The sequence below is a fragment of the Watersipora subatra genome, chromosome 9 (assembly GCF_963576615.1).
Source record: "Watersipora subatra chromosome 9, tzWatSuba1.1, whole genome shotgun sequence".
In the NCBI taxonomy this organism is placed as follows: Eukaryota; Metazoa; Bryozoa; class Gymnolaemata; order Cheilostomatida; family Watersiporidae; genus Watersipora; species Watersipora subatra.
This window is the reverse complement of record NC_088716.1, coordinates 48,780,323-48,924,501: the sequence shown is the minus strand read 5'-3', so window position 1 is coordinate 48,924,501 and position 144,179 is coordinate 48,780,323. Positions and strand designations below refer to the sequence as shown.

Genomic DNA, 144,179 nt, shown 5'->3' with positions numbered 1-144,179 from the left:
TTATATTATATGTGCCTTATATTATACACCATGTATCAAATGTCTTACAATACATATAATATATGATATATAATATATGATATATAATATATGATATATAAATGTATACCATATATTATATGTACTATATATTATATATTTCATAATGGAAATTTTGGTCCGATGTTAGATGCTCAGGCAAAAGAATTGCTTTGAATCTGATGATATCAAAGATTGGAGATTATTGGGTAATTGATAGCCTCAGCCGAAACAAGATTCTGCTGTAAGTTTTAACTACTGCAGATGATCAATAAAAGTCTAAAAAAATATGATACAAGGCTGAATGAATATAATAACATGTGGTTTAAAGTCAAGCAGAATGCAATTAAAGCATTATAGCTGTTGATAGGCCGATTCCCAATGTGTCTATAAATATTATTCGTCACCTGTTTACTAACAGCACACTATTATATAATAGCGTACTGTTAGTACATCACAACTAATGTACATGTACTTTCTGCAAGTTTTGATGAGGCAAATATTATCTGCTTAATCAGAGACTAACGGATAGTTTAAAAATGAACTTACGCAAGATTTTAGTTGATTTGATCAGAAGTTATCGGTATTTTTTTATCATTTGTGATTGTTTTCGATGTTTGAGGTGATCTGACTGCCAGGATGTTACAAGATTAAAATTGACCAAACTTGATCGTGGTCAAAATGCTCAGAAGAAAAATACATTTTCAAAAATGGCGTCAATGGTTTTTTGAGTGTTGGCCAATTAAATGGAAAAACCAAAATAATTGTTTGATTATGACTGCAAATGGTCATAGGGCAGCCATATTTTTATGCAGAAGTCGCTATACGATACTAAAATGCAGCTTTTCTGATTCTCCAACAGGGAAGGAAACAGTGTTAATAGTAAGTTTAGTCTTGGATGATTTTGTAGGATTTTACGTTAGCTATGAACGGCTATAGCAGATAGTCTTGCCAGAAGGAGTCGCGTGAGAGAGATTTATGTTATTGATCTTTTGTAGTCCAACGCTGACGATGAGATAGACACTCTCAAGCGTTTCCCAGGCAAAGTATCTGGGTGAGTTTATTGTTAGCTTAAATATAACTTGGTTTATAACAAGTAGCTAATCAGATGTTTTCTAAGTTGGTGTTGAAATTAATCTAAGCAATATACCCTTCATGGTATTTATAGATAAGGGTCTTTAGATAGCAATCAACATTTAGTTTGGTTGGTGTTTTATCCCTTTCTCTGTCAGAGACCACACAAATACTGGGTAAATCTTCTTTATTTTGATAAAAGCCGTGTCCCTCCAATCGTTAGTCTTCACGCTAAGAACGTTAATAAAACAAATTGCGCTTTCCCGGAATTGAACTCGCGTATGCATTTTTATATTAAGGCACATTACCAACTGGACCACCTTGCAGCATCATGTAATAATTATGCGCATAGTTATTACATATGATAATCTCTCATGGCGCACAGGACGGTCAGTGTACTGGTGTTTGTGGTTCCGCTTTAGTACAAACAGTCATGTGTCACAAATAAGAAAAATATGAAAATTTAAGCTGGTCTCAAATACTAAAAAGCCTGCTGATGAAAACATGCTGTAATTTTTATAGATTTTTCAATCTTTTTAGTCTCCTGCACTAAAGTATAATATAGCCTCTACTGTAAATATATTATTGTCACTAGTTTAAGGTGTTATTCATGTTATTGTTGTCTAAGAATCAAGAATAGTTTGTTATTTGGTAGACGGTTTGTTGGGAGAACTCCTGTAATTCTGATAGCAGACGCGTCTTTATTCAGGAAGATAACAGTACAATCATTTTCAAAGTTTAGAAATCGTCGTTCCTTGTTTCTTGGAGAAGAGACTATTTTTACTTTGAATGTCGCAACAACGGCTGGTGATCATTGGAAGCATGTCAGGTCTCTCCTTGTACCAACCTTCAGCTCTGGTAAACTTAAAAAGGTGCCTTTATTGCTATTCAAATTATTTTCAGTTTTTTGTAGTAACTATTTTGTTGTTGTCATATTTACAAGTGCTGGTCTACTTCTAGTATTAATATAGCAGGCTTTACACTGCTAAAGCACCCTTCTTGACTTTGAGGTTTGAATCAATGACAATAATGTCGTCATCAACAGTTTTATTTTAGATGTTTTAAAGCTGATTTTCAGTTGAAGATGGACTTATGCAAAAGTTTAGTAGAGTTTATCAGAAAGTATCCGTATTTTCTATCATTCGCAGTTGTTTTTTATGTTTAAAGTGATCTGACTAGCTGATCATTATAGGAAGTTTATTTATAGTTATATAGAAAATAATATAAAACTAATTTGGCTTTAATTTATTTAATTAATTAATGAGTTAGCTTAAAGTTTTCAGATGCTGATTCACTTTTTTTAATGTTGCAGATGTTTCCTGTCATCAAGAACTGTGCTGACAGACTTGTTGAGCATTTAAAATTAACAGAAGCTGCTCCCTTCAACATCAAAGAGTAGGTTTTCACATTTATATTCAAAATTTATCTAATTTTCTGTTTACTTTTGTCATGAAAAGATATAATTATTATCTCTGCTGGTTTGTCTTTGCAGTTTTATGTTTGTTTTTGCAGTTTTTTTTCGCAGTCAAAAATTAGTGCTGCTTAATATCCTTAATTGTTTATGCAGTCTTTTTGATTTTGGAGCTACTCTTTCCGCGTGCCATTTTGAAAATGATTTGCTATGTCTTCTGCGGTTGTTCATGTCGCTCCTGAAAAATAACCAAAGTTTTATTTTGTTCACAGTGTCACTGATCAATCAAAGGCATTGTCAATATTGCAAGCAGATTTTTTTCTTTTCATTTTCCTATAATTTATAACAACTATCATTATGTCTTATGTTCAACACAGTTTAAAGTTTCTCATTTTTAAATACTATCAAATGCATGTGCATAGATTATCAAATTTTTATTATCAAATAATTAAAATGAAAAGCATACAACTAAACAAGTTGACTTGCAACAAAATTTTCATTACAGTTATTTGGTATCAAAAGATTTACCATGTCTTACTCTGCTGTGTTGTAGGTGCCAAATATGTGGAAATGTGATTACAAACTCTTAAAAGCTCAATAACCAACAATTAAAAAAACAGCCGTAGGTTGAATCCCTTTATTTTGAGGACCTACTCAACTCGATGTGGTTATTGCTTTGACACATGATGTTATCACGTGAAATGAAAGGCCAATAAAAGGCTCAATATAAAACATCTAGTAGCACTAGTGTATGATAAACACTTCGGGAACACTACAGGAAAGCCCCTTATCAAATATAGATGTTAACTACTATACAGTTTCGTTTTAGCTTGGTCTAATCATTTAGTCGTAATCTGATCATATGACCCTTATTTCCGTTCAAATGGCATGAACAATGTATACAGCATTTTTTGACTATCACAGGTGACTAACAGGCTCCTCATGTTCATCAGAGGATGATATGCACAACTTCGAGTTAAGGTTAAAAAATTAAACTAATTTTTAGGCTAGGTTTTGAGATATCAGTGCTCAAAGGTGCATTACAATGATAATGCAATAAACGCGTAAGGACAATAGACATGGTTTTATTGAATGCGTGAAGTTTATTTGTGAAAATATTTTGATGAATGAGATTGCATGAAAGTGTAAACAGAAGCACATCGTGTTCGACTACATCACATGTGAGCCGTTTTGAGCCGGATTCCAACCTACGACGTTTTCGTGATGGCTGCGATTAACTGTTCATTTTTTGACTTTTAAGAGCTTGTAATCACGTTTCCACATATTTTGAATCTACAACACAGCAGAGTAAGACATGGTGAATCTTTTCATACTAAATAACCGTAATAAGAATTTTGGTGCAAGTCAACCTTTAACAAAAACATAACATTAAGTTCTTACTTCCAAGTATTATAAGTTCAAGTTAAAAGAGACTTTTCTATCATTTGCGATTTTTTTTAGTATTTTTAGGTGATCTGACTGCCTGGATGTTTCAAGGTTAAAATCGGTAAAACTTGATCTCGTTTAAAACGCTCAGATCAATTAAAAGTGTGATAATGCCGTCTATAGTTGCAAAGAGAGTAACAGAATAGAAACGCGTAACACTTCAACTTGAACACAATAGCTGATATCAACTATCACAACGATAGCAATTAGTGATGTCATTTTGCACATATTTTTCTTCTGAAAGCTTTAATCGCAATCAAGTTTTATCGATATCAATCTTGAGACATCCTGGCAATCAGATCACTTCAAAAATCAAAAAACATCGCAAATAATAGAAAAATACCGACACTTTCTAATACAATATATAAAAATGTTGTGTAAGTTCATCTTCAACAGTAAATGATCTCCACTTTCATAGTATTTTTTCCATAGATATAGTAAACCCTAGATATGCGAATAATCAAAACAAGTGAGGCCTATAATTAGCATGACGCAACATCATGCATGGTGATTTGTAAAGTGAATCAGCTGATCTATGAACTCCTATTGACTTAACACTAAAAACTGCTCAATTTTTCTATAGTTTGTGCATGTGAGACTGCATATTTTATTGATAATATATAAAACTGACTTTGGATGAGAAGGGCAAGAATCTTAGACACATGGTAATGGATAATACCAATGATTTAGAAACTTCTACCGTTAATCATTGATAATACAGCGAGTGCCCAAATAGAAATTATACTAATAGCAAACTAATGAATCAAATGAGATTTAGAAGCAGTTATTTGCGGATGGAATTCTTCAAATTCTTGATGACATCTGTCATGACCAAAACCATGATCGGATAGTGCGTGAATTTGGCATTGTAAGTTGTGTCCGCAGGTATTCATAAGCCTTGGGAGATTAATAGAACAATGTTATGGCAAACTCTTTTACCTTTTTCCTGTAAGTCTTTTTAGTCTTTCTCGCTTTGTTTGTGGTTTCATTTGACAATAATTCTCCTAGACATCCATCCATCGATGTAAGCTCTATATTGTTAAGTTTATTGTCCTTTTTCAGTATTGTGATCAAATTATTTTGAATCCTATTTCTCTGCTCTAATCCATTCTTTTTTTTAATATTGAGATACGTGTGACAGCAGGCTGTTTAGGTCTACCATCACGTCGGCAGCTCGCTGTCAAGGCTGTAGGTGTGTCCTGATTGTCAGAAGCTGCAGGTTGCTCATCATCATGGATAGTAGTATCACCAGGTGTAGTATTTTCAGGGTCAGGTATTTTGGTGCTGGCTGCTGTCTGAGATGTTCTTCCATATTTCAGCAGGCTTTCTGTTCTTATGGTTGGTGTCTGTCTTTTCACAGCATTTGGCTGAAGGTAGGTTGGATAAGCTGTAAATATTGTAGGTATTGCATAAGATTTTAGCATTGGTTTTCTTCCAACACCTGGTGGAACCTTGTAGCAGTCTTTCTGAAAATATCCATTGCATAATACAGAGCTTGATGTTGGAGTCCAATCCTGTCTTGCACTGCCTTAGGCAAGCATTACGGGTTTCAGCTCGTTTTTTGTTTGGAAAATGGTGAAACACTAGATCTGGGCATTTCTCAAGATTGCTTGAACATTCATAGGTACAGCACCAGCTGCGGCTTGACTTTTTCTTAGCCTAAACATTAACAATACATGTAGTAGAATGGATATCCTTACATTACTTGGAATGAGACAAAAAAGGCATTTGATCAATCATGCCAAGCTAGATTACAACCCTATCAGCTGAGAGACAAGTATGTAATATATGTTGTTGTAATCAGTCTAGACACTCTTTTGATAGTCCCAAGCATTCATTCACTTCACTTTCAATTCAGAATAATCATAAAAAAGTATGTTCGTTTTTATGAGACCATGATAAGACAAGTAAGTTCACTTGTGTTGATAGTTAGTTTGTTTCCAGTAGCAACTTACAACATGAACCAATGATATAGTACATGTGCAAAGGTTAAGTTTACCAAGTATTTAAAATTTGTATTGTGGGTTCACATACCTGAGGTGTTGTAGTCTCCTCTGATGACATTTCACCAAGAATTTAGTCTTATTGTAACGCTTATGACTTACAAACTAGTAGGACAAGCATGCTTTCACTACTAAACTCATTGCTCAGGTGTAGGCTCTGTTAGCGTTATGCACATCACTGCGACGTAACGTCGTGAGAACAACAGCCAATTATAGGCCTCACATTTGCTCCATTGTAATGATAGCTATTCGCCAATTTAGGGTTTACTATATCTATGATTTTTCCTCACCGTTTGCTTAATAGTTTTGCTGTTCACTTTTTATGCTATGGTGGCCAATTTATAAGCATGAAATGCATAACATTTTAGGCTTATAAAACATTTTGAATGTTTATTAAAAAGTGCATAAGGTTAATAACGTTACTAACCTTAATGCAGTAGATTAGAGTCTGGTATAACAAAATACATAAGAATTGATCAACACTTTTGGTGTTTTAATAGCTATGCCTCTTCTTACACAATGGACGTCATCGCAGGCACCGCATTTGGGCTGGACATTGATTCTCGTGCTGGGCATCCATTTGTGGAAAATGCCAACATTTTACTGGGTACCGCTGATGCTGGGATCATAAACAAAATATGCCTGTTCTTTGCCTTCTTCATTGTATGTAAGTGTCGAGTTTTTGTGGGTGTCTAAAATCATTACTATTATTATTGTTGTAAGCATGGTTAGTTTTCATGTTATTCGGTTCAGTACAACAAGGTTGTTGCCTTCTTCGCCATTATTCTGGTTGTAAGTAATATGAGGGCAGATCCTAAAGCCTGGTTCCCATATCGAATGCGAGACCCCGGCAGTAATCTCATGCAGCAAAACACTTGCAGCTAGGCTCGGCGGCTAATGTTTACATAACACTACATCGCTAATAATCGCATAAAAATTGTTCGCTTGCCATGATGTTTCGAAAATGCTGACCTTCGCCTTGTACAGCATTTTTTGGGAAGGTTTTGCCTACGGCTCTTCACAAATGTTAAACAGCACTGAACTCTTGTGTTGACCGCCGGCGACTACCGATGATACTCGGAGGTACTCGACGTGCAGGCTCACATTTCATCGCTGATAGCCTTGCGGTGTGTCGCCGGTACTAGCGGCGTATATGGGAACCAGGCGGTTTGTTAAATTATTTTGAACTTTTTTCTCTACTCTCTGGAACATCCTTTAGTATTGGATTCTGTTTTACATCTAGGAGCTCCAATTACTGTCACTACAAAATCATGGCATAAGTTTTCGTCTATCTGATTTCATCTGATCTGGAATATTATCATTCTTGTTATTGTACGTTCTGAAGGTGTTTGGGACATTAAAAACATTTCTTTATTTTGTTGTTCAAATATAACCATATTTCTTAGTGTGATGTAGCACAGCTGTTTGTACTACACACGACATCTTTACATATGTACAGCAACTTACTAGGTTTTTAGTTAGACATGAACCTACACAAAATTTCAGTTGATTTTATCAGAAAATATCAGTATTTTTCTATCATTTGTGATTGTTTTTATATATGAGGTGGTATGATTGCCAGGATGTTTCAAGATTAAAATCGATAAAACTTTATAGAGGTTAGAATACTCAGATCAAGTGAAAGTGTGATTATGATGTCTACAGGTTCAAAGAGACTGACAGAATAGAAACACAAAATACTGCAACTTGAACGCAATAGTCGATATTAACTATCACATCGATAGTAACTAGTGATGTCATATTGCATTTATTTTTCTTCTGAGTGTTTTAACAGCTATCAAGTTTTGTCGATTTTAATCTTGCAACATCTTGGCAGAGAGATGACCTCAAACACCAAATACAATCTCAAATGGTAGAAAAATACCTATACTTTTTCATAAAATCTACAAAAGGTTTGTTTAAGTTCATCTTTGATAGCCTTTGTTTCCTTTATTACAGTTGTATTTCCTCAGTCTCTAAGAGTCTGGTGCCGTCGCTACCTGAACTTAGGCTATGCCCACTTGACAGCCGACAGTATTCAATACTTTGAAAAGGTTGTCAACAGAATAGTTGCGGAACAAACAGATGGTCCCTCTGAGGTGAGTGTAGATATTATGTACTGGTCACACATGATAATTGTAGTCTTCACCAACTGGAGTGAATACAGCTGTGGACCATTCTGTGCTTATTCTCTTGTTATATGAGTTGACTCTGGAGCACCGTATATAGAATATTTTATTTTAATGGAATCTAACAGTTGAAACATCAGCAAACCATTCATCAGCTCGTTACCGTTAAAAATAAGCTGTCTAAAATAGTGAAATAACTAAAAGCTGTAATTTTATTTGCGTCTATTACCTAAGTCCAAAGTTAGCCTATGAATGTCTGTGACAGGCACATGATATACATATGATGTCAATTTCATTCAACTAGATGTAGGATTAGTGATTTTGTATTGTTTTGAAATATTTTGCTATTGCTGGAACTATATGGTAATGGCAGGGCAATTTTGTGACAGAGTAAATAATTAGCATAGACAAATTTTCAGCTTTTTGTCAAAATAAATTTGTGAAATTATTGTGTCACACCTTTAACATCCCTGTAACTGTTTCAAGAAAAGGCAATCAAAAATTTTAAAATAAATATGTTTACTTCTGAACTCTATTAGAGAATTTTACAGACCCTCTCATGCAGGTGTTTTAGATATTTGCAGTTGCTTAAATTATTTAAAATTGAAAGAATTTTCCCAAGTTTATTAGGAGTTGAATGTAATTATCAGAAGCAGCATCGATATAAGACTGATTATATAAGATGAAGGCTAGAGTGTTACTCTAGAGAAATGGGTTTAAGGCTATCTTTCATTATACTGTTCAGATTATGTGTCTATATTATTCTATTCTAGAGGTAAAGCACTTTACCCAAGGTCACTCAGCTGTTCATTATTTATAAATTTATATATAGACAATAGGTATGAGTAAGGTTTCATGATATGGCAATTTAAGAGTTTGGTGGTGGTTTTAAGGTAGATGATTTGAAAATCGCTACCATTTAAAGAAATATCGCCTATCGTATATACGATATTATTGTGTAATGATTTATTTTACACCTGATGATTTTCAGAGTGAATGATACTGTAACTAAAACACACAGGACTTCTAGTCTTACAATAAGCTCATTCCATGGCTTTCCATACACCCGGACATTCATGTAATAAATCTTTCTAACTATCATGAACACAAAACAGTTTCTTTTAAGTTAAGTATACAAATAAATCCTAACAAAAATTTACAAGTTCTTTTATATAATAATAATATCACGATATATCGTGAATTGCCTATTTGTAGTATCAAATTATCTGGTGATGTTTGAAGTCATGAATCTCATAAGTACCTAGTTATCATATGTTTACGATTTATGTTCGTGAGTAATTCTGCACCTAAACACAAATAAGATAAAGTAAAACTCAAAGCAACAAAAGAACTCTATACTAATAATATAATATAATAAGTGGATTAATTGAGTGTAATAGAATCTTACCTAGAAAGTTGAATTTTTGAATTATTTCACTACAAATCTGTTTGGCTATGTCACTCTTCAGGTGTTTATGTTAAAAGAAAAAAGAAAAAGAAAATCATCATTACGTTTATTTTCATTGTTATGAAATATTCCCTGCTTTATACCAATTCACAACTTTTAGCATTTCTATTGGTTATTGAGCTTGTTGTTGAGCAGGCCATTTATCTTTGTTTTTATTAGTATTCGAGTTCTAAAAGACCTTGAAGTAAGAAAAAGAACCGAACTGCTTGAGTAATCTGTTCCCGTTTTAAGGAGACAGGATGAGGTGGTGAGATAACAAGCAATCCGGAGGAAGTAATATCATCTCAACTGAAAAGTTTTTTTGTTATAAAATTGCATTGTCAGATCATATTGGTTTCAATTAGAAAAAAAATGCTTCTGTTGGCATACATTAGCCCAGCGGAATTGGTTGGGTGTACTGGCCCCTAAGGCTACACTAATAAGGCTATGCCACCTTGCATTCCTATTGGTCACCAACCTGATGTATTTTCTAATTATAGCATTAACTGTAGGTACCTACTGGTAACCTACACACTCTCTTCAGGCATTGAGTCAAATACCACTAAATCCATTTCATTTATAAATGGCTGTATTGCAGCAGAAAAACTTGATCAGCATCTCCTCTCAGAAAGTTGTGAATTTAGATGATGTTGACACCTCGAAAATCAGAAAGTGTCAAGTCACTGGTTTGACTTGGACTACAGCAGGTACAACATAGCTGTTTTAAAACTTTGAATACATAAAAAACTTCGCTCAAATTTTTGTGTTTACTTGCTCACACAGAGACCAAATCATGGCACCACAATTTAAAAGCATAGTGACTCTTTCCTGCCTTGCCTGATTCATGACCAGCTCCCAGAATGTGATATGATAAACAAACTGATAACTTTATTCAGTGCAAAAAGTGTTATCGGTTGTAAAATATGATGCTGACAGTCAGTTAATCTGAAAGCAAAGTGGCGTTTTCACAAACAGAAATTTTTTATCAACTGCCAAAAAAATCTTTTGTTATTAAATATAACAAAGTGTAGCTATTAAATATATTATTAGATATATTATATAGCTATTAAATACATACATAGTATATTTCCTATTTAATGAGAAGATTGATTTCCATAGGTGCTAAATAAATGCTCAAATAAACCAGGTCATAGTGGTAGAATACTTAAGTATTGTAATGACTAACAAGTTGTCAGTAGTTTACTCTAAGATGAGATATGGAGACATTTTAATGATGACACAGTTCAACTGAAAGCTTAATCGTTATTGGCTAACTTACCATGACCTATTTACTGCTTTGATTATTATCTATTTCAAGTTTTTAATATCACCTATTTAAAAGGATTATTATGACTTATTTAAATCTATACTTGAGCTTTTTTAAATTCACTTGACTTTCTGTATCTGATATTGTAGAGTTCTACGTTCTGCCTTTTCCTGACAATTTTATAGGGCTTACAAAAGGTGATTTCATGGCCAATGCCATTATGTTCTTGTCTGGAGGCCATGAAACAACTACCATGACCCTGCACTATTTTCTCTACTTGATGGCGTTAAATCCAGATGCCCAGCAACAGGTATCTGTTTCTCTTTCCTTCTATATACAATACAAACTATTTCTTGATCATTGAAGATCTTGCTCACTGGGCGATATATATACAGTGGTGTGCAAAATAAATCGATCGCCCTAGAATTTTGACAGATTTCAATAAATATGGTGTCGTAGTTGCTAGCCAATTCTTTGAAGTTGCACTTATTATATATCAAAATGAAGCTCCGCTATTCAGATATGTTATTAAAAGCATATTTGAAGTAGTTTACCACTTGAAATGCAGACTCGCTCAGCTTGTTAGCACAAAAACTGAAAATTAGTAATTTTTCGGTAACTAACGTACTAAATTTATTACAGTTTTAACTTACTAATTTTGATATAGCTCACAGCTAACTAATTTAAATCTATTGGTAGATTTGAACACATTCCTATCGTTTTTGTACATCTTTGAACTCAATTTTGAGGGATTATTTTATAAGTCTCTTATCTTTGATCTTATATGTAAATTTTTTTATTACTCCATCACAGGAACCAGTAGAAGTCACTTCATGATACAGTAATTCCCCTCTGCTTTGCCATTCACGTTTCACGGCTTCAGTACGTGCGAGGTAGAAATATTCATTGAAAACTAAAAAAAAGCTAAAATACATAAATTTCTCTCATACTCTTGTCTAGTGAGTTCCCTCCGTAAGCATCATCGTCATAGCATTGGTCAGAGTTCGCTGGTTTCCTGTTACATTTGGTGAAGCTTGAAAAGGCAAAGTGCTTGTGACACCCTTCATTATGTCTTTTAAATGTCCTTGACCTTCAAAATGGTCTAATGAACTTGAGAAAATGTAGTATATGCTTACAGTTAATGAAAAAGTGGGTTTATTAGATGCGAGTTTATTAGTGACTATTTTGCAGGTTTGAACTTATTGTGGTGGCGCCAGTCCTGACTAACCATGAAAAATGTATCCTTACTGTATAGTGTATATCGATTTCTAACCTGGGAATTCACCATCTCACTGTCATGATCTTTTACCTATTGTCTTGTGTTGCTTTCATAAAAACGCATAGTCAATCAAAATGTCATATTAAATTTACAATTTGTAGCTCTTTAAAGAAATTCAACAAGATGCTGGTGAGGAGGTGACCTATGAAAAAATCTTTACATTGAAATTTCTGGATTTTTGCGTCTCAGAGTCCTTACGTCTCTACCCTCCAGGTCTCAGGTAGCAATATAGCATGTGGTCCTTACGTCTCTACCCTCCTGGTCTCAGGTAGCAATATAACATGTTCCTACTTTCCAGGTTCCTGTTAGTATCCATCTCCAAGTTTGTACTGTATAATGCTTATACAACGTGATTAATCCATTCCAGGAATGTTTACGTTACAGTGGTTTTATGTTATACAATTAGTAAGATACATGTAGATTGCCTCATCTGCTGTAACACATTCCCAAATTCACCCCTTTGGTATTTCAGCAAAGAAAAATTTAGACCAAAGCTTTTAATTGTAGAGTTGGCTGTAGTATTATTGGTTTGTATTGACAAATTTTCTCTCTTTTTCTTATCACTTTCACTCAGACAGCATAGACAGCAAAGTCTATTCTGCAACGGAAAAATAATACAAAATATTTTGTCTAAAATAAAGTAAAACAAAAATACATGTATATCGTTATAATAATAACAGCTAGCGTTGTTATAACGCGTTTTTAAGATCATTTTTTCTCGGCGGTCAGCTTATTAAACATCATGTAACAAGCTACGAGCAATGTTAAATAAATAGCTTATCTACCTTTCATAAAAAACTGAGAATATTTTGAAGGCTGAATTTAGATAATAATGGGTTTAAGACACTCATCTTTATCGTTCTAAATCGAACTAAACATCCTCAACTTCCGTTCCTAAAAAACTAGCATATGTCACATATTTATGGGTGGAGCCTGTTGTGCCGGTTGTGTTGCTTTCGAAACCGATATTGAAATGCTGTGAAAAAGCCTTCATGACTTTGAAATTTAGCGGACCAATCTTTATTTTGAGCACAAAAGCGGAAAGAGCATGTCTGATTTAGCTAGAAACAACGATGAAAGCTGTACCTGACAGTTATGGTTTAACAATTTAACACCTGCACAAGTCGATTGCCTTCGGGCTTTTCTGAATAATCGCTCAGCTACTTATTCTCTGTGCTTTATCGAAACGACTTTATTGACACAAATTTATCGACATGACTTTATCGGCATTCTCTCATAGCGAACTAAGCTGTCAGGGTACTAGTATATGATGTAATGGAGAAACTCCTATACATTATTTTCTCCCAAGTACGGCAAGAGAGAAAGCAATATTTTCAAGGCTAAATATTAAATTCTCCTTATTCAAATCGAGTTGGAGAACTTGCAGCGGCTTGACACATTGACTTGTCATAGGGAATTTTTTTTACATTGTGCGAAGCAAACACTTCACTTAGATTCTTTACATTAAGTTGTAATTTACTTTATAGGGATGTCTATTGCATTATAGAATTCATTTTACCTCCATGTCTCAGGCAGTATTATGAAGTATATTTACCTTCCAGATCTCAGGTAGCATTATAGAGTGTTTATTCTCCTGGACTTGGTATTACAGTATGTGTTTATCCTTTAGGACTCGGATACATCTCAGTATTACAGATTGTGTTTGTCATCCAGGTCTCGGTAACCGTAGTACTGTGGAATGCTGCCACAAAATTCAGGATTAGTTTACTGTTGTTAATAACTTCACTACTGATTAATCTGAGTGCAACAGGATTAAAAGGTAGTCACCAAGTGACTATCAGCATACATCTTATTGACCTTACAAGCCGCATCGTAGGTCAAACATAAGTGTGATATGTTAACCTGTTTGACTTGGCAGGATAGACAGAGTAGCGAGTGAAGACGTTATAATCGATGGAATAGTAATTCCTAAAGACATGCAAGTTTTCGGGTTGTTCTACGCCATGGGCCATGACCCTGACATCTGGCCTGATCCAGAAAGTTTTGATCCTTTGAGGTTAGTAAAATCCTAGTATTATATCTGAAGCTCACAATGTCTATCATTCTCAGCACTGAACTCGGTTTCTCTCTCTCTTCTTTATGTCCAACAGCACTTGAATCTTTGGTAGGTTCGCTCCTGAAAATCTGACTGACTTGCAGAAGACTTGTACTATATCATTTGGAGTTGGTCCAAGGAGCTGTATAGCTACTAGACTCGCGCTGCTACAGATCAAACTAGTTATAGTTCTTCTTCTCCAAACTTTCAAGTTTGAGAAATGCAGCGAAACGACTCGACGAGTGAGAATTTACGATTATTCTAACCCTGATAGTGGTGTTGTTAAAAAGAGGTCGATTTTTCTTCTGTATGCTTGAAGATGCGTTTGCAAAACATTGTAGTAAATTTTATCAAAAAGTATCAGTATTTTTCTACTGTTTGCGATTGTCTTTGATATTTGAGATAATCTGATCGCCAGAATGTTTCAAGATCAAAATCATCAAAACTTGATCACGGTTAAAACGCTCAGATCAAGCGAAAGTGCGAGTATGACATATCTAGCTCAAAAGAGAGTGGAGGCGCTTAACCCTGCAACTTGAACGCAGTAGCCAATATCAACTACAGCAATGATAGCAATTTGTCATGGCAAATCTCACATGCTTTTCTTTTTTAACCATGATCAAGTTTTGTCGATTTTAATCTTGAGACATCCTGACAATCAGATCACCTCAAACGTCAAGAACAATCGCAAATGATAGGAAAATACCGATAGTTTCTGTAAGTTCATTTTCAAGTTTGAGAGGTATCATATTGGGTATTACATAGACATGAACCGCTCTACTCAAGTTATCCTTTCTTGATTTATTTGGCTAGCAAAAAGGAAGTGGTTTTTGAGACTAGATTTGGTTAGATCAACTTTGTGTAAGTCTATAGCTTATAGGATCAACTCCTCAGTTACAGCATCGCAACAGGTTGATGGAATATTGTAAAAGATCTAAAAGTTTTCTTGGTAGCACTACTATTGCTGAGCCACTTCATATATCACATTTGTGTATATCGTCCATTAATATAATTCATGTTTACTTTGTGTATTCGACAGGAAGAGCTCAAATTTGCGAAGTTCAACCCATTTTTGACCACAGAAAAACCGCTGATGGTTGCAGCAGTTCCTCGATAGTTTCGGTTGATAAGTTGAAGTCAGCTGTCAACCTTATCTAACATTCCAAGCTTTGGTAATCCACACAGGAATGTGATCATCAGATGACCATGTGATAAGCATGATCTCTGTAGTGCTGAACCAAGTATAGACGGCATCTACTTTTGTTCAAGCTGGTTTTAATCCTTTTGGCTTTTCTTCACCTACCTCATTTCCTGGTTTATCAAGTTATAACTGCAGGGAATTGATTCAACTTTTTCAACCATTCATTTGTACCTTCGGGTTGTATTTAACAAATAAATAATTAGAACTCTTAGTACCACCGCTGTCTTATTGGGCTTACACTATTGTGTTATCTGTATTACCTTGTTGTTTTTACCTATTTTAGCAAACTTGAAATTTGTTTATTACTGCGCTTGTAAGATTTCATCACAATTATATAAATAGTTGTAATATTATTCCCACCGCCTATCATTGCAAGAGCCTCATTTAAAAAATCTAGAATACTACCATTGAGAACTATATACCCGCAGACTCTGTCTCTCAGCTCATTCTGTTCACATGGATAAACTAGAAGACAAGCCATACTATGAGCAACCAATTAGACAACCATTTTCTTCGTTGCATGTGGCCAAATACGTGTCGCATACCGGCTTTCCGATGCGTGGAGGTCTCTACCAGTTTACGTCAGAGATATATGCAATGTGAATAGTTTTGGAGTATCTCTCAAAACCTACCTGCTGGACTCACTTACATGTACATAGTGTTATTGCTGCCTTGAGTTGCCTACTCTTTACACAGGCTCGCACCTTGGCTACTCATGCTATTGTGTAATGAGCCCTCATCTCTATACTTTTTTCTAGTTTCCAGATGATAATATTGAATGTAAATAAAACAAACACCATGACAATTTACTTTATATAACAATTTTATGCAAACAGAGCTTTTTCTTTTAATAGACCCAATTTTCGTTACCAGTTTTTGTATCATGGTCTAATTTGCTCTAAATGGTATTAACCGTGGTAAATAAAGTTAATATACATGTATATCTAAATGGTCTGAAAATCCTACCAACAATGTATAGCCTATAGTTAAGGAGTTCTCAAGAGGAGTGAGATTTACAACCAAGGGATAGTATTTAACTGTACATAGCTCTAGAACGGTTCACAATGGTTAGCTATAGTTGACATGACAAAAGTTGGCTCTTACGATAGTCACCCAAGAAGAAATACAACAGCAGTCAACCAAATATGCTGGGTTGGTGACTGTACATAGCTCTAGAACGGTTCACAATGGTTAGCTATAGTTGACATGACAAAAGTTGGCTCTTACGATAGTCACCCAAGGAGAAATACAACAGCAGTCAACCAAATATGATGGGTGGGTGACTGTACATAGCTCTAGAACGGTTCACAATGGTTAGCTATAGTTGACATGACAAAAGCTGGCTCTTACGATAGTCACCCAAGGAGAAATACAACAGCAGTCAACCAAATATGATGGGTGGATGACTGTCGATATACGTACTGCACTGTGTATTCATGTAGTAAATGCGTACACACATGCCGATATAAATTATAAGCTAAACACATGGATGGTTACAGCAACAACTTTACTCCGCTAAACATGCTTTAATTTAATTTATGTTTACTTTGTGTATTTGACAGAAAGAGCTCAAATTTTCAAAGTTTAACCCATTTTTTATGACAGAAAACCGTTAAAGGTTGCAGCAGTTCTTCGATAGTTTTGGTTGATAAGTTGAAGTCAGCTGTCAACCTTATCTAACATTCCAAGCTTTGGTAATCTACACAGGAATGTGATCAACAGATGATCATGTGATAAGCATGCTCTCTGTAGTGATTAACCATGTATAGACGGCATCTACTTTGGTTGGAATTTCTCTAGCCAATTGGCCAGAGAAATTCATGGGATCATTATTGGATTAGACAGTGGAGCTCTAAAGCTTTTCCCAGCTTGAGACAAGTTGGAATACCGAGCTAACATATCCAAGCTATGATATATATGCTGATCATATTTATAACCGGTGCTTCTGAAGCCTGACTTACATTGGTTTGTCATTTATGAGCAGGAATGACAAGAGCCCGAAGGAAGATGTATATAAATATCAGCATAAAGATGTGTGATATCTTTGACTTGGTCAAACTTTTAAACTCTACCAATGTAAAACGACGCCGTGTGTGGAAGGAGTTAGAGCATGCGACGTTTACCTTTTGCTTTTGTTCACCAATGTGTTGTTTGGGTAAGGCAAAAAGATATTTAATGTTAACTAGGCTTAATGGAAATTTTGTTAGCTTTAACTAAATAGATCGCTATTGGTTTGGCTTAATCCAGCTATGTATAAACCAATCTAGTCTCACCTAGTTTAATGAGGCCTCTGCTAACCTTCGCCACACTTCCATGTCACTGACTAGACCCGCCTCACCACTTACTCCTTTACTCCACATCACCCTATCTCTTAGTATTTTCCCACTTCCTCTCTCACTCTTGCATCTGTAATTACCTGCCACTCTTTGTAATAAACCTAAAAACTCCTTTCATTGCACAGTCTTGTTTATTTGATTATACGGATCAGTCCTTTAACGGCTGTTTTTCGTTATCAAAACTTGGTTAAATGAAGACATACAAGAAGCACTTGATCAGATTACCAGCCAATCAAGGTTAGCAACAACTGAGCATATTAATTTTTATTGTTAGATATTCACAGGTCATCTTACTTTTCACAGTTTAATAAAAATATAATATTTAACCCTTCAAGTATTTTTGTCTAGCAAAAATCAGTTAAAAGAGACATTTTCAAAATACACTGTTTCAAGTTGTTCAAGTTGTTTACAAGTTGTCTACTCCTAAAATATCAGTTTGAAATAAAGCAGCATAACATAAATAAGTTCTACTATATTCTTTCAGCTACCTTTTAAAAACAATAGCTCAAATGTCTGATACAATATAACAGTTTTAAAAATTTCTTCTAATACACTAAATATTTGTATCAAAGCTGGTGTTAATTAGTATGATATCATGGATAGACCTGTCAATCATCATTTCATGTAACTTTGACACTTCCTTCAAGTTTGGAAAATTTTGGTCAATACGGCTTTCATGTCTTCAGTGCTACTAAAAGTTTCGACTTGTCATTTGTGCTGAAAACAATGAGCAGTACTCGGAAATTCATGACATTTATGAAAAATTATAGTTTCTCTTTGTTTTAAACAGAGAAAATACAGTTTGGATTTGTACTTCAACTTTAGAGAGCTGACAACTTCAAATTCTTCCAAAATTTGAAAGTAAAATTTTACTATTGAGCTATTTTTGTCCAAATGAGTGTTCATAAAATGCTCTTTCTAGTTTTTGGTTTGACAAACTCAACATAAAGTACAAATGTAAACATATTTAGCAGTCACTTGTACTACCCAATTGCTTCATCGCTGCCACAAAATCTTTGCTCCCCTCATTTCTTATGCTGAACACAAGTCACCCTAAACGATGCAACTATATTAAAATAACAGCAATCTCAGGTTGTCATAATAACTGCTCTTTGCAAGCAGCCAAATAACTTGGGTCAAATCCTTAATCAGCTCACACAATAGATCATACAATTAATGATTCTATGAAATGGCGTACTTTTGCCTTGTTACAGGTGGCAAAAAATTGGCTGCTTACTTACCTGAAACAAGTGCAAACATCTGTCAAAGGTACAAGCAATTATGCAACTTATGTATCGCACGCTGTTGACAAATATTTTAACCAACGAGAATTGCGTCGGCAAGGTGAAGGCCATTTATTCTAGATTTACAAGCTTTTCATGGTTTTGAAACATACAGATATGAATCACTCATTTAATTCTGTAAGCAGTAGCCTGAACAATTGTGGCTGACAGCGATTATTAGCGGCAGCAACTAATTGTGGCAGCAGTCAAAGATGAACTTATGCTCACTTCAAGACCTCACTAGTATTTTTAAGATTTCTTACAATCGCTGAATTAGACACTATTTTAAGTTGTACCAGAATAGAAATCCGAGAGTTCAGTTGAGTACACAGCAGCAACTGAGTCAAGATTGAATGTTTTAGTAGCAATTATTTCTATGAAATGTTGACAATATTCATGAACAGTCTCATAGAGACAAATAGAACTGACAGTCTCATAGGGACAAATAGAACTGACAGTGCCCATAGTGAAAAATAGACGTGACTGCATGTAGTGTAAGTCATAGCACCGTAGTTGATTGTTAACACAAAGTCATAGCATCATAGTTGATTGTTAACACAAAGTCATAGCATCATTGTTGATTGTTAACATAAAGTCAGAACATCAATAGTTGACTGTTAACACAAAGCCAGAACATCATAGTTGATTGTTAGTACAAAGTCATAGCATCATAGTTGATTGTTAACATAAAGCCATAACATCATAGTTGACTGTTAACACGAAGCCAGAACATCATAGTTGACTGTTAACACAAAGCCAGAACATCATAGTTGATTGTTAGCACAAAGTCATAGCATCATAGTTGATTGTTAGCACAAAGTCATAGCATCATAGTTGATTGTTAGTACAAAGTCATAGCATTATTGTTGATTGTTAACATAAAGTCAGAACATCAATGGTTGACTGTTAACACAAAGCCAGATCATCATAGTTGATTGTTGATCAACCCAAATTCAAACTCTATCTTTTCTTCACCTTTCATTGTTGTGGCTAGTAATGAGACAATAAAAAGTGTAAACTATATAAAATATATAAAACATATATTGGAATAAAGTAAACTACTAATAATGAAACAGAAAGTGATAAAAATGGTTAGATCATAACACATAGAGTGATTTAGTCTGAAAATTATCTGTTAAGCAGCAATAAAAAGGAGTTTTTGAGATTATCTTATTTATGCATTACTTACACATCAATGACCTCTTTGTGTAAAGTATAACATTGAGATAAAACAACTCCGAACAAGTAAATATATCCACTTCATTAAAGCACGACTATTATATGAAATACGCAGACTGTGACTAGGGATGTGTTCACCGAGTTCTCTCCTCAGTAAACACAGGATAATATTAATCAACAGGAAAGAGCTAGTGCTATCATACACCTTTTTTAAAAACAAACTGAGTGCATCGTGAGTCACAATAAAAAAGAACTCGCTCTGACTGCTAAAATATACTGAGCAGTAGAAGACAACTTGAGAGAAAACTAGACGCTCCAGATACATGTACCTACTAGCGAGCACTCAAACTGTGCTTATAAATGATTTTGATCCAGTTCACATTTGAGCCTCCGCCATGGACAAATATAAGCTCCATGGTTTTGAAGATACTGTGTGATGAGTCATTTTTTTAGTTTAAGAAATACCTTTGTTTGATTGCAAAAGTCTTTAACCAATAACATAGAATTGAACATTTTAATAGCAGAGGCTTCATCTAATGACCAAAGGTGTGGAAGTGATAGAAATAGTCTGTCCACTCTTCTAATACAGCCATATGCATTTATTATATACACCCTGACCTAAGAAAGGTTTTAGGAACTGATTTTTCATAGCCAAGGTGCAAAAGTTTTATTTATTTGAACATTGAAACCATAAAAATAGATTAACAGTAGATCTTGTTCTACATAATCGTCATACTGTTGTTGTGAGCACAGTTATCATCGTATGTTGGTTGTTAGGGAATTATGTTATACTTTCATAATATTCACTTGCGTAATTTCCTAAAATCTTTATTATCTTGTACTGCGTTGAAATAAAATTGTAAAGGCCATATTTAGAGAAGCGATGAATGTCATTTTAGATTAAGTAAGTACTGCTATCATGTACATATCATGCTTAAGTAAGTACTGCTGTCAAGTACATATCACGATGAAGTAATTACCGCTGTCATGTACATATCATGCTTAAGTAAGTACTGCTGTCATGTACATATCATGCTGAAGTAAGTACTGCTGTCATGTACATATCATGCTGAAGTAAGTACTGCTGTCATGTACATACTATGTGAAATACTGGTTGTCATTCAGTTAGAAATCTCTCAATCTGATAATCTGAACAGGAAGCAAATAAATTAATTAGGTATATTTGATGTTTTTTGTCGACAGTAGACTGTCCTTAAATTTTGTATCACTGAGACTCTCAAGATGTAAAACTGTTTGTATCAGATGCTTCTAGCTACATTCTTGCTACACCCCCACTAGTCATTCCAGTGAAAAGAGCTTTGATACAATGTTTTAGAAATTGTCTGCTCAACTCAGTGTTATACTGTCTTCAAATATTGACAACTTGCCCATCTTATAATTTTGATCCAATATGCAACTGCTGTAAAATATTTTTGCTTGGCCATAGAACTGGTGAGTAATAATATAAGTGTGATATTTCTCAAAGAAGAGCTCGATATTTTGCTAAAACATTATTCTGAGTCACAAAAACTACCATCATCACCCAGACTCAAAATCAAATGGCACGCAAACCCAATAAATAATACCATGAAACACAAAAGAACATTACATAACACACAATATGTTCATTTTAGCTAGGTAGTTCAGTTCACAATTTAGATGCTTCAGTAAGTGTTGAGTATCTAGCAACCATAAGCATAAGTCATAAGAGAAATTTCACAGCCTTCCGGAGACAGATTCAGTTTAGGCATTACACTCTCTTACAAGGTGAAATTTTATTCATAAAAACCATTGAGTGAATCCTATAAGTGATCTTAAGCCAGATTTTCAATATTCACTAGTTTTGCCCTGCAATTTTTTCAATTCACTGTCTTTGATCCCAGAACACATATTATGGATGTTGTTCATGGATTAATTGTGAGTCGACTTTGTCTCTTGTAGAGCATTACCTGTTCTTTAATTTAAATGTTATTGAGAAGTCTGTGAACAGAGATTAAATAGTTTACAATGGGCAGTAAACTTACGATCAGCCTTGTTACATTATTCAGATGCTATTTTAGATGCTAAAAAGTATGTAGCATTATAGAATTTCCAGACATAACTTTAGCCCAGTAATATGCATATTGTGTGCCTTACGTATGAATTTCATGATTAATAAAATCAATAATCTCAGAGTATGTATATAGTCAAACCAAAAAGATTAGTTGATTATATTATTAGATAAGAATATATGATCATCTAATTATATATTTGTTAAAGTCCGTCTGTGGATCCGTCTGTTAGAAATCCGGCTATAGCTATTATTAGAACAGCTGAGCTGGACAACAATACAGACTCAAAGTCATGGCTTACTTCATTGGAAGCCTAACCTTATTAACTAGCTTAGTGGAGTTTTCCATTGGCAATATGCCAGGCTACTAGCTTGAAAGGTACAGTTGTTTGACAAAGTTTTAAAACCTTTACAGTTGTTTTTATTTTTCTCTTAATTTATTTCAACTACACGACACACTTCTCTCATGATATGTACTTTGAAAGTTATAATGGCAAATGTTATTATATGTTAAATACAAATCAATTTTCTGTCTAAAGACTCTTCTATTACACGGGCAACGCCGGGTGGCGCAGCTAGCCTAATTTTATAATTCGAGGCAGATAAATGGCCTTGAAGCTTTGCTAGTTTGGCAGCACACAAAAAAGTCTTTAAAAATCAGTATCTAAACCAATCAACTGTTTTCATTGTTATTTTGCCATTTTCGCAGCTGCGTTTTCTACTTTCAGACTAAAGCCATTGCTTACGCGGAAGTCAGTTATTGTAACATCTAATACGTAATCATTCAGTTGAGTATAAATTGTAGAAGGTAAAATACAGTCACTACTTGTATCTATGTATAACATTTTAATTGCCATTGGTAATCATCACCAAAAAGATGTTTTTCGTTAAATGCCAAAAAAAAGAAAAAGAAAACAGAAATAAAAAATTTATTGAGTGAGTTGAATGGACGTGTTTTAAAAGTTGGTAATCTTACAGTATTGCAGATTATAGTATATAATCTAGTACCATAATCTATCATAGTAGTAATAACAATAATAACGAGTTGAAAGATGGTTTGAAAGAGGTGAATAGAAAGATAAAAAAAACTGATAGCGATGAACCATGCGCTCCACCCAAAAGCAGATACAGACGGACTATACATCAGCAGAGATATAGGAGGTAGAGGAATGGATTTAAATGAGGATTGTGTAAGGATCAAGGAATGTAGTTTTTCAAACTACGTAAGGAAATTAGTTTAGATGCAGATTCAGTTTTGGATGATTTTGTGAAAGACCAGACTGCAGGAGAACAGAAAGAGAAGGTAAAACAGGAAGGATTGAGATATGGAAGAATGTGAGTGTGAGAAGCTAGCACAGAGAGAATACAAAAAGAGGTAGGAATGCGTGGCTTCAATCATTCACTGGGAATTGTGTGGTACGGATAGATTAGCAGAAAGCAGGAGCTACTTTGACCAGCTGGCTGATTCATTGTTACAAAATGAGAATGCAAAGGTCTTGTAGGATTTCAATATACACACTGACAGAGTCATATTGGCTAGGAGAAATGATATTGTGGTAGTGAACAAACAAGCTGAGATCAGAAACACTGATTGTAGGTATCGCTATCCCTTGTGACTTTTGAGTAAGAAAGGAGTCGGAGAAGATATGGAAATACCAGGATCTGACATTTGAGGTAAACCGGAAGTGGAAGACAGTGGCACAAGTTACCTCTATCATGGTAGAAGCTCTCGGTGCCAAACATTGGCTAAGCGATTAAATGTCTCTAGTAAAAGTTGATGTGAAGGAATATCAGTTGGTACCGCTGACATCCCTGTTAAAATTGGCTAACATCCTTAGGAAGGTCCTATCTATCCTATATAACAGAAGTAGGCCAGTGACAGAAAACAACAGCAGTTTAAGCTGTAATAAAACTAATAAAAAATACTATAATCTAATATTATAGTACTAGAATTTCCACTGTCATACAGCCCACGACCAAAGTGATATTGGAAAAAAAAGAAAGGGTACTTATGGTTGAGAAATGCAATATTAGCAGTCAAATGGCACTGCAGTGCAATAGGATAACTGCAATGGTGGCTGTAATGTACAGGGTGTGGGTGATATTATATACAACAAGTAGCAATAATGAAAGGAAAAGATTATATGTTTATATCTCTCCCCTGCAATAGGAGAAATGCAATATTGGCCAATATTAGAAGTAAAATGCACTGATACTATTAGAATAACCAATATTATTAATATAGTAATAATATAAAACCAATGGACAATTTTGTTTACATTTCAAAACGTCATAGCTAACAATATCACGAAGTTGTGATATATATATATATAAATTTTTAGAAATTCTGTACTACGTAGTCATTGTTCTGTAGTCATCCAAACTTATAATTAATTATTGTAATAATCTCATAAGAACCGTTAGAAAAAATATCATCGTCATTTTCTTTACTTACACTGCGTTGGACATCAGTTAGAATACCAAAGTATGTACTCCAAATTGTCTAAAATGTCAGTTACATTGTACTTTGAAATCGGCAAAAATGAAACAATTTCAGTACTCCTAACTTAATTACAGAAACCTTCGGCAATTCGACAATGCTATAGACTGTTGAAACGTGCACCTTATTTTTTTCGTGAAATGCGCACGACTTAATCGTTCTATTCTCTGTCGCTCGGCGTTTTAATTTCCAGTCTTAACTTTGATAAAAGTAAGGCTTAGCAAGTTTTAATAACGATTTTCGGCCAAACAAATCTGTCTATTTATGTATAATCCGATCAGATGGGTTAGTTTTAGGAATTTGCGGTAACCTTTCAAAGGCTTGGTAACATATTTAAATAGGTTTATATGATTTTTGTATCATTATTATACTTAAACGACTTTACTGAAAAATAGTTAAATTTGTTGATAGGATTTCGTTGCAAGGGTTTGGTGACGGCCGTTGACGGATAATTTTTCGAGAGTTGTGTGCACATGTGCATTTATCATAAATCTCCCAAACCAATCGCTTCGTTCGTGTTTGGTCGTGGGAATACTATACTATTTATAACTGGCATTTGGCATTTGCTACTTTTTATCAGTTTTTCTTATGACTGATAGCTAGGGCTGAGAGTATAGCTAATCTGGTGTCAATATGAAGATTACACGCAAGCTTAAGATAAGGTACGTGTTTATCTACATATCGCAATGCTCTATGCGAGTTTGAAAAGCTTGTCTTTTCATTTCAGTTGCAGAGACTCACCTGGTTAGATTAGGTAACACGATATCAATGTATTATTGACAAATTAATATTAGTGTATTATTCACAAACTAAGATAAGTGTTTTATTCACTAATCAATGTTTTTGGGTTATTTACAAATTAATATTAGTGTATTATTCACAACTAATATTGGTGGGTTAATCACTAATCAATATTAATGTATTATTCACAAACTATTATTAGTGTATTATTCAGAAATTATTATTCCGCTTTTTTACTTATCTTACGGGCATAATATACTTTCCATTTCATTCGCCACAGAACTTTGTAAAAAAGTGGGTTTGATGTCGGCTTATGTGGTTTACCTAAAAAATCAAAATTTGTACCTATGCGTCTGTTGCGTCTGTTGTAGCTGGGCAGCTTCATTATGTCTGGCAAGAAGAAAGGCTTACAAGACATCTTAGATGATATCAAACAAAATCAAGATATATCTCTGGCGTTTGACGGCTCTTTTGTCAACCGATTTAAATCTGTGGAAAGTCTGACATTCCTAGACTCCCCACTTCTCGAGGTGAGATTCAGGCTCATATAGTTGTTAACATCAAACCGTCACTAATAAATAGAATGCAGCATGTCATCAACTGTTGGCTACCATATCTGTTGGATCACGGTTAGAGTCAATTTTAAGGCAAGTTTATGCTTATAAGAGATAAGGATGGTTTAACAGGAATTTTATAAGAAACTATTTTCCGCAAAAACCTATGCGCTGTAGCTTTGTACTAATTTGCTCAATCAGCTTGAGAAAATATTAAGAAGATAAGTAACGCGTGTACATGTAAGAATAATAGCTACAGAGTTGTTCAAAGTCAGGATGATTGTACACACAGATTGAGCTGGTCGGGAATGAAAATGTAAGAACGCTAAAAGAAGATGACTCTCTCAAGATTGATACTCTTCTGAGAAATGTTAAAAAACACGTCAGCGAAGAAGGGTTTGTGGTTCAAGTTAAGCTCGTAAACGATCCTATATATGGCACCATTACACTGCATCCTCTGGCTGTAGTAATGATGAACACACCACAGTTTCAACGACTGCACCATGTCAGACAGGTGAGTTCTTCTTCTCTTCTTAACCTTTATATCTACCAAACGTTAGGTTGTAAGAAAATATTTGCTGCGAAAACTTTTACAAAACAGCAGAGCTACTCTCAGCTTGTCTTTTCAGTTTCGGTTTAGCATAAGTCGAACATATTTAAGACAAATAGCGTAACAGAATTCGTATAATTTGCTATCAATCAGTTGTTTGATACGGGTGTAGGCTTAAAAAGTTGAATTAATACAAAAAGTTCTCTTTTAAGGAACTGACAATAGTAAGAGATGCAACAGAAGTTGTTTGTTGTAGCTTTCTACTGTGCACTATGTCTACCCAAGTGCCAGCTATAGCCGGTTTGAACATAGCATTGGAACCTATCATCTTGCTGGAACACTCATCAACACGATCAGAGATAAACAACCTGAACTTAACATCACTGCTATAGATGCAATGTGTGTGCAGGTAAGTTCTTTGAATATTATGGTGAAGTTATGTAACTGTTTAAGCCGAATGCTGTAATCATGCAAGTAAGTTCTATAAACTTGCAGGTAAATCTTCTTCTATGTATATAAATCTCAAAGTCTGTCTGTAGTTCGGTTTTTTCAGCTATAGCTGTTAAAATATTGGAATTAAAAGCTTGCACCGTGCTGGATTTTAACTGACAAATATTGCAACCGCAAGTGTCGAACGCTGCATTCAGCCACTAATCTCCAATGTTATTAAGATTCTAACGGTCTTATCATACATCATAAACCCTTTTCTCAATTTGACACGCTATATGACATATTAATTGAAACTCTATCAATTCTATGAAACACGATGTTATTTTGTGTTTTTAGAGATAATCTGTTTCTGCAAAATGAAATCAACAAGGAATTATCTCAAAGTTAAAATTTGGCAATTGTATTTCATTTCAGCGACATCCGTTATGATAAAAACAAGTTTGTGAACAGATAAGTGATAAAATTTTGGGTAAAAGTTTACTAAAATGCATATTGAAACTTCCTTCAATTATGTTTTTTGTAAGCTAAATTCATATAAGTTAGCTTCAATGTTTTTGTAAAACAGCTGTCTTGAAGGTAAGAACTCTGCACGTAGTAAACTGTAATGTTGCATTTTCTTGCAGATCATAACCACTAAAAGAACTAAAGTTATTGTAGGTAACTAGTTACTGAGGTTAACATATTGTTTTGTTACTATTTTTTTATGATGATGATTTTGATGATTTTTACCAGGCAGTGATTGCATTAGATATCTACTGTGGATTTCTATACCACTCTATACGCCTATATGATATTTTCGCTTTACTATGCTAACACTTAGACGAACTAAAATCATATAATCGTACTCCAAATAATTTTTCATTGTAATCGTAGCAAAACAGACTATATTTAGCCGTTACTTGCTAATAATTTCACATTTACATTCAAACTCCTTTACAGTCTTATTTTTCCTCTTGATTTGTGCCAACAGAAGCACTTCTTTCATGATATAAAATTTAAATGTTAAATTTGTTTGAAAAAGTTTGAAAACCTTTGCAGTTTTTTATTTCTCAATTCATTTGCACTCCACAAAAACACTTTTCCCATGATATGAAGTTTAAAGGTTAGAATGGTAAATGTTGTAAATGTAAAATAAAACAAATTTTCTGCCGAAAGACTTTTTTATTATCCCAGCTGATTGCAAAGCTCATTGCACTCATTCATGTTTGCTACTGTTTGCAGCCAAAACTGGCTTTCTGTACAATAAAAGGAGAGTTCTGAGCAGAGGGGAGTTATGTTCCATTGTAAGCCAAGTTTAGATAACCGCAAAGATGCTATCAAATAATATGCTATTAATCTGCAATTTATAAGTAATATAATAATAATTTGAAAGGCTACAGATATGTATTCAAAGAAAAGTGACATAAACCAACCGTATTTATAATACATGCAGAAACAAAAATTAACATTTTGGAGACAAAAATATTTGCATCGTTTGATCGGCCAGTTGTGTTATGATTGTTTCTTTCGTTTTGAACTATTTCATCTTTTTTGGCTATTCAATACCTTCCACAGTGTCTGCTGACCTGACATTTTTTCTTCACTGCTGAACTAGTCGGTATTAGCGTCCACACAAACTTTTTAGCAGAGCAAAACTTTTACGTGCCGCTATTTAAAATAATTTTCTCAGACATAATAATAAACATTTAGCCGCATGTGCGGCTTAGCACAATATTTCGCCTCAAAATTTTACTGTAAATGTTAACCGTTTTTCACATACTTCGAAGTATCAAGATCGCGTTAATCAATGAACTAGTATTATCCTGATAGTTTTTAATTATTTCTATGGTGTTTCTTTCAAGATTTTAATTGAGCAGCTCTCAAGGTTTGGAGTTGGAAAATGGACTTTGGCACAAACAGCAGCAAAGAATGGATTAAATGTTATTGATGTAACCGAGTCATTATTAATACTATTTTGTGGAAAATCTTTTACCGATTACTTTTTATTATGGGCTTGTAAAGATCAGAGAATGTTCAAGTGTTGGTCTAATAGAGGTGGCATTCCATTAGAGGTTTTACGGTAATTACTATAAACAATAGTTGGAGTAACACCTCGTGAATGTTAGGGAAAAATTTAACAAAAGATAAAATTAGTTCTAGTTATCTATAAACATTTCTTTTCTATGTTTTAGTTGGCCGGTCTCTGTCATGACATAGGACATGGCCCTTTCTCTCACCTATTTGAGCGCTATGTTGTGCCAAAGCTGAAGGACAAGCCAGCAAATTGGAGTCACGAAAATGCGTCTATGGACATGGTTGAAAAAATCTGGGAAGAAAATAAAGGAAAGTTTGAAGTGTGGGGCTTTTGCGAGGAGGACAAAAACTTCATTAAAGCTTTGATCCGTGGCAAATCAGTGAGTAGAATATTTTCTTTTAGAGTCTTAGACATTTTAGCCTTCGCTCCAACATTATGAATTGGTATAAGGCCTACAAATACCGATCAGTTTTTAGATATAACAGGATAATAATACATGCACAAATTTTAGTAGATTTTATTAGAAAGTATCGGTATTTTTTTATCATTTACGAATTATAGGTAGGTGTTCTGACTGCCAAGATGTTTATAGATTAAAATTGACCAAACAATGATCTCTCGCAATGCATAGTACTGCCAGAGCACTAGTATTACATAATACTAATTTTGTCTTTTATTAACTCTTTTCTTCAGCTGTATTGTAATAGGACATCAGCCGCTGTGTTAGTCTATAGAAGTTGTTACACTACTTCATGGTAGTCGTTGCGTTAAATTTAATAAACAGCGCTGGTTATTTAAAAGGCAGAAAATGAAAAAAATGGCAGAGGAGAAGACAAGGACTTTCTCTATGAGATAGTCTCTAATAGTGAGAGTGGAATGGATGTGGATAAATGGGACTATCTTGTGAGAGACAGCTACCATCTTGGTAAGTAAACAGTCATACATTGTCCAAGCTTGTCCATGGCACGTGACAAACTCATATTTAGCGAAGGATAATTCATAAACATCTTTAACTACCTTCTACATCAGTGGTTTCCAACCTTTTTTTGCTTTTACCCCTTTGTAAAATTTTCAAATACAAATTTCCCCTCTGGAAAAAGTCAAGTGTGAACCTATACTATATTGTATTAACTGAAAGGGCTACACAAAAAGGTACATATATGTAGGTCAGCAGCATAATATGCTGCTGACCTACATATATGTACCTTTTTGTGTAGCCCTTTCAGTGAATACATTATAGTATAGGTTCACACTTGACTTTTATATATATTATATATATATAATTAATATATTAATATATATATTAATATATATATTAATATATATATTATATATATATTATGCATATATATATGTTAAATAACTGAGAGTAGCATATATAGTAATAAATCATGTCAACATTATTGTTATTCCGGTACACTCAACGGGTGTGGGGTGAGACTATGAATTTTAATGAGACGGCTGCAGCTGATGCCTCTGTGTAAGTTTACACAAATCAGACTTTGTTTTTTATAATGCACATCTCAAGTCGCTCTCAAGGTCAAGTCAATTTCTTTTCTCATTTTTAAGGTGCAGCATTGATGAAAATCCTACTTCGCGTAGGTAGGTACAGTTAAATGGCATCAGAATCTTTATTGCCTTTTCAGCAATGGGTAGAGAAATGTTTCTTGCTGAGAGCCAAAACTGGTCAATAGGCATTGATCTGAGATCATCTTTCAGTGCAGAAATGTTAACCAACTCAACAAACTCCTATTGTAGCTCCTCTGGAATTTCTTCAACAGTGCGTTGAAATGGCTTTTGTGTGATCTTGAGCATCTTCTTTTTTTCTGAAGGTAGGTCAGGGAAGTAGCATCAAAATTCTGTTATGAGATCAGACAGGTGTTCAGTAATGGTTGCCACTAGACTACCAGGAGCAAGGTTTGTCTTTCAATTAATCAGTGAGTGTGGGAAAGGATACCGTGTTCCCAGGGCAGGTTCGTGTATGCCACAGTACCAGCTTTGCTTTGAAAGTATCAGTGCTTTCATGAAAGGCAAGGAAGTGATGATTGCTCCCTTGTAACTCCAAGTTTAACTTGTTTAGCGATGCAAATGTATCAACCAGGTATGCAGTCTCAAATACATAGTTATCAGCTTTTATGGCTGCTAAAAGTTCATGTTGGCCTTTACTTTCAAGAAATTTCCTAACCTCGGACGTAGCTCTAAGAGCCTGCCTAACATGTTTCCCTTGGACAACCACCTCACTTCAGTATGAAATAACAAAGTTGTAAACACGGCATCACTTTCAGAACATAGTGCTGAGAACAATCTGGTATTTAGTGCTGATGCTTTGATGTAATTCACAACTTTTATGTTTACATCCAAGTTTGATTTCAACGCTTGTGGAAGAGTTTTTGATGCCAATGCTTCACGGTGAATGAAGCAATGCACTCCTTCTATATCAGGGTTCTTCTGCTTGATCTGTTTTACAAAGCCTGATCTACATCCTAACATAGCAGGTGCTCCATCAGTGCATACACTTATTAACTTCTCCCAACCTAACTTTGCCTTATCAAGGAAATTTTCAACTATTTTTAACACATCTCTTGCTGAAGTTGTTCTAAGCAAGGGCTGACAAAACAGAAACTCCTCTTCAATGGATGTGTCATGCGCATATCTACCATACACCAATAGCTGGGAAAGACTGGCAACATCAGATGACTCATCAAGTTGTATGGCCCAAAATGGGGATGCTTTAATCTTAGCAACTACTTTCTCTTCAATATTTGCTGCAATATCATCAATGCGTCGCTTCACAGTGTTGTTGGATGGGGGAGGTCTTAAAAATTTTGCCCAGCTGGTTTTCCAAGTACTATTGATGCGCAGTCTAACATACATGGCTTGATCAGGGTCTCTCCTATTGCATGTGGCTTTTTACACTGAGCAATACGGTAGGAAACAGAGTATGAAACTGTAATAAGTGCATTACTATGAGCATAGAGATCTCCACTTGCAGCAAGTCTACTTCTCTTTACTTGCCGCTTTTCAGACTAAAAGTAATCCCGGTCGTGCTCAGCTAGAGTGGGGTGAATTTTTTGGGAGTGTTGCTTCAACTGAAAGGGTTTCATGGAGTCATTTGAGAAAGTTTTCAGGCATATCACACATTGCGGAAGCCGAAGACCGTTTTTCATAAAATACGAAAACCCATAATCCAAGTAACTTTCAGTGTAAGTTCGTTTCTTTGCCTTTGACATCTTGCACTAACTAATAGTTGTGAAAATAAAACGGCGGCTGAAAAATATTATAAACGATTTAGTATCTGTTTGTACAATAATAATCATCTGTGACTGTATGAATATTTTTATTTGATCTACTACTATTATATAGATGCATGATTATGTGACTTACTTGCCAAAAAGCAAGTAAGAAATGGCATGAGTGATAATAGGAAACAATAATGTGAGCATATATGTAATTATACTTGTACAAAGAATCTTACAGATTTTTGGCTTTTACATATGATGCAGTAGTTGATAAGTGAGTTTGTCCTTGTGTCAAATACATGTGCAATGTAAATAGCACAATGTCAAACTAATCCTTAGTTTGACCTTAGTTACTAAGGCAATTAATGAAGGTCAAGCTGGCTTATTGGAATTTTTCCAAATTGTTGGCAAAGATTATTACATTTACAGTACCTACATGCAGGCTGTATTACAATGAATGTACAGTAAAAGGTACTTGGTCTACTACCCCAGCCAGAATATACATGTAATAAAAGAGGAATGAGAACAGAAAATGCATCTAGGATTTTGTTAAGACATGAAAGTGTGTTCGCGAAATGCAAAATTATAAAAACTAAAATTACCTCCTTTAAAATGCCAAATTTCCCCCTAGGGGGGAATTCCCCCCAGGTTAGGAACCACTGTTCTACATTGATTTGGTAGTTTTTTAGTTGTTTATCCCCTCCTTATCTCCGCCCCATCCTCTCTTTCAGCAATATTCTCTTTTGCAACAAAATCTCTATTGGTACGACTATTTGAATAGGAATTTAGGTAATATATTTTTAATTTAAGTAGTTTCAACAGTTTTACTCTCAGTGTATGTGCCAACAACAAGTTCAAACGTTGTGGTGTTCACCCTGTTTATTATTAACTCTCTAATTCCATTTAAAATACTCTCTTGGAAATAGTGAGACCTTTAAAATGACTTATCTTTTGAGGTATGTAAAGCACTGATGCATTGACACTGCTAAATTATATATTTATACATAGCCACTGTATTAATTATAGGGCTTGATTGAAATGTCTACAAATTTATCTTTCCGCATATGATATTAATAATTGTGAAATATTATACGAATAACATAAATTATAGCGAAAGTTGTTCAGCGAACTAGTCACCATGTTCTCACAAGCCCAACACTATTTTAAAAAATTTGATTGATTCATTGATTTAGACAAGTAGGTTGTACCAAAGAAAGTAAGTAAGTGCACTGCCATATTGCGTAGCATAGGATACTTTTCTTGTACAGCAGGTTGCGTTCATAACCCTACAATAGTTTGCCCAGCAAATTGAGCTTTAGGCAGTATATCTGCCTTTAAATCATCACGACCCTTCACAAATTCCCTGATGATTGGAAAGTGGTTCGTATCACTGTGTACGTCCTCTAAAAAGCAGTGGAGTCTGTCTTTAAAAAATGTTCCTGCCTGCCAGAGTTCTACCACATTACGACCTTCACTCTGCAACTTCAAATTTAGGTCATTCAGATGAGCCAAAATGTATGTCAGAAAAGCCATGTCTCTCAGTGAATGCTCCGATCTGAGAATCTCTAAAAATCATTCTGCTGCATCTCCTTCAATCTCACTAAGAAACTGCTCAATATGCTGTCTTTCAGTCCATACTCTTTGCAAAGCTCTACCCTTACTCAGCCATCTGCACAAGTACATTTTAGTACATTGTATATTAAAAATAATTGACAATATTCACAGCTTTGCAGTGCTTTTTTAGCTCTTCATAATGTAATGAAAATAAGTATGTCAAATATAATTCGAAGATAGCAATATGGCACTAATCTGAAATTGTTGTGTACTAACATTTCATCATACTGGGAATCAGACTCCTGTAGAGATTTTATAAGCTGGCAGTGTCGTAGAGATGATTTTGATCTGAGAAATTTTATTAGTTTCGTTATGTCCAGCGTTATGTTCAGCGTAAGACTTCCATATTCATCTTTCAGTTGTGTACAGAAAATGCTCTTGTGTTTGATACAATGGATTGCAATCATCTGAGAATTATTATCTTTCAGGTGATTAACAAAACCAGAATATACACCCACCATAGCTGGGGGTGCCATCTGTTGCTACAGATATTATCTTATGCATTGACACTCTTTGGGAGTCTATGTAAGCCTTGAATGCCTGATATATATCTTCTCCAGTCATACGTTCTGCCAGTAGAATAACTGCTGCAAGGACCTCACTAAACTTGTTGTTGAGATAATACCGAACAAACACACTCAGCTGAGCAACATCGTTGGAGTCAGTACTCTCATCTACTGCAACTGAAAATGATTCACACTTGTTCAAGTTATATATACACTATGTTTCCATGGTGCGCAGTACTGCGATGCAGCCCCTTCCGAAGTCGATGGGATTGTACGTTTCCATGCTGTGCAGTGGCTTTCAGCAAATTAGCCAGAGAAGTGAAACTGTATAAATCGAATCGCCTGATGGAGAAATAGAATCGATCATGGATACCGAACGTCAGAAACGGTTTTTTTATGCTTCTGTCGTCATTATACTTTTATTTATAATACACATTCAAAAGGTTTTATAAACCTTAACAAAATGTTTACAAAGTAAAATATTTTTAATAAGTATTTTTAAGTAATATATTATTTAAATGTTAATTTAAGACTTGCCACCTATTTTTCGAAAAATTTTGGCATCGATAACAAAGTCTAGAAATTAAATTTAGGGGCAAAAAGATCGGAAGAATAGAAAAAAAACAAGATTAGCGGAATAACTTTTGTACTAGTTTATGCCCGTCGAAGAATCCGTCTCCACGACATGAGAGCCATGCGCAGCCACTGCGCAATTGCTGTTTCCTTGCTGTGAATTTTCTCTGGCTTTGCATTGATCAGTGCGCCGTGATTTCAGTGCGAAGATGCCGTTTCCATTATTCGAAGAGGGCGCGACTCTGAAGCACTGCGCATCATGGAAACATAGTGAATGACACCTTCAGTCACATGATTGGCAATAGCTTCTATCCGTCGTGCACATGTATTCCTAGATAGCGGTACTGACTGAACAGCTTGCTGAATACATGTATTTTGCTTTTCAGGGTAGAGCGCTTGAACAGCTGAAACCATGCATTCTTTGAACAGTTCGCTGTGGCTGTATGGAGCCATTGCCTTGGCAATTTTATAACAAACATCATACCTAGCAGTAGCTGTTCTTTGTTGCAAGCTTGTAGCTCCTCTCATCATATCCATAAGTCCATTAGCCTGCCTTGTTAGTCTATCAAACTTTTCCTGCCTCCTAGTTGTACCTGAAGGAAATCTTCCGTCATAGTCAGGATGGTTTTGAGTGTAATGCTTTTTGACATTTGCTAACTTGTTTACAGCAACTGAATTATTGCATATCAAACATATAGGTTTGTACTTCATGAAAAAAAGAATTGTGTAGTCCAGTCTGGATTAAAACGTCGGTTTTCTCTGTCTATTAATCTCTGAGCAATGATTGCTTATGAATTAGTTTTTCAAGTCATTAGTCATAATAGAAGTCCTGAAAATGCAAGCTGGGAAATTCCCTGTAGGTGAAAAACCAAAGTTGAACTAATCCCAAATGAGGGGACTGTTAAATATTCCCTAATCAAACAATTTATGCTGAGAAATCCCCACACTAATGCAAAACTAAACTTCAGTATTGTCAATAATGCTGGTCAGGTCATTCCAGATAACTAATAGTCACCACTGATACAATAACAATAATGCTTTGCCAAACAAACTCTTTAAAATTTGCAAAACATTAAAAAAAATTACAACAACTGGAGGGTCATACAACAACTGGGATGATCAAGCCTGTGAGCCTCCATTTTGGCACCCCTGGTTTATAAAAACCTTTCTAGCATGTTATTGAAAAAAGAGTTTCATATTCATTGAGACCCGATGCTATCATAGAAGCATGCATTGGTATTATTTAGACTATAATCACTTGTCTGAAGTATAATCATAGTGATCATAGACTGAGAACAATGAGTATGGCGGAGACTTCTCAAATCAATCATTAAGCTGATGCGCGACAGTGAGTATTTATTAACATTTGTTTGCAGGAATCAAGTGCGCTTTTGAGCAAAAGAGGCTCATCCACCACCTCCGGGTCATAAATGGATCTGGCGGGCCACGAATCTGTTACAGAGCTAAAGAAGCTGACACCATCTTCACCATGTTCCAGACACGATACACCCTGTACAAAAAAGGTGTGCTGTGCTAGTTTAAGTTTGGTAGACACTTCTCTTTTACTACATACTAGTACACTGGCAATCCCGTGAGCCGTGAGAGATCACCAGGTGTAATAATTATGTGCACATGTATTCTTAGATGTGGAAAAGTGGTTGAACTGAGCAGATTTTAGTGCGTTTGGATGGGAATCTGGGTATTCGGATTTAAGTGCATTCTGTGCAACCCTCTTTTCTAATGATCTTAGCATGGCGTCTGACGGATGAACACACCTTCTATTATAGCAAAGTTTCTGCTGATATATTTGCTTTTATTAAAAGATGAATTGTCACTGTGGCTCTATTAGATATCTGTACAGCAATCACCCTATTAATTTGTAGTTGACAGCATTTCTGCCAGTTGTCATGTGTTGCACGCAAGCATGCTTTCGTGCAAACATATTTTTAAACTCGCTAGAATTCAGTTTTTTTACTGAGTTGAGTTTATTGCTGAGAGTCTGAACTGTCACACCTGATGATCACAATTTTATATGCTGCTCCGTGGAATTTGCCTCCAACACGATTGTAGTCAGATGAAACTGTTCCTTTTTATTATCAGTGTTATTCATATTTCTATATCTTCACTTGAGATTACTGCTGACCCGTTATCTTTTAGTACTGAGTTACTGACACGTGTTAACAGTATCATATATATTAACCTTTGGTTCTAGCCTATCAACATCCAGTAGCCATTGCTATTGACCAACAAGTAGCAGAGGCTATGATAAAGGCGAGTGACTCATTGAGAATAGGCCCACAAGGAATGAAGATGGGGGAGTGCCTGGGTAACATGGATGCATACCTCCATCTTCACGATGGAATCTTTTTTAAGGTTGGCTGTCATATAGCTTATGCTTGCTAGTGGCAGTATACATATGTAAATAATCCCTTGAATATCGAGTATGATTTAGACCTAGTGGTCTAGAATACCTGTTAGTAGGAGCAGCAGTGGAGCTTTTACCAGTTGCATCTATAATTACCGTATTTTAGTTAGTTGCTAATGTATAACTGACCCTGTGAAGGAGTTGGTTCTGCTTTCAGGAGGCAAATCAGTTGTAATCAGCATTGTAATCAGAGTTGTAATCAGCGTTACCAGACTGCGACGAAATCTTATCAAATATATGTAACGTCTTTCTATTTATGCCCGCAAAGTAGGTGCTGAAGCAATTCACTGGTAAACTTTGTATATGGTATGCAAGGGATCCAAAAACAGGTTGATCTAATTTTATAGCTACAATACAAGTGACTACAATTGAAGTTATACAACATGTATAGGGTTCAGTTGTATTAACTGAAGTATTACCAGTGTGAGCAGACACCGGTAGGCAAATGTCAAGATGTTCTTATACACTATGTTTCCATGACTCACGTGATGAAGGTCAAGTATTAACCTTATTGGTGACTCTATAAATAGCTACGCAGTCGTGCCACGCTAAGCTTAAAGGTTGACTTGCAACAAAATTCACATTACAGTTATTTGGTATCAAAAAGATTCACCATGTCTTACTCTGTTGTGTTGTAGGTGCCAAATATGTGGAAATGCGATTACAAGATCAAAAACGAAAAGCCGCCGTAGATTGGAATCTGTTTATTTCTCTGAGATAGTCATGAAATTTCGTTATTGTCTTGTCACGTGATTTTCTCATGTGAATTGAAAGGCCAATAGAAAACTCAATATAAAACTTATCATAGCAATAGTTTATGACAAACACCTCGGGTTTTACCGAAGACCCCGTATCAAATATAGATGCTCGCTACTTTACAGTTTTGTTTCGGCTTGATCTAATCGTCAAGTCGTAATTCGATCATGTGACCCAATACTTCGCAAATAATTTCTGCAGCACTTTTCGATTATCACAAGTGACCAACAGGCTCGTCATGATTATCAGACAATGATATGTACTCTTTCGAGCTAAGGTTAAAAAATTCAACGAATTTTTATGGTAAGTTATAAGATATCAGTGCTAAAGGTGACAGCATTACAATGACGATAAAATAGACGCGTAAGAACAATAAACGTGGTTTTATTGAATGCGTGAAGTATATTTGTGAAGATATTTTGACAAATGAGGTTGCGTGAAAGTGTAAACAAAAGCCATCTCATACAAGTACGTCCCATTTGAGCCGTTTCGGAGAGAGATTCTAATCTACGGCGGTTTTGTGATGGCGACGATTAACTGTTGGTTTTTGAGCTTTTAAGAGCTTGTAATCACATTTCTACATATTTGGCGCCTACAACACAACAGAGTAAGACATGGTAAATCTTTTGATACCAAATAACTGTAATGTGAATTTTATAGCAGGTCAACCTTTAAGGCTGATTCACACTATATCGCCGTATTTCGGTGTTGATGCCACAATACTGATGGTGATCGTTGATGATAACCATGTTCACACTATTACAAGCCTATTTGCGTTTACATCAGGAAATACTCCATGATGAAGTGTTTTCATTTATTTCCTTTTTATTTTTTTAAATTTTTGAAAGAAACCTCTTTGTTTTCACATGCTGGAATCAAAAACTAGTCCCACAGCGACTATCATAAATGGATAAGAATAAATCACGCTATCCACAATCGCGAATATTCATTGCCGAAATGGTTCACAATTGAAATGTGGTCGTAGATGCTCGGCAAAGTATCAGGAAAGTTTGACAGCTGCAAACTTTCCCGACGTCTTCGCAGTGCTTCGTCGATGCCATTGGTTCATTGTTCACATAATCAACAATTAACGTCAAAAGGAAAACACTGACTAACGGCGATATATTGTTAACCAGCCTTTAGCAGCAACTGTTCGGAACATTGGCGCATTGAGACTGCTCAAATCGAAATAAAAATGACTGAAGTGTGAAAATGTTTATAATGGAATAGCCAGTAATATTTTAATATGTATCATTCGCAAGTGCCGTTTCCATTATTCGCGAGCATGATGGATTTGATTAAGTTTTGCGAATCACAAAACTTACTTAGCTTGCGAATTTGTGCCATTTCCTTGATGCGGTTAACTTGCGGATTGGCTCAAATTTGCGTATCATGCGTGTCATGAAAACATAGTGATAATCGTAACAAATACATTGACTGCATGTATCTTAACTGCAACTTGCTTAGTCGGTGTTGAAGCGAGCTTTCTAGTCATAGTAGACATTTGCTGTACCCTCAAATAAGATGCATAAATAGGCTTACACTGTACACTCAAATAAGAATCATAGATAGACTTTCACTGTACACTCAAATAGGATGCATAGATAGCATGCCTTATCTAACTTACCTAAAAATATCGTGTTCATATTATTAGTGCAGCGGTTAATAAAAGTATGTTTTACTTTGTTATGGTAAGTTACGGGTAAAATATTTCTTATAGATACTTGAGGATCCCAGTTCAGAAGATAGCAAGATGAAGGAAGCACAGGAGCTGCTAGAGAATCTTCAAAAACGAAAGCTTTGGAAATGTTGCGGCAAAGTCTTGATAACAGGTATAGCACATTTCACAAAGGATATTACAGTATCACAGAATGAAACTGCAAAAAAGAAGACAAAATAATGAAAAGAGAAGGGAGATGGGATAATAGTAACAAAAAACCTATTCATACTGCTAGCACTCATCTGCTAAGTATTTTGAAGTTTGCCGCTGTTGCAAAGATCCATTTGATATCATTGTTAGTTCAATATCATCGTCTCCTTGTTTGTTAATAAAAAAGGCTATTTAAACTCACATTACCATGTAGATTTTGAAAAATGTGAAAAGAGTCAGTTTTGGTTAAAAAAAAGTGGTAATAAAGTGTAAACTAGGTACAATTCTACTTTATCTTATTTTATATTGTAGGGTCTAAAAAAAAAATAGAAGAAAAATTCATGGAAACAATGCGAAAAGATCACCAGAAAGTGAAGACAGAAGAATTGAAATTTTTCAAGTCAAAAAGGAACTTGGGCCTGAAAGAGAAGAATCCGCTTGATTGCATGTGGTACTTAATGTAGCTAGTAACTACTAGCCTTTATTACTTGTAGATGCAGGAGTGTTCCAACTTACACATACTTGGTTAATAGGTTTCCACTATTACGAGTAGAAAGTTGTCATTCGCAAAGTTGTATGATTGCAAAATGCAATGCATAAGGACATAGTGTAACAGCGGATTGTCGTGACCAGGGTCGGACAAGATCATTTGCGCAATCGACGTCATAGCAGGTTTGAGTCTCAGTATCACGGCAACAGACTCGACCGCAGGTGGGCCGTCTTGGTATGGCAATAAAGAAAGATTACGGAAAACGATAAAAAGGCGGAGCCTATCACACTGGCTGGAGATATAAGGAGCCCACTACCAAAGAGCCAGCAGAGCTCGCGTAGTCTCTCTGCATGATTGTTCTCTGTGTAATGCTATGAATTCATGTATACTTATATACATTAAGCAAATGTATATTTTTGCGCTTGATAAACTCAGGGTATTTATTCTGAAATTCTTGTGGAGAGTAAAGAAATCCCGCAATTTCCTTTACATTGGTGGCAGCAGTAGGAATGCAAATCCTGGCTCTGCAAAAAGCAGAGAACATCGAGCGACAAGGGTTATTCCTGATCCTGGCGGAACATGTTGGTGCCGCAGCAGTGTCTCCCAAATATCGGCGAGCACTTGGCTGAGTAGTTTGAGTTTGGAAGCATGTCATATTGTTAGAACATCGTTACCTCCGGCAGACGGCAAGCGCTTCCAATTGAGTGCCTGATGCGCATAGGTATTGTTTCAGAGACTTCTATTAACTACCAACTGTTGTTACAGAGACTTCTATTAACGATCAGGCGCTGTTACAGAGACTTCTATTGACTATCAAATGCTGTTACATAGACTTCTATTTGCTATCAGTTGCTGTTTCAGAGACTTCTATTAACTATCAGGTGATGTTACAAAGGCTTTTATTAATTATCAGGTGTTGTTACAGAGACTTCTATTAATTATCAGGTGCTGTTACAGAGACCTCTATTAACTATCAGGTGCTGTTTCAGAGACTTCTATTAATTATCAGGTGCTGTTACAGAGACTTCTATTAACTATCATGTGTTGTTACAGAGACTTCTATTAACTATCAGGTGCTGTTACAGAAACTTCTATTAATAATCAGGCGCTGTTTCAGAGACTTCTATTAACTATCAGGTGCTGTTTCAGAGACTTCTATTAACTATCAGGTGTTGTTACAAAGGCTTCTATTAATTATCAGGTGTTGTTACAGAGACTTATATTAATTATCATGTGTTGTTACAGAGACTTCTATTAATTATTAGGTGTTTTTACAGAGTCTTCTATTAATTATCAGGTGCTGTTACAGAGGCTTCTATTGATTATCAGGTGCTGTTACAGAAACTTTTATTAACTATCAGGTACTGTTACAGAGACTTCTATTAACTAGCTGATGCTGTTTCAGAGACTTCTATTAATTATCAGGTGCTGTTACAGAGACTTATATTAACTATCAGGTGATGTTTCAGAGACTTCTATTAACTATCAGGTGCTGTTACAGAGACTTCTATTAATTATCAGGTGTTGTTACAGAGGCTTCTATTAATTACCAGGTGCTGTTACAGAGACTTCTATTAATTATCAGGTGTTGTTACAAAGGCTTCTATTAATTATCAGGTGCTGTTACAAAGGCTTTTATTAACTATCAGGTACTGTTACAGAGACTTATATTAACTATCAGGTGTTGTTTCAGAGACTTCTATTAACTATCAGGTGTTGTTACAGAGACTTCTATTAACTATCAGGTGTTGTTTCAGAGACTTCTATTAATTATCAGGTGCTGTTACAGAGACTTATATTAACTATCAGGTGTTGTTTCAGAGACTTCTATTAACTATCAGGTGTTGTTACAGAGACTTCTATTAACTATCAGGTGTTGTTTCAGAGACTTCTATTAATTATCAGGTGCTGTTACAGAGACTTCTATTAACTATCAGGTGCTGTTACAGAGGCTTCTATTGATTATCAGGTGTTGTTACAGAGACTTCTATTAACTATCAGGTGTTGTTTCAGAGACTTCTATTAATTATCAGGTGCTGTTACAGAGACTTCTATTAACTATCAGGTGCTGTTACAGAGGCTTCTATTGATTATCAGGTGCTGTTACAGAGATTTATATTAACTATCAGGTGCTGTTACAAAGGCTTCTATTAACTATCAGGTGCTGTTGCAGAGACTTCTATTAACTATCAGGTGCTGTTACAGAGACTTATATTAACTATCAGGTGTTGTTTCAGAGACTTCTATTAACTATCAGGTGTTGTTACAGAGACTTCTATTAACTATCAGGTGTTGTTTCAGAGACTTCTATTAATTATCAGGTGCTGTTACAGAGACTTCTATTAACTATCAGGTGCTGTTACAGAGGCTTCTATTGATTATCAGGTGCTGTTACAGAGACTTATATTAACTATCAGGTGTTGTTTCAGAGACTTCTATTAACTATCAGGTGTTGTTACAGAGACTTCTATTAATTATCAGGTGCTGTTACAGAGACTTCTATTAACTATCAGGTGCTGTTACAGAGGCTTCTATTGATTATCAGGTGCTGTTACAAAGGCTTCTATTAACTATCAGGTGCTGTTACAGAGACTTCTATTAACTATCAGGTGCTGTTACAGAGGCTTCTATTGATTATCAGGTGCTGTTACAAAGGCTTCTATTAACTATCAGGTGCTGTTACAGAGACTTCTATTAATTATCAGGTGCTGTTACAGAGACTTCTATTAATTATCAGGTGCTGTTACAGAGACCTCTATTAACTATCAGGTACTGTTACAGAGACTTCTATTAACTAGCTGATGCTGTTTCAGAGACTTCTATTAATTACCAGGTGCTGTTTCAGAGACTTCTATTAATTATCAGGTGTTGTTACAGTCTTCTATTAACTATCAGGTGCTGTTACAGAGACTTCTATTAACTATCAGGTGTTGTTTCAGAGACTTCTATTAATTATCAGGTGTTGTTACAGAGGCTTCTATTGATTATCAGGTGCTGTTACAAAGGCTTCTATTAATTATCAGGTACTGTTACAGAGACTTCTATTAACTATCATGTGTTGTTACAGAGACTTCTATTAACTATCAGGTGCTGTTACAGAGACTTCTATTAACTATCATGTGTTGTTACAGAGACTTCTATTAACTATCAGGTGCTGTTACAGAAACTTCTATTAATAATCAGGCGCTGTTTCAGAGACTTCTATTAACTAACAGGTGCTGTTTCAGAGACTTCTATTAACTATCAGGTGTTGTTACAAAGGCTTCTATTAATTATCAGGTGTTGTTACAGAGACTTATATTAATTATCATGTGTTGTTACAGAGACTTCTATTAATTATTAGGTGTTTTTACAGAGTCTTCTATTAATTATCAGGTGCTGTTACAGAGGCTTCTATTAACTATCAGGTGCTGTTTCAGAGACTTCTATTAATTATCAGGTGCTGTTACAGAGACTTCTATTAACTATCAGGTGCTGTTACAGAGGCTTCTATTGATTATCAGGTGCTGTTACAAAGGCTTCTATTAACTATCAGGTGCTGTTTCAGAGACTTCTATTAATTATCAGGTGCTGTTACAAAGGCTTCTATTAATTATCAGGTGCTGTTTCAGAGACTTCTATTAATTATCAGGTGCTGTTACAGAGACTTCTATTAACTATCATGTGTTGTTACAGAGACTTCTATTAACTATCAGGTGCTGTTACAGAAACTTCTATTAATTATCAGGTGCTGTTTCAGAGACTTCTATTAACTATCAGGTGCTGTTTCAGAGACTTCTATTAACTATCAGGTGTTGTTACAAAGGCTTCTATTAATTATCAGGTGTTGTTACAGAGACTTATATTAATTATCATGTGTTGTTACAGAGACTTCTATTAATTATTAGGTGTTTTTACAGAGTCTTCTATTAATTATCAGGTGCTGTTACAGAGGCTTCTATTGATTATCAGGTGCTGTTACAGAAACTTTTATTAACTATCAGGTACTGTTACAGAGACTTCTATTAACTAGCTGATGCTGTTTCAGAGACTTCTATTAATTATCAGGTGCTGTTACAGAGACTTATATTAACTATCAGGTGTTGTTTCAGAGACTTCTATTAATTATCAGGTGCTGTTACAGAGACCTCTATTAACTATCAGGTACTGTTACAGAGACTTCTATTAACTAGCTGATGCTGTTTCAGAGACTTCTATTAATTATCAGGTGCTGTTACAGAGACTTCTATTAACTATCAGGTGCTGTTACAGAGGCTTTTATTAATTATCAGGTGTTGTTACAGAGACTTCTATTAATTATCAGGTGCTGTTACAGAGACCTCTATTAACTATCAGGTACTGTTACAGAGACTTCTATTAACTAGCTGATGCTGTTTCAGAGACTTCTATTAATTATCAGGTGCTGTTACAGAGACTTATATTAACTATCAGGTGTTGTTTCAGAGACTTCTATTAACTATCAGGTGTTGTTACAGAGACTTCTATTAATTATCAGGTGCTGTTACAGAGACTTCTATTAACTATCAGGTGCTGTTACAGAGGCTTCTATTGATTATCAGGTGCTGTTACAAAGGCTTCTATTGATTATCAGGTGCTGTTACAGAAACTTTTATTAACTATCAGGTACTGTTACAGAGACTTCTATTAACTAGCTGATGCTGTTTCAGAGACTTCTATTAATTATCAGGTGCTGTTACAGAGACTTATATTAACTATCAGGTGTTGTTTCAGAGACTTCTATTAATTATCAGGTGCTGTTACAGAGACCTCTATTAACTATCAGGTACTGTTACAGAGACTTCTATTAACTAGCTGATGCTGTTTCAGAGACTTCTATTAATTATCAGGTGCTGTTACAGAGACTTCTATTAACTATCAGGTGCTGTTACAGAGGCTTTTATTAATTATCAGGTGTTGTTACAGAGACTTCTATTAATTATTAGGTGTTTTTACAGAGTCTTCTATTAATTATCAGGTGCTGTTACAGAGGCTTCTATTGATTATCAGGTGCTGTTACAGAAACTTTTATTAACTATCAGGTACTGTTACAGAGACTTCTATTAACTAGCTGATGCTGTTTCAGAGACTTCTATTAATTATCAGGTGCTGTTACAGAGACTTATATTAACTATCAGGTGTTGTTTCAGAGACTTCTATTAATTATCAGGTGCTGTTACGGAGACCTCTATTAACTATCAGGTACTGTTACAGAGACTTCTATTAACTAGCTGATGCTGTTTCAGAGACTTCTATTAATTATCAGGTGCTGTTACAGAGACTTCTATTAACTATCAGGTGCTGTTACAGAGGCTTTTATTAATTATCAGGTGTTGTTACAGAGACTTCTATTAATTATCAGGTGCTGTTACAGAGACCTCTATTAACTATCAGGTACTGTTACAGAGACTTCTATTAACTAGCTGATGCTGTTTCAGAGACTTCTATTAATTATCAGGTGCTGTTACAGAGACTTATATTAACTATCAGGTGTTGTTTCAGAGACTTCTATTAACTATCAGGTGTTGTTACAGAGACTTCTATTAATTATCAGGTGCTGTTACAGAGACTTCTATTAACTATCAGGTGCTGTTACAGAGGCTTCTATTGATTATCATGTGTTGTTACAGAGACTTCTATTAACTATCAGGTGCTGTTACAGAAACTTCTATTAATAATCAGGCGCTGTTTCAGAGACTTCTATTAACTATCAGGTGCTGTTTCAGAGACTTCTATTAACTATCAGGTGTTGTTACAAAGGCTTCTATTAATTATCAGGTGTTGTTACAGAGACTTATATTAATTATCATGTGTTGTTACAGAGACTTCTATTAATTATTAGGTGTTTTTACAGAGTCTTCTATTAATTATCAGGTGCTGTTACAGAGGCTTCTATTAACTATCAGGTGCTGTTTCAGAGACTTCTATTAATTATCAGGTGCTGTTACAGAGACTTCTATTAACTATCAGGTGCTGTTACAGAGGCTTCTATTGATTATCAGGTGCTGTTACAAAGGCTTCTATTAACTATCAGGTGCTGTTTCAGAGACTTCTATTAATTATCAGGTGCTGTTACAAAGGCTTCTATTAATTATCAGGTGCTGTTTCAGAGACTTCTATTAATTATCAGGTGCTGTTACAGAGACTTCTATTAACTATCATGTGTTGTTACAGAGACTTCTATTAACTATCAGGTGCTGTTACAGAAACTTCTATTAATAATCAGGCGCTGTTTCAGAGACTTCTATTAACTATCAAGTGCTGTTTCAGAGACTTCTATTAACTATCAGGTGTTGTTACAAAAGCTTCTATTAATTATCAGGTGTTGTTACAGAGACTTATATTAATTATCATGTGTTGTTACAGAGACTTCTATTAATTATTAGGTGTTTTTACAGAGTCTTCTATTAATTATCAGGTGCTGTTACAGAGGCTTCTATTGATTATCAGGTGCTGTTACAGAAACTTTTATTAACTATCAGGTACTGTTACAGAGACTTCTATTAACTAGCTGATGCTGTTTCAGAGACTTCTATTAATTATCAGGTGCTGTTACAGAGACTTATATTAACTATCAGGTGTTGTTTCAGAGACTTCTATTAATTATCAGGTGCTGTTACAGAGACCTCTATTAACTATCAGGTACTGTTACAGAGACTTCTATTAACTAGCTGATGCTGTTTCAGAGACTTCTATTAATTATCAGGTGCTGTTACAGAGACTTCTATTAACTATCAGGTGCTGTTACAGAGGCTTTTATTAATTATCAGGTGTTGTTACAGAGACTTCTATTAATTATCAGGTGCTGTTACAGAGACCTCTATTAACTATCAGGTACTGTTACAGAGACTTCTATTAACTAGCTGATGCTGTTTCAGAGACTTCTATTAATTATCAGGTGCTGTTACAGAGACTTATATTAACTATCAGGTGTTGTTTCAGAGACTTCTATTAACTATCAGGTGTTGTTACAGAGACTTCTATTAATTATCAGGTGCTGTTACAGAGACTTCTATTAACTATCAGGTGCTGTTACAGAGGCTTCTATTGATTATCAGGTGCTGTTACAAAGGCTTCTATTAACTATCAGGTGCTGTTTCAGAGACTTCTATTAATTATCAGGTGTTGTTACAGTCTTCTATTAATTATCAGGTGCTGTTTCAGAGACTTCTATTAACTATCAGGTGCTGTTACAGAGACTTCTATTAACTATCATGTGTTGTTACAGAGACTTCTATTAACTATCAGGTGCTGTTACAGAGGCTTCTATTGATTATCAGGTGCTGTTACAAAGGCTTCTATTAACTATCAGGTGCTGTTACAGAGGCTTCTATTGATTATCAGGTGCTGTTACAAAGGCTTCTATTAACTATCAGGTGCTGTTTCAGAGACTTCTATTAATTATCAGGTGTTGTTACAGTCTTCTATTAATTATCAGGTGCTGTTTCAGAGACTTCTATTAATTATCAGGTGCTGTTACAGAGACTTCTATTAACTATCAGGTACTGTTACAGAGACTTCTATTAACTATCATGTGTTGTTACAGAGACTTCTATTAACTATCAGGTGCTGTTACAGAGGCTTCTATTGATTATCAGGTGCTGTTACAAAGGCTTCTATTAACTATCAGGTGCTGTTACAGAGGCTTCTATTGATTATCAGGTGCTGTTACAGAGACTTCTATTAACTATCATGTGTTGTTACAGAGACTTCTATTAACTATCAGGTGCTGTTACAGAGGCTTCTATTGATTATCAGGTGCTGTTACAAAGGCTTCTATTAACTATCAGGTGCTGTTACAGAGGCTTCTATTGATTATCAGGTGCTGTTACAAAGGCTTCTATTAACTATCAGGTGCTGTTTCAGAGACTTCTATTAACTATCAGGTGCTGTTACAGAGACTTCTATTAACTATCATGTGTTGTTACAGAGACTTCTATTAACTATCAGGTGCTGTTACAGAGGCTTCTATTGATTATCAGGTGCTGTTACAAAGGCTTCTATTAACTATCAGGTGCTGTTACAGAGGCTTCTATTGATTATCAGGTGCTGTTACAAAGGCTTCTATTAACTATCAGGTGCTGTTTCAGAGACTTCTATTAATTATCAGGTGTTGTTACAGTCTTCTATTAATTATCAGGTGCTGTTTCAGAGACTTCTATTAATTATCAGGTGCTGTTTCAGAGACTTCTATTAATTATCAGGTGCTGTTACAGAGACTTATATTAACTATCAGGTGTTGTTTCAGAGACTTCTATTAATTATCAGGTGCTGTTACAGAGACCTCTATTAACTATCAGGTACTGTTACAGAGACTTCTATTAACTAGCTGATGCTGTTTCAGAGACTTCTATTAATTATCAGGTGCTGTTACAGAGACTTCTATTAACTATCAGGTGCTGTTACAGAGGCTTTTATTAATTATCAGGTGTTGTTACAGAGACTTCTATTAATTATCAGGTGCTGTTACAGAGACCTCTATTAACTATCAGGTACTGTTACAGAGACTTCTATTAACTAGCTGATGCTGTTTCAGAGACTTCTATTAATTATCAGGTGCTGTTACAGAGACTTATATTAACTATCAGGTGTTGTTTCAGAGACTTCTATTAACTATCAGGTGTTGTTACAGAGACTTCTATTAATTATCAGGTGCTGTTACAGAGACTTCTATTAACTATCAGGTGCTGTTACAGAGGCTTCTATTGATTATCAGGTGCTGTTACAAAGGCTTCTATTAACTATCAGGTGCTGTTTCAGAGACTTCTATTAATTATCAGGTGTTGTTACAGTCTTCTATTAATTATCAGGTGCTGTTTCAGAGACTTCTATTAACTATCAGGTGCTGTTACAGAGACTTCTATTAACTATCATGTGTTGTTACAGAGACTTCTATTAACTATCAGGTGCTGTTACAGAGGCTTCTATTGATTATCAGGTGCTGTTACAAAGGCTTCTATTAACTATCAGGTGCTGTTACAGAGGCTTCTATTGATTATCAGGTGCTGTTACAAAGGCTTCTATTAACTATCAGGTGCTGTTTCAGAGACTTCTATTAATTATCAGGTGTTGTTACAGTCTTCTATTAATTATCAGGTGCTGTTACAGAAACTTCTATTAATTATCAGGTGTTGTTACAGAGACCTCTATTAACTATCAGGTGCTGTTACAGAGACTTCTATTAACTATCATGTGTTGTTACAGAGACTTCTATTAACTATCAGGTGCTGTTACAGAGGCTTCTATTGATTATCAGGTGCTGTTACAAAGGCTTCTATTAACTATCAGGTGCTGTTACAGAGGCTTCTATTGATTATCAGGTGCTGTTACAAAGGCTTCTATTAACTATCAGGTGCTGTTACAGAGACTTCTATTAACTATCATGTGTTGTTACAGAGACTTCTATTAACTATCAGGTGCTGTTACAGAGGCTTCTATTGATTATCAGGTGCTGTTACAAAGGCTTCTATTAACTATCAGGTGCTGTTACAGAGGCTTCTATTGATTATCAGGTGCTGTTACAAAGGCTTCTATTAACTATCAGGTGCTGTTTCAGAGACTTCTATTAATTATCAGGTGTTGTTACAGTCTTCTATTAATTATCAGGTGCTGTTTCAGAGACTTCTATTAACTATCAGGTGCTGTTACAGAGACTTCTATTAACTATCATGTGTTGTTACAGAGACTTCTATTAACTATCAGGTGCTGTTACAGAGGCTTCTATTGATTATCAGGTGCTGTTACAAAGGCTTCTATTAACTATCAGGTGCTGTTACAGAGGCTTCTATTGATTATCAGGTGCTGTTACAAAGGCTTCTATTAACTATCAGGTGCTGTTTCAGAGACTTCTATTAATTATCAGGTGTTGTTACAGAGACTTCTATTAACTATCATGTGTTGTTACAGAGACTTCTATTAACTATCAGGTGCTGTTACAAAGGCTTCTATTAATTATCAGGTGCTGTTACAAAGGCTTCTATTAATTATCAGGTGCTGTTTCAGAGACTTCTATTAATTATCAGGTGCTGTTACAGAGACTTCTATTAACTATCATGTGTTGTTACAGAGACTTCTATTAACTATCAGGTGCTGTTACAAAGGCTTCTATTAATTATCAGGTGCTGTTACAAAGGCTTCTATTAATTATCAGGTGCTGTTTCAGTCTTCTATTAATTATCAGGTGCTGTTACAGAGACTTCTATTAACTATCATGTGTTGTTACAGAGACTTCTATTAACTATCAGGTGCTGTTACAAAGGCTTCTATTAATTATCAGGTGCTGTTACAAAGGCTTCTATTAATTATCAGGTGCTGTTTCAGAGACTTCTATTAATTATCAGGTGCTGTTACAGAGACTTCTATTAACTATCATGTGTTGTTACAGAGACTTCTATTAACTATCAGGTGCTGTTACAGAAACTTCTATTAATAATCAGGCGCTGTTTCAGAGACTTCTATTAACTATCAGGTGCTGTTTCAGAGACTTCTATTAACTATCAGGTGTTGTTACAAAGGCTTCTATTAATTATCAGGTGTTGTTACAGAGACTTATATTAATTATCATGTGTTGTTACAGAGACTTCTATTAATTATTAGGTGTTTTTACAGAGTCTTCTATTAATTATCAGGTGCTGTTACAGAGGCTTCTATTGATTATCAGGTGCTGTTACAGAAACTTTTATTAACTATCAGGTACTGTTACAGAGACTTCTATTAACTAGCTGATGCTGTTTCAGAGACTTCTATTAATTATCAGGTGCTGTTACAGAGACTTATATTAACTATCAGGTGTTGTTTCAGAGACTTCTATTAACTATCAGGTGCTGTTACAAAGGCTTCTATTAATTATCAGGTGCTGTTTCAGAGACTTCTATTAACTATCAGGTGCTGTTACAGAGACTTCTATTAATTATCAGGTGTTGTTACAAAGGCTTCTATTAATTATCAGGTACTGTTACAGAGGCTTCTATTAATTATCAGGTGCTGTTTCAGAGACTTCTATTAATTATCAGGTGCTGTTACAAACGCTTCTATTAATTATCAGGTACTGTTATAGAGACTTCTATTAATTATCAGGTGCTGTTACAAACGCTTCTATTAATTATCAGGTACTGTTATAGAGACTTCTATTAATTATCAGGTGCTGTTTTAGAGACTTATATTAATTATCAGATGTTTTTACAGAGACTTCTATTAACTATCAGGTGTTGTTAACTTGTTACAGAGACTTCTATTAATTATCAGGTGCTGTTACAGAGACTTCTATTAATTATCAGGTGTTGTTTCAGAGACTTCTATTAATTATCAGGTGCTGTTACAAACGCTTCTATTAATTATCAGGTACTGTTACAGAGACTTCTATTAATTATCAGGTGCTGTTACAAACGCTTCTATTAATTATCAGGTACTGTTACAGAGACTTCTATTAATTATCAGGTGCTGTTACAAACGCTTCTATTAATTATCAGGTACTGTTTCAGAGACTTCTATTAACTATCAGGTGCTGTTACAGAGACTTCTATTAATTATCAGGTGTTGTTACAAAGGCTTCTATTAATTATCAGGTACTGTTACAGAGGCTTCTATTAATTATCAGGTGCTGTTTCAGAGACTTCTATTAATTATCAGGTGCTGTTACAAACGCTTCTATTAATTATCAGGTACTGTTATAGAGACTTCTATTAATTATCAGGTGCTGTTACAAACGCTTCTATTAATTATCAGGTACTGTTATAGAGACTTCTATTAATTATCAGGTGCTGTTTTAGAGACTTATATTAATTATCAGATGTTTTTACAGAGACTTCTATTAACTATCAGGTGTTGTTAACTTGTTACAGAGACTTCTATTAATTATCAGGTGCTGTTACAGAGACTTCTATTAATTATCAGGTGTTGTTTCAGAGACTTCTATTAATTATCAGGTGCTGTTACAAACGCTTCTATTAATTATCAGGTACTGTTACAGAGACTTCTATTAACTATCAGGTGCTGTTACAGAGGCTTTTATTAATTATCAGGTGTTGTTACAGAGACTTCTATTAATTATCAGGTGCTGTTACAGAGACCTCTATTAACTATCAGGTACTGTTACAGAGACTTCTATTAACTAGCTGATGCTGTTTCAGAGACTTCTATTAATTATCAGGTGCTGTTACAGAGACTTATATTAACTATCAGGTGTTGTTTCAGAGACTTCTATTAACTATCAGGTGTTGTTACAGAGACTTCTATTAATTATCAGGTGCTGTTACAGAGACTTCTATTAACTATCAGGTGCTGTTACAGAGGCTTCTATTGATTATCATGTGTTGTTACAGAGACTTCTATTAACTATCAGGTGCTGTTACAGAAACTTCTATTAATAATCAGGCGCTGTTTCAGAGACTTCTATTAACTATCAGGTGCTGTTTCAGAGACTTCTATTAACTATCAGGTGTTGTTACAAAGGCTTCTATTAATTATCAGGTGTTGTTACAGAGACTTATATTAATTATCATGTGTTGTTACAGAGACTTCTATTAATTATTAGGTGTTTTTACAGAGTCTTCTATTAATTATCAGGTGCTGTTACAGAGGCTTCTATTAACTATCAGGTGCTGTTTCAGAGACTTCTATTAATTATCAGGTGCTGTTACAGAGACTTCTATTAACTATCAGGTGCTGTTACAGAGGCTTCTATTGATTATCAGGTGCTGTTACAAAGGCTTCTATTAACTATCAGGTGCTGTTTCAGAGACTTCTATTAATTATCAGGTGCTGTTACAAAGGCTTCTATTAATTATCAGGTGCTGTTTCAGAGACTTCTATTAATTATCAGGTGCTGTTACAGAGACTTCTATTAACTATCATGTGTTGTTACAGAGACTTCTATTAACTATCAGGTGCTGTTACAGAAACTTCTATTAATAATCAGGCGCTGTTTCAGAGACTTCTATTAACTATCAAGTGCTGTTTCAGAGACTTCTATTAACTATCAGGTGTTGTTACAAAAGCTTCTATTAATTATCAGGTGTTGTTACAGAGACTTATATTAATTATCATGTGTTGTTACAGAGACTTCTATTAATTATTAGGTGTTTTTACAGAGTCTTCTATTAATTATCAGGTGCTGTTACAGAGGCTTCTATTGATTATCAGGTGCTGTTACAGAAACTTTTATTAACTATCAGGTACTGTTACAGAGACTTCTATTAACTAGCTGATGCTGTTTCAGAGACTTCTATTAATTATCAGGTGCTGTTACAGAGACTTATATTAACTATCAGGTGTTGTTTCAGAGACTTCTATTAATTATCAGGTGCTGTTACAGAGACCTCTATTAACTATCAGGTACTGTTACAGAGACTTCTATTAACTAGCTGATGCTGTTTCAGAGACTTCTATTAATTATCAGGTGCTGTTACAGAGACTTCTATTAACTATCAGGTGCTGTTACAGAGGCTTTTATTAATTATCAGGTGTTGTTACAGAGACTTCTATTAATTATCAGGTGCTGTTACAGAGACCTCTATTAACTATCAGGTACTGTTACAGAGACTTCTATTAACTAGCTGATGCTGTTTCAGAGACTTCTATTAATTATCAGGTGCTGTTACAGAGACTTATATTAACTATCAGGTGTTGTTTCAGAGACTTCTATTAACTATCAGGTGTTGTTACAGAGACTTCTATTAATTATCAGGTGCTGTTACAGAGACTTCTATTAACTATCAGGTGCTGTTACAGAGGCTTCTATTGATTATCAGGTGCTGTTACAAAGGCTTCTATTAACTATCAGGTGCTGTTTCAGAGACTTCTATTAATTATCAGGTGTTGTTACAGTCTTCTATTAATTATCAGGTGCTGTTTCAGAGACTTCTATTAACTATCAGGTGCTGTTACAGAGACTTCTATTAACTATCATGTGTTGTTACAGAGACTTCTATTAACTATCAGGTGCTGTTACAGAGGCTTCTATTGATTATCAGGTGCTGTTACAAAGGCTTCTATTAACTATCAGGTGCTGTTACAGAGGCTTCTATTGATTATCAGGTGCTGTTACAAAGGCTTCTATTAACTATCAGGTGCTGTTTCAGAGACTTCTATTAATTATCAGGTGTTGTTACAGTCTTCTATTAATTATCAGGTGCTGTTTCAGAGACTTCTATTAATTATCAGGTGCTGTTACAGAGACTTCTATTAACTATCAGGTACTGTTACAGAGACTTCTATTAACTATCATGTGTTGTTACAGAGACTTCTATTAACTATCAGGTGCTGTTACAGAGGCTTCTATTGATTATCAGGTGCTGTTACAAAGGCTTCTATTAACTATCAGGTGCTGTTACAGAGGCTTCTATTGATTATCAGGTGCTGTTACAGAGACTTCTATTAACTATCATGTGTTGTTACAGAGACTTCTATTAACTATCAGGTGCTGTTACAGAGGCTTCTATTGATTATCAGGTGCTGTTACAAAGGCTTCTATTAACTATCAGGTGCTGTTACAGAGGCTTCTATTGATTATCAGGTGCTGTTACAAAGGCTTCTATTAACTATCAGGTGCTGTTTCAGAGACTTCTATTAACTATCAGGTGCTGTTACAGAGACTTCTATTAACTATCATGTGTTGTTACAGAGACTTCTATTAACTATCAGGTGCTGTTACAGAGGCTTCTATTGATTATCAGGTGCTGTTACAAAGGCTTCTATTAACTATCAGGTGCTGTTACAGAGGCTTCTATTGATTATCAGGTGCTGTTACAAAGGCTTCTATTAACTATCAGGTGCTGTTTCAGAGACTTCTATTAATTATCAGGTGTTGTTACAGTCTTCTATTAATTATCAGGTGCTGTTTCAGAGACTTCTATTAATTATCAGGTGCTGTTTCAGAGACTTCTATTAATTATCAGGTGCTGTTACAGAGACTTATATTAACTATCAGGTGTTGTTTCAGAGACTTCTATTAATTATCAGGTGCTGTTACAGAGACCTCTATTAACTATCAGGTACTGTTACAGAGACTTCTATTAACTAGCTGATGCTGTTTCAGAGACTTCTATTAATTATCAGGTGCTGTTACAGAGACTTCTATTAACTATCAGGTGCTGTTACAGAGGCTTTTATTAATTATCAGGTGTTGTTACAGAGACTTCTATTAATTATCAGGTGCTGTTACAGAGACCTCTATTAACTATCAGGTACTGTTACAGAGACTTCTATTAACTAGCTGATGCTGTTTCAGAGACTTCTATTAATTATCAGGTGCTGTTACAGAGACTTATATTAACTATCAGGTGTTGTTTCAGAGACTTCTATTAACTATCAGGTGTTGTTACAGAGACTTCTATTAATTATCAGGTGCTGTTACAGAGACTTCTATTAACTATCAGGTGCTGTTACAGAGGCTTCTATTGATTATCAGGTGCTGTTACAAAGGCTTCTATTAACTATCAGGTGCTGTTTCAGAGACTTCTATTAATTATCAGGTGTTGTTACAGTCTTCTATTAATTATCAGGTGCTGTTTCAGAGACTTCTATTAACTATCAGGTGCTGTTACAGAGACTTCTATTAACTATCATGTGTTGTTACAGAGACTTCTATTAACTATCAGGTGCTGTTACAGAGGCTTCTATTGATTATCAGGTGCTGTTACAAAGGCTTCTATTAACTATCAGGTGCTGTTACAGAGGCTTCTATTGATTATCAGGTGCTGTTACAAAGGCTTCTATTAACTATCAGGTGCTGTTTCAGAGACTTCTATTAATTATCAGGTGTTGTTACAGTCTTCTATTAATTATCAGGTGCTGTTACAGAAACTTCTATTAATTATCAGGTGTTGTTACAGAGACCTCTATTAACTATCAGGTGCTGTTACAGAGACTTCTATTAACTATCATGTGTTGTTACAGAGACTTCTATTAACTATCAGGTGCTGTTACAGAGGCTTCTATTGATTATCAGGTGCTGTTACAAAGGCTTCTATTAACTATCAGGTGCTGTTACAGAGGCTTCTATTGATTATCAGGTGCTGTTACAAAGGCTTCTATTAACTATCAGGTGCTGTTACAGAGACTTCTATTAACTATCATGTGTTGTTACAGAGACTTCTATTAACTATCAGGTGCTGTTACAGAGGCTTCTATTGATTATCAGGTGCTGTTACAAAGGCTTCTATTAACTATCAGGTGCTGTTACAGAGGCTTCTATTGATTATCAGGTGCTGTTACAAAGGCTTCTATTAACTATCAGGTGCTGTTTCAGAGACTTCTATTAATTATCAGGTGTTGTTACAGAGACTTCTATTAACTATCATGTGTTGTTACAGAGACTTCTATTAACTATCAGGTGCTGTTACAAAGGCTTCTATTAATTATCAGGTGCTGTTACAAAGGCTTCTATTAATTATCAGGTGCTGTTTCAGAGACTTCTATTAATTATCAGGTGCTGTTACAGAGACTTCTATTAACTATCATGTGTTGTTACAGAGACTTCTATTAACTATCAGGTGCTGTTACAAAGGCTTCTATTAATTATCAGGTGCTGTTACAAAGGCTTCTATTAATTATCAGGTGCTGTTTCAGTCTTCTATTAATTATCAGGTGCTGTTACAGAGACTTCTATTAACTATCATGTGTTGTTACAGAGACTTCTATTAACTATCAGGTGCTGTTACAAAGGCTTCTATTAATTATCAGGTGCTGTTACAAAGGCTTCTATTAATTATCAGGTGCTGTTTCAGAGACTTCTATTAATTATCAGGTGCTGTTACAGAGACTTCTATTAACTATCATGTGTTGTTACAGAGACTTCTATTAACTATCAGGTGCTGTTACAGAAACTTCTATTAATAATCAGGCGCTGTTTCAGAGACTTCTATTAACTATCAGGTGCTGTTTCAGAGACTTCTATTAACTATCAGGTGTTGTTACAAAGGCTTCTATTAATTATCAGGTGTTGTTACAGAGACTTATATTAATTATCATGTGTTGTTACAGAGACTTCTATTAATTATTAGGTGTTTTTACAGAGTCTTCTATTAATTATCAGGTGCTGTTACAGAGGCTTCTATTGATTATCAGGTGCTGTTACAGAAACTTTTATTAACTATCAGGTACTGTTACAGAGACTTCTATTAACTAGCTGATGCTGTTTCAGAGACTTCTATTAATTATCAGGTGCTGTTACAGAGACTTATATTAACTATCAGGTGTTGTTTCAGAGACTTCTATTAACTATCAGGTGCTGTTACAAAGGCTTCTATTAATTATCAGGTGCTGTTTCAGAGACTTCTATTAACTATCAGGTGCTGTTACAGAGACTTCTATTAATTATCAGGTGTTGTTACAAAGGCTTCTATTAATTATCAGGTACTGTTACAGAGGCTTCTATTAATTATCAGGTGCTGTTTCAGAGACTTCTATTAATTATCAGGTGCTGTTACAAACGCTTCTATTAATTATCAGGTACTGTTATAGAGACTTCTATTAATTATCAGGTGCTGTTACAAACGCTTCTATTAATTATCAGGTACTGTTATAGAGACTTCTATTAATTATCAGGTGCTGTTTTAGAGACTTATATTAATTATCAGATGTTTTTACAGAGACTTCTATTAACTATCAGGTGTTGTTAACTTGTTACAGAGACTTCTATTAATTATCAGGTGCTGTTACAGAGACTTCTATTAATTATCAGGTGTTGTTTCAGAGACTTCTATTAATTATCAGGTGCTGTTACAAACGCTTCTATTAATTATCAGGTACTGTTACAGAGACTTCTATTAATTATCAGGTGCTGTTACAAACGCTTCTATTAATTATCAGGTACTGTTATAGAGACTTCTATTAATTATCAGGTGCTGTTTTAGAGACTTATATTAATTATCAGGTGTTTTTACAGAGACTTCTATTAACTATCAAATGCTGTTACAGAGACTTCTATTAATTATCAGGTGCTGTTACAGAGACTTCTATTAATTATCAGGTGTTGTTACAAAGGCTTCTATTAATTATCAGGTACTGTTACAGAGGCTTCTATTAACTATCAGGTGCTATTTTAAAAACTTCAGTTTTGTAATTATTGACAATATATAATTTTTAGGCTTAAATTGCTAGAGTGTAAAATTTAATTATATTAAGATATAGGCATGTTTTGTCTGTACTTCATGGTGTTATCAGTGAATAAACCAGATTATTTTTTACACTAGGTTCTATGACAAAGGGAAGCCTGATACACGCAGAAGTCTTCTGGCTAATGAGAAAGATTACCTCAGACCTGAAGAGTTTCAGCACAAGGTTGGTTTTGAGTTTCTGCTAAAAAACTATGAAGCTAATACATGCCCTTTGAATTTTGCAAGGAAACAGCTGAAATATTTTCAAAAGTTATCAGGTAGTTAAATACGTAAATTTAGATTACTAACTATTAATTCATCGATAGATAAATAAACCTATTCCCAGCTATTAATTTCTTAAGAGATGAGTCAACCTTTGTTTTTAACCATCTATAGCCATTCTCATTCATTTATAAAATGACTGGAATAAATTGCAAATTGCAGTTTCTGGGAGTGTACTGCACATCCCCAAATATCAGCTCAAAGGACTATGAAGAACTAAGGGAAATTGTGCAGCGTGTACTTGATGCATGTATTAAAGAAGTGACAAAGAAAGACATTCAACAGGAAGCTAAGAACTAGAGAAAAGCCAGAATTCAGCCATGAGCTAAAGGCACACTTTCAGTCATCTCTATGAAATTGGCCAAATCTAGAAATTCAAATTTAAATTTAACATTGATTTATAGTTTCTTCTCTAAGACTGGTGCCAACCAAAATTTACAAAGAGACCGATGAAGGCTCGACTGAACTTGAAATTAAACTTTGGGCTTGGTAGTCTGCGGCAATTGGAACTAAAATAAGTAACGTACAACTGGTTGTGTGAGGGAAGGAAGACCTCATACTGAGTGTTCTTTATTTGGTTACCTGTAGGCCTACTTCTTATTGTTAACGAGGCGCTAATCATTATGTTTTTATAATTGTTCACAAGTTTGATATTTTTGTAGATTATATTTGAAAAAACATCTGTTCAATGAGTTCTCTTGAAACTATATCAAATGCACTGCTTTGTTCATGTGAAAAAGAGTTGAATTAATTTACCTAGAAGCCTAAAATTTATGTCACAGTAGCCATAATAAAGCTATCAGATAAACAAATATCACATAATTAAAATACTAACTCTACACATTTGGCATTCAGAGAAAGTAACGTTGCTAAAAGGTATTGTTGCTAAACCTGTTAGCAAATTGAAATTTTTTCAAATGCGTGCCGATACAGTGCAATAAAGCACAGTTTTACAAATTTCTATTGATTCACTAACTTTTTTGCGCCAAAACTCTAGTTAAATAATATGAGATAATAAATAGACCTGTCAATCATCATTTGATGTAACTTTGACACTTACTTCAAGTTTGGAAAATTCTGGTTTTCGATGCTACTAATAATTTTGGACTTTTCTTTGCGCTGAAAGCGATGAGCAGTACTCAAAAATTCATAAAATATTTATGTAAAATTATAGTTTATTTTTGTTTTGAATAGAAAAATACAGTTGGGATTTGTGCTTCTACTTTAGAGAGCTGACAACTTCGAATTCTTCCAAAATTTGAATGCAAAGTTTTACTATTGAGCTATTTCTGTCCAAATGAGCATTCATAAAATGCTCTTGTTAGCTTTTAGTTTGACAAACTCAACATGAAGTTCGAATGTAAACATATTTAGTACTCACTTGTACTGCCCAATTGTTTCATCGCTGTCACAAAATTTTTGTTCCGCTTCATTTCTTTTTGCTGAACACCAGTCAGCCTTAAACCATAACTGCCACAATCCCAAGTAGAAGTTTTGCAAGTAGCAAATCAACTATGCTGATCACTATGGTTACACTATTTTAAATATTTAGTGCTTCAATAAAAAAATTGCAAACAGTTTTGAGATTAATTTGCATTAGGCCTATGTCTTCAAAACGATGTAATTTAGAAGGCGTTGGCTATATATCGCATATCGTTAATTTTGTGGCGTAACCTAGCTTACAATTGACCCAATAATAACGCTAGATTTTTGAGCTCATTTTTCTTGGCCCTCAGCCTAATAAACATCCTGTAACAAGCTATGAGCAATATTAAATAGCTTATCTACCTTTCATAAAAGACTGAGATTATTTTGAAGGCTGAATTTAGAGAATAATGGTTTTTAAGACACCTATCTCTATAATTCTAGATCGGACTAAACATCTCCAACTTCCGTTCCTAGAAGGCTAAATTACATCAGATATTTATGGGCAGGGCTTGTAGTGTCGTTTGCTACACCAATATTGAATCGCTGTAAAAAGCCTTCAAAGAAAAGACTTTGAAAGTTAGTGGACCAATCTTTATTTTGAGTGCAAAATTGAAATCAGAGTGTCTGATTTACCTATGAAAAAACAGTGAAAGCTGTTTGTGACAGTTATGGTTTAAGATGCAACTACAGTAAAATAACAGCAATCTCAGGTTGCCATAATAATTGCTCTTTACAAGCAGCCAAATAACTTGGGTCAAATCCTCAATCAACTCTCAAATAGATCATACAATCAATAATAGCATGAAATGGGCCTTGTTAGAGGCAGCAAAAAATTGGCTGCTTTTCTACCTTAAACAGGTGCAGACATCTGCCAAAGGTACATGCAATTATGCAGCTCATCTATCGCACGCTGCCGATGAATATCTTAACCAATGAGAGTTGCGTCGGCAAGCTGAAGGCCATTTATTCTAGATTTACAAGCTCTTCAGGGGTTTGAAACATAAATATTCAAACCACTCATTTAATTCTGTACGCGGTAGTCTGAACAATGTGGGCTGACAGCGATTAATAGCGGTAGTAACTAATCGTGACAGCAGCCAAAGATGAACTCACACAAAAATTTAATTGAATTTATTTTAAAGTATTCGCATTTTTCTATCATTTACAATTGTTTTTGATATTTGAGATAATCTGACTGTCAGGATGTTTCAAAATTATAATCGACAAAACTTGATCACGGTTAAAACCCTCAGAGGAAAGTATGTGTGAAATGATGTCACTGGTTGCTATTGTTGCTATAGTTGATATCAGCTATTGTGTGCAAGTTGCAGCATTCTCTTCTCTATCAGCCACCTTGCAACTGTAGACCTCATAATAGCACTTGATCTGAGCGTTTTAACCGCGATCAAGTTATATCGATTTTAATCCTGAAATGTCTTGGCAGCCACATCACATCAAATGTCAAAAACAATCGCAAATGGTAGAAATATGAAAATTTATTAAAAGTTTGTGCATGTTTATCTTTAATGGTTGCAGCAATTCATGCTGGCAGCAGTTCATGGTGGCGGCAGTTCATGGTGGCAGCAGTTCATGGTGGCAGCAGTTCATGGTAGCAGCAGTTCATGGTGGCGGCAGTTCATTCTAGCAGCAGTTCATCCTGGCAGCAGTTCATGGTGGCAGCAGTTCATGCTGTTCATACTGGCAGCAGCTCATGGTAGCAGCAATTCATGGTGGCAACAGTTCATGGTCGCAGCAGTTCATGGTGGCAGCAGTTCATGGTGGCAGCAGTTCATGCTGTTCATACTGGCAGCAGCTCATGATAGCAGCAATTCATGGTGGCAACAGTTCATGGTCGCAGCAGTTCATGGTGGCAGCAGTTTATGGTGGCAGCAGTTCATGGTGACAGCAGTTCATTGTGACAGCAGTTCATGGTCGCAGCAAGTCAGAATAGCAGCAGTTCATGCTGGCAGTGGTGATTATGCGATTACTTACTTTTTGTTTTGTATAACTCATTACAGGCTTCAAACTCATAGTGATGACGTTGCCATAGCTGAAATTTAATTTTAACAAACTGGCTCTAGATGGAAACAAACAAAATGGAATCAAAAATATGTCAAGCGAATCAACTTTTGAATTAAATTTGCACAGATTACTACTCTGACTGATAAAGCATTTAGATATAAGGTATAATATTATATTATCAACTAAGGCAGCTATGTAAATTCTATCTTCTGTCAGCGTGCAGCTACTGCTTCTAATACTAAGCTAAAATCATACATCGGGGAGTTAATGGAATCAACTGCATGCAGCATTTAAATCTCCGGCCTGTAATTTCATTATGATGCTCATCAACAATGCCTGGTATTATAACATGCCTCAAGTAATATGAAAATTTTACAAACTACACCTAACAACCTTTTCATATTTGACTTGGTTTTAGAACACAAATTTCCGTTTTGCTTTTTTTAATCGGTCCTTTATGCGATATGATTACATGACAATAGCAACAAAGACGTAAATCTTTAACTACGTGTTTCAGAAAATCTAGGGCTGTTGACTGTAGCATGAGTTCTTGCAGTTAGTTGAGCAGAAACTCGACTACATTTCCATTGCGCTAATAGAAGAGAGCCGACATAATGAATGATTAGGCCTATGAATTATTTCAAAAGGAAAATACTCGTAATAAACCTCAAGTTGTCTGTCCCTTGATGAATCTCACCACAAGCATAGGTCACATCTTTTTAACGAAAACACACAATTAATCCCGCAATTAAACTGTAAACCTACCAGTGCATCAGGTTTCCCTTTTCTATTTTAATTAAAATTTACACTTACTCAAAGTATTTTGATTGATTGCCATGTGCATACAGTTGTAGCTGCTGGCTGGACGAAATCATATACTGTTAGTACATCACAATTAATGTATGTGTACTTTCTCCAAGTCTTGATGAGGCAGATATTATCTGCTTAATCAGAGACTAACTGATAATTAAAAATGAACTTACACAAGATTTTACTAGATATTATCAGAAGGTTTTGGTATTTTTTTATCACTGGCGATTGTTTTTGATGTTTGAGGTGATCTGATTATCAGGATGTTTTTAGATTAAAATTAATAAAACTTGATTGCGATTAAAATGGTCAGATCAAACGAAAGTGTGATTATGATGTCTATAATAGCAATGAGACTAACGGATAAAGACTTGTAACGCTGCAACTTGAGTGTAATAGCCTATATTAACTATTTTACGATAACGACTAGTGACATCATTTCACGAGTATTTTATCTGAGTGTTCTAACCACGATCAAGTTTTGTCAATTTAAATTTTGAGTCATGGCAGTCAGACGACCTTAAACATCAAAAACAATCGCATATGATAAAAAATTACCGATACTATCTGATAAAATTTATTGAAATTTTGTGTCAGTTCATTTTTAACATCTTTGAACTCAAGAAAGTCCACAATTTTATTGAAATTATGGCTATCTGCGTCAGCTACAATGTAACTGGTACTAGCCTAGTCATTACACAATTTCACCATGCGATTGAATCTAAAGCGTCATGTATGCTGGCAGACAATCGAGCATGCTATGCCAAAACCCTTACTGGCCAATTAATTAAAAAACAACATTTATTTTGGCTAATGAACAAATATTTTGTAAGTTCATCGACTTCTATGATCGACTTCTATGGGGATAATTTAATTATATCTAAGCGGCCAAGTCGACGCTTTTATTCTGCCTCTATCTCTTCCTTCACCTTAAACCTGTCATTGTCTATCTCCTACACCTTGCTCCAGAAATCCAATAGGTCTGACACAGCTATCAACTTTTTCTTGGAAGCAGAAACAGGTTGACACCTAGCCGCGCAGGTGTCTTCCTTTTCTCTTTTCATAATACTTCCAAATTGCCAACTTGTGGAGGGTGCTTGAGAGTAGCCTTGAGACTAGAGCTTTCAGACTCTAATCGCCTACTGTTCACAGTTTGAGTAGAATTTTGATCATTTTTCTTTGACTGAAGTAAATGAGAGAATATGATAACCACATTGAATAAAGTCGAGAAGCGCATGCGTGACGATACGCTATTGAATCCCACGGTTCAAGATCTTGCTAAACCTTTAAGGTTTTTAGGCTACGATAATCTTTTACATGTACTTGTCTTTTAACAAACACATTCGGTATATATTAAAAATGCTTTTCTTTAATTCGTTAGTGGGCCATCGATAGAGTAATTGCCGACTCTCTCATATTTTCATTGCAATAACCATACGATTCCTTTACGGTTTTGACATATTGCCAACTTTACTCAGCAGTCTTACGCAGCAGTCTAGCAGACAAGCTAGACAGTACGAGATATATCGCATACATCTCTCAATGGCCTAATCTTGCCGGGTGATGCAGTACAGTGACCAGCTTAGTTAGTTAGGCCCATGGCTCACAATCGCTGGGAATTGGCCTGAACAATTCATATGCTAGAGTTACGATCAATGGTTCCACCTTATTGGTGGGATTTAGGAGCACCAAACGGAGATTGTAAGGGAAGATGAACACTTATTTACGTGTACAAAGAAAAAAACTGCTAGAATTAAAACAGAAAACAAAATCAGTTTGTGTCATTCTCCAGTTATTCTTATCCACACGACAAATTGAAAAGCCAAAACACAAAAATTTAGTAGGATCAAATTGATTTTTAGTGAGTTTTACTATTTGCTCAGTACATGCTATCCACTACTAGTCGTGCTGACTCAGCACCATGACAACTGCCATACGCAATTCTGTGAAGTACGCTGTTTCATTCAATAATCTGAATGCTCTTAGCTGCCGCTCTATTAAATCTCGGTATAGATTATTCCTGCCAATTTATGTTAAGCGAGACAATCTACAGCTATTGGTAGAGCCGGCAAACTTGAGTCTGAACTGTCAGTGTTGTAGAGTCTGCTGATTGCTATGATTGCAGCATGAACGGGACTATAGAAATCAACGCTTGCGGACACGGCACACCCACCATCTGGAAATGCGATAATATCGTTACAGTTTCAACAGCTGTGCTTGTTGGCTTTGCGGAAATCCTGGTAAACATTGTTTTTGTTTTAATATTATCAAGAAACAGCAATTTGAAAGAACTCAATTATTTTTGGATAGTAGTTAGTATTACTATCGCTGATATCGTCTTTGGGCTCCTGGGCGTAGTTTACATTTGGAACTGCTATTTTTTCAACAATATCGAGGAATCGTTAAGTACATTGCTGATATCTATGACAATCGCAATACTTTTGGAAACTGCCCGCTCAACAAGGTACTACCTGCTTTGCCTTGCCACCATCGAAAGATATTGCGCCATATGCAAACCTCACACATATTGCAATATCAAAAGCGTAAACAACATCGGAATCACATCGTCTGTGATTTGGGGAGCCAACTTCATATGGATAATGGCAAAAGACTTGCTGGTGCTAAAATTTGCCAACTGCTACGAAAGTTTCTTCGGAGAAATGGCTGGTGGCGGTATTGTAACAGTAATCTTAAACCAAATACCATTTGCCATTTCGGTAGGTTTGTTTATCCCACTGTGGAATGAGTTGAAAGTGATGGCAACAACAACCATGCCGGAACAGTATTACCAGGAGCTGAGACGCTCCAACCAGTATGTGACGATCAGCGTGACTCTTTGCTATATGCTCGTGGCTATACCGGAAGCCATTTATCAATTGACAGTACTTTTCCATGCGAACATGAGCAATTTCAAGTGGACGTTACTGTTCCTGCAGACGTTCTACGGCTTAATAAACGTGTTGCTATACAAAGGTCTGCATCCACAGCAGCTGTCTAGAAAGCAACTGGCCGCACTACTTCACAGTATTCGTAAATATGTGAGCTGTTGCTCAGAAGAACCTGGATGTTTAGGCTGACTGAAACTGACCACCGAGTGGGTGAGGAAAAGAGTGTAAGTGCTGAAACAAGCCAGCTATAAGTTCTTCAATTCTTTCACCATTCCTTACAATGTTACACCATATCAACATTCGTGTATACAGTGATAATGGTTTTGACAAATTGAAGAAACAATCCTCGAGGATCAATTTGTGTTTTTTAAATGGTTCAATATTGTTAACACAAATGTGGAGTTTTGTGCGATTTTATTATATATTATTAGCCAAAGTTTGGCAGCCTATTTCTAATGTTTCTTGTCTCAGAGTATAGCTATGGGTATAGCTATGAGTACAGCTATGAGTATAGCAATGAGTATAGCAATGAGTATAGCTATGAGTATAGCTATGAGTATAGCTATGAGTATAGCTATGAGTAGCTAGCTAGGAGACAAATGCAGTTCCATCTGCTGTAGCAAAGAGATAGTTTCTCTATTAGCTGATTATAAATATTTTGCTATTAATATAATATAAATATTAGGCCTACTATGTAATCACATAATACTAGTTATAATAATAATAATTATAATAATGATGATGATAATAATAACAATAATAGTAATAATAAGTACAATAATATAAGAGAATAGTACTTATTATAATAATAAGTACAATTCTCTTACATTGTTGTAGACTTATTATTATAATAATAATAAAAGTAAGTACGAATTTCTGCCCTACTAGGATCAGCGAGGATACTGAAAAAGGTGTTCAATATCCCAGGTTACGGGCCCTAGCCTGATACCAACGCATTACCGACTGAAGTGCTGAGGAAATCAACAAGGACCATAATAATGATAATAATAACAGTAATAATAATAATAGTAATAATAATAATAGTGGCTAGGAGTACCAGTCACCTACTACCACACGACTGTGAAGAAAAACTTTTACAACAATAATAATGGCCAGTATACCAGTATTGCCAAAATCTTTATTCTCAAAACTAGTCTCTTGAGGCAAGTGATTGGGTCACACCACATGAATCCTAGGAGAAGAGTTGTCGGCTCATGTCATGTGACACAGTAATGCCTTTTGTCACAAACTGTGCTAGTTCCCATTGAACACATAGGATATGAACTAGTACTGGATATTCTGTTACTAAAAAAGCAGCATCGGAAACAGTTGATGTAAAATCACTTTTATGAAAGCACCTTCCTCAGGTGTCAGTTTCGAGTGTTAAACTATAACAATATTTAGTGATGCAATATTGTTTGAATGTATCATTGGCACGACAACTAACCTTTAGTGGCGAATGTGTTCAGCAATCTTAGCAATTTGACTAAAGATTGCAAAGGCTAGCATGATATCGGCAACATCAAATCTGTAACAAGACAGACTCTTTAAAAAGTTAGCATCTAAATTCACTCGCACTCACATATATATCGATATACAAGAGACTTACTTATATGGCGTTTATTTACCAAAATTCAATTGATCGAATTAATTGTTAGGATTATGGGAATATGCTCAACCACTTCTCTCGCTGCTGCCGTGTCAGTCTCTATATATCTTGCGTGTATGTATCCAAACTTTTTAAACTATACTTTCGCTGCTGCCATGTCAGTGTGTAAGTGTGTAAGTGTGTAAGTGTGTAAGTGTGTAAGTGTTGTAGTGTGTAAGTGTGTAAGTGTGTAAGTGTGTAAGTGTGTAAGTGTGTAAGTGTGTAAGTGTGTAAGTGTTGTAGTGTGTAAGTGTGTAAGTGTGTAAGTGTGTAAGTGTGTAAGTGTGTTAGTGAGAATACTAAAGATGAACTTCCACAAAATCTTAATAAATTCTATCAAAAAGTATCGGCACTTTTTATCACTTGTGATAGTTTTTATTTATTTATTATTATTATATATTTTATTACTTGCGAATGTTTGTGATGTTTGAGTTGGTCTGACTGTCAGGATGTTTCAAGATTACAATTGACAAAACTTGATCGTAATAAAACACGCAGATCAAGCAACTGTGTCATTATGTCATTTATAATTGCAAAGAGACCGACACAAAAGGTATGTGTAATGCTGCAACTTGAATGTAATAGCAGATGTCAACTATAGCAAAGATAACAACTAGTGAAATCATTTTGTATGAATTTTGTTTATGAGCTTTTTAACCGTAATCAAGTTTTGTCAATTTTAATCTTAAAACATACGGGCTGTCAGATCACCTCAAACATCAAAAACATTCACAAATGATAGAAAAATATTGATAGTTTCTTATAAAATCTACTACAATTGTGTGTAAGTCCATCTTTAAGCTAAAACTAGAATTGTTCTACTTTTACTATTCCATCTAGTATGTGTTTAGATTCCTTCCCTTTTGGGAAAGTTTCAAATGAATATAAGTTAAAAAATCATCAATCCTTACAGGTATGTTTTCGCACATAAATTGGCTTACAGTCTTTTTAACACTTTCTATATGGTCTCTATTTATATTAGTTTATTTTGCTATTTTTCAATATTCAATGGTTAGATAAGTCAATTGTGAATAGCTGAGATAGGTATTTAATTATTTATTGAAAAATAATGAAGTTTTTAGTTGTTTTCTGATCACTATCTCACCCAGTCAAAACCACTTCAGCCACAGTATAAATAGGGGGTGGGGGGTACTACCATATGTGACCTACTGTTGCTTGGTCATAACATACATGGTTTACGAGGAAATACATCTGGACAGCCGCAAGAATAATATGGTATGATATTTTTTATTTAATAATATTCACCTATTTGACTTTCTACAACGCTGATTTGAATCAAAACCCATCCATCTATCAAGTCTGTTAAAAAGTCTGTAAGCCATATTCGTTGCGCAAAAATACCTTGCCCTTATGACCTAGAGACAACAATAACCTTGGAGTTATCCTATTCATGTTGTTTTTATTGACTAATATTCAGTAATTAATATTTTGTGTCTAGCCAATACATGCTGGTATAATGAGTGTGTTAAACATGGAGCCAAACGTGCATCATTGCATTTGATACCTGAATTATTAGGATTAGGTAAGCTAATGATAGCAAGTTCATCCAAGCTTGAGTCACTACCCTAAGTTATTGTCAACTTCATGTTTGAACTTTCTATATATTGCAATGAAAACAAGTTAAGTAGTGATAAATGTGGTTATACGTAGAAGAATTTAGTACTATGGTCGTTTGGAAGGTAGCTAACTGATTGGATCACCAACACTGGCATTTGGCAGCGGACACTTGCTTACAAATACGCAGTGCTTGGATGTGATTAGTTAGTTATACAGTGCTCTGCTCGACTCACCGTCACAATGGAAATGATATTGACAGCTTTTCGGTTTGGTATATATATATATATATACAGTCGATAACAGGGATGTTGTTGGCAGCAGCATGATTGAAGAAGTTATTATGTAATACTACAATGTATCCCTACTAGGTAGCATTATATCGATTATTTTCAACATGGTATTAAATTTTCCTTCTGTATTGTTGCTCATTTCACTTCAGAGCCATTGGAAAAACATCAGTCTTTTTGAAGCTTGCTAAAGGAAAAATTGATTCTCCTCATTTCTGCAGCCTCCTCCATCTACCTATTTGTTATAATTTATAGCCAACAGTAGCACACTTTAATTGCAAGGAAGCTCAATATTAGAAACTAAACCTAGTAACTATGGTTCATATTCATGACAAAATGACATGCTGCCGTAGGTCAGCACCCTTAATATGTACCGATCATCTTCTCATGATGGTGGCAATACACACTGACGCACGTACAACAAAGCCTTGTGCATATTCAGGTCACGATCCAGGGTCTATCAACAGCTGTTGCTGTCATTTCCAACATGCTCATGATTTTTATATGTTAAGCAAAAGCACATATGAAGAAGGCAGGAGAGTTAGAATTTTGTTGACAGATGAAGAGAAAATTCACTACATTTATACTACTGTTTGGAATAATGCAATGAGAATGTACATTACATTTGTAACAATACAGCATCAATGAACATGTTTGCTACAGAGATATCAAATGTTTTAAGTACATTTTACTGAAATCACTATGAATATCCTACACAAACAAATAAAATAGGCAGCAACTGAGTCTGTATATTTACCATGCTCTCTCCAAATATAAACTACAGTACGACATTAGGAAGAGTTTGTGCTTAGCTAAATGAAGAAGTTTTTTGAAGTTATGTTCTCTTGATCAATATTAGAAGACAACAGTATATTTCATCAAAAAGGCACATATCATCTCATTTGATTGCTAGGAACAATATGAAGGGATTTTCATCAAGCATGACGCTAATCAACAAACAAAAATACAAACCAAGCATGTGGAATAAACCTCGCCAAAAAAACAACAAAAACTGATATAAAATTATATACAATGTGTCTCTTATCTCATACACTCTACATTCATATACATGTATAATCCATTAATAAGCATTCATACAGACCTACACTGCAGGGGACACCTTAGGACAATCGATTACACATTTCAGTAAGTGTAAACTTCAATTCTCTCATCATGACATGTCGCCCTGTCATCATATGCACAATAACATCCCATTACATTTTTCAAGCATTACCTTAATCAATAACATTTGAGAATAAATATAAATTCAATATAAAAGTGCTATTTGGGACTGTCAGTATGTTCAATGTTTGACAACTGTATCATCTCTTAATTTAGGAATATGGAGGAAAAAGACTATACAGAAAAAATGAAACTACGAAGGCTGCGGAGCCGAGGCTACGGAGCTATGAGGCATACAGAAGGGCAAAAATGGAACCCTATTAATTTGGCACTAAAACAAATAAAAAATATCACTACAATGTCCGTCTCTTAAACTTGTCGATACCGCAGGTATGCTGGCAGTGAAGTATTCACCCATACAGAAGCCTGCTCTATCAGTCAGTGGGTAGGCTATTCTGAGGCAGCGAGAGGATCAGCAGAAGATAGCCGGAGAAACTGCCAGTTCCGGGTGTGTAATCCATAGCATTAGTTTGTTAGATCAAGCGTAGTCAATATATCTACCAATAAAGTCCTTGAGCTCATTCTCTAGCCAGCCAGCCTTATTTCTGCAACAAAAAGTTACATGGTCAGACCTTGAATCTTACAGGGTTCAATTAGGCAGACCTAGACAGCAGAGTCAGCGCCACTCAGACAGCTATAAGAAATTAGTCATTACAAACTTGCTGATTCAGTCAAATTAATTTCATAAAAAATGAGTTAGAAAGAAAAAGTTCATTAGAAAAAAACACAAGAAAAATCTGGTAAATTTTAAGATCAAAGCCAATATTCAGCTTTTATGTTGATAGGACTGATGAAGTCAATGGTATGAGCAAACCGAGAGGTCAAGGTCAGAAATCGTTGAGACTTTTTTGGGTTTACTTTAACTTGAGTTTGTTAAATACCACTTGCTATGGTTACGGTTAAAAAGTAGAATTGAGAGAATTAATTTTTTATTATTACCTAAACTCAGCCTTGAATACAAATCAATTATACAGTAATTCACATTAGTGAAATCTTCCAAGATAACAGTTTCAATGCGTTGAAGGATCTTTCAAAGAAAAACATAAACAAAAGTAAATAAAAAGCTTTTCATTTTTCTTGCATGTTTCATGCATCCAAGGATGCTATGACAGATTTTCAGGGCCAAATGTAGAAGTAAAGAAATGCTGCCAGGGCTACCGCATAGAGATTGGAGTAACATGTCAGCCCACCTGAGTGTCTTAGCCTTAGAGGCACTCTCATCAAATCTCTTCATATCCTTTTTCATTTCCTCAATATCTGTCTTCAGTTCAGCCTTTGCTTGTTCTACCTCATGTCTCAGCCTAGCATAAGTTCCTGAGAGCTCCCTGTCCATGACACAACAGAAACATATATATGAACGCAGTCAGGTTGCAGATTATGGCTAGAGATATTGACACAAAACATTGATACCAAGTACTGGTGGCCGGTTCTAATGGCAAATACTATTATCATTCCTGGCTGCATATTGATTCCCTAAGAAAGCCTAGCTGCTATACATGCCATTTTAAGTGAAAACGAGCAGCTTCCAATTGGCTTAAGATCTAATCCAAAGACACAAATCATCTGTAACTGCGGCTGCAGGAGAGTTAAAATGTTTAACCAATAATACTTTCACCAACAGTGGACAGCTACTGCCCATAAACCCTTACCTGGAAATTCTTATCTTATAAGTGACAGTAATGAGGGTACTAGAACTTGTGCGACCAAAAATGATAGAGTTCACATTGAGGAGCACATGACAGACATGTTGTAGAATTATAGAGTTCATATTGAGGAGCACATGACAGACATGTTGTAGAATTATAGAGTTCATATTGAGGAGCACATGACAAGCATGTTGTAGAATTATAGAGTTCATATTGAGGAGCACATGACAGACATGTTGTAGAATTATAGAGTTCATATTGAGGAGTACATGACAGACATGTTGTAGAATTATAGAGTTCATATTGAAGAGCACATGACAGACATGTTGTAGAATTATAGAGTTCATATTGAGGAGCACATGACAGGCATGTTGTAGAATTATAGAGTTCATATTGAAGAGCACATGACAGACATGTTGTAGAATTATAGAGTTCATATTGAGGAGCACATGACAGGCATGTTGTAGAATTATAGAGTTCATATTGAGGAGCAAATGACAAGCATGTTGTAGGATTATAGAGTTCATATTGAGGAGCACATGACAGGCATGTTGTAGAATTATAGAGTTCATATTGAGGAGCAAATGACAGGCATGTTGTAGAATTATAGAGTTCATATTGAGGAGCAAATGACAGGCATGTTGTAGAATTATAGAGTTCATATTGAGGAGCAAATGACAGGCATGTTTTAGATGAAAAACTCACTGTTGCACCTGGTGACTAGCATTCGCACTCGTCATATCAACAATAAGCTGCAACTTGCTGCTCGCATAATTCACATATTGGCTCTTGAAAGCCCGTTCCTTGGCACGGTTTGACCACAATAACCTTTCATAGACATAGAGAGAGCCATAGATGCCACCCACCACGGTCAGCACTTTCCAGCCAACATATCGACTCATCTAAACATACAAAACAGAATGATAATGTTAATAGAAAAGCTAAAATAACCGCTACTATGTGCATAAACATTAATTTGTTATGATTGAAGCCAATCTATTCATCTCTTGACATAAAGCGTAGTTCCCTGTATCAGACGTCAGACTTTTAATAGGAACTTTGCTGTAACCTTACTTGACGGCGTTACCTGACAGTGTTATTTGACAGTGTTATCTTTACCTGATGGTGACACACTGCGACATGGCGGCTTGTGTTCACATAACGTTGATCATTGGTGATCATATGGCAAAGCTGTTATAAAAATTGATGTTCACAACGGAAGATCAAAGCTGATAAGCATTGTTTCCATATCTACGACAATACTCAGCTCTGACAGCAACCTCGCGCTGACCTTCACTTGTTCGGTGCAGTTTGAAAATATATTGTCTGCAGCGATAAGATAGATAAACAGCGTCAAAGTTTTGTATAATTGGCAGCTACAGTGGTACACGAGAGAGTAGGTTCCAAACTCGTTATGATAGCTCAGCAATCCTGCTGCTGATGCTAGCGGTTCATTTGGGAACCTGCTTTTATGCATGCCTCAACACTGACACATGCACTATCTTGACATTTGGAGTTGTCTACTATATTACAATAATACAGAGTAACGCAACTGAAAAATATCCATATTTCTGGACAAAAGACAAGCCAGAGATGAGAATCTGAATGCGCAATACCGGAACTCTAATCTTGTCAAAGGAATGAAAATACTGCTAAGTAAAGGCAGTAGAAATAATCGTGTTAAAGAAATTAAAACAATGCTAAGTGAAGGCAGTAGAAATATGCGGGCAGAGAAACTGTGTGACAGAATGATTAGAAAGTGAGACTGTTACAAAGCTCAAAGCTTCTGTATTACGTCAGTGAACTGATAGCGCGCACAGTAATAATCCATTTAGTACCAACAAGAAGAGTTAGCTGCCCTTGGATTAAATTGCTTGAGTTATAAAATGGAATTCACTTATGGAGACAAAAGGGCGAGTAAAACAGCAAATATTGGAAACGCAAAGGTTTTTATGGAAATTAAATCCTAAAGTGATAAATTGGTTGGGCCTTAAGGCAGCGGTAGTCATACAGTGACTAAAGGGTATACAAAACTGGTGAATCAGCCAACATATTTTAAGTACATGGGGAAACAATTTAAAAAAACTTTCATCGACGAGAAGTTGCATAAAAAATAAGACAATTAATAAAGCTGTAACAAGCTCACAAAAGCAACAAAACAGTTCCTCAACCCAGTTAAATGTGAGTTATTTAGAGCTAATCTGAAAACACGCTTACCAAACCGGCCACAGATATACAGAACAAAGTTCCGGTAGAGGAGACGGCTGGAGCAAGCCTCATTAGTGTCACAGCCAAGTCACCATTGGCAAATACATTAGGTGGGGGTGGGCTGTCCATCTGCGCCTCGACTGTTGGAGGTATTGTGGTGGGAATTCGAGGCTGAAACAATGATAGTACAAATGTTTAATACATAAGAAATCGCATGATGCGCTTAAAGATGAACTTGCACAAAAGTATCGGTATTTTTCTACCATTTGCAATAGTTTTTGTTGTTTGAGGTGATCCGACCTGACTGCCAGGATGTTTCAAGATTAAAATCGGGAAAACTTTATCGCAGTTAGACATCATATGCAATAAGCCCTTCTAAACATAGAGGAACAAGGAGGCTTGTATACCTGAGCATTTAAAAGAGAAATATACTGTGCCTCAATATGCTTCAAGATGAGCTTACACAAAACTTTATCAGAAAGTATCGATATTTTTCCATCATTTGCGATTGTTTTTTATGTTTGAGATGATCGGACTGCCAGGATGTTTTAAGATTAAAATCGACTAAACTTGATCACGGTTCAAACGGCCAGAAGAAAAATATGTGTGAAATGACATCACTAGTTGCTATAGTTGATATGAGCTATTGTGTTCAAGTTGCAGCGTTACATGGCTCTATCCTGTCAGTCTCTTTGTAACTTCTGTATAAACGCCATAATCGCACTTTCGCTTGAGCTGCGCATTTTACCCAAGATAAAGTTTGGCCGATTTTAATCTTGGAACATGCTGGCAGTCGGATCATCTCAATCAACAACTGTTACATATAACAGCAACTTGTAGTAGCATGTCACAGCAGCAACTCTTCCCTTTCAATTGTAGGGAGCTGACTACAACTATGAGAACCTGAAATGATGCGCCGACTTATGGCAAGCGCACCTGAAATGCCGACTGGTTCCAGAAAGCTGTGAAAGGCACCTGCCGACCAATGTATTTGCTAATAAGATTGGATGGACTGAATGAAAACTTGAAGTCTATATCTTCCTTGAAGTCTGCACAGAGATTGCGAGCATCAAGTCGATACTCTACAGTAAAAGCAGGCTTTGAGGCGAGCTGCTTACTGACAGCCTCGTGTCTCCCATCTGGTAGCATCGTTAGCAGTCGTTCTAAAAGTACCATATGACCAGTATATTCCTCATTGGTCCGCGAAGGTCGAGTCAATGTGACACAACAACAAAATACATGACTTGACAGCCATGAAAATACATCACCTACAAATCACCTGTTTCAATTCATCAAGTGCGTTTCAACTTCTTCAAATCCTGCATGAAATATCTAACATTTATGAGAGTAACAGGTCTAGTTGCTATGTAATGGCAGACAGGACACCTGCTAGTGATTATTCAATGAGTGTCAACTCACCTGCCATGCGTTGCTCTGTTATATTCACGAGCTCATCCAAAGAGGAGGAACAGCGAGCCTGTACATTCTTTCCGAGTCCACTTTCCACATGCACATGTAGCTCCTTCTTGTAGAGATTCATGAAAACTGGGTCAGGATGAAACGGCCGCTCAAACTCATTAACTAGAATGTGGAGACGTCGGAGCTCATCGCTGAGTGCCCTTGACACCTGTAGCATTAATAACATACAAGACTCTTGATCTTTCCTACTCACAAAATATGAGGAAAGAACTCTATCCATAGTAGTATGTCGTCAGAACCAACAAACAAGTGACTAACACCGAGTGACGGGAAAGGAATAATGCCTCTCCTAGTTCCACATACACCAACCCGTAGCTAACGTATCAACCTAACAATATTAAGGTAGAATTTGGATGTACAGTCAAACCTCTATTACAGACAAACTTCTATTACAGACAAACCTCTATTACAGTCAAACCTTTATTACAGACAAACTTCTATACATAAATTTAGTTTGTTGAAACTATCATATAGTGCATCAAATAATCCATCAAGTGTTCAATTCATTTCACAACCCAGCACCCTGCAGTAAATTTACATATACCATTATATAATCTATAAATATAAATCTCAAAGTCCATCCTTCGATGTGTCCTGCAATAGTTATTAAAAATTGGAAGGAAGAATCTGTATCGCAGAAGATTTGATCTCGGAACCTCCCATTAACCATGCAAATACCTAACCAACATAGCTACACGAGATTGATGGATTCATTAGGTGACATATGTCGCTATGTGGGTAGAATACGCTACCGTTTCCCATCACGGCGCAACATAATCTTATGCTTGCTCTCACATCTTTTATTAGTACGCTTACTTAAATTAGCCATTGGCAATGTGCCAGGCTAATGGCAAGTGGCAGGCAACTACATCACCTCTCACTGTTTATAAGCCGATTTTTACTACCCGTGCAACGCCGGCCATTCCGCTAGTAATAATATAATTACATATAGCGCTAAAACAAATGTATTGCGTAAGAGAAATACAACGCAAGTAAATCAGTGGAGAGGTAATTAATAGAGGTGGCTGGCAAATGGAAGCGTAGAGCTTGCAGAGGAGCTTGCTTGGCAATGGAGATAGAGGTGGTGATAGAGATACACAGAACAACTCGGTATAAATTAGACGAAGTTAATTGTAAACTGACTTTTCTCACTCGTCTTTATTATTTTTGTTTTTTCCTTTCCACATTCCGCTTCTTCAATTATGAAACTTTTAACATAATATGTTAAAAATAACTCTGGTTGCAGAACAAAATATTTGGAGAAATTTTACATACAACGTTTGAAATTTCACATATTGATGTGATTTAGAATAGAGGATTCATTTTACTTCAAAGCATGAGAAAGACAGTGGATTAAAACACGCAGAAAAAGCAAACAATTTAATTTTCGATCGACCTTGTGACACAAATGCTTACACCTCAATGGCACATACTGCATCTGTTAGCATTGCGTGAGTTCAAGGAGTGTATAAGAACCAGGATTAATGAAAAGATGGTGAGCCGATCACACACCACTAGTGCATAAAGATTGTAAAGTCTAACGCCATTCAAGTTAAGCAGTTCTGCCACTGAGAATTTCAATGAGGACCTAACCTTTAGCTGTACATCATCTGTAATCTTTTGGATTGAATCTTCTATGTCAAGGCCGATGTCTGCCAGCTGCCTCTCCAATTGCTTCAGCCTCTCCCCACTCAAAGTCTTTGTTTTTCTCAGCTCTTCCCTACAATATACATCAAACATGTATTATCACATGTACTACTCTACGATAATATCCGCAACACTTTAAGATGTTATTGCACCATTGAAGTCAATCAAATGAAATTAAGACCAGTAAAAGGCTAAAACATCAGCTACAATTTGATGTCACTTTTGTCTTTGTAGACAGAGTATATAGCTCTGCAGTAAACAGCTTATATCTCTGTCCAGAGATATAAGCGTTTGAATGAGATCATTTTTTGAAACGCTCCGATGATTCAAGCTGGTGCTTTATTCGTGACGTATATAGTGAGCATATATGAAAAGAGTCCGTGAGCAATAAATATACTATCTCTTCTTTAGCCAATCACCAACACAAAATTTTATGTACATGTAGGTCATAATAAATGTCATCGGTAGCAAAAAAATTTTATGATCCACACTACTAAGTAAACACAGGTGAGTCCTCATCACAAACCGCCAACCAGGTGCAATAATAGCATTATCAACCCTTTGCCAGAATCGGTGGGTTAATTAATTAACAAAAGAAATCAACGTTGTTTTGCGTTCACTATTTTGGTCAACTTAAAAAAACATTTGTTTTGTATTTGAATCAACTAATCAAATTTGACCAGTAAGTTTTTTTCTACAAATTGATACTAATAATGACTAGATAAAAAGAAACATGACTTTTTTGGGGGTGCAGTTGTTTTCGCCATATATTCGAACATATTCTTTTCAAAGATGTGGCTTGCTTATTTTATCTAATAGCTAGTTTCCGGTTTGAGTAGCAACTGAGCACTTTGCTGATACAAAGGCTGCGATGAAATAAGTTAACTCGACGACCTAATTACTGTAGACCGGCAGAATCATAGTCAGTACTCAAATGTTTACACAGCAGCTAAAGGAAACTAATATGACAAATTTTTAATTATTTTTATTTGAGGCGTTTGAGACATTTGTAATAATGTATCTGTAGCTAGATTTAAAATTTTATTATAGCAATAATGAGCAAATACAAAATAAAATATATGCCAATAGACCCATGTAAGACTTGACTTTTATCGCAATAGCCGATGTGAATATGAAAGACAGAGACAGTCTGTCTCACTATATGCATCATTTTGGACAAGTCTGGGCACATATTTTGTTCTGAGCGTTTTCACCCCGATGAATTTTTGTCGATTTTAATCTTTAAATATCTTGGCAGTAAGATTGCTTAAAAAACAAACAACATTTCAAATGATACAAAAAACATTGATACTCTCTGTTAAAATCAACTAAAATTTGACACAGTCACATCTATAACGACTCGGTGTTTACAAATTTGTTTTTGTGTTTTTAATTTTTTTGCCTCAGCATCAAGAGCCTAGTAAAACAGTCCACCACCAAGTATGCTTAAAGACTATTGCAAACACCTTTTTCAAATTCTTGTCCAGACCATAGGTTGGTCACTGCCTGTCTTGTTAAGGGATGAATAAACAATTAGAGGCATTACATGTATATATTGTATATACATGTATATACAATATATAAATGTATATGTTGTATATACATGTACGTGTATATACAACATATACATATATATTGTATATACATTGTATTTTATTAATGTAGAAGCGGGTAATTCCTGTCCAACTTCAAAACATCATATATCTCCCTCACTTTGTTTCAACGAATAGTTGTCTGCTAAATAATAAAAGGAAATTACTGACTTAAAATTATGCTATTTATGTTAGCACTTTTGAGCATAATGTATGTTAATATCTGAATGTATCTAAAAATACTGTTATTCATTTTAGCAACAAATGTTTAAAAAAACTTTGTACACCTAGTCTCAAATCTACATGGGTATCACTTGCGCTAAACGTCAAATAAAGACAGCAACCTGTAAATAGCTAGCCTAGTCCCTAACATTCAAATCGTCGCATAGCATGAACTAGTAGTGCCAGTGCCATACTAAGATTGCCTTTAAATAATGTATTTCTTTGTTTTAGTTGAATAAAATATCGCTCTAATAACCACAGACTCCTGACCAATGAAAATACAGAGTATAAAAATTAACGGCAGAAACAATGAATACCGCTGTAGCCAATAACACGAGACAGCTTATATACCTTATCGAATAGCAGCGGTCTAGTAGCGAGTCCATTATATCCTTGAGCTCACACGCCATCTGCTTGCCCTTGCAGGCATGCTGAGCAAACTTTGTCTTTACTGCAGACCTGCTAATGCATTCCTCAAATGTTCTCTCGAAATTTGCGAACTCGAAAAGTCTTGATTGATAGCCCTCGAGAACTGCACCAACTGTAGGACATAAAACGCTTGTGCAGGTTACAAATTATCAGCGATTATAGCAAGCAGCTAGTTTGTTATCGCCGTATGTTTAGAAACTTGGATTTGTAACAATTTTCTCCCAAAGCAGACTAAAGCAGCAGCAACCTTCACCTCACTTCCAAAGTGGCCTTAGACAAAGCCCGCCAGTTTTACAAGTAGAGAGCAAACTTTAAATGAAAATAAAATATGAAAAAATGAGAAATATAAAAATATATCACTCATCATAAAGAAACTGGTTATATGGCCTGAGAAGAACTCCTATGAAACCTTTTAAGCAAAAGTTCTCCCGACTACTAATAACTTTAAGAGGAAAGTAGATAGAATAACCTGAAATAAAAATGTGACCCAGGCAGTCAGAATGTACAATCGTGCTAAAACAACATTTTTGAGTTATTTACAGATTCGAAATCAGCAATATCTGAGGATTTTAATGCAATTTAAATTTTTTAAATTGGATCATATATGCCCAGGTTATGCAAGATTTAGTAGAGAAGGTCTCACGATGAACTAAAACTGTTGTTTTGAGTTTAGGCAGGATAAGGTTGCTGATTCATGAATCGTAAATCATGGTATTTGTTTACAAATCAAAATGCCATAGCAACAGACCACTTAATCTCAACCTATATTGATGAAACCTGGCATTCTACACATTAAAACCCTGAAAAAGATGATGGTCACATTTTTATTTAAATTTGATTGACGGTTGACCTTCCAAAGGTCGGGGTAAGGTCAGCAATATATATGGCTAAAAGCTCACCTTCCTGGAGATTTACATTAAAAGGGTATGCTTCAAACTGGGCACTTCTCATCAAGCTATATTGCTATGACTGCATATAATGACAATCCAACGACTTATCAAAATGTTGGAAGTGTATTCAAAATTGTCTATCTATACAGAAGGTCATGGTAAGGTCAACGAAAGGTGACCATAGAGGGCATCAAGATGCGGAAATATCAACCCAACTCATCAAGTGACCATTCAATCTAGAACTATTTTTATGTAGTTTAACACTCACACATTGTAACACAGAGTACACTGCAGAGATTTATTGTAGCCCATTCTACGGGTTTGCTTGTTATATTAGTGGCAGTTTGTCCCAACACAACCATATCAAATGTGTCCTTCGGTAATCCTTGATACACAGTTCTAACGAGGCTTATTTGTCTAGATGACATAAAACTAGTGCATATTCCCTTACATTTGCATCCACTTATTAGTTTGATATCAACAGCTATAATGGGAAAGTTATCAGCAGTGATAGGCTGATCGTTATTCTCTGTAATTTAATTAATTAGGATGATCGCTGTTACTCTCCTTATCGTTAGCAGCCACATATTGCGTAAGCAGCTGTATTTCTTAGGTTTCCCTAATATCACAATCCTGATCATTGCTTTCACTATAATCTGAGGCAGCTTTCACTATAATCTGACTTAGCTTCTATGTAGAAATACTTAGAATTACATCTAAATTATTAGCGTCAACTAGCCGTAATTTGTGCGACGGTTTATTTTTGCGACGGCGTTGGCCACAGAAAATGGCCACATACACGCGCCCACCCGCAATTAAAGTCTATACTTAAGATCTTGGGTTATGACAAATTCCATAGCAACCACCGATATGGGTAGATTTAAATGGCAATTCTGGCTTTATGATTGGTCAGACACAAAAATAAACAAGACCACGTGAAAGAGCAGGGTTGAATGCACTATAAACCACAGTTACTAAAATAGTGACAGTGAGTCATATAATAGCATATAGCACGCGTTGCGCTCTATTGTGAACAATCCAATTACCGCACGATTGTACATTCTGACTGCCGGGGTCACAAATGGTATACGCGAGAATGGTTGGCTTCGGGGTGATTCAGCTTATCCACTCATTTTTTTAAACTCTCACAAGATAGTCATACAATAGCCAACAATATACACCAACTCGGCGTGTACAACTTGGTAGCTTAGAAGCTTTACTTATACAGGGAATCAAAACCTCCTTTTATGTTTATCAATAAACTTGAAAACTATTAAAAGCTTTTCTACTAACTGTATACAGTAGACCCCGCGTCCTTGACTTGCGGTTTTTTCGCCTTACGGTGTAAAACACAAAGTTTGTTTCAAACCTTCATTACAGCATTTCGAAATTGAAACTTGAACAGCATCACTCGGTTTTTTGCCGACATGGCTTGATAAGGTTTTAATTAATTTTTAATTAATTAAGGTTTTAAGGTTGACTAAAAGTTATAGTAAAAGCGAGTCAAAAATCCCCAATAACAGGCAATAAAAAATTAAGATGATGACAAAAATAATGTTACCTTAAGTAAAATATTAAAACTCAGCTTCAAGTGTGTGTGTGTGTGTTTAATAAGCTACATTCATTTAATGTAAATTCAAAGTTTATGTTATGTTATGTGACGTCACAAAAGTCTACAGTACCAGATGCGTTGTTGTTCAAGTCTCTCTCACACTGCGGTTAGCCCCTACGTCTGTCTCCAAAATGCGAACTCCATACAGTACTATATATAGTAATATTGCTTTTTATTGCAGCTCATAACCACTGAGTACTTACTACGATTAACATACTATTTTGTCACTAATTTTTAATAAGTACATGAAGTATATAACATTTCGATGTTTTTACTGAGGGTTTGCAGTAGATAATTACTATAAGTTCCTATGCCTCTCCATACAGCATTTTCACCTTGCGATCCCAACATCAGAACGAACTAATGTTGTATGGTGGAGGTCTACTGTATTCCAGAAGGGCCAAAATAAATACAAATTGATAGTGAATACAAATCCCAAGCGAACTGTTAAAACGCTCGAGGGTTACATATGCTATTACCAAAGTCAAGCAATGAGTAGCCTATGAATTCATGCACATAAAACAATCTTCAAAGAAAGAGCTTGCAAACTCACGAGGGGCGGTGGCGACACCCGACTCGGTAAGTCTTTGATGGAGGGCCTCCTTCGCAGACACAAAAAAGATCCTATCCTCAGCTTCTTTTTCACTGACCACCTTCAACTGCTGGCAGAGAAATTTCTTGTTTCTCTCAAGGTGCTGGCTCCTTACCTGTAACGAGTTGACATAAATTAGCAGGTGAATAACATCATAATGTCATTTGTTGACAACTGGGTTGACACAAAGTGATAGCTGAGTGAGAGTTTGATGGATATCCAGACTAGCTATTGGATGACAGATAAAACGAGTTGTGGAGTATTGTTTACACTTTACAAAATGCTTGCTTGAAGATGAGCCTATACAAAATTTTAGTAGATTTCACCAAAAAGTGTCTGTATTTGTTTATTATTTGCAAATGTTTTTGATGTACGAGGTGATCTGACTGCCAGGTTGTTTCAAGATTAAAATAGACATAACTTGATCACGGTTAAAACGCTCAGATTCAAGAAATCACAATTATTGATGTCTATAGTTACAAAAAAAGACCACCAGAAAAAGAGACACGTAAAGCTACAACTAGCCGATATGAATAACGAGATAGACACACAGCCAAGCAAATAATGACATCATTTCGCACATATTTTTTTCTGAACGCTGTAACGTCGATCAAGTTTTGTCAATTTTAATCTTGAAACATCCTGGCAGTTAAATCAGCTCAAACATCAAAAACAATCGCAAATGATAAAAACTTCCGATACTTCATATTATGCTAAAACCATCATATGCAGAAACAAATATTCTTTTAAGAATTCCTGTAGTTTGTGAATTCATTCCAAGCCTCATAGCACTTGACAAAATCCTTAATAATTTTTGTACATAATTACACACAGCATCCAAATAAATACATCATATAAAAATGTGTGAAAAACCACATGTAAAACCTAAATTATGCACAAAACACTAAATTGAAGGAGGTTTAGTCAATGAAAAGAGGTTTTATTGTTATTTTACCTTGAAGTGACAAATGGAAGTGTAGGTTTGGCAATATACTGGTTTAGAGATGGAAGAGATGATAGAGATACATGAAGTATCTAATTTTCATCATTCAATTGTTGTTGTATTTTTAATTTTCACCACTTTCATTTAAAAACTTGAATATTTAGAGAAACTTCAAACATCATATGTCAGAATATTACTTCCAGCGTTTAGACAAAAATTTGCTCCAATTTTACATTATATGTTGTGTTGATCGTAAGTAGATGTTTGACCGTATTTGCAAATCTTTAACCAATCTATTAACAAATTTGTTCAAAAGACACAATTCTTGAAAGTTACACCCAAATGAATTTCAAGGTCTCACATCAATCTTTTTAAGTTATGCATTCAGCTATCTTTTGTGCGTGAGACCTTCTTACCATTTCCATAGTCTCGGGTTCACTAGCAGATGCGTCCCAGCGGTTGTTGAGGATGAAGACAGTAGGCTTAGAAAGTTTATCGCTGACTTTCAAAAAGAAGTTTTTCTCCTGAGATAAAAAAACACAGTGTGACAACTATACGGAGATGCGAGTAAGCGCAGACACATTGTATGAAACAATGATAGACAAATATTGGAAATGCACATCAAAACATTCTTTAATCAACAAATGATTACTTGCATTAACTAGTCAAAACTAAATCAGCCATTTTAGTAAAGATAGCACCATATAGAGAGAGAGAGCAGATATTTGCGTGTGAAACAATGGATAACTTGTAGCAGCCAAGGGTATTGTTGATCAGACAACTTCATAATTAATACAAAACTTACTGTTTGCATGAGGGTGGATTCTGCATTAGCGACGAGTACAAAGACATCAGCATCAAGACAGAATTTGTCTATCCAGCTGTCGAGGTCGGGGTCGACGTCTATGCCAGGGCTAAATACAAGACATGGCTTGAGAATGGTAGAACAGGTAATAAAACGAACAAGAAGTAACCTGGAGCAAGATAGTGATAATTTTCATATTCATTTACGTTTTGGCGCAAAATATTTATCCATGCTCTTTCAAAAACCATGACAATAAAACAAAAGCAATGACATCAAATTCCTACATAACTTTATGATAATAATCTCTTTGGAATTAACAAAGTTTTATAAATTATTGAGAGAAACTCAGTTTAAAGTACAATCAGTAATTCTATCACTGTTGAATTTGAGAAATATCTCAGAGTAAAGCAGCATAGGTTATGAGACAGTAACTCCAATGTTATACATAGAAGAAGCATATAAAACAAGGCTGACAAACGCTTAAGCAAGGCACTTTCAAAATCAGAGTTATAACAATTGGTTTAGATAGTCTACTATAGACTCCAACGCTGAAATTCTAAGATATGCTACAGTACATACAATACCTACAGTTACATGTATGCGGGCCGTTAAAAGAAACAGGTAAAAGAAACTATAACATAACAGAGTATGAAACATAAAAAACCTGAGCAAACCATAACAAGCACATTGGAATAGTAGTTAGTTAGGTTGTGTAGGTTATCGTTAATAGTGGTTATGATTCATCCACCTTATCTGTTGCAATTACAAACATCAGCATAACCAGCAATTGTCAAACTTACCATTCTATCCACACCGCCTTTTTTTACATGCAAATCGTCTTCAAGCAAAGACCAAGAAGAGCGCATGCACTCACTCACCTGTCCACGAGAACAACGTCATCTTTGAGGATACCGCATTTGTTTTTGGGCCAGCAGATTCTTATAAGAGCATTCTGTTCGAGTTTAACAGCGCTGAGAGCGCTGGCTAGTTCCTTGAGAGACTGCAAGTAACCAAAGGAGTAGGAAATAATTCCAATCCTTGTACACACCGACATTCCTTGTGCATACTTGGCAGCAGTGCTAGTAGACAGCACAGCAATAGTAGCAAAAGAAACATCATCTTCCATCCACCAATGAGTAGTGATACCTGGTATATTTCGCTCAAAACCTTGGGAATTTTTGTTTTGTAGCCTTTTTCATGTTTTGTAAAACTTACAAGAGAGAATGTTCATAACCAGACTCCTTATGCAGCCAATCGAGAGAGAGATCGAGAGAGAGAGAGCAGTTACTAGAAGTGAATCATGCACATAGCGGTCTTGTCATTTGGTAAAAGCAATTAGCCACAGTTGTAAGGAGAGCTGAACATGGTTACCTATATTCAGCCATCCAGACACTATTTTAGTCTTACCAAGTCATTATTAACTTGGATGCTATGAGCCATTTCAACATTTCACTTAGAAGCAGAGAAGTCCCTGCATATGAAAGTTGTAATTATAGTGTAAAGCTTTAAAGATCATGCTGTTTCTGAGGCAGGTATAAAAACAAATGAGACAAGTAAATCGACATTTAACATTAAGAAGATTTTAACATTCTCCAAACACAATAAATAGACTAAACAAACTTGCCATGTGTAATAACTAGTAAACAGACAGATTAACGATGTTAGAGGATGGCCTATAATTTATATTATATAATTTCCCTACAACAAAATAAAGTATCCATTACTATTATTGTTAACCTAAAGCCAGCTTCCCTGAGCGGTGTAGTGCTAAGCTAACGCAGGCGAATTTAAACCTATTTATAGCCGTAACCTAGAAGAACAAGCTTACAGCAACGGGTCGTCGTTCCTCAGAACCTTCTAGAAGCATAAAGCCCTCAGTTGAATCTGTTCCTTCAACTTGGACAAAACAGTGGGTTGTGTGCCCTATGCCACTCGGTAAGAGCTTGGATCTTAACATGGAGTTTATTACTGTGCTCTTTCCATTTGATGTTCTGCAAAGTGAAGAACAGTCAAGATATTAGTATTGAAGCAGCGTCTGATATTACAAGCTGAAAAAAATGAAACAATGCTGTTGGCGAAAGAGCATGAAGTCATCAAACTCAACCTTGATGCCTTTGTGTGAAGGATGAACACCAAAAAATAATTCTTTCTTTTAAAATGCCATTACAACTGATCTCAATGACTTAGAATGACTGCTAGCATGTAAGAATATCCAGTGTAGAAGTCTATGAGGATAATAGACGTCAAATTACCACAAAATCCATCAGAAAAAAAACTTAAATCATATTATGTTTAGCAGCCCATAGTTGCACAAAGAACTAGTGAACACAAAAAATGTACATGTATATATTGATATTTTCATAAGTGAGTGAAAGTGTCTTTTACCTGCCAAAAAAAACGACTTTCATGAGATCCCTAGCCAAGACATCCCTGATACCAGAAACCTTCCCTGAGTATTTACTAATACTAGACTTCCCTACACCATCCATTATTCTGTCATCATTTATGTCTGCAATGAGTAAATTGGCACCAGCTAGATGAAATTTACAAAAATACAAATTGTATTAATTACATTGAGGTCTACAGCTTCAAGGTGACCAAACCACGTTTACGTAAACCAACAAGGACAAGATATCGCTTTCACTTAACGAAGCATTAACTAAACAATAATCAACTAATTTGAATGTAAAGATCAGTTTCTAATCAAATTGAACTGTCATGAACAAACATCTGTCATACTTGATGCATAACAGATACTTGAACAGCAATAAGCTTTTTTAAAACAAACCGGCAACATACAATCAGTCATTTTTGACCACGAAAGAACATCCAACAATCAACCTAACAATGAATGGTCAAGTGATGTGATCGGTGATGAATTTGGCCTTTGACACTCCTCATTTGCCAGATATTCCACAAAGAGCCTACCAATCGTTTTGAGATCCAGAACTTTATATGAAATATATACCTTTCACAAAATCTTTAGATTCCTCAACATATGCCGCAATGTCCGCAAATATGTCTCTAATTCTTTTTTTTGCCGCCCCGAAGATTTTAAGAGGAGATGGAGCAGTCATCAAAGACTTTGCCATTCGATCAGGCATGGTTTTGGTGAGAGGTGTTGAAGGAGTGATATGACTAGGCATATCATTAGTTCTAAGATGGCCAGACATCACACAAATTCTCCTATTAAAATTCAAGATCGTGTAAAAAACAAGTGAGAAGCAAGAAAAAAATTCACTTCAAAACGTTCTACCTTAAAGGTTGACTTGCAACAAAATTCACATTACAGTTATTTGGTATCAAAAGATTCACCATGTCTTACTCTGTTGTGTTGTAAGTGCCAAATATGTGGAAATGTGATTACAAGCTCTTAAAAGCTCAAAAATGAAAGGCCGTCGTAGATTGGGATCTCCTTATTTCGATGACGTAGCCACGAAATTTGGTTATCGTCTTGTCACGTATGTTCACACGTGAATTGAAAGGCCAATACAAAGCTCAATATAAAACTTATCGTAGTACTAGTTTATGACAAACACTTCGGGTCTCACCGAAGACCCCGTATCAAATATATATGCTCGCTACTTTACAGTTTTGTTTCGGCATTATTCAATCGTCAAGTCGTAATCTGATCATGTGACCCAATACTTCGAAATAATTTTTGCAGCACTCTTCGATTATCACAGGTGACCAACAGGCTCGTCATGATTATCAGACAATGATATGTACTCTTTCGAGCTAAGGTTAAAAAGTTTAACGGTTTTTTACGGTAAGTTATAAGATATCAGTGCTAAAAGTGACAGCATTACAATGATAAAACAGACGCGTAAGAACAATAGACATAGTTTTTTTGAATGCGTGAAGTATATTTGTGAAAATACTTCGACGAATAAGGTTGCAAGAAAGTGTAAACAGAAACCATCTCTCACAACTACATCGCATTTGAGCCGTTTTGGAAAGGGAATCCAAACTACGGCGGTCTCGTGAGGCTGCGATCTCGTGTGGCTGCGATTTTCTGTTCGTTTTTGAGCTTTTAAGAGCTTGTAATCACCTTTCCACATACTTTGCACCTACAACACAACAGAGTAAGACATGGTGAATCTTTTCATATCAAATAACGGTAATGCGAATTTTGTTGCAAGTCAACCTTTAATGAACTACTATAATTAAATAACCATGGAAAGTAATAGTTGGAACAAAGAATTTGCCTTGTTAGCATTACTGCATGCAAATGCAAATTATTTTTTAATACGAAAGGCTGGATGGTAGAACAAAGCTCATTTTGCAAGACGATTTTACAGATGAAGATGGAAATTCAAGGAGGCAAACTTCCTACTATTTAGGGAACTCGGCATCCTACAGGTACTAAAGCTAAACAGCATGCACAATAAAATTCATCTGTACAAAATAGCCAGCAAAAAATGTTGGGTAGATTTCCAAAAGGCAGTATGCATGCATTTATGATATTTTAGTGACAGAACGCTGTGATCAGGACCGTAGCAATAGACCTGGCCACCACGGTCGCAGGACCGAGCCGTCGAAATATCGAGGAAGGCCTGGCTACCGGCAAGAACTCGGACTACCAAGAGAAAAGCCGAGGGAATGAGCAAAAAGGAGAAGGACCGAGAAGAAACCGTGCATAGAGCAAAGAAAAGGGGCAAAGCATAGACTGTAAATATAAAAGAGGAATCGTTCGTTGAAGCAGAGTTGTACTGCTCATACGATCTCTATGTATATGTTCTTGGTTGATTGCATGTCATACATGTAAACTTATATATTTATTCAGTAAATATATACTTCATTAGCGCTTAACACTCGGGGTTGTTGTTTGACTGCCTTGTGGAGAGTAAAGGGAACAGGCAGTTTCCTTTACAATATTTTTATGAATGAAAAAATAAAAATAGAATGAGAACTGTTTTGGATAACAACTTTTCGGGTCTAAGCTATCCACAGAATTCTGTATGTTTAGCACGATTGTTGAGAAAGTAAATGTGAAGGCTGTCAATTTCTTAAACTATTATCTCAAAATTCCTAGTCATTAATAATAAACTGTAAGATAACGATTCAAAACCATATCAGCCGGACTAACTATTGGCCTACTGAGCATGATTATCATTTGTGTGGTTTACAGTAATCTATTTCAACTCATATCAAACTATTTTAATACATACTGTAATAAACATGCGTCCTACATGCTTAAAAGTAGAGTCGGCGGAAGGTTGACATTAATGAAGATATCTCATGCACTTCACGCCAAGTTTTACAATTAATACATAAAATAATGTGTTACATAGCCACAAAGCGATTATTAAAGATTAAATATCAAGATTGAAGCAACGATTAAACATTAGCAGTTGTTAGACAGTGTCGTGGCGACAATAATTATTGAGCACATTATACAAGGTAAGGATCGCGAAAGCAAAGCTATTTTAATGAGTTTTAAACGATGCTTAATTAAAACCATATTCATATTTTAAAAAAAAACTAGAAACAAGATGGTCCCACGCTTTAAAAATACTAAAGCCGGCATTTGAGGGAATTATTGCACTGACTTCCAAGTATTCACGTTAGTTTTATCTTATTAACAAGAGACAACGTTAGAGCGCTTGCAGGCATGAATAGCGCGATACACGCGTGGCGACATAAAGATAATGAATAATGTAATATAATTGATGATAGCATTCGCCAAAACTAGAACCCGCGATCATTTCATAATCAACTGTCCTTTAAAAGAAGTCATCTTCTCTTGGAAGGACGACTCCATTTTCGCAAGAAATGTTAGTTTTTCAAACCGGCCCGGTAAGTTTACTATACCGAATAAGCTGCTAAACCTGGGACTACATAAAAAACTATAAAGATTTGGTGAAAATGGTTACTCAAACAATATAATCATAAACTTATGATATAACACCAGCTTGTTGAAACAGCTTTAAAATTTGGTATTCAGACACTTGGTATTCTGAGAGCAATGATATACAACCCCCACATATCATTTATTTTGTGGGTTTATATCATTGCTGAGAGTAAAATATCTCTACGAATAGCTACACATTTTAGCCTTTTATATCAAAGTTCTAACAGTATACCACGACTAGGCCAAATAGTGGTTATTTTAAAAATTGAAGTCTACATTTTTTTGAAGCTTCACGATCATTACACTATAAATTTCTTGAACTGGTTTAAGTTTGCAAATTCTATGAAGTAAACAGCCTGACATACTATAATCTCATCACAATAGTTTTCAATTAAGGTCTTTGTTGATTTGTTTATAACCGGTAGTGTTCGCATAACATATCGAAACATTTTGTTTAGCCTTGGTCCGGTATACTTACAGATGATTGTTTCAGCGAACAGACGAATCACATACTAAACAGGTCCTTAAGATCAGAATTCCATCCTAATATAAAAAAATACTAACCAACACTTTAGCAACAATCTGCTGTATCTTTTTGATAGCCAATCATTGGCATCCTCATTATTGTTAGGAAGATTCCGAGGTATCGGTGAGTGAAGCATGGTCATCAGGCTAAGACAACTCCACACCACCAACAGATGATGATTGAGGCCAAGTCAGACAGATATCAGATCTGGATCTCTTTACATCATCAACTCTTACTACTGTCAGAAGAATGTGATAGTGTCTGAAAGTGCAATTACTCTCTAATTTATTGTATTTGAGTCTGGCTACTAAGCTTTTATTACATGTTTGTTCTGTCGCTCACAAGGACACACCTCATGATATATAGTAACAAGTATATCAATCACTTCTACTTTAAGGATGTAAAATTTGCCTGGCTTCCTAACTAATAGCCCACAAACCGTAAAGTTGCCAAATAATTCAATAAAATGAAGTATTATCGATCTGGCCAACATGCGCATGCATAATCAATAAAAACTATTTCAAATAATTTAATATGACTAAATCATACCAAAGATTGATATAATAATGTGATAAAACCTACCCAAGTAAATATTAATACTGATGAACCTTCTCCTTGATTGTCTGCAGTAGTCTCACACAGCTTCCCTTTGACTAACCCTGACAAGTGTTTCATATTGTTAACACAATGTATTGCTCAGATCATTATATGACTAATGTCCCTCTCACACCCGCACTATCAGTAAGGAAGGTTGTAGCAGTTTTTTCCTCCATTGTGCTCGTCTCAAGAAAGTTGTAAATATCTTTCTGTTTTGTGCATTTATTTGAAATGTTAATAGTAAGGCACAATTGGAGTTAGTAAGGAGAGCTTTCACTACCACTTCTATGTAATATTGGATCAATTATAAGGCCATATAATATATAATTCACTAATATAAGTAATTATTAGTGTAAGATTTTAGTTGAGAGTTTAACCTTTTTTATCAAAAAGCTTGATTGAAAAACTGCTTGCCTTTTATGCGCTAAACCTTGGAGATAAAGTCAATTTTTCAGAGTTGTCTCACTTCTTTGTCAACTATCTATATTGTCGGAGATTACCTTGGTATTCACATGTTTCTGTCCATAAGCTACGAATCTGCTTGGTACATTTTTTATTTGTCTTCCAGACTCAGATTGTTCTCCATCAATCAACAGCTGCTCAACTGCGACCTTCACGTGTCAAGGCTGTAAAAATTAACTTGGATGGTTCTCTGATCGCTCTGGTATCATTTACATCCTAATCCCAGCTCCGCCTAAGACCACAGAACGGAAGAGTACCTCGGTTCCTGCTTTGCTAGCCACCATCACTCATAACTCACAATTCTGCAGTTTTAATTGTGTTTTGTACAGTGAAATGAATTTCTCACTCTCATTTATTTCCCCTAATTTGTCATTTGGCTATTTACCGTATCAGCTTTTTCATCTTTTTTCATCTCACACTTTATCTGTTTTCCGTGTCACTATCATATACTAGAGTTAATTTTCATATTAGCTTACTTGACTGATTTGATACTATTCTAGTAATTTCTTTTAGCAGCCAAATTCGTGCACACTTGGCAGCTTTTCGCTTGATGTACGTGATGTCCCCAGCGAATTACGAATTGTTTACATCTAACCCTATTGCTCTGCTGTGGTAATTTAGCGCAGTTTATGCAGAATTATTTCATCAATACTTTTTCTTTTGATTAGGCTTATTATTGTACCAAGTTGGGTTATCATTTATCATGTAGGCTTACACATTTTGGCCTTTCCGTCAAAATGCTAACAGTAGGTCCTATAACACGACTAGGCCAGCTAGTGCTCATTTTAAAAATTTAAGTTTGCATTTTTTTAAAGTTTTATGATTACAACACTATGAATTTTTTGAACTGGTATAAGTTTGAAAATCCTATGAAGCAAACACTCTGATACCCCAAATTGGTACAGTCTAATTATTGTACCAATTTGGGGTGTTATTTATTCTTTCATGAAAAATGTTCATTTGCCTTATCACCAGTGCAGTTATACAGAATATTAACATTTTTTGTACTGTTCAAGCAATTTTGCAATTTCAGGTTGAGCAAGGAATGAATTGCACCACCTGTAATTGATTAAAGTCAATGCAGATAAATGACGAAGCGAGATCACATGCAATTTAGCCTTGACACAAGTTTGATTTATTAGCTATAGCGCATGACCACTTATTCTTGCCAACAATCCATTTCACGTATGAAGACAAACATTAGCAGGACTTTTCTAGACCTTATCCTATGTTGCTACTCTTACTCGTACCATATTCTTCCTGTCGAGGAAGTAAATCTGGTCTGATGAACGCCAGAAATCACTTCAACATTTACATGCAGTTCTATGGAATAAATGGCAAATGTCACAATCATAAACAGTCCTACATGTAATTGCGTCGACTGACAAGAGAGAGGGAGGAGAGTGAGAAGGGGAGAGAGACTCTTATTCATCCATATGTCAGCGGTATAAATAACATCCTTAGCTGTTCATAAAGCTAAGAAAAAATATTTTTTCATGGTAAAATACACGACACTCGCCAGACCTTGCAGCAGACTTGTCTGATTCAATGTGTCGAGTCTTCTTTTTATTTTAAAAATCAACCGTACCTGCACTTCTGCCATAAATCAACCACTCATGCAGTTCTTGTTGACACACACGATCTTCAAAGCACTGCTCACATATCTACTGAGCTTCTCTCTACAATCTAATCTTTAGCACTGTGAGTCTGTACTTTCCATTCCACCTATCTATCAGTGTAACCTTCACGGCAGTTGAGCAGTTCCCATCATGCAAGAAACATGCAGACTATTTAGCACAATTACATTTAGTAGATGTGCAATCTTAAACTTTGATGTTTTTTTAGGCCAAGTGATTGCTGAAAGCAATGATATACAGCCTCCTCCCCCCCCCCCGGTATATTTTACCGAAGGGGGGGGTAATTTATTCACTCCCCTGCCCGGTAAATAAATTAAGAGAAAAATGAAAACAACTGTAAAGGTTTTAAAACTTTGTCAAACAACTGTAACTTTCAAGCTGTTAGCCTGGCACATTGCCAATAGAAAATTGCAGTAAGCTGCTACGCTTCTAATGACGGTACTCCATGACATTGCGTCAGCATTGTTGTCCAGCTGCAGTTATTCTAATAATAGCTATAGCCGGAATGCAGACAGACATACGACATACACACGGACATACTTTGAGAAATACAGTCAAACATGGATAACTCGTCCACGGATAGCTCGAACACATGGTTAATTCGAACATTTCCTTTGGTCCGTTCCTACGTAATGATAAATTGCTATAGATAACTCGAACTCAACACTGTTAATTCGAACTGTTTTTTTGCCCAGCGGCTACCGAAACGGTTGTTATCGCTTTAGAAAATCACTTTATTCAAAGCCATAGAGGTAAACTTCATCTTTTCGTAATTCATAAGCGTCGTTATTACCACCATCGGCAAAATATTTTTGTCAACGACTTTTCTAAAAGTTTGGTGAAATTTGATTTATACTGCGATACGATGAATAGCACGGGCTAGCCGGGTCACGCGCGCAAGGATTTTCGCCACGCACATACAAAACAAAAATCGCATGTTGTTTTGTATGTGCGTGGCAAAAATCCTTGAGTGCGTGACCCGGCTAGGCCGGGATGAATAGTTTTCCGACGTTGATTCCATGTTGAATCAACGTCGGAATGTTGAATGTTTAAAACGTCTTAAAAATTGTTGTATACGTTGTCTGAGCTACAAAAAACTATTCATCGTTTGACCTAAACACAGAATACGTGTGTACATTCAATAAGTATCTATTAAAAAAGCGTGAGTGATATAGAATGTACCGTAAAACCTCGTAAAACTTCTAATTGAACTGCCTCGGAGTGTTGCTCTTAACGAATCCCAGGTAAAGTAAGGTAATCTGCATAAACTTCAAGAAAAAACGGCAAAATTGATCGTGGGTAAAACCCCAAAAGAAAAAAATGTCTTTTCTTTTGAGCATTTCAACAACGATCAAGTTTTGCCAATGTCAATCTGAAAAACGTCCTGGCAATAACATCACCTCAAACAACAAACCAATCTCAAGTGATAGAAAAATCTCAATACTTTTTCATGAAAACGTTTTAAACTTTACATTAGAAGCATTTAATTTGAAACAAGCCATTTGTGCTTTTGATTTATATCATAGTTTGTATATGTACATGTATCTACTAATAAATAAGTAAATATATGGACTTGTGACAGTGCTCTGATAACTTGAATGCTCTGATAATTCGAACACTTTCGCTCGGTCCCGTGAAGTTCGAGTTATCCATGTTTGACTGTATATAGATTTAAATGTGAGGGCATTATCAGCTCATAAAAATGAATCCTTACAAATTTTCCATCACTTATGTTCACCTTTGTGAATTTAAATGTTTGACGTATGCATGTTATAGTAATGCTTGTCACTGGTATGCATGTTAGATGTATGCATGTTAAAGGTATGCGTGTCAGAGGTATGATGTCAGAGGTATGCATGTCAGAGGTATGCATGTCAGAGGCATGCATGTCGGAGGTATGCATGTCGGAGGTATGCATGTCGGAGGTATGCATGTCAGAGGTATGCATGCCAGAGGTATGCATGTCAGAGGTATGCATGTCAGAGGTATGCATGTCAGAGGTATGATGCCAGAAGTATGCATGTCAGAGGTATGCATGTCAGAGGTATGCATGCCAGAGGTATGCATGTCAGAGGTAAGCATGTTGGAGGTATGCATATCAGAGGTATGCATGCCAGAGGTATGCATGTCAGAGGTATGCATGTCAGAGGTATGCATGTCAGAGGTATGCATGCCAGAGGTATGCATGTCAGAGGTAAGCATGTTGGAGGTATGCATATCAGAGGTATGCATGCCAGAGGTATGCATGTCAGAGGTATGCATGTTGGAGGTATGCATGTCAGAGATATGCATGTTTTGAATGCGATACCTCATCTCAGTCATCTTCATCGGTGTGTTAGATTACTCATCTTCAAGATTAGTGTTAAAAATAGAGTCACATTAATCTAAGAGTAAATTGATTCGATATATATATGCAATAAAATGTATTACCAGTGACATGAAAATAAGCTGCTAGCGAAGTGATCAGTAGATAAAAGTGAAATAAATAATTTTTTAGCAAAAGCCAAAGAAGAAAACTGGCTAAAAAGTCAAACTGAACTGCATTTAATTTTCCCACACAGATACACCAAGCTGCAACAGTGAATAATGCAAAATATGTATAAAAAGATGTAAGCAGTGCCCTTATGTTTTAAAATCTACAATATTCTACAGACAGCTATGAAATAAATTTTTTAACATTTTAAACATATTACATAAGCAAATAATAGAAATGCTACAGTGCTTTATCAACCCATCATTTTTATCTTACAAAACAGAAAAAATTATGGGTGAGCTAAATACTTTAAAGTCTAAAGAGGATTCCATGTTGATGTCTAAGTTTTTTTATATGTTTACAGTTTACTACGGATTACACATTAGTGTAACTGTGTATGCTGAATCTGTTGCTAACTGTGCAAAGTTACAGTCAAGCATCGACTATGAAGATACACTCATGTTCTCAGGGTTGACTTCTGATGATAGCAACCAATCTTGCTAAACAAACTCGACAGCCATCTTCCACTTTGATCAATCTACACATGAGGTTCAAAGTGACAGACTCACAACTGGTAACTTAAACAGCCATGTTGCCACCAGAGCGGATGGACCAGCTCCGGTATGTGTGGAAGAAAGCAGAGTGGTTTAATGAGATGTGAATATAGTGGTACAACCAGTGAGAATTGTTTCCTTTGACTAACTTATGTTCTTGTATCGAGTGAACAAATTGTAGAGTACACGTAGTGTAGACTTGAGATCCCCACACACGATGTCTATAAAATAATAAACATGGCTACACTTTGTGAGACCACATCGAATAATTCAAAATCATCTAACCAGCCGCTTCACATCATAAATAAGACTAGTTAAGAGCAGACAAATCTGAAACATTTACAACATTTCTTGTGGTTTTTAAAGGATGACTTGCAACAAAATTCACGTTACTGTTATTTGATAACAACAGATTCACCATGTTTTACTCTGCTGTGTTGAAGGTGCAAAATATGTGGAAATGTGATTGCAAGCTCTTAAAAGCTCAAAGACGAACAGTTAATCGCAGCCATCAAGAAAATGCCATAGGTTGGAACCCCTCTCCAAAATGGCTCAAATGGGACATAGTTGAACACGATGTGCTTTTGTTTACACTTTCATGCAACCTAATCCGTCGAAATACTTCCACAAACGTGCTTCACGCATTCAGTAAAACCATGTCTATTGTCCTTACGGGTCTATTTCCTCATCATTGTAATGCTGTCACTTTGAGCAATGATATCTCAAAACCTACCGTAAAAATTCGTTTAATTTTTTAACCTTAGCTCGAAGAAGTGCATATCATCCTCTGATGAACATGAGGAGCCTGTTGGTCACCTGCGGTAGTCGAAAATGTTGCAGAAACTGTTCGCGCGATTTGGCAGAAAGTATTGGGTCACATGATCAGATTACGACTAGATGATTAGACCAGGCTAAAACGATACTGTGAAGTAGCGAGCATTTATATTTGATACGGGCTTTCCGGTAGAACCCAAAGTATTTGTCATAAACTAGTGCTACGAGACGATTTATATCGAGCCTTTTATTGGCCTTTAATTTCATGTGATAACATCATGTGTTAAAACAATAACCAAACTGTTGAAAAACATCAGCCAAATAAAGAGATTCCAAACTGTGACGTTTTTGTGGTGGCTGCGATTAACTGTTCGTTTTTTAGCTTTTAAGAGCTTGTAATCCCATTTCCACATATTTGGCACCTACAACACAGCAGAGTAAGATGTGGTGAACCTTTTGATACCAAATAACTGAAACGTGAATTTTGTTGCAAGTCAACCTTTAAAGACGAATGTAGCGAAAACTTCTCACAAATCGAATAGTCAGCAGACTATGTCTAACTATGAGAAACTTGAGGAAGTTATTTTCAAAACACAAACTTCTACCTACAAACTACAAAGAGGTGATACCTTCAGGCCTAGCCTTAGGTATAGGCAAACCGGCATCGTCCATAAGCTCAAAGGCTAGCGCCACGTTATGAATTCTTTGCTCTTCAGTGACAGGTGTGATATGATAGCTGTAGAGAGGGATGAAGAACCCTTCCAGCAGCCCCATGAGCATGCACATGTACACACCATCCTGAAACTATAGTAAACTGCGGGTAAAATCATATTGCTATCCCAAGACAACAATCTGCCTACACAGTCACGTCAAACAGTATTCGAACATATATGACTGCAAATCTACAAAACCCTTTTTAGATAATTTAACATAGTAAATAGTGACGCCTTTTAACAATGTTTGGAGCAGTCTTCGAAGCATGTGCTATAATGGCTGACCAATGAGCACACTCATTTGTTCTCTGTATGTTGCAAAAACTACTAAGAACAAGATGACAACTCCCAAAAAGAACAAAACGATATGAAATAAATATGGGAATTTTTGTTTCTATAAGATTTGCAATCTCAAATAGCAATGGGAAGATATTTGACAATATACAATTAGTAATAAGATCATGAACACGCATAATTACCTGTCGGTCCAAGTCTGAGACCTCAAGGTTGACTTTGTTTAGATGCTTGTTTACAAAGGTGATCAGCGACTAAAAGAGAGGTATAAGCCAATAACACATGCATCAATCTCCCTCCCTCCCTCCCAGCTCATATGATGGTTTAATAAGGAGGCAATGCTAGTTTATGCACTCTAACAATGCTGACATTTTCCACGAAGAAGACTGTTCCATTAGATCAAAGATAAACTGAGCAAACTCAAAAAAAATATATTACTTACTCTTCCACCTATAAAGTATGTAATATCAATAGCACAAACTATTGTATTGTTTCCGGAGAAACATGGCTATAGATTGTCTCACATCTTCTTGATAAGGATGAGAGTCATTAGAAGTAGGAATGCAAACCAGAAGGAAAATTCTTTATACCACCCTAAGTGAGTTTTTACAAAAAGATAAATCAAATGAAGCATTTAAAAAAATCCTATCATTCTTTAAATTTAATCTTTGTGTAAGAAAGATTAAATTTACAAAAAGATAAAATTTCATCTTATCTAGCTGTAAATCTTGCAGAAAGATAGGATGAAAGATAGAAAGATGAGAGTAAAATGGAAAAATAAGAAATTTCAAGAACATAATGATTATATGATGTTCTTGGTAAGGGGCAAACGCATTTACAGGTACTGCACTGATTTTTGAGACTAGTAACACATACCTAAACATGCCTAAACAAGGTTAATTTTAGCTCAAATAAAAGTAAATTTTCTTCATAATTACGCTTGCATGCTAGAAAACTGATGACCACCTTGCGGTGTAGTATTTCATCATAATGTAAATAAAATGATCATTGGACAGCCTTTGAATTCCCTAAAAAAGGTATCCAAGATCGACAAACCATGTATGAGTGCCACTTAAGATACTAGAAGAACCACAAATGAATATTTATCTATGCCTGACCATTTAGTTTTAGTTAGACAAAAAAATTCATCAAAGGCGTTGTTGTGATTTGAACACTCTATATATAAAAATCTCCAAGTCTGTTATTCAGTGTGTTCTTTGTGCTGGATTTGAACTTGGAACCTCCTGTTCACGAGGTGATAACCTAATCAATTAAGCTACGGGACATGCAATGAATTCAGTAGGCGATATGAGTCGCTATGTCGGTTAAATACGCATATGTCACTAAAGCTTGCTCTCACAGCTCTTATTAGTAAGTTAATCAATATGGATACTAGCTTACTCAAATTAGTCATTGGCAATGTGCCAGGCTAATGGCAAGTGCCTGGCAACTACATTACCTGCCACTGTTTTAAGCTGTTTTTAATATGAATGCAACGCCGAGCACTTGGCTAGTAGACTATATACGAAAGATTCACACGCCACTTTTTGCGGCTTAGTTACAGTATATTATGGAAGACAGCCATGGTAAACTGACAAACATTGTATGCAATAAGCCCTTCTAAACATAGAGGAACAAGGAGGCTTGTATACCTGAGCATTTAAAAGAGAAATATACTGTGCCTCAATATGCTTCAAGATTAACTTACACAAAACTTTATCAGAAACTATTGGTATTTTTTTATCATTTGCGATAGTTTTTGATGTTTGAGGTGATCTGACTGTCAGGATGTTTCAAGATTAAAATCGACAAAACTTAATAGCGGTTAAAATACTCAGAAGAAAAATACGTGCAACATGACGTCACTAATTGTTATCTTTGTGAGTGTTGATATGAGCTACTGCGTTCAAATTGCAGCATTATGTGTTTCTATTCGTTTGATCTCTTTGCAACTATAGACACCATAATCACACTTTTGCTTCATCTGAACATTTTTACGACGATCAAGTTTTGCCGATTTTATTCTTGAAACACCCTGGTGTTCAGACCAAACAATCGCATATGATGAAAAATACAGCTACCTTTTGACAAAATCAACTGAAATTTTGTGTAAATTCATTTTTGCTATACTTAGCTAGTCTTAGGCATGGTCGAACAAGGTAGAAATATTACCTTCTTAACAACACTTAGCTTGTCTGGAGCATGGTCAAACAGGGTGTCAAACGCATCTCGTTCAAATTTCGCTCCAATGTCACTAAAACAAACAAACTTGATTTTAGCAGCTTAGTTAAACCAAAACAGCGATCGTTATACATTAAAGGTAATAGCAAATTTAAAGGTTGACTTGCAACAAAATTCACATTACAGTTATTTGGTATCATAAGAGTCACCATGTCTTACTCTGTTGTGTTGTAGGTGCAAAATATATGGGAATATGATTACAAGCTCTTAAAAGCTCAAAAACGAACAGTTAATCGCAGCCACACGAGACCGCCGTAGTTTGGATGCGCTTTCCAAAACGGCTCAAATGGGACGTAGCTGTTACAGGATGGTTTCTGTTTACACTTTCATGCAATCTCATTCGTCGAAATATTTTCACAAATATACTTCACGCATTCAATAAAACCATTTCTATTGTTCTTACGCGTCTATTTTATCGTCATTGTAATGCTGTCACTTTTAGCACTGATATCTTTTAACTTACCGTAAAAAATCGTTAAATTTGTTAACCTTAGCTTGAAGGAGTACATATCATTGTCTGATAATCATGACGAGTCTGTTGGTTACCTGTGATAATCGAAAAGTGCTGCAAAAATTATTTTTGAAGTATTGGGTCACATGATCAGATTACGACTTGACGATTAGTCTAAGCCGAAACAAAACTGTAAAGTAGCGAGCATCTATATTTGATACGGGGTCTTCGGTAAAACCCGAAGTGTTTGTCATAAACTATTGCTACGATAAGTTTATATTGAGCTTTTTATTGGCCTTTCAATTCACGTGAGAACATACGTGACAAGACGATAACCAAACTGTAACGAATACATCAGATAAATAGATTCCAATCTACGGCGGCTTTTCGTTTTTGAGCTTTTAAGAGCTTGTAATCACATTTCCACGTAATTGGCACCTACAACACAACAGAGTAAGACATGGTGAATCTTTTGATACCAAATAACTGTAACGTGAATTTTGTTGCAAGTCAACCTTTAATAAAGGTGCTTTTGGATTCTCTATCTATAAGGGATATGTAATTGGGGGATACACAAGGCTTCCAAAATCTAATCGTGTACCACACACAACTCTAGAAGAATAGTGTTTGGGGGTTGATTGTGGGTACAAGATGGTACATCATAACAAAATTTGGTGGAGTCCATTATGAGTTATGGCCTTTACGCTTCATAAGGTTTTTATGTTTTTAGGCTATGAGAACTGAACCCTTACCTCATAACAAGCGCGTTCTGTGTACGCTAAGAATGTTTTAATAGATTTGTTCGAAGGACATCGAAAAAGGATAATTGTCGTATCAGACATATATCGCCGAAAGTGGTACGTGGAAGATAACTCTAAGTTTATGAATCTACTAGATTAAGAGCAGTGTCCATCCGTCTTTCCATCTGTCCGAAGTCATGCTAAAAACGCTAGATAAAAAGATTGTCCCCAAATTGAACAAGGGTATTCCGATTACCAGCCAAGCGCACTACCATTTGTACCACTCAACAACCTTCCCACATCTAAGAATAATTGTGCGCATAGTTATTACACATGATGATCTCTCACGGTACACGGGACTGCCAGAGTACGACTGCTTATCATATACCCCATTCCATTAGATTTTTTTATACAGTGGAACCTCTACTTCCAAAAGACTCCACCTACAAAAATTTCAAATTATAAAACCTCTTTTTGGTAGAAATTCAGCATCGATTTAAGAAAGATATTTCTAGGTACGAAAGTTTGAAATGCCTCAGTACATTGGCCTGTTTGTTTGTTTCGTGTCTTGGCCCTTTTACTTTCATAGGTACGACGAATAACATATCTCACTCAGTTTCATTGGTCAGCAAAAACCTGTAAAAGACCATTGTTTTGCTTTCACCCGTTGTATAATTTGGAGTTATCCCACACCACATACAGAGTAGGACAACTTTTGTTTCTAGCAATTTATGTTCTGTGTTTTCTTTATGCTGACAGTTTTTAAGTTCATGCCACTGTAACTAAATCTTTCTACTTGGGTTCCTAAAACATTTCTGTGTAAAAGAGAACCAAGACAAAATACAATGCCCCCCCTCTTGACCGACCTCCTCTCACTTCCCGCGGTCTATAACCAAGTAACAGTACGGTATTTTTAATGATTTAATTGCAATAGATGATGTTTGCTATTTCACGAATGGTAGAAGTAAATAAAAAGCTACTGAATCATGTAAAATCACCAGATGTCAGAGATTTCGCCTCTAACCGACTAATGGTGTGGGTGCCGGCTCACTCATGGTAAACATGATGATATATACACATTATCCAAGCTTATTCCAACCACTCCTATATCTGGTCATACATCGGCAAGATAAAAAGTCCGTATCTATCAATATTATAGTAAGATTACGAGTGTTAAATCGAGAACAGTTGTCGGCGTAAAAACTGGAATTATTAATGATATCTAAATAGAAGACAGGTTTGTGATGGTTGTAAGGGAACAAGAGGAAACCTGAACAGTTCACAACGAACCTGGGAACTGGCAGCTAATATGTAATGCTCAAATGTGCCAAGAATTCTGATAATAGGAAACATCAAGTTGAAAGTTCCATGAAAACTGAGGTAACATTTGGATTTATTGGTTGGCATATTGATGAGAATGGAAAATTTGTGCACAGCCACTGAAATGACAACTTGTCAGCTTGGGTCGATCAATTATAAGATGCTCAAAAGACAGCAAAAAATTAGGTAGCACCTGTACAGCCATTAATACCAGGGGGCTTCCCAATGTCCCCCCTTCAATGTACGACCAAAATAGCTATCCCGAATGCCTGAGCTACACAGGTCGATGTTTCATTGTGATGATAACCGTACCAGAACAAAAACATTAACTTGAACAATTAAACTGAGTGATCAATCCTGCTGATGTTTTTGCTCATGCTGCTTTTAATAAAATGGCTGTTCTTAAATATATATATTGACCAATGAAGGTGAGCTAACCTTATCTTTTTTATTACATGTAGTGACAATTCCAAAAATGCTGTCGTTGTGTGAAAACCACAAACTTGCCAGCCTATATATAAAAATACATATTTATAAATATATAAATCTTTAAATTTAAAGATGAGCTGGCACAAAATTTTAGATTTTGTCAGAAAGTAATAATATTTTTTCTATTATTTGCGATTGTTTTTGATGTTTGAGGTGATCTGACTGCCAGGATGTTTCAAGATTAAAATCAACAAAACTATGATCACAATTAAAAATGTTCAGGCAACTTGAAAGTTCAATTAGTTGCAAAGAGACCGACAGAAAAGAGACGCGTAACCCTACAACTTGAACATAATAGCTGATATCAAATATAGCAATAATAGCAATTAGCGACTCGACTTCGTATGTATTTTTTCGGAGCATTTTAACCGTGATCAGGTTTTGTCGATTTTAATCTTGAAACATTCTGGCACTCAGATCACCTCAAACATTAAAAACAATCGCAAATAATAGAAAAATATCGATACTTTTTGATAAAATCTACTAAAATTTTGTGTAAGTTCATCTTTAAACCAATCCTATGCTGTCACACATTTCATTATAGTTATTTAATGATAACTTTAATCTAGATAAATAAAGATAAACATTTCTGATGCGATACGAACACCATAATTATTTTAGGAGCTATGTTTTACCTATTACTTCTTAACCAAAACAATGCTTATAATCAGACACATATGTGTGTGTATAATGTAAAAACCTTTAGACAATAGACTTAATAGTATAGTTTTTACCAAGGAAGTATAGTCTAAGGGTGATGAGTATATTGAAGAATGCTTAATAACTGATTGAGTAAGAGATTATTCTTTCAACTCTCTCTTTATCTACAGAAACACCGACTATAAACACCGACTATAAACACCGACTATAAACACCGACTATAAACACCGACTATAAACACCGACTATAAACACCGACTATAAACACCGACTATAAACACCGACTATAGACACCGACTATAGACACCGACTATAAACACCGACTATAAACACCGACTATAAACACCGACTATAAACACCGACTATAAACACCGACTATAAACACCGACTATAAACACCGACTAAAAACACCGACTTGTCCAAATTAATCATCGCTCACAAAGCAATGTGCTAGAAACTTGAAACGCATGTTACACCCCCATAAAACATACAACAACAGTGTAACCTCAGTTCTCGACCATAATCCGTTCCTGAAGGTTGTTCAAACATCGAGTTGTTCGAACACCGAAATCATTTTTCCCATTACAAATAATGTAAATCGTTTTAATCCGTTCCAACACCCTGAATGTTTACCTTGTTAGTACATGTACATGTATTTTATACATTATTTTATGCATGAAATTGCACATTAAAATGCTGACCAACACATAAAAAGCAATGTATATCTCAGAAAATGTTAAGCAAAATGGCAAAAACACAAATAATATAAATGCAACTCGTAAAACGTAATGTAATTATCGTAATCTTCCATACGAAAGATTACGCTAACATGAACGTGTAAAAATAAAAAAAGGATAAAGAAAAGAATTATGAATAGGATTTTTTAGGATACAGGATGTTCTTTTCTCTTAAAATATCTATCCAATGACACTTGCTTCTGCCTTCTTTTTAGCACTTTTCGGAAGTAGTTCATGATAGTATCGTTAAAGTCATTGATGACTCTGGTGGCTGCAGCTTTATCGGGGTGGTGGAGTTCGGTGAAATTCTGTAGCTCGGCCCATTTGTTTAATCTCGGATGTCGGGGCATCCTTTCTTGCTTCCTCCTCCTCAGAGGACATCTCCTCTTCCAACTTTTTCTTCTGCTCATTCTGAAGGTGGAGGAGTTTTTCTGTGGTGAGCTCGGCTTGACGTTCGTCCAGGAGTTCCTCCACATCATCGTTGTCAATCTCCAAGCCCAAGCTCTTGCCCACAGACACAATGTCATCTACGAGGTCGGGTTCCTCCTCCTCCTCCTCAACAGGAGCACTCGTGCTGGTCCCTGCAACACCGAAACCCTCTAATTCTCGCTCGGTGACACACTCGGGCCATAACTTCCTCCAAGCAGAATTCATCATCTGATAGGTCACAGCGTCCCATACTTTATCGATGATGTTGATGCAGTGCACGATGTTGAAATGGTGCTTCCAAAAATCGCGCAGGGTCAGTTCAGTCATTCGTGACTTCAAAGCACCTTTGAGCTTCTTGAAGTTGGCAATAACTTGCTGGTCCATGGGTTGGAGTAACGGGGTGGTATTTGGGAGCAGAAACTAATTTTGATGAAATCAAATTCCTCCATCAAGTCGTCCTCCAAACCTGGAGGATGTGCAGGGGCATTATCCATTAACAAAAGGCAACGTAGTGGCAAATTCTTCTCCTCCAAATATTTTTTTACTTCCGGGCCAAAAACTTCATGTACCCACTCGGTGCAAAATTGCCTCGTTAGCCAAGCCTTGGAGTTTGTCCTCCACATAACAGGTAATTTGCTTTTCATTATGTTGTTGGCCTTAAATTCCCTCGGATTCTCCGAATGATAAACAAGTAGAGGCTTGATTTTACAATCCCCGCTTGCGTTGCCACACAGTGAAAGCGTGAAGCGATCTTTCATTGGCTTGTGACCTGGCATGGACTTCTCCTCGCGTGTAATGTATGTCCTTCGTGGCATTTTCTTCCAGAAAAGACCGGTTTCATCACAGTTGAAAATCTGCTGGGGAAGATAATTTTCTTGTTTAACGAAACTGGCAAAGTCGGTCTTGAATTTTTCCGCTGCAGTCTTGTCCGAACTTGATGCCTCCCCATGTCGAACCACGTTGTGGATGCCACATCTCCTCTTGAACTTTTCGAACCATCCTCTGCTAGCCTTGAAATCAGATCCTTCAACAATAAGCGACGGGTATTTCGTTAACAAATCACTGTACAATTCTAGTGCTTTCGCACAAATAATCTCTTCATTAACACTATCTCCTGCTAACTGTTTTTCATTTATGAAAATCATTAAAAGTTTTTCAACCTCTTCCAAAACTTGCAGCCTTTGCTTGCTTATAGCACTCACTCCCATAGCCACATCACTAGATTTCACAGCCTCCTTATTCTTTAATATCGTACTGATTGTAGATTTCGCCATGCTGTATTCCTTAGCCAGATCAGACACTCGCACACCTTCTTCATATTTTGCTATTATTTCTTTCTTAAATGCAATAGTTGTACGCACTACTTTTCTTTTTTCACTTGTAGCAGCTTTGCTGATTGCACCGACTTTCTTTGGAGGCATGATTAGGGGCTAAAACACTTCGTACACCTATACAAAACGCGAGAGCAAAACGCAGCACGTCCGCATGCGACAATGGTCACGGTCAACGCCGCTCAGCATCCGGCGTTCGAACTCCGATTTTTGTTCGAACTACGAAGCAAGAATTGCTTGAATTTTTTGTTCGGACTCCGATTTGTTCGAACTGCGAGTCGTTCGAAAACCGAGGTTACACTGTATAAATAAATCCAATGTACCATCTAACAACATGACTCAGCCAAATATTTCTCTATTACGAAAAAACTTATAAGCTGGCTTGAACATCAAACCACAAGCACATGTTTAATTATAAACTATATAGAGACAGGTTAAACATAGTTGCATTTCTATGGCAGATGCTATGAGCAAACTATTCGTCTAAAAAAAGCCACTGTAAATTTCTAACCACTTCCTGAAATGCATATTGTTTATAATATCTATACAATTGTATTACGGGTTATATCTTATCTTTATCATATCTTATATATATATATATTTTTCAAAGTATGTCGTGTATATGTCAGTTTTCCGGCTATAGATCTTAAAATATTGCAACAATTACTCCGTACCGAAGAGGATTCGAACCCGGACCATGCCGTTCACAAGTCTTACACCTAAACCACTGGACTATGGAAGTCGAATTGCTAGCCTGCCAATATAAGGCATTATGACAGAGCAATACCTAACTGCTTTACGTATGACACAGGTCATAGCAAACGTCACGAGAAGCTGTTCGCTCACATTATTAAACTGCCTAATAGCAAAACTCTCCTCCCTACTTCTAATTGTTTATAAGACAAAAACCTTTTCTCATGATATGTAGTTTGAAAGTTAGAATGGCAAATGTTGTAATATGTTAAATACAAATCAATTTTCTGTCCAAATACTCTTCTATTACACGGGCAACGCCGGGTGGCACAGCTAGTATATTAATATATATTAAGATATAATATTGTATATATAATATATACTATATATTATTTTATGTAGCATATTTATTATATATATCATATATATAAGATATATTATACATAATATATATATATACAAACTGTTTCTTTAATATAACAAGTATAGTTACAACTGATCAATTGATAAATCACTACAAATTTTTGTTCAATATATTTATTTTCTAATCAAAGTTCTGATAAACCGAGGACCAAGATAATCTCAATGCAGTATTTCAGAGTATTTTCAGCTCAGTTATAATAACAGTCTATGCAATATAGTATAGCAAGATATCTATGAGTGTTTGCTAACATATCAGTTGCAAACATAACAAAGCCAATAATGTTGGAATTAGTATTTCACAAAAATGATAAAAAAATCTCTAGACCAACAGTTACCCAAGGATTGATGTTATTTATATATTATATATGTATATACATTTATTTTACGACTTAATTTTAGTAACATCTAATCAATTAGAATATACACAAGTGTATATTCTAATTGATTAGATGTTTACATATAACATCAAAAATGCATTTCAACTCAATAAAACGTAAACAAGTTTTACCTTAACCTTACAACTTGGATTAAAAAGCTGTTTTTTGTGTTTCTTGATTAGCTCATGCAGTCTACCAGATCCTAAAATGCTGACGGGACAGCATGACTAGCCCTAAAGACGAACTACACTAAGAATGGAACTTTGACTCAGAAGACAACTTATGCAACGCCATATGGTTGTCAGCCTTGCTAACCAACCTATTGATTTGCAAAGATTTTTGCGAAGGAGCTCCAATTTACTTTATGGAAATTTGAATTCCATCTGTGTCACTCTATCACAATTTACCACAAAACTACAGATGACTAAAGCGATAATGTACATAGGCCGATTATGTTACACAATGGCGTCTAAATTTCCTTTAACCACTTTCTACTTTGGTCAAAGCCAAAAAATACAATAACTGTTGCATAATCTTCCTACTCCACCTACGGAGTGCCTGCTTCCTGCCAATTTTATAGGAAGCTCCCTGAATCAATGGCAAACTACAATAGACGCTCCTATAACAAATACCTCTTTTACCATAAATTCCACTTAACACGAAAAATTTATGTAAAATTTTTCCTTCGTACTAATAAAAATAATTTTAAGCATTAAGTCATTGCAAGTTCTCAGGTTTAACTTGAACAGTGAGAATCTCTTTAGTTGGCTTAAATATATCAGCTTCTCTCTCACCATACTTTAGAGAAAAAATGACGTACAGTGCGGCCTTGGGTTACAATGACCCTTGTACACAATTTTTCCCCTCTCCATTTCTGTCATTTTTCTAATATTCTCATCGTTTTCGCCCTCTCCATACAAAACATTTTATTCAAAAACTACAAATACAATTATTCAGATATACTTATAGATGACTGATCGTTGCAGGTGCTAGAATGTCGGTATACCAAGCTGAACGTCATGAGATGGAGTCTGATTTAAAGTGATGCTTTAATCCAACCTCTACGCCAAGCTTCAGACGAAAGGATGGACAAACAGACACCACCCTTATTATAGTAAATATATAGATTTTTTTGTTTTACTGTATTATAGAATTAAACTTTTTTGCAGCATAGATCTTGCAGCATAGATCTTGCTGTAGAAAAAACTGATTTAAATTGACATCGAAGGTGTGCGCTCTCCTTAACTTAAGGTAAAATTACTGTAACCGTAAACCCTAAACCAAGTAGAAGTGACAACGAAAACAAAAGTTGTCACTTCAAACCAATAAAACTACAGTCACTGTAGTCATTGCGTTAAGTTTTTTTTTCTTTTTCGAAGGGCCAAAATGATAAATTTGGGAAGATCTTGAATCGAATTAAGCAACATAAATATAATATTTTATATAATATATATAAATATAATATTTTACTGTACGTATAACTTGAAACCATTATAACCTAAGCATTCTCGGAGCAAATTATTTCCATTATAGGAGCGTCTACTGTATCGCAATTATGCGGCCAATGAACAGTTACGAATGTAAAAAAATTATTTCAGTTTATTTGGTTGTAATTAAGCTCACATGGCAGTTTACATTTTCCAGTTAACTGAATGACTATTGAGTTTGCTGGATGTTAAACACAGGATATTTAATCAAGTTATTTGGATTGAGGTTCATTACCAGCATTGGTAGCTGAGACGCATAAGCAGATATTCTGGACACATCCCAGGCGGTATTGGCACAAAGTCCTGTTTTAATTGTGAAGCGAAACAGACACACAAAGAAAAACTTGATTTCCAAGAATTTCATAAAGCTTTTGAATGCACAAGAAGTAGAACAAATATATTGCAGCCGTTTGAAGGTAGGCTAACAATTTGGATCATAGCTCACATTTCATATGACGATGTGGCAACAGCTTTCAGACTTCAAACCTACAAGCTTGTATTTCACAGACGATATGGCATGTGAAATACCGCATGAGTCACTGCTCCAACATCCAAAAGACACTTTTAATTTCAGCTCTACCAAATCTCTTGCTTTTACGAAAACCTTTGAGCAATAGTAAAACTGCCAAGCACGTCGAATAGTTAAAATTACCGCCCACAAAATATGACACATTAGTGACTTGAAGTATATTTTATTTAGCTTTTAGATGTCGTTACAGAAATACCGTAAAATCCCTATTTGAACGCCACATTTATTTGACCGCCGCCTCCATTTGACTGCCACTATAGAAAATGGGTTAAAAAATAAAGCGCTATTTTTTAATTGAGCGCCACCTCTATTGGACCGCCACTTTGACATTCTTTGATCTATACTAACCCCTAATAGCAACTGATCAGTACAAGTGTCCGCAAAATGGTACTAATAATGACTTGGTTACATCAATAACAATTAATTCTTTCGTTGTTACTGTTCATATCGAAGTCCATTTTCTAACTCCAATGCTTTACGGTTTTTTCATCAAAACTTTGAAAGCAACACCCTAGAAATAAGTAATAACCGTTTCATATAACCGTTCCTTGTTTAATACGTTTTAATACTTCAACATATATGGAAAATGGTTTAGCAATTACGATGGAATCAGTACTACTATTTTGAGGCTCAAACCTCTGCTTAGCAGGCATGCATAAGATTACACGCGGTTTCTCTTTATTTGAATGAAAAGTTTATTCTAAATGGCAAGGCATAAAAGTTTTGCTTCGCTAAAAAATTGTTTGGACGCTACTGTCGACCAGTTCATCAAAGCAGGAGAATTGAGGTCAGAAAACGCTGTGGAAGGTATTGAGCAGCGAGAAGATAAAATAGGTTCAAACCAAAGCTATAACCAAAAGCCAACTGGCCGTGCAAATGATGCTTTGTTTATGTCATTTGCTTTTGAATATATAAACTAATATATTAAATATATATATAACTTATAAATTTGCAGATTTATAGCATATTATTTGACAGCATCATTGCGATTATATAAAACTTACGATGGATTGACGCTCATAATTTCTTTTCTATTGCGCAAAAAAACCAGTTTTGGCTGCAAACTGTAGCAAAAATATCAATGAGTACAATGAGTTTTTATGTAACATTGTTGAACATAGTTACACGATAAAAATATGCCTTCAAATTTAGAATGAAATGAAACATTGAAAGTTCTAACAAACTGCAAAGCAGGTTATAAGTTCATCGTAGGTTAATTGCAAGCAATAGATATCAACTAGTAGAGATATTTCTCAGCTTCCCAATGTATATTTAATTAGAGATTTACACGACAAGTCAGAGGTAAGTTATAGCAGATCTATTGCATCCATAAGGATTAATGTCGCTCCGCTAAAAGGAGGGTGTGAAATGTAGGCGACATTTGCTTTGCCTGCCCGTAAAAGAGTTAGATTTATCATCCAGAAACTATGATGAGCTATTTGAAAAATACAACACCACCTCTTCGAATGTCACCTTTAATAAAGCGCTACTATAAGGAAAGGGTTAAAAATTAGCGCGCCACGGTGTTCAAATAGAGGTTTCATGGTACGTTTATTATAAACATGGCTGTCTGCTAACACATTTGCTTTGATCTTGATGAGCACAACTAAACTATGCTGAAGGCAAGCTTCCAAATAAAACAGAAAAGCATTAATATGCATTGTTGGACTAGAGCCTTAAGGTAAACAGTTTCAAGTCTGAAACCAATCATCTACATGAATTTCTTATTGAATACAACATAAAATTTTGGTTTTGATGAGGCTTGTAAGTTTTTAAAGGAAAAACAATTTCTATATTATTATAATTTACATAATCTGACACATTATATTATAAAAGATATATATTATTTGGATCCTTATTCAAAATTATTTCAAGTCGTTTTTCAAATGAATACTATCATAGCTGATCTGATAAGTGGCAAAATAAAACTTGTTCCTGATAAGTGGCAAGCTTGTTACCGATCAAAAGAGAAAATGATAAAAGGGTATGACCCATACCTCAGGTATGGGTCATACCTGAGGTATGAGGTATGACCCATATCTCAAAATGTGACAGAAAGTACAGTGAACTGGTTTAACTAGGAAATTATAAACTATCTACAATTCAGATGTCGTGTATCCAATGCCATTTCATACTTGCTGTAAGTTTATTCTATTTAAAACATAATCAGTACGTATTAAGAAGCTAATAAGACAATATTCTGACAAGGAATCTCTAAAAATATGTAACGTTGGTGCTTAAAAAATAATTTCACAACAGCTCAATCTATAACATAACTTATTGTATACCAAAGCAATCATTTGCAATAATATTAATTTATTTCTGGACTATCGGTCAGCAATACAACGTCTAAGTTAGAGCAGGAAACCATAAAATTCGATTACTGGTTTTTTCAAATTGCCCTTGCAGTGTTGTAATCTAAAAACTCACCGCCACTTGAAAAACTGGGCAAGTGCGTGGTAAATTTCTATGTCGCTAATTTCGATTAGTTCATTAGTCGATATTAGCGATCACAAGCGCAAGCAAATCACAATAACTTTTGTTACAAACTACGACTTTGGAAAGGTATGAATATTCAACGTATAGCAAAGGGAGAAGATAATCCCTAAAGGACTTAAAGGTTTATGATAGTTGCTGCGAGACTAGTATTTGATTCCAGCACACGAAAACAAAGAGGTTTCTTCACAAAAATTTAAAAAGAAAAATGAGAGCGCTACGTCACGGAGTATTTGCTGATGTAAACGCGGATAAGTTTGTAATAGTGTGAACATGGTTATCATCGACGATCACCAAAATATTGTGACATCAACGCCGAGATATGGTGATATAGTGTGAACCAGCCGTAAAAGATACATCCATAAACATCTATCACATAACTTGCAATTTATAGGCTGAGCTACATGTTAAAAAAGGCACTCGTTGATTAACTCCATCAATCTGGTTCAAATTTTTGTCAAGATATTCGGTTTTGTTTATGGCTGCTCATGGTTAAACTATAACTCGTTAATAAAAAATATCCCATAGTTTTTTGAACTAGGTCTAAACTTGACAACTATTAAAATGCGTTAAATTATATGAAGTATTTGTGTTTTTGTAGACACATCGCATTACCTGGGGTCATAGAGATACGGTAAACTTCCCATTTTACAGCATCTTTCCCAGTAAGTCATATAAGTGTTTGTAGCCAAATGTTTAAAACTGGACTATTTTGTTGTTGTAGTGCAGCAAAAAAAGGAACCTTTTGTTTTTTTTGTGGTTTTTAGTACTTGAGGAAGTGTGATAAAAATACATGTGAAAATTGGTATACAAACATACGGAAAGATTTCATGAAAAAACTACTTCAAATTAAAATAAAGATATGTCCCATAACTGCAAAATGTCGATGCCTCACAATGATACGGTATGTTTTCTACTGTTTACACAACCCTGTTAGGTAATAGTTCAGGTTACTCACGGTAAGACTGGACTGAACTTCACCTATTTTATTGTGAAAGCTAAACAAATGATGACAAAACTGAGGCAAGACAACTCCCTACTGATGCTTACTCCAACACCAATTTGTGGTACATGTATTAATATATATATGTAAGAAGTGGTTAGTTAGCTTCAGCTATATTTGTCCTGAAGTTCCGACCCATGACGACTAACACTTTTTTATGTCATGCAAAATCATGATATCAGCTGTGATCAGCTTCATAGGCAACCAGCAAACTAATGTTATGCCGTTTTGCAGACTATATACAAGCAAGTTCACCCAACTTTAGAGTTGTTTCCTCTTGACATCAAAAGCATTGAATGGGTAAACAACTACTGAAATTTATTCTTCAAGCTGCTGGATGGTCTACAAAGACAGTATGAAGTTCCTTACAGTGTAGTCATTTAACAACCATATGAAAATCCTTATTTAAAGACAATAAGAGAATCCATTTTCCATTCCTCAGATGTCACCAGTACCTTGTGTACGTGGTTATGAACTGCTGTGAAAAATACAAATATATGCTAAAAACACAATACCAATATGGTAACCATGTCATGAGGAGAACGTTACGACTTGTATTTCTGTATAAAAACTGCACTCAATTTCATGATACGTTCCGATTGAGAGAACTCCTGAGGGTGATAATCTGCTCACTGCACTGTTCAACACCCAGAAACATGCGCATATATCGATTATATGTTCATTAATTACCTCATTTTGCTGAACAAGCCAGCTAATGACAAAAATAACTTCAGTCAACATTTTCTCAAGCATTTATTTAGCAAAAGCAATGTTACATTTTAGCTGTCAAACAGATGCGTTGACACAAATTAGAAACTTTCAGTGTATATGCTAAACTCAAAACAACCTCCGACCATTCCTCGCAGACAATTCCACCCACCTTTGCCCAAACCAAAAAAGCGTTCATTAATTACGTATGCAATTAAGTTGTCTTGCTTCAAGCTGAGAGAACAAAAAAAATTTCCCCACCCTCTGTGAGTCCCTCGCCGTAATCAAGATAATTAATGAGTGGAGAGCTTGATGACAGCTGGATTAGAAAGGCTGATGGTAAAGAGCTGCGATACAAGCAATTGCTGATGTAGTACTTAAACTGAGAAGTTGACTCATTAGTACCGCAACCCTTGAGTAGGGTGAAGAACAGAAAAGCTAGAATAGGGATGTGCTCATCCATACGTTTACCTACAACACAAACATTTACCTACGAGATGATGCAAGGGCCAGACGCTCGGTGCAAACACCCGCTTTTACAATGCATCCCACTAATCCTCGAATCTTACAAAATACAAGCATCAATCAGTATTTGCAAGGCTGTCAGCTGTTCTTGTGTTTTGCACGGCTTTGCACGTAGCCGTTAGATGACAAATAGTATTAATCTAATCCTTGACCTTTACTTGACCTCCCCTCATACCACTATTGTCTCGGCTAGAATCTCTCACGCTTCTAACAGCAATAAATGATATGCGTAAATATCCAAATGGCTTGTATGATCACATTGCTAGATTCCCTATGTAAAACTCTGCTCAAAAGATTTGATGTTGAAAATTTTCTCTAGCAGGAAATCTCCAGCAATAAATGCTGTAAGCTGCAAGGATGACAAAACTATGAAAACTGACTTTTGCATGACCAATGGTATCCTCTCTAGAGTTTCAACCATAAAAACAGCAAAAGAAATAGTAGTTCCAGGACTTTTGAAGCAACTGTGTGTCAAATGACAAAAGAAAACTTTTAAGAATCTCATAAAAATAATATAACTTGAATACCTTTTGTGTGGGTACATTTTTTACACTTCCTATAATTAAGAATCAAATGGTAAAATATATTCCTAAGGTGTGCTCAACTGCATGCACGTGAAGGACTTATGCAAAATTTCAAATAATTATCAAAGGGAAGATTCATAATATATGTGACAAGCTCTCACCATATTAAAAATGTGCAAAGTAAATGTTATTAGAACCTTGCGCAATAGAAAATTATGTAAAGTAACATATCTAAAGAACTATCTCAAAATAGATCTTGTTTTTTTCATGTTGTGGTAATACAAATTTGCATCTTTTCCACATTTTTAATTGTCATCTGCTATGCCTGAGCTAAGTATTACCTTACCTTGCTATTAAAATGTACTTAATGGCCTCAAGTTGAAATAAAAAAGCAAAAACTGAAATTCCACAAAAATGTGAAACTAAAACTTTAGCCATAGAACCAAAGCATTTTCAACACAGCTTACTAACTAGTACAATATCTATAATTAAACTGAGAGCTTCTGTTATCCAGATTTTCACAAAAGAACTCGTGTGAGGCGCAGGTCTGAGTCCCAAACCTATTCCTTAGCTTAAATGAGGCTTAAAATCCTTAGCTTCCTTAGCTTTATCATGCGAATACGAACCAACGCCTCCTGCGATAAATGAACATCCAAAAAATAGAAACTATTTCTTAAAGTCACTTTTTCATTAATGGTAAGCATTTGCCTCTCTTTTCACATTCAACAAATGAATTTTGAGAGTCTGAGAGTTTAAGAAACATGATGAAAGGCGTCACAAGCGTGATGCACTTTTACACTCCACAAAATGTAATAAAAAATAGGGAACTGCGTTGTCTGCTAGCACAATAATATTCGCGAGGGATCACACTTGACCAGAGTATAAGAAAGATCTATGTATTTCCTGTTTTATTTTTTCCTTTTTAATTATTTGCTTCAATTTTTAATGAATATTTTTTAACCGCAAAGTGCTGAAGCCGCAAAAGGTGACCCACGAAGTAGCGAGGAAGCATTGTAACAATATTAGTGGTTTAATGTAATCAGGTATACAGGGAACAGAGAACTAGAAAGTGTGTGATTACACTCACGACCTGATCCTAAGGAGGTGATCCTAACTAGGTACTGCATTCTCTAAACAGTCTCAATCAAATTACAAATAACCTAGACAGAAACTCCATGAGGAAATTTATAAATTGAGAATTCATCTTGTTACAGCATTCTCTACAGTTTAAATACAAGTATAATCAGACTGCCCAAAGAGTACCTAATGAAGAGTGAAGCAGATGGTTATAAATGGGGACAGAAGACTCGTAGGTAGATTAGCTATAACGGGTGCCTAGACAGTCCCATGTTTGACACGCTACTCAGTTGGCTCATGGAAAGTAAACCATGTTTGAATAACTATCCAGAACTAAAAGGTATCTGCATAAATTATGCCAGGCAATACGATTATGCAGCCAGGACAATCACTATGTTTCCATGACGCGGATGACACAAATTTGGAGTTCTGAGCATGTGGTGCGATATACGTTTCAATGGACTTTATTCATTTATTCACTTTCTATTCCCTTTCATATTTCACTTTTTTCATTCCATTTATATGTTTCAATGCTTTATTAAATAAGATAAGGCTCTATACGCCAGAGCTAATTGCGGCGGATCCTGAACTACTCCAATTGTAATAAGAATGAGTGAAGTACGAAAAATGTTCAAAATGGATCAGCTTGCGCAGCATTTTTTCGCACATCCTTAGCAAGCCCCGTTTCCATCTTTCCCGAGATTGAAACATTGGATGAAAATTTGCGAGGAACAAAACTTGCTTGACTCGCGGGTCTTTGCGTTTCTATCTTGCGGATGACAAACTTGTGGATTATCAGCATCATGGAAACAGTTAATTTAAAAGATTTAAGACAAATGAAGGTGACTTTCAAAGATGTGGAACAAAAGGGTCTAAACGAACGCAATATAGAGCCATCTTGAACATTACACGAGTGCCTGTTGAGTCCTCTTTATCACGGCTAACCAAAAATGAGTCATATTATATGCTTACAGACTTGATGCCATCTGAGTAATGTCTTCCCACCACTAAATATCAATTTAAAAATATGTATGCCATAATGTCATGAGATTTGTCTCTCTAATAATCTACTCACATAGTTTATCCCCTACTTGACTCTTGAGCAAAACACACATACCTCTAATTATTACCAGATCTGAAAAAGACATCCTTCACATTTCATGACAAACTGAAAACTTAGGAATTTTTGACGCTTCATTAACACAGATACCTGCGCGAGCTGATATAACAAGATATATGGTGATTGTGTAAATAATGCAAAAAAATCATTGCTGCAATCACGGATGTATGTGAAACTTGGCTAGCGTCCCGCTACAGATTACCTTAAGGAACTGAACGTATATGAATTCTAAAAGTGCAATGCCAGTTTACAAGCCACATACATTTGCCTCCAGAACTTACGACTGAGATCCATGACAGAAACACTCTGCAGAACAGTCTGTGCCAAAGCAGTACTAGGGCTATACATCCATTACTTGAGTCTGAACTTTTTTCTATGAATTTCATTGAATAGGCTGTCAGCGATCGTTACAAAATAAAAAAGGTATAAATAAAAAGATATATCAATTGCTGGCCAAAAACAAAGCAAGTAAAACATCCTGAAAGTTTACTGGTCCCGAAGGTCAAGCGTATGATTAATTGCTCACTTTAGTACACAAGTAGGATAAATATACTAATATTACCAACTATAACAGTAAATATAATATTACTACACATAATATTATTAATTAAATAGTTGCTGATAAGTACATGTAATAGAACTCGACATCATCAATACACTAAGATTCATGGCTGCCAATAATGTGTTTGACAATGAGCTATGCAGTGATGAGAAGTCAATAAGATGGGTCTAGTGCAAGTTAAAACCAACTTGTGAGTAAGAACAGCATTTGGAAGACTTATGAAAGATTAGTACTACTATAACTCATACTAGTGCTGCCACTAGTACTGCTACTATTACTACTACTAGTATTGCCACTATTACTGCTACTAGTACTGCCACTATTACTACTACTAGTACTGCCCCTATCACTACTACTAGTACTGTCACTGCTACTAGTACTACTATTACTACTACTACTACCACTATTACTGCTACTAGTACTACCACTATTACTGCTAATGTTATCACTTCTACTTGTATAACCAAGAACTAATCCTGTAAATGACTTCAGCTAAATTATATAAATATGTAAGGCAACTGAAACAGCTTCAATATGCAAACACATATAATTCTTTAAGGTTTACTTGCAACAAAATTCACATTACAGTTATTTGGTATCATAAGATTCACCATGTCTTACTCCACTGTGTTGTAGGTGCAAAATATGTACAAATGTGATTACAAGCTCTTAAAAGCTAAAAACGAATGAAATCTCAGCGATTACGAAAGCGCCGCAGGCTAGAATCTTTTTATTTTGCTGACATACTCAAGTCAACTTGGTTACTGTTTTCACACACAGTGTTATCACGTGAATTGAAAGGCCAATAAAAGGCTGAATATCAAAAGTCTCGTAGCACTAATTTATGGCAAACACTTCGGGTTCTAACTGAAAGCCCGTATCAAATATAGATGCTTGCTATGTTACAGTTTTGTTTCGGCTTGGTCTAATCATCTAGTCGTAATCTGATCATGTGACCCGTACATCTTGCCAAATAGCGCGAACAATTTTTGCAGCGTTTTTCGACCATCACATGTGACGAACAGGCTCGTCATGTTTATCCAAGGACCATATGCATTCCTTTGAGGTAAGGTTAAAAAATTAAACGAATTTTTTACGGTAGGTTTTGAGATATCAGTGCTCAAAGTGACAGCGTTACAATGATGATAAAAAAGACGCGTAAGGACAATAGACATGGTTTCATTGAATGCGTGAAGTATATTTGTGAAAATATTTCGATGAATGAGGTTGCATGAAAGTGTAAACAGAAGCCATCTTGCTCGACTACGTCTCATTTGAGCCAATTTGGAAATGAATTCCAATCTACGGCGTTTTTGTGATGGTTGCGATTGACTGTTCGTTTTTGAGCTTTTAAGAGCTTTTAACTCATTTCCACATATTTTGCACCTACAACCCAGCAGAGTAGAACATGATGAATCTTTTGATACCAAATAACTGTAATGTGAATTTTGTTGCAAGTAAACCTTTAACCAAATTAATCTCAGTGTGGCATACCGGGTTCACACAAAAATACTCCATGCAAAAACTTGTAAAGGAAACCAAATAGATGTATTATATTAGTTTGAATTGAATAGCCTTTCATCAGAGAATTTAATGCATTGTTCATATTTCTGTTTCATAGCATACATATAACTTGGAAAAGCCTTCAAGCTGCAACACTGACTAAAGAAGATAACTCCAAAATTATTCTGAGAAAATGTTGGGGCAATGTTAACATGCAAATTTATAACAGATATCTCTCGACACCCAAGTTTACATCTCAGGTGTGACCCCCCCCCCCTCGCTGACAAATGTGTAGCTAACACTTCAACACGTTGAGTCCATTGAGCAGACGCTCAGCTCCCTTGTCTGTAAATAGGTGTCTAAGTTACCATGGTTAGTCTAATACCTAAATAGCACCATAGCGGTTTTAACATAGTGCCTGGTGATGCAAAAAAATGCAAACTATACTTTGGCTACAAAATATCAAAAATTTGCCAAATCACTGTTTATCAGTAATTTAAACTTTTCATGGGATTTCAAAAACAAATTTGAGTAGGTTGTTTTCTCCGTGGTCTTGCAATGAGGGAAAGTCCATACAGGCTTTAGTGCATGTATTGACTTTAACTGTACACGCCAACGCGATGATATCACGAGTATATTTAGGCAACGCAGTTTAAACCCTGCGAGGCACCAAAATTCATGTTATACTTTGGCTACAAATGAGCAACAATTTGCTAAATCACGACTTATCAATCATCAGCACTTTTCATGGAAACTCAACACATTTAAGCAGGTTGTTTCTCTGTGGTCTCGGAACAGTTTACAGAGACTTTTAGCATTGATTTTAATCATATTAAACTACTACGTATGCCGCAAACACAAATAGCCTCAGAGTGTTAAACATAGTGTGAATGAGGTCTTTTAAGTGGAGCGTAAACATGCACTTGACGTCTACTCCGTTAAAATTTTAAAAGACTGCTAATTGATTGAACTTAATGCTACAGGATTCATAGAAGCAATCATTAATCTAAAATATATTAAAATATTACAATGACTTTATCAACAAGAGCTGTCTTCTTACTATATGCATATAGCAGAGATGTGAGATAGAATAAGACAGAGGAAACACAGTAATCCCTGTACGCAGGACTGTAATGCTTCAATTCTGGATAGACTGAGCTTTAAAACTTAGTTTAGCCAAAATTTCCCAATATTTTATATTGGGAACGGTAAAAAATAGTCTGAATATTTGATTCAGCATGTTTTCTGCGCATATAAAAATCTATAGATCCGTTTGTAGCTGCACAGGCTACAAGCTAATATGCAAATCTCGAGTAAACCAAGGGTGTGATTAGTAGCTGTTTACTGTACTAGGAAAACTCTATTGTCTCCACCACAGGAGTCATGGAGGAAGAACGGCAACAATACAGTGCTGTCAGAAATTATGAGATCACCCAATAATTCATGCCTTTGTTCATCTTGGCACTTTCGCTGAAGACATGTTAATCCATTTAATTACCACATAGGTCTATTGCGCATCAAGAGATGCAGAACTTTCTACCTCGTTCTAGCAAAATAAAGTAAAAGCATTACAGATTAATTTTTTTAGCAGAGGTGATGGAATTAATGTCCTCATGTCGACCGAGTACTAATGGTAATCCAACCATTTCACAAACACCCCCAATGACCCTTTTCAGTGTCACCAGTTTTTACTAGAGTGGTTAAATTATATTGCTGCAGTATCACAAAATTGATTAGTTGAGAAAACAATAAGCAAATAACTATAGATAATATTTTAATGTTTGTCAAGGTCAGCTGCATGCGCACCTTCATTGAAAAGAATTAATTGCCAATTGCTGCTGATGGAAAACTCAATCCATATTAATATTTAGAAAATTCTACATCTAATGGTATATGGTTTGTGGTGGGCTTTAGCATAATAAAAGCAGTAAACCATCACTACCAGCAAATGTCTCTTACAATGGGAGGCGGTCTCATCATTTCTGACGGCACTGAAAAACTGTGGCACAGCTTATAACAATTTTGAATAAATGCCACCCTCTTGATAATCTATGACGTGCTCAACCAACTGATTGGATGTACACATCATCAACTCTGATACTTTTGGAACAATATAGACAAAGATTTAGATGTTATCTTAAACCAAAATGTGACTTCCATGGCCTCCATAAATATATCTATCACAAGTGTTATACAAATTTAAGTGCCAGTAAATGAAGACCTTCAGTTTTCATGAGGTAAATAGAACCTTTATCAATGGAGGATAGAATGGGCTAGAATTTGGAGTAAACAGGAAGGAAGTGAATAAAAGTGTTCAGATCATATTTCAGGTAATTGTATAGCTAACGTAGCATTTTGGATGATTAGAATGTTTTACAACAAAAGAGTCTCATTTTTAACGCCGCCAACAACCATGCACCTATTTTAGTTAATTCCAAATCTTCCACTCCGATCTTTATGATCCAGCTATTAATTTTTTTGTAGCAAATAGTTGATACAGCGACAGAATAGTCTCATTAGTTATGCAGCTCACCAAAAGAAATCTTAAACCAACAAAAACATCACGAGGTAGACATAGGTCGGTTACACGCTGTGCTCTGATTTCATGTCACTAATTGCATACCTCTACATTCATGAAAACACATTGCATCTCGGACTAAACTGTCATAGCCTCCCTCATATATAAAATTAAAGGTGAGTAAGGCAAATGAGACATAACATGTGTCTAATCAAGGGTTTTATCACTGTTTATCTTTGGCAAAATTGTTTTTATGGTTGTTTATTAAGAGGAACTAGAGAACCAAAAACTTCTCAGCATAACCTTGAAGACACTTCCTACACCTGTATTATCAACAGGGTATGACCATTTGAATGACAAATGACCCCACGATTGTTTTCTCTTACACATGTATTATCAACAGTGTATGTCCACTTGAATGAAAAATGACCCCATGGTTGCTTTGTGAACCCAACATCCACCAGATTTAACGAGTGTATGATCGAACCATAAATCCTTTCCTCACGTTTTAAACGATTTTATCCATGTTATTAATACTGGCTAGAAATGGCATTCTCATATGTAAACAAAACACCCGGATACTTCATAATCATCGATAATCATCAAAAAGGAAAACCCAAATGATTATTTAACTAAAATTCGCCAACAGTGGGAGTAACTACAAATGTTTCACTGTAAGTGTTGTTACTGTGTTGGCAGAGCCAATGTAATTGCCACCATAATACTTTCAAATATGTGAGGATTATATTAAAACATTGTTATGTGGGTTAGTGTGCTAGTTATTGTACATATACACTCAGACGCCGATATACGACCAGCCGTACTAATAAACACATTTGACGGATGTCCATCTATTTTGAGTTTAGCATACCTTTCATATACACGATTGATATGGCAGCATTCATCATAATGTACAACAGTATGGGCAGCATTAAAATGATAAAAGTGAGAGTTAAAGGCAAAAGCTTGATAAATACACAGCACAGAACTTGTATATCATTATAATAAAAATTAATTTTCAAAAAACAAACCAACCCGTCCTTGAAAATTAATTTGAATATGCTCTGATTTATGGAGTCATTTGTCTAGCTACAGGCTGGTTGGAACTGATCTAAGTCAGCTTGGATAGCGGTTTTATACGATTTGGGGGTACGACAAACTCCAAATCGTATAAACAGTAGCTTTAGGTTTGACAGTAGCAGCTTAATAGCTGCTACTGTCAAATCTAAAGCTTGTCATTATTGACCTGGGTGAGTGCGGCATCAGCATAAGATATCATCAAGTCCACGAACGTGAATAGTTCTGACATAGTCGAGTCTCACAAGCCGTGATTCTTGGTAATGTTTTCGTGTAATGGTGATATTATTATAACAAAACTGTTTCGCTATAGTAACTGCTTCCACTGCTACCATAAATAGGAACATACGTTACCAATGAAATTTACAACATTCCTTTTTAACCCTTTCAATGTATCATCAGTCTTACACAAAATAAATTCCATGATGAAATTACCCTAGTCGAATTTACAAATCTCTCTTATCTCGTTAGTTGTGTCATACATACTCATTGGCTGTCGTGATTTCTTCCGTGACCTTCCTGGAACGGAGGATTCCTGCCTGCTTCTGCACAACTACCATGTTGACGCAGACAAACTCAGGCAATCTGATTGGAACTCGAAAGTGCCGCACAAGAGCCACGAGAAGATGCAGGATTGGCACCAAGTTCTTTGCATGAATATCTACACATACAAAAGAGATGTACTCAATATGTATAATATCAATCATAATCATATAGAACATATTTAACATAACTAAGTTTTACTTTCCATCGATCAGGACAAATAATATAAATTTGGTTTAAGCAAATGAAATTCGATATACCTTTTAAGAATTAGCGCTGTATTTGAAAGAAATATTTAGGTGTGGTTGAGAGGATATCATACATAAGTTAGGGAGAGAGTCATTATATATGATAGATATAAATTACCATGTTATTAAATTAAATTGGACTCTAAATAATATAATATTTAAAAAACATACAAGTAAATACATAACATCAGAAACAAATACTGAACATAACTTTTTCATCGCAAATTCCTTTGAGATACAAATCGAATGCTTGGAGAGACGCAAGGTTGCGCATCTCTTTAATAACAACATGACTGTTTTAGAGTCTACCATAATGCCAAGAGGTAAAACATTGGTCATTATTGGTTATTAGCTGTTTATGCCAAATAATCAATAATCAGAATCTTATCATTGATCCATAGACTATTCCTCAATATTATGTATTTGAGGAATAGTCTCCTGATCAATGATGAGAAGCTTATCCATGTACATCGTAACGATGGATGTAATGCGACTGCTGTGAACAGAGTCTGACCACTGTCTAGTATAATATAGTAATACTAGTAGTTTTTACTGTATTCGACTAGAGAGTTCATATCATTCCAATTTAAACACAACATTCCCTAGAAATAACCACCATCTGATCCTTAAAATTACCTTGGTGTTTGTCACCTCAAGTACATGTGACGACCAACCGGCAAATGCGATGCAAGTGCAAACCGGCTTTAAGATCCGTGATTGCGTAAGAACATAAATCAACAAATGTCTTGCGTTCAAGTTAGTTGTTGATTAATCTACTTCAGAGAAATATTCCATCCATGCAAAAGTGAGGATACACGTCTCATAATCTCTCACTGGTACGCAAATATCAGTAAATGGTTCAATAAAAACTGTGTAAAAATAAATGATACAGAAGCTGTGACGCACAAGGTGTAATATTCTTCTAAACTATTGTCCCTCGCTTAGCTGAATACAATGATTGCCATAGACTTCTGTAGTCACCTCTGCTAAACGGTAGCTGGTACAAGACCAAAGAAAAGATGGCCTACGCATAAAATGACATACTGTCTGCTAAATCAAGTGCTGCCTCGAGAAAAGTTCCAAGGGGAAATAGTTACTGACTTACTAAACGTCAATAAAATGTCTTTTTGTTAAAAAACGTGGAAATAACTAAATCTTTGTTCTGTAACCATCTAACAAGATCTTATATCTTTAAAGCCATAGCCATGATGACAGGTAAAAAGTGAACGCTAAGAAACAACATTACACCAAGATTTGTGGACATGCTCTTAAATCTTGTGATGATAACAAAGCCGCTTTATGCAAACTGCATGGACAGAGCAAAAATGGATGTTTTGGATTGCATATCCAACTTTTTTTTACCTACTTTTACCTTAAAAATGATTTAATATTCATACATCAGCCCATCATATCTTGGGCATACTGTCAAACCTCTATGTAGAAATGGAATTCATACTGGGGCCAGCTTCAACATATCAAATTGTCATATGTTGAATCATTTATTGTCATAAGAAAACACAGTAATGCATTTAATTCGTTCTATAGCCCAACATCCGTTGATTATTAGTTATGAAAGAAGTTTAGAGGTTTGTGTTGAAAATCAACATGCATGCTGCATGATATCTGATCGGTAATGAAAAAATCTTGTGCAGTGCTGAGCTTACTGCGAGTAGAAAATAAATCAATAAATATTATTTATTGATTTATAATCCATAAATGATATTTATTGATTATCACTTTTATATCAAGCAAATTGTTATGAAAGTTTTTATTTTCCTTTGAAGTTTATTTTAAAGACAGGAAAGGGAGGCATAGCCTTAGAAAAACAAAAGATAGATGGAGTACTTACATAGAGATAACAATAAAAAAATGGAGGTGGTCCATCTTGGAATACATGACAGTTCCATTAACAATTTATGCAGATTTAAACACTTCCATAATGGTTATTTTTACATTTTATCTTCAATTATCTTAGCCAGCCTCTCGACTTTCACTCATTCTAAGCTTTCACTTCTTCACATTGATTTCATGTTCTTCTTCATACTAAACAGCTTCATAGATACTTTAATATTTTTAAATTGATCTAATGATGCTTATTCGTGATTTTTTTTATTGTTGCTCTCATTTTAAGGAAATCATAGCCTTCTTCCTCTTCTCATCACTGCTGCCACTTATATATATGTCTTATTGGGATCCAGAATATTAAAAATAAAAATGATGTTTTGAAGTACCGTTTAATATTATTCCAACATCATAGAACAAAACTATCTGAAAAGCTGCATGCGTATGTACAGATTTATCAAACTAGAATATTTTGAAAAACTCTGGACATTGTATGATAGAAATTACTTTGTTGAGCCAGACATTTTCTCCAGCTTTACCATGTATTTATAATGAAAAATGTGTACAATTGTTATCTGAGAAATGGTGAAGCTAGAGTTGTCTGCTCATGAAGAGTAAGACTCCATAAAAGATTAATTAACAAGATTCAAGTCAATGTTTTATAAAAAAAGATTCAACTTGTTTTTTATTTTCTCACCATGTTTCCATCATGTGGATTCGGAGTTGTGCTATGTCGTGTTACCGTGTGATAAGTGTTTCAACAGGCATTTGCATTTGCGGATTAACTCAGGTGTTTCGCTAGAAAAAAGGAGAGGATTTCATGCCATAGGTCAACAATTAGTGATGCAGTCTTGTCACGCTCAGCAGAAATGGGAGCCTTAGAGCATTGAAAACTGTTCAAATTGAACTAAAAATGACTGAAGCGTGAAAATGTTTAAAACGGAATAGCTTGCTCAGCATCTTCTTGTGCATCATTTGCAAAAGCCGTTTCTATCATTTGCAAGCATGAAACATTCGATAAAGATTATTTTGCGCTTGACTTGCAGATTTTGCCGTTTCCATCTGGTGGATTACGACAAACTCGTGCATCATCCGCATCATGGAAACATCGAATAAAAACATAAAACTTGATTAACAGGGTTCAGGAACGTCGGGCCTCCCTCTGGTAACTCTCCACAAGTGGTTTGACTGAACTTATTTAAAATCATAGAATTTGTGGAGGCCTACTCGCGGGATTCTAACAAAAAATAACTTAACATATTTTTATTAAACTTTAATCCAAATTAGCTTGATTAATTGTTACATAAAAAACTCAAACATTGTAGTTAGTGGTTTCATGTATTTTATGGCACAGCAATTATAAAGACAAGTAAACCAACAGCTAGATGCCCCAGGGGTCGTAATCAGGTACTTACTGTCCGCATTCCATCGCTCATTGCTGTGAGGAGGTAAGTTAAGAAGGTGGCTAACGACCTCTAAGACAACTTTTAACTTCTGTTTTTGTACGATTTCTGACTGCGTCACCTCTGGCACCTCAATTTTAATCTTTGCCAACTTTTCTGCAATAGACAACAACAGCTAAGATAAATGGTCAAAGGGCCAGCATGTGCTCCTAGCATACTGACCTAAAGTAGAATACTTCTTTGTCATTCGTAATGATCTGCTCAGAGGTCAAGTTATGAAACAAGTTGGTGAAACACTTTGATAAAAGCTATCGTCAGCTACCACAAACACCTCTATTTGAACGCCACCTCTATTTGACCATCAATATAGGAAAAGGGTTGAAAAAGAGAGCAACACGCTTTAATTGAACACCACCTCTATTTGACCGCTACTTCGACATTGTTTGATCATTACAAAACCATAATAGCAAGGGACCAGTAGAAAAGTTTTCACAAAGTTGTACTAATAATGACTCGGTCACATTAATAACAATTAATTCTTTTGTTGTTTCTGTTTATATCGGAGTCAGTCTTCTAACTCCAAAGATTCTCAGTTTTTTTGTAAACTTTGAAAGCAACACCACAGAAATAATTAATGTCTGTATTAGGCTAATAGTAGTTCTCTGTTTAACGCTGTCTTGATACTTCGATAGATGTGAAAAGCGGTTTACATTTATTATGGTATATGAACTACTAATTTGAGGCTAAAAGTTGTACTTTGCATGCACGCAGCTAAAAGTTCATCATTATTTGTGCGAAATGCAACGTGTAAAGGTGTTGCTCAGCTAAAAAAATTGTTTGAACGCTAATATCGGCTAGTTCATCAGTGCAGAAGAAGAGTTGAGATCAGAAGACATGGTGAAAGGTACTGAACAGCCAGAAGATAAAACCATTCAAACTAAAGCAAGAATCAAAACGAAATTGGCCGAACAAACGATGCAAATATTTCTACTTTAAAAGTTCTAATTTTTGTTTTTGCATGTATTATAAATATGGTTTGTTTACATCACTTGTTCTTGAATATATATTTGTAGCATTTGATAGATTGTTATCTAACTTATAAATTACCAGATTTATAGCATATTATTTGATAGCATCCCTGCGGTTATCTTAACTCGGCTTACAATGGATATGAAATAAAAATCTTGAAAGCTCCAACAAATTGCAAAGCAGGGCCAAGGCTATAAGATCATCGTAGGTTAATTGTAAGCAATCAACTGGTAGCAATATGTCTTGGCTTCCCATCCAATGCATATTTATTTAGAGGTCTATGACAAGTTGGAGGTAAGTTAGCAGATTTCTTTCATTTATAAGGGTTAAGTTCGCTTCGCCCGAAGGAGATTGCAAAATGTAAGTGACATTTGCTTCGCCCGTAAAAAGGTTAAATATATATTCTCAAAACTCTGATGAGCTATTTTAAAAATACAACGCTAGCCTATATTTGAATACTACCTCTATTTGACAGCTACTATAGTGGAAGGGTTGAAAAATAGAGCCCTATGGCAATCAAATAGAGGTTTTTTGGTATATCTTCTTTGTGATAGACAAACAAAACTGCTTGACTCAGAATCTGATTTACTTGTATTGAGGATATCTACAAATATCTAGAACATTCTAAAATATTCCTACTTTTGTTACACACAATTACAGACAAAACTGTGACAAGTCTGAAGCTAAGGAGTTGTCATCTTTCAAGCACATAGCGCCTAACCACAAGGAAAGCATATTTTATCACTAGTAACTAGTAATCTGGCAGTCTAGTGCATGGTGAGAGATTGTCAGGTGTAATAATTAACTGCACAATTATTCTGCAATGTAGCAAAGCAGTCGATCGGCAGTGGTGGCAGAGGGTCAATCAACCAAGCTGAAAATCACAAGTTTAAATCCTATTGAATGTGATTTTTCACCCTAATCTGGGAAGCTGGATAACCAGGTTTAATTACCATGAAGTGCAATCTTTTTCCTAACACTCTTACCATGGCTTTGCACAAATGGACATGACTCTTATTATAGTACAAGATTACTAAACTCCTTTTTCAATAAAAGACAGATGCCAATTTTGTACTATAAGAATGTCAAAGACATTCACAGACAGAGTCACAGACAAGCAGTTCGCCGCAACTGCTCAGTGAGCCTTGTGACACCCCTGATCAGGTGTTTGATAAAATCTCCGAACAAATTTCATATAAAATGGAATGGCTCAAATTCTAATGCGCTTAAAAATGCTGTTTCCTGTCAGTGTTCAATAATTTCCTTGGAACTTTTATGAATGACCCTGATGTGCATGGAGCCGCATGAAAATAGCCTAAAATAACCTCTGTAATCTAATCCGAATCGGAAAGCTAATCTAAAGACTTATTAAGGGTGCCTACGTACTCCAAAGTACGCATCTGCTATTAATAATATCAATTGCTAAACAGTGGCCGTTTGGTACAGATTCCAGTTGTGCAATCATCCCACACCAGCGGCTTTATGCACACTTTCAAGGATCTGTCCTCCGCAAACAACCATCATCAATAAAGTTCAATTCCTATATAAGCTGCTCAAATGGTTTATCTGCCATTCTGCCAGACAATCGAAATGGCAGGTCAGCAACCAATTTATGCAAACTGTTCAAACATTTTTTTATTGAAATTTAACTTGTTCACTATAATTATTTTCGACTAAAATGGCTGTTGGATCCTCCCTATTAATGCATTTTGGCAGTCAAAATTAATGTTTGCGATTTAAAATGCGAACATTCGGGCATCCTGGTCTGACATTTGACACGCCTAACAGATTATTGAAATATCCTTGTATTCGGACGTCGGAACCCGGATATTATAATAATAAATTGTATATTAAACAATGCATATGTACTCAAGTCACTTTCGATATACCGTCACATGTATCAATAAAAAAACCATAAAGCAAACTTATTGCAACATGCAGATTACGAATATGAATGGTGCCATAACTTATTCTCAGCAAGAAAAGATGTAAAGCTACTGGCACATTTACATTGTTGTCTGCATTCGTTCATGCAGAAGATTACAGATATTGTATCAGCCCACATTGTCTATATATTATGTGGTCTCATAAAAGTTCATCGAAGACGAGTAAGATGATGGATATAGGCTGAGTTGGCTACTAGAGACATTCAAATAATAACCGTATTTGAAGCAGCCTGTCAGCTCGAACAAGTGACATTGGTTGCTACGGTAACACGCATATCTTGAAGGCATACTTTGAAAGATTTAGTGATGGAAATGGTACGTAGAGCAGACCGGAAGCACAACTGAATGACTTTTGTTGCGACGAGTGCACGACACTGCATATTAAATACTGTGAGAATGCAAACATGACTTATTTATGAAACCTGTCGGAAAATCATCTTCGACAACTATTTTAAAATAAATGCATTGTGAGTGGTTGAAGTTTTCCTCTTGTCTGATCAATTTTATAATATTATGAGCTGCACACAACTTGAAGTACGCCAAGAACACTAAGTTTGCAATAGCAAACTTTCATCCGAAAAGATGGATATGATGTAGGCTGCCGAGGGCATTGAGAATCTGTTGTTGAGCTTGAATTATAATACAATTTTAATTTGTATATTATAATTATTATATTATACACAGTATATTATATACTGGGTGCATTAAATTGTGATCTATATGAAAGATAGCACCTGTATCTATCTGAGCATAATGGTAGGTAGTACTGGATGTATGTCACCAAAACCGGTAGAAATGGTTAGCACCAGATGCTATTACCTTTGGTTCCTATGCTAAATTTTATGATTTTTCATGGTTAAACCCTATATTTGCCTGAACTGTTCTTGGTCAGCACCCAGAATTATAAGTCTACGGCAGCAAATTAAAGATTTAATCAAGAAGTTGTTTCATACAAACTCAGCTACAACAAATGCTAACTAGAAACTAAAGAACTTAGAGTTGTCTGCTCATAAACAGTTAGATTCAATAAAAGATTAATAAAAGGTAAGCTAATTACTTTCTTCTATTCAATAAAAACGTAAGACATGATTAGCGGTATTCAGGAAGGTGCTGCCTCTGGTAACCCTCCACAAGGGTTGGTCAGTGGAGGTATAACTGCATTTATATAAAATCATAGAACTCATTAAAATCTGAGGTTTTTTATGCTTAGAGGAACTGTGAAGACCTACTGAAAAGCTTCCTAACAAAAAATAACTTAAAATCTTTTCATTAAATTTGAGTCTATAAGAACCTACTGAACCGGTGAAAGGGTAGAAAAACTCTAACATTGTAGACGCTTAGGTTGTATTTTATGACACAAAATTAAATAGACAAAAAACCAAAAGCTAGATGTCCTCTCAACAAACCAACCGACATAACATACATCCACTTAATCAACAAACGCACTGAAGTGAGAAAGACTGCCCTAGCTTCACTTCTAAAAGAAATGGTAACAGTACCACAATTGCAATAATCAGAAGAAACTTTGCAGGAGAAGTTAGGAAAAGATGAGTAGCCCCTGACACTTACTCATATGATGAACAGGCAATCAGCTTGAAAAACAGGATTTAAACAGTTTACCACCAAAATGACTGGCCTACATGAAAATCCGGCAATGAACTAATTGATTGCATATATGTATTAAAATCTGACAGCAGGACCTAGGAGATTAAGTATTATTCTACATGGCATACTGCAAGCAGCCATAAGTTCACCGATGCTAACATTAAAAAGGAGCAGGTATGCCGAAAAAGGTGTTGGTCAACATAAAACACTAAACCGAAATCGGCTCCAATCAATATTTTGTGCCATGCTCTCCTTTTCTTCTTTCGAACAAGCTTTTTATTTTTATGGCATATACTACAAAAAGCATACATCCAAATTAAATATACTTTTGTACATCTCAGATAATCTCATAAAATATCCCTCCATATCCAAACAATGCCCAAATATGGCGTTATCGAAACCTAACGTGCACCCTTACATACCGACTAATTTCTGAAGTACCTGCCCATCGTACATATCTTCTTCAATGTCCTTGACTATAATTCTGTGGTCAGCCAGCTCTTCGTTTATCCAGTTCAATAAAACCTGGTCAAACCAAGGCAGTCGAATTATAAAAAGAATGTAGTGTTTTAATGTTTAAATTATACCTACTGACAAGGATAAGATAGTCACGATTAAAAAACTAATATTTATAAATTTATACTTGACCAACTTTCAAGCTGGCATCAATTCAAACATTCCTTTGTGCAAAATTCGTCAGCCTTACATTTTTAACTGAGATCCAGCAAAAGGTGACAAACTTTGTAGAGAACGCAAATGTAGATGGCTAATAGAGCTTGCAAAGCATGATTTTATCATACACAAATTATGGTAACAAAGGTTTTTCCGACTACACGCCCGATTCCTTCAACTTCAGCTGTGCTTGGAAAAACCCAAAGTACCTAATAGAAATTAAAAATAAAATCATTTTTATAATCCGTGTATATAAACAAAGCAAATCATAACAAACTGATGATAATTGTATAAATGTATATACAAACGAATGTATAAACTATACATAATATATACAACAAACAATGAGCTGATCTATGTCTGCATGTATACACTTTCAAACTCACTGAACTCATTTCAAATACATGTATACCTTAGACCTTCACCTATTCACACACTATTTCGTTCCTCACCACCTATTTCAATATCATTCAGATTTGTTGTCACTCTTCACCTCGGCCATTAAGACTTTTAGCCAGCCACTTGTCTATTCAATTGCGGCCATATTGAATTATCTTTTACTTGTTCCAAACTCCTAGCAATTATCCGTTTGCATCTACTTAAACATTTTAAAACTTTCATATTCAAATCACTTGCTCCTTGCCTCAATTCCTTGTTCTCTCAATTTCTCATGCACTTTCTCATCAGCTTCAGCTGATTTGCCGCAGCTGGTTTATCACTCTCAAACCAAATACACAGTACATACAGTTAACCGGGCGATCAACTATCACATGTAAACATTCCAGCAATCTCTGCAAACCTGTACAAGAGTTTTAAGCTTGGGATCATTCTTCGACTGCGCTTCAATCATCGACCTTTCTTCATTCTCTTCTAGTATGTAACTATCTGGGGGAGCATTATCTCCTATTGCGGGTGAAGTAGGTGTCTTAGCCGAATTATGATCCATAAACTTCTGACTCTCATCTTCCAGATCCTGAACTACAATCAGGATAACAGATGATGAGTCAGCAAAAATTTATTTTTATTTACTCCAGTTGTTTCTTATAAAAAGTTAACAAATAATGTCGCTTTACCGCCAGCTTATACCCTTAGTGTTTCTTCCATACAAACTTACTGGGCTAGATAGAATATTAAAAATCTAATTTTAGAAGATTCAAGGGTTTATTCAGAGATTTATTTAAAAACCGGTCTGATTGATGATTGAACCTAGAACTAGACCTTCGCAGCATAACAATGTAATTTTTTGGTGACAATTTTTAAGGTAGGCGATATGAAAATTGCCACCATTTAAAGATATATCGCCAATCATATAAACGATATAATCGTGTGATGGCGATTTATCTCACACTTGACGATTTTCAGGGTGAGCGATACTGGAACTAAAACGCATGAGTGTCTTCTAATAAGCTCACTCCATAGCCTTCCACGCACAAATGCTTTCCTAACATAAATGTTTCTAAGTTACATGAATGCAAAACAGTTTATTTTAAATTTAAAATAAACCAAAAAATATTAGAAAAATTCTTAAGCTTGTTACATAATAATATTGGGATTTGGCATATATGTATCGCAAATTGTTTATCTGCAACATCGAATCATCTGATAAATTTTGGTAATCATGAAGCTTTACTTAGAACCCTCATTTCAGAGGATGGTATGCCTACCACTCCTTTATGATAGAACCCTCATTTCAGAGGATGGTATGCCTACCACTCCTTTATGATAGAACCCTCATTTCAGAGGATGGTATGCCTACCACTCCTTTATGATTGCTAAGCATAAATAGAACCAAGTGATTAAATAAAAGTGATGCTCTTATTAAGAAAAATACAAAAGGCTTAACAAGTTATTCAATTAACAAAATTTTTTCTTCATGAACACCCTACTTGGCATTCAACCTCACATATATCAGTCAAGGTTCTTGAGATGGAAAAAAAATGGTGAAAGGCTACATTTGCTTGCAATTGCAGTTTTTAAAAAATCCATAGAAACTTTCTTTGGATCAAACATGTGTAACTGATAATTCTCTTTTTCCACATATAAAACCTTATAAAACTAATCCTTTGAATCATGTAACTATTGGTTGATATTGGCAACATTGGTGTTTACCATAGTGGAAATCTTTGGGTTATTCCTGAGAAACTGAGTTTTTTGTTGAATGTTCTTCTGTAAAGGGAATGAATTTGGTTGAGTGTATCAATGAAGGATTTTCTAGCATTTGAAAATCTTTAAAAAATAGTATAAAATGAAGCATGATAGAACATTAAAGTGTTGCACATATTATGACATGTTACTGGATAAAGATGTTTTTGTTTACTTTGTTTATAACTAATATCCTTATTAAGATGCTAACATCTATGCAAGCTTGTTATCAGAGCTATATAATAAACTAGGTGGATGCCCGAGTAATAAAAAATCTTTGCACAAAAAATCTATTTTTATTTAACATATGCAACAGTTACCGTTCTAACTTTTTAAATTCATATCATGAGAAAAGTGTTTTGTGTAGTTAAAATAAATTAGAAGAGAAAAAAACTGTAAAGGTTTTCAAACTTTGTCAAACAACTTTTAAACTCATATTTCCTCATACCATGAGGAAAGTTTTTGTGCAGGTCAAATAAATTAGAAAAAACAAAACAACTATAAAAGGGTTTAGATGTCAATGTGGAATAATTAGCAAATAACACTTAGATTAAGTCTGTTTTAATAAGATTATAATAAAAGATGATTCGCTAATAATACAATTAATAAAAACTGAGAAAAAAAGAATAAAAGTCATGTTGAATTAATAATAACAATGAGTACATAAAACTGTGTGTATAAAAAAGGTTCCTGTTGCAGCAATAGCTATCCATCAAAAACTTTGAATACGATGATACTGGTGCCTCTTGATATTGGTACAAATGTAAAAATGGCATATCGGACTGTCTCTGTCTGATACTTTGTCTGATTGAATGAAGGAATAACCAGAAACAGGTGTGTGCAACAGCACATTTGAAATTGAAACGGCACATTTGAAAATTACAAATTGAAAAAATAGGTAATGGATTTTGAACTGGCTTTGAAAAAACTTGAAAATAATACAAAACTAAATGTTAATTAATAATAAAAAACACGTATCAGCGCAATTTTATCAAAAGCTAGCGTTGTTATCGGGTTTTTTTGAGCTAATTTTTCTCAGCGTTCAGCCTATCAAACATCCTGTAACAAGCTACGAGCAATGTTAAATAGCTTATCTACCTGTCATAAAAGACTGAGATTATTTTTAAGGCTGAATTTAGTTAATAATGGGTTTTAAGACACCCATCTCTATAATTATAGATCGAACAAAACATCACCAACTACCGTCGTTAAAATGATAGGTTACGTCCCATATTTATGGGCGGAGCTTGTTGTGTGGATTGTGTCGTTGACGAGACCGATATTAGAAGGCTGTAAAAAAGCCTCCATGACTTTGAAAGTTAGTGGATTTTGAGTACAAAATCGGAATCAGCGTGTCCGATTTACCTAGAGGAAAATATGAAAGCTGTTCATGGCAGTTATGGTTCAAGCTACAATTAAAAATTAGATAAATTGCAAATTAAAATTTATTAATGACTAAAAACAATAACGACTGTATAAAATTGGACCAAAACCATCAGTAATTTCAACTATTTTATTTAATTTTTTTATTACTTTATTAGCAATAATTTCATTTCAAACAAAAATGTTTTTAAAATCACGCAATACGAAATAAAAAGGGCAATAGCTAGTCAATCAAATCAAATAAATAGTTTGACATATTATCGCATTTAACAAACTTTCCTCTGTCAAGGAAATGGATGATTTTCATGGATAAACGCCACTACAGTAATACTTCAACTTACGAGTGCTCCAACGTACGAGAAACTTAAGATACGAGCCAGCTTTCTAGCAAGTTTTAGCACTAACATACGAGCCATGTTTGAGATACGAGCACTTGAGTGAGTTGCCAAGTATGCCGGAGGTGTTTTATTAGAACAGCATCACTCTGTATTTTTCAACTGCTCAGGTTATACTGTTGTACCGTGTTTTTTTGTGCACGATTTTCTGTGCAGAATTATGTGAATTAAAAGTACTGTGCGTAGACCGAAAGTTTGCCAGTAAAATGAAAGATAATACAAAGAAAAAGCAAATGATAACAGTCGATATTAAACGGAAAAGTATTGAAAAATATGCGAAATGTGTATGCGTGATTCAGATAGCTCGGCAATATGACAGAAATACATTCATAATTATCAAACAGAAGGATTATATTCAGGGCATTTAGTTCGCAAAAGGACTAGCCATAGTTTCTAAACGGTGCAGTGATCTTCACGACCGCTGATGGCATTGGACAAACAATTGGCCGGTGACAGCGTAACTGAAACGATGCAATGTGAAAAGGCCGGCGCTATCTATCCAAACTGTTTAATAGACATTCGGACAAGTTGGCTAGTGATCGTGTGTTAACCATTTGTGACGACACCTGTGTTCGTCCTAATCGCAACATGTTGCAAGGGCGACAAAGGCAAACGTCCTTAGATAGGTTTATCTTAAAACGGCCGGCTAGTCGTGAAAGCGAAAAAAAGGAAAGATTTCTCGCTAACCAGTGAGAAATTTCAAACTATGAACGCCGAAGAAATTTTAATTACGTTTAGTTGAAAATGAAAGTTTGCTTTTAGGTTTGCTTCTAAGTTTGTCTTTTAACACTTTGATAAAATCTAAATTTATCAAAGTCAACTGTTGTAACGAAGGATAACTTATATCTCCCTCCCTGGCAAATGCGAGTGTTAACTGCTATTGTATGTATTTAATTTTACATTTTAATTAATCACATTTCCTTGCATTATTTTTTATTTGTTGCTTTTTGAAAGCATGTAGTACGTAAGGACAATAGCCAACATGTTCTTTCTGTTACAACATCTTGTTTTGAGTGTTTTATTTGCCTTTTTTTAGAGTATGGAAACCAATCAATATATATTTAATTGTTCTATATATAAATTAATTGCACCAACATGCGAGTAAATTGACATACGAGCTCAGTCTCGGAACGCATTAAGCTCGTAAGTTGAAGTATGACTGTAGTTTTAACATGAATACATTATATGAAATTTTTAAAAAACTATTACAATGATCATGGTGTACAAAGAAATTAGATATATTCAATTATTAGGAAAAATAGTTTCAATATTTTTTTATCAAAAAGAAAAATCTATCAGAATAAAGGAAAAATATTATAAAACTGTTCAAGTAAACTTTGTAAATGTATTCTGATCATATTTATGTGTAATACAAACCAAAACAAGATTTATTTTTCTCATACATGACAGATTTTTTTTAATGAATTTCATTTTTCAGAGCAGATACACAAAGTGTGATAATTAAACAATTTGTACGCTACTCTTATACCACCTTCTGATTAGTTATGCTTTTTAACATTATTTTACATGTACCCTTTCAAGAATTCCTTTTTACATGGCGTTAGGTAGCAACATTGACAGCTTGAGGCTCCTGAAAAGCAGCTCTTTGACCCAGTCAATATGTAGGAAATTCTTACATTAGTTGATTACAGTCATACTTCGACTTACGAGCTTAATGCGTTCCGAGACTGAGCTCGTATGTCAATTTACTCGCATGTTGGTGCAATTTATTTATATATAGAACAACTAAATATATATTGATTGGTTTCCATACTCTAATAAATGCAAATAAAAAACTCAAAACAAGATATTGTAACAGAAAGAACATGTTGGTTATTGTCCTAACTTACCACAAGTTTTTAAAAAGCAACAAATAAAAAATAATGCAAGGAAATGTGATTAATTAAAATGTAAAATTAAATACATACAATAGCAGCTAACGCTAGCATTTGCCAGAGAGGGAGATATCCTAGGGAGTTATAGAGAGTTATCCTTCATTACAACAGTTGACTTTAATAAATTTGGATTTTATCAGAGTCTTAAAAAACAAACTTAGAAGCAAACCTAAAAGCAAACTTTCATTTTTAACTTAACGTAATTAAAATTTCTTCGGCGTTCATAGTTTTAAGTTTCTCGCTAGTTAGCTAATTTTTCCTTTATTTCGCTTTCACGACTAGCTGGCCGTTTTAAGATAAAACTATCTAAGGACGTTTGCCTTTGTCACCCATTCACCATGTTGCGATTAGGACGAACACAGGTGTCGTCACAAACGGTCAATATACGACCACTAGCCAACTTGTCCGAATGTTTATAGTTTTGATAGATAGCACCAGCCTTTTCACATAGCGTCGTTCAGTTACGCTGTCACCGGCCAATTGTTGATCTTTTATCCAATGCCTGAGCAGTCTCTCTCCATCAGCGGTCGTGAAGCTCGCTGCGCCGTTTAGAAACTATGGTTAGTCATTTTGCGAACTAAATAAATGCCCATATAATCCTTCTGTTTGATAATTGTGGATGTATTTCTGTCATATTGCTGAGCTAGCTCAATCACGCATACACATTTCGCATATTTTTTCAATAATTTTCCATTTAATAATTGTTATCATTTGCTTTTTCTTTGCATTTCATCGTTCATTTTACTGGCAAACTTTCGGTCTACGCACAGTACTTTTAATTCACATAATTCTGCACTGAAAATCACGCACAAAAAACACGGTACAAAAGTATAACCTGAGCAGTTGAAAAATACATAGTGATGCTGTTATCATAAAACACCTCCGGCACACTTGGCAACTGACTCACGTGCTCGTATCTCAAACATGGCTCGTATGTTAGTGCTACAACTTGCTTAAAAGCTGGCTCGTATCTCAAGTTTCTCGTACGTTGGAGCACTCGTAAGTTGAAGTATTACTGTATTTAGGAGAACATGTTGGTTAATTAAGAGATTTAAGGCAATATTTAACAGATTACATTTAAAGGTTGACTTGCAACAAAATTCACATTACAGTTATTTCGTATCAAAATATTCACGATGTCTTACTCTGCTGTGTTGTAGGTGCAAAATAGGCAGGGATTATTTTTATGTGTTCTATCAGCACCTCAGAAGGCTGAATTAGGCTAAAATCAAAAAAGTTGCTGCTTGAGGAACTAAACCAAATAGAAAAAGTTGTATCCATCAGTTAAATCAGTACCTTTCCATGCATTGTACAACCCACAAAAAAACATCAAACTGTAAATAACATCAAACTAAAAAATCTTTTGCCATTTCAACTGAAGCCTGGAGAGGCTTGGTTGAGTAAAATGTCATAAATGTGGTTACTAGCAAATACTGTAGAAGACATCTCCAAGCAATTAGCTGCAATTATGATTTATTTTGACACTTGAAAATTTTCTAATTGGCTATTCCTCAATAACTGTGATACTTCAATATAAAATGCAGAAAACTCATGTGAATTTGGACGAATATTCCGCCATGTTGACAAAAGTCATTTTTCCTTTCATCTCCATCATGATCACTAGACATATCGAGAATTTTTCAAAAAAATTGATCCATAAACTTTGGCACATATTTATTTTTATTTGTTGTATTCACTGCAAAGAAACGGCTGCCTTCCACCTGTTTTCACCCCTCCTACCAATTGCAATAAACCTCTTTAGATTCAAGATTCTACAACTACAAGAGGACATACAAAGCACCGTTTAGTATTATTCGGGCAACATAAAACCCAAATTATTTGAATAAAATGCTTATATGTATACTGATTTAAAAACTACCATTTTGATAAACCTAGGACATTGCTGAATAGAAATTACTTTGTAGGTCATGACAAATATTTGCTCAAATTTTACATTATTCAATGAAAGACTTTTGTTGTGGAAGTTCAGAAATGTTTCCACCCCGCAAGTACAGCAACATTATCAATAGAGCTAGTATAAATAGAATTAATAGAGTTGATTCATTTTCTAATGGCGATGAGATTATTTGATTCAATTGGTATCCCTTCATAGCGTTTTTTACACTACTTCCATGATGCAGTGATCACTTGCAACATTTTTAAGAGTACACTACATTTCACTTTAAACACCACTAAAATGGCTTTCCATCAGTTTCAGTTGACAAACATAAGAAACATTTTGGACTACTTCACGAAACAGATCATACCACGACACACCTTGACCTTACGGAATTTATCTGTGAGTTTTGATTTTTCTGTAGAATAAGGACAAAGTTACTGAAAAACTTAATCGTAGCAAATATCGAAAATCTTTTAGCTAGATGACTCTCTGCAAGCCATCAATTGGAGGTGTGCAATATCACAGATTTACGTCAGCTATGAGCAAATGGTTTGTGAAATTTTGTGCATATATACACACATAAAAGATGATTCAATTCACTTGCCTTCATATGACTCTAATAAAGAAAGGATGTGTTTTGCTTAATAGCAGTATAAAAAGTATGCAACGGTACATATTTAACCAATGTGTACTAGTTAGGCCTATCACAGATTATTATATGCATTATTAAATTATTACATGCGTATAATCATTGTATGCAATTGAGTTTGTTGAAGATGGCTAAAAGGTTTTAAGTAGAGCTTAAACCGACTATGATAAACATGGATGGGTACGTACTTGTACACGAATAAATATTTATGTATGCCGATATGAACGTGCAAAGAATTCATTAGTACGTCTGCATCTTATACGCATTCTATAGTCAATAACATATAGTTAATAAATGGTGGTAGAGGCACATATAGCCGTTGTTACAATTTATAGGTAGGTGATACATTTTGAAGCAAATAGCAACTCTGACACATATTGCTAGCCTGTATCTCCTAACATGAAAAAGTTCTCGATAGTTGTTTAATTGACGATGTGCAGTGAAATAGCGTAAAATAGCACAGTAACCTTCTTTGTTTGATTTTTTCTTTCTTCCGAAAGTGCCAATTTTTACACTGGTGTTCGGAGAGGCGGCAGGTACATTGGGACTATGCGCCGAAGCCATCGCCAGTAATAAAAATCTCACAATGTTTCGGAAGTCGTGTGGCGCGACAACGCAACTTCGAATGAGACAAACCAGGTCAGCTTTGAGTTTATGAAATGATTTTGTTGCATCATGGTTTGGAATAATTACAAAAAATATTTCCAAGGAGCCTATTATTTACTGCTGTTTAACCATAGCGATAAAGTGTTTGTGTTTCAAGCCCGTCGACTTGCGGACCAACGAATAACTCGCAATTTTTGCAATTTTGCAGGCTGGTCTTTATATGGTCAAAGGGGTTTTCCATTCAGAGTTTAATTTGAAAACAATATTAAGGTAAATAATTTGATCACACTTGCAGTTACTCGTTGCTTGGTCTCACGCAGCAGATGCAGTATAAATTTGAAGTTATCCCTACATGCTTATTGGTCCTTAATCCAATGATATGCAGCCCCCACAGGGCTGTATATCATTGCTTAATCTTAAGAACTTGAAAGAAAAAAATCATCAGTGATCTGAGGCTTGAGTGTAAATTCAGAAAAAAATACAGTATTTCAAGAATCTAGAAACCGATGAAAAACAAATTGTGTTTCATGGTACTGTAAATTTTCCAACATAACCCCCCCCCCCCCCATACCCCTCCCAAATAAGTCTATCTGATGCATTTGACACGGTTTATCCGCTAGTTACATTCAGAAAGCAGTTTTGATCATACTTACATACTGTGTAAAATGGTTCACATGAGATTTCCTAAATGCATAAGTGCAACCATTATTGCAATGGCTTCATCTATAGTTATCCAAAAGATATTGGTGTTTGCTTGGCCATTTTAAGCAAGGAAACCAAGTTTGGAGAATGTTGTTTCAACCAGCAAGTATTAGCAATGATATACACCCCCCCCCCACAGTTGGGGGCTGTATATCATTGGTATTAGTAATAAATGTTGCTGCTTGTAACCAATTGATATAAATCTATGTATTGATTCTACAAGTACTAAGAAAACAAAAAGGAAGCATATGTGGCACAGCGAATATTTGATCACGTTGAGAAATCATCGAGCCATCCTATAGCTAATCACACGACAATTCATGAAATCCTAAAGATATGTGTTAAAAATGTGTTGCTGAATTGAAAACAATACTTGAATATTATTTTTCTGTTTCCAGTTGCTTGTAGACAACCGTTTCTAATAAAAATAAAATGTTTACCCAACCACTGGTATATCGCTCAGACATCATCAAAACTAAGTAAATCGTACATATATTTTACACCATACTCGATACGATAACGAGTTGTTCAACAGTTTTGTTTTTTCTGCAATGAAAATGCCAATTTTAATGAACCTACTTTGACAGAATTATTTGCTACGCCAACCATTGTCGATCTGTTATTGCTATGAAAGAACAATTTCAGCAACCATTTTACATTCATTGACATATTTCTGTATGGTAGACAGCTTCAGGGTTGGAAAAGTCATGATTTCATTGATATATAAATAAATCAATATATATATATAAATATATATGTATAAATATATATATTTATTTATATATCAATGAAATCATGACTTTTTCAACCCTGAAGCTGTCTACATATATATATATATATATATATATATATATATATATATATATATATATATATATATATATATATATATATAAATTCATTAAAATGAAAATGACCGCGCTAAAATCCTCTGGGACTTCTACATCCGGACTGACAAGCATGTCTTAGCAAACCAACCAGACTATAGTGGTGATGGACAAGGAGAACAAGAGGGCTACTATAATAGACATAGCAGTACCCAATGACTACAATATAGCCAGCAAAGAAAAAAAAGGTAGAGAAATATCTCCCTCCTGGAGAAGAGATTGAAAAATGCTGGGATGTGAGAACAACTGTAATTCCAGTAGTCATTGGGGCACTGGGCGCAATAACACCGGCGCATAAAATGTGGCTTGCCCAAATACCAACAGCAATCAACTCAGATAAGTTGCAGAAAAGTGCGCTATTGGGAGCAGCTAAGATCTTGAGGCGAGTGCTCAAACTCCCAGGTCTCTGGTAGGAGACCCGAGTTAGAGCAGAAATTACCACCCATATGGGTTAACCGGGGTGAGGAAACAATTTATATATATATATATATATATCCTGGTAAAGAAATTAATTTGGTAGCTAAAGAGTTAATTATGGACATACTGAGCACTCATGATGATCTCTTATCGAGCACGGGACTCCCAAGTGTACTAGTATTAATAAAATGGCAATGCACAGCATTTTACATTGTTAGTAGGAGAAAACATCAATGCATATTGATAAAAAATCTAAAATGCAAACAGGC

The 144,179-nt window shown here is 35.4% G+C and overlaps 2 protein-coding genes and 1 pseudogene across 2 annotated transcripts; all 3 read right to left on the bottom strand.

The window, feature by feature from the left end:
• Positions 1-70,329: 70,329 nt before the first annotated feature.
• On the bottom strand, positions 70,330-87,924 carry LOC137405373 (mitofusin-2-like). The gene is made up of 15 exons (XM_068091607.1): positions 87,712-87,924; positions 87,129-87,252; positions 86,572-86,734; positions 85,622-85,743; positions 84,744-84,852; positions 84,355-84,462; positions 82,957-83,110; positions 79,824-80,013; positions 77,605-77,731; positions 75,952-76,159; positions 75,469-75,695; positions 74,542-74,703; positions 73,030-73,226; positions 71,869-72,003; positions 70,330-71,223 (listed from the first exon to the last, which is right to left on the bottom strand). The coding sequence occupies exons 1-15, from the start codon at positions 87,914-87,916 to the stop codon at positions 71,157-71,159; spliced, it is 2,298 nt and encodes a 765-aa protein (XP_067947708.1). The 5' UTR covers positions 87,917-87,924; the 3' UTR covers positions 70,330-71,156.
• Positions 87,925-96,227: 8,303 nt separating this feature from the next.
• On the bottom strand, positions 96,228-141,890 carry LOC137403729 (beta-parvin-like). Its single transcript, XM_068089747.1, has 9 exons — positions 141,766-141,890; positions 133,734-133,912; positions 132,685-132,787; positions 127,695-127,838; positions 124,133-124,307; positions 100,800-100,881; positions 98,813-98,881; positions 98,250-98,424; positions 96,228-97,067 (listed from the first exon to the last, which is right to left on the bottom strand). The coding sequence occupies exons 1-9, from the start codon at positions 141,860-141,862 to the stop codon at positions 96,991-96,993; spliced, it is 1,101 nt and encodes a 366-aa protein (XP_067945848.1). The 5' UTR covers positions 141,863-141,890; the 3' UTR covers positions 96,228-96,990.
• Positions 104,669-105,918, bottom strand: LOC137404102 (uncharacterized; annotated as a pseudogene).
• Positions 141,891-144,179: the final 2,289 nt, after the last annotated feature.

Bases quoted from the DNA above. Each gene is read 5' to 3' on its own strand.
- LOC137405373 (XM_068091607.1), bottom strand. From the start codon at position 87,916: ATGTCTGGCCATCTTAGAACTAATGATATGCCTAGTCATATCACTCCT. The intron at 86,735-87,128 runs GTAAAAGACACT...TTCACTTTGCAG, and splicing joins AAAGTCGTTTTTTTTGGCAG to AACATCAAATGGAAAGAGCA. The intron at 74,704-75,468 runs GTGCGCTTGCCA...TCATTGTTTCAG, and splicing joins GGAACCAGTCGGCATTTCAG to CCTCGAATTCCCACCACAAT.
- LOC137403729 (XM_068089747.1), bottom strand. From the start codon at position 141,862: ATGGCTTCGGCGCATAGTCCCAATGTACCTGCCGCCTCTCCGAACACC. The intron at 133,913-141,765 runs GTTACTGTGCTA...TCCTGATTGTAG, and splicing joins GAAAAAATCAAACAAAGAAG to TTCAGGATCTGGAAGATGAG. The intron at 132,788-133,733 runs GTTTGCAGAGAT...TGGTTTGACCAG, and splicing joins AGCTTAAAACTCTTGTACAG to GTTTTATTGAACTGGATAAA.